General features: G+C 40.0%; 1 long non-coding RNA gene across 1 annotated transcript; it reads right to left on the bottom strand.

The window, feature by feature from the left end:
• Positions 1-75,404: 75,404 nt before the first annotated feature.
• LOC113571131 lies at positions 75,405-141,824 on the bottom strand. The gene is made up of 5 exons (XR_004776792.1): positions 141,711-141,824; positions 141,403-141,507; positions 136,805-136,895; positions 125,430-125,555; positions 75,405-75,488 (listed from the first exon to the last, which is right to left on the bottom strand). It is a non-coding gene; the product is annotated as an uncharacterized LOC113571131 (long non-coding RNA).
• Between the last annotated feature and the right edge of the window lie 2,355 nt (positions 141,825-144,179).

The raw sequence follows: 144,179 nt of genomic DNA, 5'->3' as shown, positions 1-144,179 counted from the left end.
CCTGGTCCTGTGACATTCACGGGCAGATTGCACAGGATAAATTCGCACATCGCACCGAGTGGCGGTATCCGTCAGCCCTGAGTCGTGTGGGAAAACAGAAGCAATCTGCTATGTGTGATGTGATTAATTGCCAACGCAACTCCAAGAATCGGTTTTGTCTGAATGCAGAGAGAGGAGTGAGGGGGGCCCATAGAGGTCAGCCCACATTAGCAGACCTGCTTGATGAAACAGGACTCAATTCAGCAACACGCCACATCCGGCATGCATCAGACACAGCATAAAGGGCCAGGCACAGACATCATCTGTGCTGTTAGACCAATCAGAGCAATGTTTATTGCTACTGGAATGCTATCACCAACAAACACCAAATAAACATAAAATATTCATCTTGCTTTTTATGACAAGTGCTAAATGATTGAAAATATGCCAATGATACACTAAGCTTGTAGTGATATCCTTATGCATAGTGACCAACATCAGCCCATCAGATTTTTGCTATGACTTTTATAATACTCATCAATGATACAATACTTATCTATGATTTTATAATGCTTATCTATGATATAATACTGACCTATGATTAATTCTATAAATTTTGTAATGGCTTCAGAAGAATGCTTAATTCTGAATAGCTGAAGCACCTTCGGGCCATTCAGTTTTGAATATCTGGAGAAAACGTCATTAAGATAGTAGCTGCACCATCATTACCGACTGAATTATTGATTGTTGGTGAAAAAGGTGCCTTGCTGGCAGCAACGTCTGTCCCCTTTGACCTTCTGTTCTGGGAGGAAAATCATAGGGTAAGATGATGGAGGCCGAGGCTGGAGCACATCTTAAAATTACATTTGTCCGGAAGCTCAGGGGCTCGGTAGGCCCACGTTGAAGTGGGATATTAACCAGCCCAAGCTAAAGCCATGAGGATGAACCTTCTGGAGTGTCTCAGACCTACCCCATGCTCATTCTCTCAGCCAATAACAGATACCACTGACAACCTTAATTTTTCACCTGCATTTACCTGAGAGAGAGGGAGGGAGAGAGAATCGGCAACCTGGAACACCTCTGCCTGGCATAGTTATAGCTGGCAATTTGCACAGCTGTTTTCCAGTCTAGGCCTTTAATTGTATTCCCCAACACTGCTATGGAATAAAAGATATTCAGAGTGAGAGTGGGCCCTTTGACATCTGCTGTGCAAAATGCAGCACTTGTTCTTCTTTTAGGTTAATGAATGCATTCATTGTCACATCTTCTGAATCACGTTGCTTTCCAAACAGCTAGTAGCTTTCCACTGCAATTATAATCAGTGTTGTACAACAGTCCCAAGAGTGTATTACCTGTAAACTATTAGCATGATAGTATATGTACTACTTAATATTTAAGGGAACTGAAGCAACCTGATCACATATTTTCATTTCTGTCCACCAGCTTCTAAGTATGAAAAAAGGCAATTTACTCCAGACTCCAGAAACATTTGAAAGAATTTCTAGTTTTTACAACCATTTTGCATTGAGCAACCAGAACATATGTTCTGCACCTGTCCAAATGAAAATAACTGAATAGGAAACTGCTCCATCCCACAGGTTCAAGCTTCTTGTAATGAGTTCCTAGTGACTCCCATTTCTTCTTGAGCTCCTTCCTTCCATACAATTGCATGCTGTAATAAGTTAATGACAAATGTTCCACCTGTGCTCCAGATAGCTAGCACAACAAAATTACTTTCTGTGTAGTAAATTATAAGGTTAGGATAGTACATTGCCTTGGTAGATCACACCATAAGCTGACATAACCCCCCCCCCCCAAAAAAAAAAAAATTTAGACTGAACAGCCAATCAGAAAACTTTCCACAATTGGCCAAATCAGCACTGACAAGGACCAACTAGAGCTGACGGTGTGGAACACATCGCAATGAGTATAGGCACCGGTCGGTCACTGACACCCTGCAATGTCTGGTGGGTCATTGTGTCACTAGCCTTATACAGCAGGTGTCGGGTTATGTACTGCTTGTAGCTGTAAAATCAAATAAAGGTTTTAGTCACAGGTAGGTAAAAGTACACAGTACAGAGTCTGTATCTGACAGGCTAACATCAGAATACAGGCAACATACAAAAACATTGAAATAGGCAAATCGCCAGACAATCCAAACCAAACATGAGTCACAACCAGCGAGACAAAGAATACAAACAGAAAGCTTAGAATTGCAGAGAAGAAATATGTACTCCGCAAGGAGCTGGAGAGTAAATGGGGTTTATATACTGGGGGGGTGGAACATGGGACAGTGGTAAATAATCTAGGGAGATCATACCCACTGATTCAGTGGATCAAGACCTGATAGCAGGAAAAACTAAATAATGAGGACAGGATTAGAGAACCCCAGTCTACAATAATAGCTGCTATGCAATTATGCTTTGAATGGCATTTGTCATCCAGTTTTTTTTTTCTTCTCACTTATTGACCATCATGATGTCATGTAACCTTCATGATTATGTGCTGAAAGACCTCTAATATCATGCCAGAAATCTCCCCCGAATGTAGACTCCAGCTGTCCAGGATTGCCTGCCAAATCGGAGATTACCTCTTTACACACCGGGTGACTTTTATTCATCCAGAGGTAAAGGGGTTCTGCATTACTGCTGTCACTTTAATCTATCATTATAAACAATGTGGGAAGTTAAGTTGTTGAAATGCCAGGTCTGACTGATTGCACAACTTTCCCCTGACCTTTCAGGAGGAGCTTATCGTGAGTTCACGAGCCTTATCTGAGGAAGACTGCCCTGGTGCTCACTGCGGTGTAATTGATCTTGTCTGCTCTCTCTTCACTCTCCCTCTGATAGTGCTATTGAGTACTCTGATACATATTGCAAATATAAGTATAAGCAGCTGGAAATCCCAGCCACTTTCATATTTCATTTTATGCCCCTATGATTTCAGTACATTTCTACTATAAGTATCACAGAGTTTCCAACCAGATGCAAGTTTCATATTCAGAAGGTGACAACTTTATTCAGAGATTAAACTTACTTGCTCTGGTCTTAAACAGTATTTAAACATCTGCACAGTCCTGTAAGTAACAGAAAGTATCTGAAGAAGTAATTGCCTCTAAATTTGAATAGGAATCTAATGTGGTTTTAAAATGTTGCATATCTTCAAGAAAAGTATCAATAAAACTCAGACATCTCCCATAAATCTCCTGCTGCACATTTTCTTCTTTTCACAAGCCATTAGACTCCTGAACTCTGGCTAACGCCAATCCCAATTTAGATTCCAAAAATGGGCACTTTATACACACACACACATACACACATGCTTATACACAGTCACACACACACACACACACACACACACACACACACACACACACACACACACACACACACACACACACACACACACATACATATCCATACACACACTCACACATTGTTTTGCATTGGACTAGTACTGAAGTCAAACCTCACACAAATAAACTATGCACTCCTGTTGCAGTCCTGCACATTATCCTACTTGCTGCTAGAGTACTGTACTAAACCAGCACTGTACTCTGAACTGTTCTGGCTGCTACCGGTGACTGCTATGTTCAGTATAGCATGTCACTGACTCCTATGCACAACTCACTTTACATATTCCCACTACTGTGTACTGGACTAAATAATTGCACTGTCTACTCATTTTGTATTTGTCCTGTCCTGTATTTATTATTGTTTCTTTAATGTTTATGACATTTTGCACTACATTGGATTGTTTGCACTTGTGTAGCATGTTGTCTGTTGCACTGTTGTTTTGTGTTGCAGCATGGTCCTGGAGGAACACTGTCTCTTTTTTGTTGTGTACTCGTATACATCTGAAATGACAATAAAGTCTCTTTGAACTTTTGAACTTTGAAGAGCAGTGATGTCATTCCAGACACCGAAAGCTACCTAGTCAGAGAGATTCAACTTCAACTTAAATCTTTCCTTTAGCTGAGCTGAGTATTAATAAGGAAACAGGTGATCAGGTTTCAGTTTTCTCCTCAGTGCTTCTGTAACCCTGGAAAGCCTATGTCAGATGAGTGCCAATATAAACACTTCTGGTATATTTTAAATTATAAGATGAATCTGCGGACTCCAGAGGTCAAAGTACATTTCAAGAACTGAAAAAGAAATTGCAGTGAAAATGTTGTACAACTGTGCCTCTAGAGTCCAAAAACATTTTTCAGATAACAAAAAAACAAATAAACTTTGAGCCTATTTTCAGCCCTGCTGCAGACAAAGAAAAGAATTCAAATTACTATCTCCAAGGCCCCATCAAACTCTTTCTCTTCACTGAACACTCATATAATAGAAGCAGACACACTGGAACGAGCATGGATCCCTCTCCTTCATTGGGTTTAAGCATGTCAGTGTTTAAAATACGCTAACCTAAAGGAAGCTAAACATTCTGTATTGTAGAGCTTTTTGCTGTACAGATTCTTAAACTCTAAATGCATGAACCATGTTGGGGTACCTGGAAATAAATTAATATGGTGTTTGAGGATCAATGGACTGGCAGGGAAATGGGCCAGTGTGAAGGTTAAATGAAGAGGTGGCATATGTCTGTCTTATCTAATGTTCTTGGGAAGCTCTGTATGGCTTGGCTGGATCAGTGGAACTTTACACAGGGCTTTCTGACACCATGGCTGAGGGACGGGATAAATCCACAGCAGTAGACAAAGCACGTCCGCTACGGGCAGCTGAGTAAACGAGAATGAGAGCTTCAGCTGACAACAAACAAGAACTTTATGGACCCAAGTGAGAGAATGGCAAAAAGATTATCTTCAGCATTAGCCTATGAGTAAAGGGCCAACTGACCTAATTTTCTGCTCTGCTCTGTTATTCTGCTCCTAATTTCAACCTGTTCCAGCTGCCCCATGGATTACTGTGAATGTACTTTCTCTGTCTCTTACTTTGACGAGAGGAAGACATCATGATAGTTGCCAACCAAGTGATATGCACATCTTTCCACATAAAAGAGAGAGGGACAAAACAAAAAGACAAATTGAAAATTTTTATCTATTTTTAATCATTCTGAAGGGTAGGGATGTCTCTTTGATGAAATGTTTAGAAAGGCCTAATAAAATGATAAAATTATCTGTCTGGATTTTGAAAAGTGGGTTTTATTAAGAAATGATCCTGAAAATCTGATGAACAGAGACCTTGGCCACAGTGTGAGTAATCTCATTAACTTCATCAGAAAGACCAATTTAATAATGAGCAAATCAGAGCTCTGTCACTGAAAAGCTCTGTCACAACACTGATCTAAAATGGACATTTAGAAGACAAAGGATGGCATGGATGGGTCATGTAACATGTGAATTATTCAGTGTGCTAACGAGTGGATTACTCTGTGTGCTAACGTGAATTACTCAATGTGCTCATGTGTATTATTCAGTGTGTTAACATCTAGATTAGTCAGTGTGTTAACGTATGGATTAGTCAGTGTGTTTTGTGGATTGTGAAGTGTACTAACATGCAGACTACTCAATGTGCTAAAGTGTGGCTTACTCAGTGTGCTCACATGTGGTTTATGTAGTGTGTTAATGTATGGATTACTCAGTATGATAACATGCATTACTCAGTGTGTTAATTTGTGGCTAAATCAGTGTGCTAAGGTGTGGATTATTCAGTGTGCTAATGTGGATTACTCAGTAATTCACTCTTCAGTGATTCACTCTTCACTCTTCAGTGATAACTAGGATTCCACACAGCCAGCTCTCATTTTTTCCTATGAAAATCACACTGTCATGTGAGGGAAAATGCCTCACCACAAATAAAGTAATCAAAATGGGTGTTTTCTTTTATGGGCAGAGACCAGGTCAGAGCAGTACATTGCACTGTGTTCAAACTGTCTTAACCATTTTCTTCATCAGCAAAATCAGTGTTTTACAATTTGAAGTGATGTAGTTAATGGAGATTCGGAGCACATATTAATTACTTCACTCACTCTGTCCAAGTATTCATAAACACTCAACATGCAGTGTTAATATGAGGCACTCAATGTGCAGTGTTTAATATAATGCACTGAGCGTGCAGTGTTAATATGACGTATTGAAAGTACAGCAATAATATAATGCCTCAGCTTGGCAGCACTCCCAGTTTCATCTGAACTAGATCAGTTTCATCAGAGTAGAGGCACCCGAGATTTAGCTCGGCCTGATTTACTGAAGCACCACGGATGTAGCACAGGCTTGCAGGGTCTGTGCGAGGGTATTGTTTATATTAGGCCCATGTTAAGAACAGGGACATCAGAAGAACAGGGATGTTCTAAAATATGGACATCAGGGGAAAGGCCCATAATGGGAACAAGAGAAATATGATTTTATGTTAAACTCTTAAAAATTTAAATAAAAGATTGCACTGTGAAGCACACCCAGACTTAAGATGAAGTGCAGGCTTTTAATATACAACATCCATAGCCCAGACAGCACAGGTGGATTCAGTCTTTATGCAATACTTTCACAACTGTCAAAGGCAAATATCTTTATGGCTAATGGTTTGGTCTTCAAGATATAATTTGACATGAGACAACATTATGTCCAATTAAAATTTCAACAGTATGAGGTCACTGGGACAATATCTTAAAGCACACTGCAGCACTTCAAGTATCAGTGATATCAGTAATTGGGTCATTCTGTTGGTCTCGACCAATAACATGCTTTGTTTTACAAAAATATCTCATATTCCCACCTAGTTTCCAGTAAAGTTTAATGTAATGCAGATCAGCTTCTTAAAAAATCTCAAACTAAGATGCTGTTCTATCACCACACCATTACTGAAAAAAAAAAAAAAAAGGTTGTGGTTGATCCATATGCACAAAAGCAAGTAATTTACATTTACATGTATGGAATTTAGCTGACGCTTTTATCCAAAGCAAGTCTAGGCTGTTTTGTACTGATGTATCAACACATTATGGTTATTTCACTTCATACATTACTATGCTTCCTTAAATTGAAGAAGAACAATGATTTTGGTGCTGTCAGAGAATAGGTCTAGAGAAATACAATGCCACAGTCTTTGATCTGCAGATTTGCGTATGTTCATAGTGGCAGCATGGAAGGACTTCTGAGAGATGGCACCCCCTGATAAATTGTCTTTGAAGAGAGCCATATCAAAAAGCAACGCTGGAAAAAAGAAAAGGCAAACACATATTGAAAGCGTGCCTTTGGTTTATGGGAAAACGCCTAATGCTCATTAAAGGCCCAGATTACAATACCTGTTGCAAGGTGTAGATGGCCACAGGGACAAACATTTACATCACAAACTCCGACAGAATAATACTACCCTACAAGGATGTAACACTACTGTTTAAAGCTACATCAGAACAGGACGTAGCAGAAGAAGGCAGAGGTAGGGTGGTGCACACATCACCACGGAAAATTAGATGCCCACATTAGTTGTCTAAGCTATTAATAACAGTGACATTCATGGCCTGTCTCATTACACACAGATCTTTGTGGGGCCCTTACACAAATGTTCACAGAGATGTACTGCACCTCATACATTACTTTGTCTCTTATTGAGCAGTTCTGCGGAGGGCAAAGACAGTGGGGATGTATGCAAGAGATAGTTATTGCACTAGATAAAATATGGCTGCATAATAGAGATTCTCAGTCATATTAAATTAAATTTTAGATTTTTAGATTTTATCAGTGATTATTATAAATGCCTGTACAGTTCTATTAAAAATATAGTCTGAATTTTAATACTCTGTATCTCTCTTTTTCCTTTATCTTTTATTTGTTTACTTTTCTTTTGGTTCATTTTACTGTTTATACTGTTTATCACTGTAAAGAATAAACACTTTTATCAGATATAGGACATGGGAGCTCCTTAAGACAGTTATTTGGTGGATTTTAGGTAGGACACTGGTGCTATTAAAATCTCTCTGGGGTCTTTCCAAGAAGCATGTGCAGGTACTGTGGGAAAACCCTGTCTCAACCAGCTTGAACCTTCATTCACACTGCTGACGTAGGCATTTAGGGGTTTATTTAAATGTTGTTCAGGGTGTTTGCTTGTTTTATACCAAGTCCATTTTGGAATCCATTTTGTCTTTTCATAAATAGCTGCTTGCTATCTGTCCACATGTTTCTGTTTCTTGTTATCTAAAGGACAGGGTTTTTAAGACAACTATTGTGGTAGTATGTAATAAAATATAAGTTTAAATCCAAAGAGTTGTCAGAAATGTTGGTGACGAACAGCCACCAAAATTCTTTGGTGGCTGTTCATCACCAACATTTCTGACAAAATTTCAGTTACAAACTCACTGAAAATTAAATCTTAAACATATCCCAATCGGTTGAAAATAATTCTAATTTCCTTGTCTCATTTACACCTTTCATTGTGTTGTGATCTGTATGTGTTATCTAGACTAAGGAAAATGGTACGTGAGAATGCACACAGTGTGCATTGTGATTGGAATCTGATTAGATTAGCCAGATCATCTCTGTGCAGGTTAAGTACAGATATCACAGTGTGTGTATTAGGCACAAAATACCCACCTACAGGGTAATAATATTTCGAAATTATTCCAAAGAAGCCAATGAATTTGGTTCCCTCATCTTCATTAACTGGTAATAGCACAAAAATGCCTTCCATGACTGTATTAGCAGACATTTTTGATGTTTACTGACAGTTCTAACTATAAATATAACTTCTGAACATGACTCCATTCCCTACAGAGAAAGGCCCGATAAAGTCATCTTTGCTGACCCAAAAGCTTATTTTATTGTCCATGGGCACAATTACATTTAAATATCACTCAAAAGCACAAAGATTCAATCACACAGCAGACCATCAGGGGTCATAAATACAGGATATAAATGCAAAGGTGAGATCAGCTTACTCGTTATACAGATATTAATATGTAGATAAAAATTGCATGCTAATGCAAAATATAAATGGGGCCCCTGTTATCAATGCTGATATGATTTTGTTTGAAATGTCCATCTATAGAAAAGGTCCAGCCACCTCAACATTCCTAAGCTCTAACCATGTTTTTAGGACTTTGTAATGAAATTTACTGCCGTTGCAATTTCTTTGGCCTGATCCAGATAGGATTATTATCCCCCTTATTTATTTCATTCAGTGTGTGAAAATGAAATTGAAACATGCAAAGTAGATGATATTTCCTTCTCTCACTTTACTGAACTCATCATAAATAACCCAGGTAATCTTAGGTTTCTGTGGGGAGGCAGTCACATCTGATAGCTTGTTTATTCTCTTTGTGAATGTGTTATCACAGCACAAAGTGACTTTCACTATGACATTGTCTAACACCCAACATAAGATATTCATATGGGGTTGGCATGGAAATGTCAGACCCAGAGAGATCGTGCTTTGAGTTCAGAATAAGGAAAAAGATAAGGCACAAGCCACGCATGTGTGCATTATGCAATGCACACTGGGTATTTAGCATTCTTCTGGACTCAGAATAGGCTGTTAAGTGTCCATTTTATCCACACAAATCACACAGGGATACATACCCCATGATAGCTGTACTCTGGGGGAAAAATTGCAGTACAGAAACTGTTGGCAAAAACCACATACTCTGAAAAGCACTGAAGTCTATGCTTCACCTTAAAGTCACATTTATACTGACAAAGGCAAGTAAGTCTATTACTGTCTGCAGTGCTTGTGTGACAGCATTAGCTAGCACCAGTCAAGATCATTTATGTCTCAAACACTCACTGCCTTGATAACCCAGCTGCACACAGACCACATCAATGAGTATGAATGTTAATACTTAAATGTTGAAATTACTTACAAAGGCCTGTCGTTACTTTTTCATAGGAAATTATCTAGCTATTTAGATGGCTCCCCGGGTAAGTGTTGGGTTTTTTGCTACAATATTCTTTGTATTTCAGCAACTTGGTTTAGCATGTTTCTTTAATCTCTGATGACATATCATGGTCATTTTATAAATTGGTAGAGTAGGGTTAATATATTACATATTGTTCATCAAAAAAAAACAAAAAAAAACAAAAAAAAAACAACTAAACTTCATATTCAGATGTTGTGTTATCCAGCTATCTATCACAAATCAAGTGCCTGGCAATTTTCTGAGGAATTAACAAATAATTTCTGTAGTCTGGAACCATGATATGCAAATTATTCAAAATTAGATACTGCCCTCTTACATATTTTGATTGTGTGGTGATCATAAGCAGGCCGTTAAGGGAAATCATTAGTGGGATGCTGACATGTACCTAACAATGGTTTCCTAGAGCAACAAGATGATGTCAGGGCTGTGATGTCACTAAGGATGCTTCTCTGCCAGAGTCCACTGTTGGAAAAACAATCTACTTATATTCTCTTAGGTGATTATTTGACCCAACACTGGTTTTATTAATGTGTATGTTTACATATCTTATTGATTATAAGGTTATTTATGTTCAGATGTGTGTATACTGTTACTGTTTTGGTGGCAAAATTGACAGGTCTGTAACAGTTCTAGGAGAAGTGTGTGTGTGTGTGTGTGTGTGTGTGTGTGTGTGTGTGTGTGTGTGTGTGTGTGTGTGTGTGTGTGTGTGAGACATGTGTGAACTAGCCAAGGATGAGACCAACACCAGTAACCTCTGCATTTATCAATTTACTTGTACCGGTAAAAGTCAATATCGAGAGCACATAGTTCAAAGCATAAGAACAATTCTGGTAACTGAGCATCAAGTACGGGTGGACGTTGTGGATGGTGCCAAAGAAACAAAACTAATAAAACAGCTTCCCTGCTTACCTCATACCTTTCCTGATCATCACCCTAATCTACCACCTATACATTAAAATCATCTGTAACCATGTTACCTGACTTGTCCACACCGACAGAGAGGGGAAACATAACTGCAATCTCGGAAGTAAACTAAACAATATCGTTCATACACTGTCACAAGATGCCTTTAGTGATAACTCTCAGACATGCCCCGAATCAGCACCGCCCCTACATACTTTCATAGGAGATCTGCCTTTAAAGCAGTAGTCCCACCTCTGTCTCAGCCCACAAGGCTTCTTATTGGTTTACCTGTAACAGGGAAAAGCAACCAATACAAAAAACACAAACGTGCACACCTGGCATGTAACAATACCTTCAGAACATGCATATCTGAAATTAATTTCACATTAGTTTTAAGCAACAACAAAAAAAAGATATAGATTAATTTTGTAGGCCACATTGAGAAATATGAACATACACTCACACTTAAGATATCTTTGCTTGCCCTTCCTATTTCTTCCCTATAAATAATCCAACTACAGACACCATGGTGTCATATTTGATCCATACAGAATACAGCATCATTAGTTTCGCTGTGGTAGAGCCAAAAGGAGATAGCTGAGCAGGGAAGACTTTCCTGTTTCATCCCAGTGTCTGCACTGTAAACTCCACATTAAAAACAAACAAACTTGTCTTATCAGCATCACTCGATGTGTGCTGTTCTCCCCTCAATCCCTCTCCCAAGCTCATACATGTCACACTCCTGCCCTAAAGCATTCCTCTCTCTTATCGCTCAACGGCTTATTGGAGGTTTAGTCTGTCAAATGTAGATGAAGTTTTAGTCAAATGCTATAAAATAAGCAGTTAATTGTTCGAATGCCAGTTCAATCACAGCCAAATGCTGGAAACCTACTTGACATGTGTAAGGCAGCCCTAGGTAGGATGGAAGCCAATACATATATATATTTTTTGGCCTCTTCAAAAATCAATTATTTTGCAGAAAATCAATACTCATTAATAACGTTTGTGTCACTCTGCAAGTCTAAAAGTGGGACCGCTCACCCACTGAGTTGTGTCGTGTTTACAGAAAAGCAAAGAATTTCTCATAGCCTTGACATCAAATATAATGTAATATTGATTATGTGACCAGACCACTATGTGTTTCATGGTGAAATGAGGAGGGGTGATTGATACAGGCAGGAGGAATAATCAGAATCACAATTGTAAGAAACATTATATCCAGTGCTAGTGCACAATCTCACCATCACAGAAGACATCCAAAACAAACAAATTTAGTTCTGTGCGCAATAATTATATGTCAATAGTGTCACGATATGGCCCTTCCCTCCTCCTCAAACATCTCTGTGCATGTGTTCATTAGTCTGTAGTGCCACACCCTCCTGTCGTCCACCTGATCCTTGTTGTGTGTAATCGTCGAGTGTGTATATATCTCTCTATAACAAATATGCAGTGCAAGTAATGTTAAGTAATGTAAAGATAAGTCATAACTGATTTTCCTGTCTTTAATACACAATTTTCCCATCTACAGCAAGGCAGCAGGGAAGAACACACATATCAAAATCAGTCTGCAGTCTGCTAAGCTCATTCTCTTCTAGATAAGCTAGGCTGATAGATATAAGGCAATAATGTAAAAGAAATTAAATATAGGTAAGGTCATGATTGTATAACCAAAACAGTAAGCTGCTGTATTCTCTCAGTGGCTGCTGATTAATGGTCAGAGTGTGTTTTTAATTATTACTGCTTTGAGATGAGCTAGCAGTTCCTTTCCCCAACTCAGCTAGAGGTTGGCCATTAGGTGTATCTGTGTCTTCCAGGTGGATGTTCATGAGCTCTTTAAGGGCTTCAGCCTCAGCCTCAGCCTCAACATTAGCATCCATCAGCTCTAGCTTGTATTTTCTTGCTGAAACATGAATTAACCATTGACTAATTCTTTCATTGTGGTTTTAGCTGGTATTATTTTCTGTTGCTAAACCAGAGGTTAGTCACTGATCATGTCAGTCTCATCTAGTAAACATTTCATGAATTCTTTAATAGTTTTGAACTTATTTTCCCCTTAAAACACTTTTCATTAGTTATATCAGGTACCTTTGATCTGAAATTACATTAAAAAGGCAGGATTATTTAAACAGCAGATGTGTCATGGACATCATAGTTGTTTTGTTACTCACCCAGAAGCTGACTGGTGGTTGGCAGGCTGCATCCAGGTCAATGTGCATGAGCTGTTCAATGGCTCTAGTCTCAGCATCAGTATCAACCATCACATTATTTGCTATATTCAGGGGAAAAAAAAAAACATTTGCTGTCATATATAAGGGTATTATGTAGCTTTAGTTGAGTTGTAAAGATGCTTTCTGGTTTCCTTTGCAGGGTACAGTATCTTTGTAATACTTACTACTTTGAGATGAGTTAGCAGTTCATTTCATCTACTCACCCAGAAGTTGGCAATTTGGTGTGTACATCTCCTCCAGGTGGATGTTCATGAGCTGTCTAATGGCTTCAGCCAGAGCTTCAACATCCACAAAAGTCATCACTGTGTATGGCGGACATGTATTGATGAAGGCAGGTTAGTATTTATACTAAGTTCAGTTCATGGTTTAACATGAACCATTACCAGCATTTCTCCAGTTGTGTTATTTCACCATGATTTCCTTCATTTACCAAAGGTTTGGTGGTATCATGCCACCCATTTTCTCAGTTCACTACAACTCCAAACATTACGAACACATCACCCAGAGGAAAACCCAGACAATCAGATACAATTCACAAGATCTTCATCACCAGATTATTAACTGCACTTGTTTCTCATCTTCTCTGTCTATTTAAACCTGCTATGTCCGCATTCACTTTGCGAAGTACTGGCACTAATATTTACTGTGCATACTGGGTATTTCCTTATTACTTGTTTGTATTGCTGACCCTTTTTCCTAATGTGCTCTTCTGTTTTTGCCTGCCTGGATATTTATTGCCTTTCTGGATTTTGACCTGGACTGTTTTTGGATATGCTTGTGATGTTCCCTGGCTCTGTACTGTAGATTCAAACATACTGGTTCTGACTCTAGCCTGTATTTCAACTACCGTTTTGGATTATTCTTTTCCAATTAAACCAGTGCCTCATTTTATCCATGAGCATCTGAATTTTTTCTGAAACGTCACAGAATACTTTGCCTCCTATGCAGATGGCAAATTCAGAGGGAATGATGAAGGCCATGCCCACTCAGGAACATGTTGAATGAGTAAATCAGCAGGTATTAGAGGGGTTTATGCATTCTATGGATGGCATCGATAAACAGCACACAGAACAACAGACACAAATTGCAGAGCTCCAGAGATGTACGAGAGATCTTACCTCCCAACTACAAGCCATGGCTACACCTCCCCAGCAGCATCTCCTTTCAACTTCTACAACTCGTCCCGTTGGTAATTACCCTGCTTTCCCAGTCAGTAAGCCAGACAAATATGATGGCTCCCCAGATAAGTGTTGGGGTTTTTTGCTACAATGTTCTTTGTATTTCAGCAGCAGTCCTCCCTGTTCTAACCAAGCTAAAATAGCCTTTCTCATCTCTCGTCTGACGGACAAGGCTCTTGATGGGGCAACAGCTGTATGGGAAAACATACGAATGTCATCTAATGAGGATTTTCTCAATCAGTTTGAAATGGTTTTTGACCATCCTCATGAGGGCAGAATCTGTGGAGAGATACTTACTAAACTCCACCAAGGTAATCGCTCAGTGTCAGATTATATCCATAAGTTTCACACTGATGCAGAGAGTGGTTGGAATGAAGCAGCCCTGCTTGTTGGATTTTGAAATGGACTCAATTCTGAGGTTCTACATGAATTAGCCTACAGGATGATCCCAACCTGGATCAACTCATTGCTCTGGTCATTCACCTTGACTGCTTCCTCCAAGTACAAAAACCACACAGAACAAGCAGTACCCTTTTTACCTTCCCTACCATGAGGGTGAGAGTGGAACCCCAGCAGTAGAATCAAACAGAACCCATGCAGTTTCACTCCTCTTGCCTCACTGCTGAGGAGAGGAGACAATGCTTACAGGAGGGCCTGTGTTCTACTGTGGGTCTTCTAGACATGTTCTCAGAACGCTGTATCAGACCAAAGGAAGGGTTGGTTTCTGAGTCATTCTGGATGCATGTCTTGGTTGGATTTCAGTCCTTGTCTTCTATGTTCACGGTCTTGATTGATAACGGAGCAGAAGGTAATTTCATACATACCTGTCTGATTCAAGAACTGGATATTCCTGTGGATCCTGTACCTAAAACCCTCCAACTGGCTGCCCTTGATGGAGCCCCAGCAGGGGCTGGATACATAACCCACTGCACCAATCCCATAAGAATCCCCACCAGTGCATTTCATTCAGAACTCACATCAGTCCTGGTAATAGAAGCCTTGTCTTTTCACATTATTCTAGGTCTGTCATGGTTGAAACAGCATGACCCAAGTATTTTGTGGTCCAAAAAGGAGATTGTTCACTGGTCTCTGCACTGTTTCAATAACTGTTTAAAACTGCTGTCATACTGTGTTCCACCACTGTAAGGAAAAATTCACTATTTTCCTTAATCTGTCCCTCAAGTCCCACCATCAGATCTCGTCTGTGTCTGGTTGTTCCTCCTCAGGGCCCTGGGGCATGTTTCTCAGAATGAATGACACTGAGTCAGAGATGCTGAGAAGTATTATTCAGAGATACATGAGTATATATAGAGAACAAAATCATTGAGTAAGTGGAAATATGTCAATTTGAGTAAATGGAAATATTTAAATGATAAAGCAAATGCAACATTTTCAGATATCATATGATATGCAATAGAATATGCAGCATCAAAATGAAGCATTTGTCTATTACCAACCCTGGACCATATTTGACATGTGCTGTAGAATTGTTGATGTGCTGTAGAATTGTTAGAAGGAGCCACTTTGCCTAAAGCATGCATATACCCACTCACTCAAGCTATTGAGACCTACATTGAGGAGGCCTTGAGTTAAGGATTCATTCAGCCTTCCACTTCCCCTTTAGCATCAGGATTTTCTTTGTAAAGAAAAAGGATGGAGGTCTCTGCCCATGCTTAGATTACCTCAACCTAATCCAGATTCCGAAGTATTACTTACCCTCTACTACTCATACCTGCAGAACTCAAGTAGCTCAAGGATGCCAAATACTTCACTAAACTGGATCTTCATAGTACAATCTGCTTCGTATTAAAAGAGGGGATCAGTGGAAGACTGAACTCTTTACCACTAGGGGTCACTATGAGTACAAGGTTATCCCTGATGGCATCAGTATAGCATGATTCAAGCTTTCATTAATGATGTTCTTCATGAGTTCATTAGGCAGTATGTTATAGCCTATATAGATTAAATCCTAATATACTCTCTTGATTTACAGACCCATGTGAAACACATTTGTTCTGTACCCAAGAGTCTCCTGGACCACAGCATATACATTAAAGGGGAAAAATGTGAATTCCATTTCACATCAGCTGCTTTTCTGGGATACATAATTAACCACAGTGATATAACAATGGATGATCAAAAAATGTAAGATATTCTCAATTGGCCAATCCTTACCTCGATTAAGAAACTCCAGAGTTTTCTTGGCTTTGCTCATTTCTATCGATGTTTCATTAGGAATTTCAGCAGTATACTAGCCTCTCTTACAGCACACCCTCAAAGGAGCTGCAACAAAGCTCTGCAGGAACCTAGAAGCAGAAAAAACATTTAACAAACTCAAAAGGGCTTTTAACACTGCCCCTCTTCTCAAGCATCCCAATCATTCAGTCCCATTTGTTGTAGAGGTTGATGGCTCCAGTGTAGGGATAGGAGCAGTATTATTACAAGAAGCCAAAACTCAGTTACGTTGACTGGCATAGTTTTTCCATAAAATGTCCCTGGCCAAATGAAACTATGGAATAGGAGAACATGAGCTATTGGCCATAAAACTGGCATTAGAGGAATGGAGGCACTGGTTGGAAGGAGCCATCCATCCCCTTATGGTCATTACTGACCATCGGAACCTAGAATACATGCCAAGTCAAATTTATTTATATAGCACTTTTTACAATAGATGTTGTCACATAGCAGCTTTACAAATGTCCTAATCTAAGCTCCCAGTGAGCAAGCCAAGGGCAACAGTGGCAAGGAAAAGTTCAGTAGAGCATGAGCAAGAAACCTTAAGTGGAACCAAGACTCAAGGGGGGGGGCTCCTACTCTGGCCGACAACGGACACCACAATAGTAACAATATAGTCAATAAGGAACAGAATAAGTAGTGAAAGAGGAAAATAAATAAATAATAATAAAATGAAAACAATTAATGTCTAGTCCAGTTTTCTAGAAGTCCTAGTTTGGTCCTGACTGTGTGTGCATGTCCAAAAAACCTATCCCACATGAGAATGTCCAACAAGGGCAATGGAGAAGTAGTTGGCTGGGGTGGAGATGTGGTGGGCTACAGTAGGACATCAGGAAGTGGTAGGAGTAGCCATGGAAGCTGAGATGAGTTGAGGCTCAGTAAACTCATGACATCAGTGGAAGGTGAACCATGGTCGAGGTAGGTATGTCCAGGTACGAGTTGTGTAAATTAGGGAACTATAATGTGCAAAGATGGACTCTGACAGATCACAGTAAAATTGTGTATTATTATTATTATTTTGTATTGATTATAAAATACTTCTAAAATACTTCTAATGACCTACAAAGATAACTCCTAGTGCATTAGGACACAACACATGTGCTTAGAGCAAAAGGTGTAGACTCATTACTAGTACCCAGAATAAAAAAAAATCTACCACAGGGAGCAGAGCCTTTTCCTATAAAGCTCCCACACTATGGAATAACCTTTCTGTAAATGTTTGAAGCTCAAACATTTTGAGTGCTGATGTTCCAGGGTGCTCTCATGCCTGTAGTTCCTTCTGGCTTGATCCTTTTTGCTATGCTGCCATAGCATAATTACTCCAAATCTCTATTAGGCCCAGAGACAGCTCGGTCCTCACTCTCTAATTACTCAATGAACCTCAATCGTCTCCCAATCACATCTTCTCTAACATATAAAGATCTTGGAGTAATTATGGATACCAGTCTCTCATTTGAAGCTCATGTAAATAATATTTCTAGGACTGCCTTTCTCCACCACAGGAACATTGCAAAGATTAGGGTTGAGAGATGAGCTGTTTGAACAGTAATAAGTGCCTTTCTATACTTGAAAGGCTCTCCTTCCATGCAAGCAAGAAGACTACAAGTTTAGTGTGGTTCCATTTATGTTCTATTCGAGTGTTTTATTTTAAACATTTATATCAAGGTACTAATTTTTTGTCCCTAATTTTTTATTCCTAATTGGAGCAACATCACTGAGTTTGTAGCGGAATGCTGATGCTAAGCATTCAGTCATTTAATCAAGTTCTGTGGGGTTTGAGGGTATCCTATGCATAAATGATAAGTCTGGGAGATTCGCAGTGAATCTAGATGCAGTGATTGACGTGATCGTGCATCTGGTGCGCTAGCGAGGTGAGGTTACTATATTGTGACTCATATGTAGTTGTAAATGAAATGAGGGAATGGTCTGATATGGCATCAGACTGGGGTAGTATGACTATGTTTTCTATGTCTACACCGTATGTCAGTACTAAATCAATCGTATGTCCACCAGAGTGTGTGGGGTCTCGTATATGGTATACGTTGGGTGAAACCAGCTGATTCTAATATAGAAATAAAGGTTCATCTCAGAGGGTCTTGGGCACTTTCAAAGTGAATATTGAAATCACCAACAATAATGGCTCTTTCTACTAGAGTGACTAGATTAGAAAGGAAATCTGCAAACTCTTTAATAAATTCTGAATAGGGTCCTGAGGGCCTGCAGATGCCAATTAGTGGAAGAGGCTGGGTGGGCTTCTTATCACTGGCTACATCATTTATGCTAGTAAAAATAATTTCAAAGGACTCAAAATCATAACCAGCTTCCTGGTTTATGCCTAATGTGTAAGTAAAAATAACTGCAATGCTGCCTCAGGGCCAGTTAGACAAGGTTGGTGTACATAGCTGTAGCCAGAAGGACACGCTTCATTTAAAGCTATGTACTCATTTGGCTTGATCCACGTTTCTGTTAGTCAAAGCACATTAAATCTATGATTTGTTAGGATTTCATCTATCATGAGCACTTTAGATGTGGGGGCTCTAACATTTAGTAAACCCAGCCTTAGGTGAAACGTGCAGGCAGTGCTCTGTGAATCAGTTACTTTAATACTAATTAGGTTATTAAGACATGTTTTTCTGTGCTTTCTGTATTTCTGCTTAGCTTGGGGAACAGACACAATGTCAATATGACACTCGGGTGACATCACGTAGCGACCAGCAGACAGTTGGTGGCTCTTTGTCTGCTGCCTGGCCTCCACACTGGATTTTTATAGATTAAGTAGGTCTGGCATAAAACTGTGGTTTATATTACAGGAAAGGAGAACAGCACCCTTCCTGGTAGAAAAAGCAATTAATGTCTAGTCCAGTTTTCTAGAGGTCCTAGTTTGCTCCCGATGGTGTGCACATGTCAAGAAAACCCATACTGCACGGGGACATCCATGAAGGGCAATTGAGAAGTGGTTGGCTGGGGTGGAGGATACCATCCTGCCATAACAGGCCAGGCATGCCCTTGAATGTGGTTCAATTATCTATAAACCCCAAATTGTTGTGTGAGCACCATTTGGACATCAAAGATAATCGGCTGTACATTATATTGCCGCACCGCATTGGGATGGGACAAGAGCATACTACAGCATCAGACATCACCTTCACTAATTGACACACCTCCGCAATATTATTTTTAGTAATCTCTGACTGACAAAGGCATATATTGTTAACCCATACATGAATGACTATCTTAGATAACGTATGCTTGCCTAAGACCTTAAGATTACTTACAATGTCCAGCGCCACGGCCCCCAGTATACAGCTATCTACTGCTACTGGTGTCCCTAAAGGCCTAGATAATTTCATGTGTTGCAAAATAGAGTCCCCTATAACCAGAGCTCTTTCAACGGGCTTCTCAGTGGGTGCCTCACTGAGTGGGGCAAATCTGTTGGACATGAGAATGGGAGAGGTGTGGTGCTCCTGTGGGCGAGCCGAAGCTTGGCTATTTTGCCATAATTTCACCCATTCACGCCGCTGCGAGGGCTGTAGTGCCAGAGAACTTGCACTCCGGAACTTGTACTTCTACTTCCTCAATAGGTCTAACACTTTCTAAAGTCTAGATGTTCACCTCTAGCACTATAATCTTCTGTCAGACTAGCAATTAATCTACACTTCTCACAGATAAAACTATCACTAATGACAGACGAAGAATAACTAAACATGTTGCACTTTGCACACTGAAGACGAACAGAAGCGGCCATGACAGAAAAAGAAAAATGTTATATACTTACATTTTTTGATAGTTCTTTGGATATAGTTTTTGATAATAACGTAATCTTAGTTAGAGGCTATCAACTGGTTTAAGAAACAAAAAAAGTTCTGTCGAAGTTCAGTGGGGGGGGGTTGCATGCCCTTTGTTTCAGTCAGTTTCACAGTTCGCACCTCAGACCAGACCAGACTACTTTAGATTCGACTTGACTCACTACTAAGGGGGTGGAATTTGTCAGTTGTATCTTGGAGGAAACAAGGGCTGCATAAGTCATGAATATTCAATAACCTCTGTTAATGATTGAGGGAATTAATTTAAGACATAGGAATACAGGAATACATAAGATCCACCACGAATAAATTATATAAAAAAATAAATAAATGAAGCAGTAATAATACAAATTTTTAATAAGAATAAAGAAAATAATATATTCCTATCCATTTCTGCCTCCTGGTCTTAGAATTTAATTACTTTAATAGTTTCTAGACATTACAAACTACTAACTTTAATATATTGTCTAATTGGTTCATATAGGATTTCTGGTAAACAGAACTAGGAATGAGTAACAATTTGTTTACAATATGCATGAGGTAAGCAACATATAGATGAGATAATCTGGGTGAATAATACAAATTAATGAGGAACAAGTAATGAACAGAAAAATGCGACAACAGGTACTTATACAATAACAGGAGCAAACATCACAATTTGGAGATTATATTATCACAATACATTACCGGTTGATTATTTCACATCATAGTAGATTGGATGGTAAATTGTTATTTTGTGAATCTGTGGGATGAGAAAAGTTACTTGCCCTGATAGGGATTGAGTCTAAGTGGAATTTATGTACTCAGTTTCTTATGATATACCCAGGCTGGTAAGACCGTTTCACCTTACCATACATCAGTTTATGACTGTGATGCTGGTGACACAGAGGCGTGACTGAAGAATATAGCTCTTTATTCTCCATATGAAACAGTAGTGGTATAACAACAAAATGAAAACAACAAAGATAGTAGGACGTAGCGTGGTATTCCGTCTTGATTCCGTCCAGGTTTAGTCCGCTAATGCGCAGCACTTTTTATTGTTGCATTTACAATAATAAAAACAGTTAAAGACAGATTTACCTGAAGGAAAAATGTCACACATTTCAAATAATACTACAAGATTAATAAACAACAATACAACCCAATATATACCAATCTAATAGTCTTGTAAGGGTGTTGGGGCCAGTGGTCTTGGTTTGAAATATTTTTTTCTTCATTCAGGAGTGGTGGCATTAATTTGAAGGCAGTCTTAACTGAATGCTGAGTGGTTCTGAGTCTTATTGTGAATAACAATGTGAGTGTGTATCATGCTATGGAATACAGCAGCATCCTGGTTATGAAGGTAGAAATGACCTTTGACCCCAAACAGCCATGACTGCTGTGAAAGATGCACTCAGCACATGCCAGAGGTTCGTACGCTTAAGATTTGGAATTGATTCTTGTATACCGTTTGAAAAGAAAAAGTTAACTTTTATCTTTTTTTGATAATTTATCTGAATGTTTATCTCACATTTTTAAATTATTATTATTAGATTATTCAATTAAATGGCTGAATGTTGTATTTGAAAGCACAACTGGGCTGTGTGTTTGCTTGCTTGCTTTCATGCTGACTCATCTCAGCTAGTCCTTTCTGTGAGAGCCATTGTGTTGCCTACTTTTGTTGCTGACTAATGTAAAATAAAAAAATTTCAAAAAAGTATATGGTAAATGTTTATTATTGTTTTTGAAGTGTGCATGTGTCTGTACTTTTGTTGATTGTTTTTTTGTTTTTTTTATTGCTGACCTATTTCCTCATTTTCCAGACCACTCTCATTTAAAGACAGTCGTCATGCTACCACCACTGGGATCTCCTCTCTCTCCATTCTCCGCTGCACCTCCCTCTCCCATAATGAGCATTTTTGCTTTTGCTGGGGAAGCGAGCACTCTCTCTCTCATGTTCCTCCTTTCTGGGGCTGTGCTTCTCCGGTCGGGAGCACTAGGCCTCCTCTCTGGAGCAGTGCTTTTTCTTTCTGGTTTCCTTTCTTGAGATTTCAATGGTTTATGTATGTGCTAATGTCTCACATGTGCAGTTGTGTTAGTATCCAGGACTCTGATAGAGATAAATTATATTTTCTCTCCAAGACGTTGGTTGTTTTCGTCTTCAGTGTCCTCCAAGTGGATGTGCATGAGAGCTTCAGTTTCAACTTCAGCATTCCTCAGCTCTAGCATGTGTAATAAATGTGTAATAAATATCAACATGTCTAGTTCTCTCATCAGTAAGTTCTTTTATTTCTAGAAACTGATTTTCAGCACCAATACTGCCTCTCCTATGTTAAGTAATAGTTCCTTTACGATTTGAATGTGGTGCCAGTGAATGCTATGAAATTTTAAATACTTTCATGGTATTTTATTTGTTTGTTTAATTAGGAAGGTTTTGAGACTTACCAAGAGGCTGGTGGGTGGATTTCTCAGTCTCCTCCAGAAGGACATTGATGACATCAGGAAGGACTTCATCAGTGACAGCTCCAGCTTGTATTTTCCTGCTGAATCATAAATAAATATTAACCACTGACCAGTTCTTTCATCATGGTTTTATCCGTTAATATTTCCTGTTGCTAAACCAGAAGTTAGTTACTGATCATGTTAGTCTCATCTAGGAAAACATCCATGAATTATTTAATGGTTTTGAACCTACTTTTGAACCTGTTACTCAACTAGAGGGGGATTGCTAGTTGGCTCCTCTGCATCCAGATCGATGCACATGAGCTGTTCCGTGGCTTCAGCCTCAGCACCACTATCAACCAACACGTTCTATAAGCAGGGAAAAAAGAAAAGTTGTAAATATTCTTTCAGGTGTTCTTCGGAGTGCAGTGTGTTGTTAGCAATTACTGCTCTGAGATGTGTTAGCAGGTCATTTCATTACTCACCCAGAGGTTGGCCATTAGGTGTGTCTATCTCCTCCAGGTGGATGTTCATGAGCTCTTTAATCGCTTCAGCCTGAGCTTTAAAGTCCACGAAAGTCATCATTTGGTTTTCTGGTCATTTATTAATGAAGGAAGGTTAGTACATATACTGAGTTCAGTTCATGTTTTAACATGAACCATTATCAGAATTTCTCGGGTTGTGTTACTATCACCATGACAGTTCATTTCCTTCACTTACCAAGAGGCTGGTGGGAGGATTTCTCAGTTTCCTCCAAGAGGAAGTTGATGAACTCACGAAGGGTTTCATCAGTGACATCCACCACAAGGTTTGCTGTACCATGAAAAAAATCTGATATTATGCATGTGGAATAACGAGGCTTTAGGTGAGCAGTGAACATGCTTTCACATCTACTTTAATGGTCACAGTGTGTTTTTAATGATTACTGCTTTGAGAGGAGTTAGCAGTTCTTTTCCTCTACTGACCCAGAGGTTGGCCATTAGGTGTTTCTGTCTCTTCTAGGTGGATGGTCATAAGCTCTTTAAGGACTTCAGCCTCAACTTTAGCATCCAACGGCTCCAGCTTGTATTTTCCTGCTGAAACATGAATAAATTTTAACCACTGACCAGTTCTTTCAAAATGATTTCATCTGGTATTATTTTCCTTTGCTAAACCAGAGGCTAATGGATTATGATACTCTCATATAGACAACTTTGACTTTATTTTAAACTTTCTTTATTTTTCTCTTTCACTACTTATTCTGTTCCTTATTGACTATATTGTTACTATTGTGGTGTCCGTTGTTAGCCAGAGTAGGAGCCCCCCCCCCCCCCCTCCCCCCCCGAGTCTTGGGTCCACTTAAGGTTTCTTGCTCATGCGCTACTGAATTTTTCCTTTAAAAGTTCCTTAATAGTTTCAATCATATTTTCTCATTAAAACATGTTTTATTAGCTAAGCCAGTTAACTTTGAGCTGAAATAACTTTATAAAGGCATGATTATTCATTTTTTCATTACTCACCCAAAGGCTGACTGGTGGTGGGTGCAGATCAATGTGCATGGGCTGTTCAATCACTTCAGCCTGAGCATCAACCAACACGTGGTTTGCTCTAAGCAGGGGAAAAAAGAAAACATTTGTTGTCATATATAAGGGCAATATGTGGTTTTAGTTGATTTGTAAAGATGCTTTCAGGTTTTCTTTGCAGGGCACAGTATATTTTAATACCTACTATTTTGAGATGAGTTAGCAGTTCATGTGTCCATCTCCTCCAGGTGGATGTTCATGAGCTCTCTAATGGCTTCAGTTTCCACATCCATCACTTTCAGGTTCTCATATTCTGCTTTGACATGAATATATATTGTCAGTTTTATAGCAGTTTGATTTTCCTGATAGTGGTTGTTTTTTCCTCATCCAGAGGACCACTGTTGGTTTCACTATCTTCCATTAAAACTTCCATCATTTCTTTAAAGGTGACTTCCAGTTCCCAGTTCAAAATTCCTTTCACCATTCCACCTACATATGAACCAATTTTCAGTAAAACCTGATTAAATGTTTCTGTTATTTCTGTGAATATATGAGTGGTCACTGTAAATAATTATATGGTACTTGTGAACTTTCACAGTGATCTCAAGTAATTTCTGTCAAGCTATTTAAGCTTTATCAAAAACTTTAGTAATTGCTTAATATTTGCATCATTTGCATCTCATTTCATCAGATATGAAGCTCCACTATTCACCCAGAGGTTGGTTTTTGCTCCACTCAATCTTATCCAGGAAAACACGCATGAGCTCGATAATGACTTCAGCCTCAGCCTTACCATCCATTAGGCCACACTTCAGCATGTGGTTTCTTGTTTTAACATTTAGTAATATCAAATTTTTATATTTCTGTCTGCTGTTTATCCCACTAATAATGGTTCTGTGATCAGAACCTTCACTGAGGTGGAGGATAGCCAAATTAAAGCGTGGATGGAAACAGACCAACTATAGTATCTAGTAGTGCCCCTAAAGACTTTTCTAACAAATATCTTTGTTCTGTAAACAAGAAAGACTTTTCTAATAAATAACCTGGTTTAAAAAGGGGGCGCGGGTAGTGTGAGTATAAAGTTACTCACTCTGAGGCTGGTGGCTGGTCATCTCTATCTCAGGACCTACTAGCAGGTCTCCAACCTCTGCCTCTCCATCTTCTTTTACTGGCTTTCGGTTTGCTTTATGGTTGATTGTGGACTTTACTTTCTCCATCTTTCTTATTTCCTTGTGTCCAAAGTGCCTTCCATTTTCTTGTGTCCCACTTCTTTCCTCTTTTATTTTCCTGAATTTCATCTCTCCTGGATTTCTCCTGCTTTATTTTACTCTTCATTTATTCAAAGTTGTCTATGTCACAACTGATGCAATAGCACCAGAGGTGCTTCATTTTCGCAGCTGTCCTCTTCAGTGTCTTCAGTGTCTACACTGATTTGATTTGATGTGGATTTGAGTTACACTGACTGATTTGATGTGGAGTTTTGCAGTGGATATCCCAAATGAATACTGTTATGACATTAGATGATACCATCAGACATATTGTGATGTCAGACATTTTGAAACAAAACTTTGAGAATTTTTACATTTAAATTTTAAATTTTAAACATCATTAATCTTTTTACAAACTGGATAGCTGAGGCCATAATAATCTACTGTCGAATGGTTAAATTACCCAGGGATACAGCCCACCAATGGTCTGTTTTTGAATGAAGAGTCAGAACTGTTGCATATGGCTAAGTATTAAACTTTCTTTTACATGCATTTTGCTGTATGTTGTACATTGTGTATATTAACTTGTTCAGTATTTAACCTTATTCCTTTGCTGAAAGCAATACATTCATTTGTGGCAATGTAAGAAGCAGATATATTAATTACCATTCGCTTATCCTAGATTGTGTAACGTTCACTAGCCACTTTTAAATGATAGTGTCACATTCGCCCCTGCCTATCATCGTGGTTCCCATGCCAACTCTACCTGTATGTTTACTTCTTGGGTTTGTATCCTCATGTTTCCTTGTTTTGGTTTCTTTTGGTTGTACCACCTAGTAACTTCCATTAATATACCTGTTATTGTAATCAACTGTATCTTGTTAGTCATTGTTAGTATCTTGTTAGTCTCTGTATTTAAACCCCATGTTTGTTATCAGTCTTTGCGAAGCTGCGTCAATTGTTAGGTTTCTGAGTCATTGGTTACTCTATTTATTCTGGTTTATTGGATATCCACCTGTTTTCTGGATTACCTTCTTTGTCTGTTCCCTCACTGTTTGTTTTACCTTGTTGACTGCTTTTTTGGATTGGCGACCTTGGCTTATGTATTTTAGAGCGTTACAGATGGCAACGATGAACACGCTAGACAAAAATATCCAACTCTAAGTTTGGATTTGTAATCAAGATAAAATGAGTGATATAAACAGTTTAGATACTAAGCCTATATGTGCTAATATCTGGGGTTATTTTCACAGCAAATCTTTACAAGCGTGGAAATGCACAGTCCATACAAAAACTCTGACAAGACGAATTCGGAAGGGGCTAAACTCGGAACAGTTAGGCTAGCACTCTACCTCTCTTTAAGCAATGAATCCTGTCTGAATAGTGTTATCTATGTTTCTCTACTTTAGATCAGTGAAACTGTCCAGCCAACAGAGTAAAGTGGGGAACAACTGTGAAAACAGCTGTAGCTTAAGTAGCCTAAATCAATAAACACAAAACAACAAGAACAACATCAAAAGTTACTACTTTTAAATTAGTGAGTTCACAGGTTCTAAGAAATAAAATAATAACAGAGTATTGGATAGATTAATTATTGCATTTTAACACACTACCTGCCAGTAACTCTATGGACTATTTAAAACAGTTGGGCATACCAACCTAAAGGGGGCTGTAGATTCAAGGTTTTGATATAATTATGTGATGCTCACACAAACCATCTTTTACATTCTATTATGTTTACTGTTGCAACATTAGCTAGGTTAACTGAACTGCTGCAGATGCAATCATGAAACTGATCACATGACTCCACATAAGCCTAAATATTCACATTTGTATACAAATTTTCAACTACTTTATTTTGGCTTTATAGACACCCTTTTTCAGATAATTATACCACATATTCAACATCCTCAATGGCAAATAAGCAGGAAATTAGCTTATGAGGACAAATGGTTCAAACAAGAGATACAAAACACAGGCCTTAGAACACATATCCATAATGTATGAAAGGAAAAGATATTGATTTTCCTAATGAAAGGAATTGATATTGACACTAATAAGGATAAAGAATAAAATTCTCGGCATACCAAAATGGGGTCTGTTTAGTAAAATGTGTTCAAATCCAACAGCAATCCTCTTGCTGCTATTCCATGTCCAATTATCGACAACAACAGAAGAATCACATTAAACATTAATTTGACATATTAAAACCATTGTAACAGCACTGCTTTGACAAAAACTGGAATAATTTGTCTCAGTTGTCTCAGTGGAAAAGTCTCTTTCCTGATGAGCCTGAATAATTCTAAATGAGATATACTTGTTGTAACAGACAATTAGGCTAGTTAATCATGTATTATTCTGTGGATTAAGTGTAACTATTCACGTTTAAGAATCTGGTCCATTTTTTCCATTTATCTAACTCTAAATTAGATTGTGGGTGTCATGTACATTTATAATTAACACGAACTAATGACTGTGACAGCCCTAAGAAATCCATTTTTAAATCTGGTCACCAGATGACGTAGTTCTCACACGTGACACTAGCGCAAGTGTTTTTGGGAAGAGAGCTGTGATGTCCTGATCAGGATGGGAGAGATAATTATACAACATGGGCATGGTATGTGGAGTCAATTCTCACTCAGCTCAGTGCAAGGCAGGGAAATCTACTTTCTTTTACATAAACCAAGGAGGGGTACATTGCTACCTCTATAGGGCCAGGTAGCACCTGCTGACATGAGTAGTAAATTTATAAAATGCATTAACATACCAGTCACCATCAGCTGCTATGTAGCCTTAGGACTGCACTGAGCCAGGGTCTGATCAGGAAAGACTAAATTCTGACACCAAGTCAACTGTGGTCTGTGTGTAGGTATGTGAGAGTGTGTCTGAGAGAGTGAGAGCGTAAACTTGATGTCTGGAGGAATTGATGTGTGTAAAGGAAAATCAGCTTTTGTGCTACACAATGGACAACATGTGGGAGTGAGATTGCTAGGGTTGTCTCTCTGACCAGGGTCATCGCTAGGGATTTCTTTTAGTGCCTGAGTCTCAAATGATTTAAGCTTGTCCCTCAAAGATTTGGTTTTTTTTTTCTGGAATGACCCAATTTGGGGTATCAGTGGTAATTAAGTGCAACTCTGGTTTTAAGAAAGTGTAGAAATAATGGGGTGGTCAAATATTTAACTGAAATGTTTTCTGTCTTTATTTATTCACTTTCTGGTAAAATTCGGAGGAATCCAAAGGCATCCTCCCCAAGGAAGATTTCTAGCGCAGGTTGTTTTGTTCTAAACCCCAGATGTTTTCAAAGCCTAGAAACGAGTCCATCTCCAATTCACCTACACTGCCTCATGCATAGCCTCAGGGCCATCTTTTGACACAGCACTTAACGGACCAATAATTTCATCTCACTCCAAACGGTTTAGAGTAGACTTTAAGCTCCCAGAAGTACAACATTTAGAACAGAGGTCATCATGGTTTTATGTTTTCTTTTCTCCAACACAGCGCAGGTACAACTCAGCTAATTATTAAGCCCTTCAGTGGGTGTATTCGAGCAATGAAAATCTAAAAGTGTAAGACACTGGAACCCCTTGTATGGAAGATATAATGAGAACAGTCTCTTGTAACCATTTGCCCTTACAGCAGACGGAAGTTACACATGGAGCCAGACATGGCATTTTTCCATATGGCATAAGAAATAAAATGGCTTTCTTGGTTTCTGTATTAGGCTGTTTAGCCCAAACCCCCATATTGAGTTGTTTTGAGGTGCTTGAAAATTCTGGGCTGTAATGCGACAGATAAGCTGAACACATTTGAACACTCGGACCGAGGAGCTGCCACCCCACCTGCCAGCTCTCAAATGGAGCTCAAAGTGTTCATTTTCTTCCCTAGAGACGAATCTAAGCACAGCCACAAATAGGCTTTTGCAAATAAATAAACCACAGCTGCAAATCAGCTTTTTGCAGACAAATAAATAAGCAAACAATATGAACATTGCCGTGCATTTTAAGGTACATACCCAACTCCAGAGTAAGCTTTTCAAAACAAAAGAAAAACCTATGAATTCTCAATAGTCTCTTGTTCCACAGCATAAATGCATGTAAATGTGAATGTTTTGCATGTTTGGAGCAGATGTGTTTTATTGATTTCTCTTACATATTGTGCACTCAAACATTTTTTCACACACCTTTTCACCCACCTACAAAGGAGCATAATAGGGCAATATTTTTAAACAGGAAATCAATAAAAACATCTCCCTGTTTAATGGTCCAACACACTTGATAGTCCAACTTGCTTCTTGCCTATATAAAATTAAATAACAGAGATGGACAGAGAAATACAAAGATCCTTTCATGAACCTGGTAGTCCTACAACTCTGAACATGCCAAGAAAAATGTCATTAGAAATCTGACATTGACCTTGCCAGAGTCCTGTACTCTCACTGTAATTAAATACATTCCCATCATTAAAAAGAGCTCTGCTTTGGTGGCAGCAGGATTTACAACACCCTGGTGGCCAGCCAGCAGTGGGCTATGTGCCCAGAACGTCCAGACAGAGGGCACTTCCTGGGTAAAGGCCAGACCATCAGGAGGAGGACGGCATGTCCACACTCTGCTGCTCCTGTTATCTGGCTTGCAGACTTGGAAAGGATAGCGAGCTCACACTGAGGGTGACAAACTACCTCCCCATTTCCATCATGACTTTAAGTTTACAGAAGCAGGGAGCTCAGAGCAGAGCCCCATAGCGCGGTTAGAGGTAAACACGCATGGCACATGCCAGTCGTGGGTTGTTGCCATGGAGGATATCATGGTTTATCCTTCCCCATGGTGCCAGAAGCAAGCAGTCCCAGAAGAACAGTTTGCCAAACTTCACACATGGATCCCAGTAGAGGTTTGGGGCCGCTACATGATGCTCTGGTACAATTAGATCATTGCGGCAAAGCTGTGTAACAGGTATGGCATTTTGGCATCAATAGGACTCCTTTGGGCATCAGAATAAAGTAAGCAGGAGACCTGGCAAAAGAACTAGATGTGCATTACTTCATAGCACCAGCTCTGAGACAAGCATACCAAAAGGAAAAAATAAGTTAAAAGTCCAAAAACACAGTCAGGGTGATTACACAACTAATTGCAGAGCATGATATGGACTTTATGTCAATCAGTCTTATTTAAAATAACCTTTATTGTAAAGGGCAACTCAGTCTTGTGAGGAAGAAGAAAGTCTGTTATTTAAAATAAACTGCTTGCTGTGTTATTCTTTACTTTGGATTTGTACAACAAAGTCTGTCATAATATCTCCACGTAAAAGTAAGAAAGTAGAAGGTGTTTGGAAAATTAACACTATACTCGGCCTTGCAGCCAAGAAGGAAAAGCAGAAATGTTTGACAAGGCCAGGTTCCAGGTGAGACAGTACATGCTACCAGGCTTTTATTCCCCATCCAGTAATTAATTTGGATTTATGTGTATTAAAATATATTTTAGGATCACTGCTATAAAACTGAATTATTTCATATGTGGTTTGCCATATGTGTTTTTAACATTTAGAAAAATTGCATTAAACCCCTAATCTCTTGGTTTTTTCTTATGTGCCACAACAATATGCATTGAATAAGCATTGACATAGTGTAAACACAGTAGACTAAACTGCCACTAATATATGTGTCACAGAACGCTTGCCTCCCGCGAGTCACGTGGTTTGGCCCACCACGTGCAGTGAGAGAATCTTCGTTTGTAGCCACACCTGCACACATCTGCACCTCATTTTGTCTGTGTATTTAAACCCGCATAAGTGTGTGCAGTGTCATTGGTCATTTTTGATGTAGCGTGTTGATATGTTAGCATTGTCATTGTATGCTTATTCCACTCGTCGTTGTTACATGTATTCATATTTATCGTTTTTGTTTAATGCTAACGCTTTCATGTTCAGGTTCATTTCTTGTGTTATATGTGAGTGCCACTGTCTTTATGTAACAATAAATGCTTGTCCACATCGCTGGAGCCTGTGGTTCCTGCTCCTTACCCTTTAGCACACACACGTTACAATATACTACTTATACTTTACCTAGTGCTTCAGTGTCCATTACACCTTACGATTTCCTCTACCAGCATTTATACTGAGGATGGGGAGTAATTTGTTACAATCATTTGTCATTTGTTGTGATCTAGGACAAAGATCTCTGCTCTGGTACGTCTGTCCTTCAGTGACCTATACCAGAAGTAGGAATATTCATCATATTCTCCCATTGTAATTTACTGCTGCAGCCTTCAACTAGATCCCACAGCAACCACAGTTATAATGGTGTCTCATGAGAAAGCAACATATTTATCACCAAACGAACAAACCCTGCACATTTTAACTGCGCCTCCAACAAACCAGTTCAAGCTGCCATGATGTATGGACATATTTTATGCCATGTTTCATTTGCTCAAAATCTAGTAAATAGAAATTCATCACATACAGCTGCTCACTAAAGATACCTCGTAGGCAGAGAGTGTTCTTGTGTGTTTACTTTTTGCTTAAGACTTTAAGTGATTGACAACAAGAATGACAAGAAAAACAAGAAAAAATATATATAAGAGAACATGCTATATGTCTAAAATTCAGAAAAGAAGAAAAACATTGAAAGGAATTAAATGGCCAGCAATTTTTTTTGTCCATAGTGGAACAGGCGCTGAATGTCTTACTTTTGACATTTCCCTGCCTCAATAAAAGAGGCATATCATCAGAAACAGCCCACATATCAAAGAAGACACCCCAGCACATGGGCATTATTTATACCAGCAGATGTTCTCACTGAGTGGCATCTCAAACTTCTTTCTTCCATGCAGTTACCAAGGGGCTGCGTTCTGAGCTATATGAAAATCTGATTTTCTCTGAATCATACATGCTCCTTCCTGTGGACCCCAACCTCCCACCCACAATAACAAGCACATTTCCCCTGTGATTCACTGCACACTATCCAGATGCCATTTCCCTCTTTTTACAGACCTGCTAACATGCTTTAGGACTCATCCAGTACTGGGAAGGCATCTAGGGAGTGATTTATCTCTCTGCCATTAGAAAGTTCTTCCTTGTAAGAGCCCTGATCTTCATAGAATTGAGCCTCTCCAATCAGTCAAGTTCATTTGTCATACACTAGCTTATAATACTGCAATAGCAGCATTCTAACCCTCTACTCATTTCACCCCAGCATGAGTCAGCTGGGTTAATATTGTTTAATGGGCTTGTGTGTGTGTGTAGTTTCACACTTTAGAAATTCCAAAAAGAAAGGAAATGTTCACCCATTTTAAGAATTTTTAAGAACAGCATATATGGAGCCTAAATATTAGTAATCTCAATTATTATGAATAAAACAAGCTGAATAAAAATGTGAATTTTTTCCCATGGTTAGCAATATAAAATGCTCATGGCATTACTAAAAAGCTATTACATTTATTGACACTCCTACATTTCATACTTTGTGAACCCACCCTTTCTCAAAATAAGAGCAGTCTTTTTCTACAGGCCCTTTATCTTTTTCCTATAATGCTTGAAAAGGTAGGACACCAGAGACCAAGACCTGATCTGAGTAGGATCTGAAACATTTCCTTAATACATAATCCACTAAGTCATGCAGAATGTGCTTGTAGAGACTCCTCTTAAGCTTACCCAACAGGTTTTAAATGGGTTTTGAGGGGATTGGGGTTCTTATGTTGTTATGGTTTCAGGTACATTGATGTACATAATGACTTTTGTAAAATGTTTTCATAATAAATTATTTCATCAATTTTTACCATCAGCTTGGGTATTTTTAATGATCAATTAATACAGTGAGACCATGAAACTGATAAAGTAGTTTATTATACTGTGAAAACTGCAAAAGCTTGATTCTGTGATCATCAATCTACTTGTGTGGCTTTGTGAGCATGCTTTGGATAAGTTTCCTGCTGGAAAATTAAACAATGGCCCAGTTTTACCTTCCTGGTGGAAGTAACCAGATTTCAGTTTAAAGGTGTACATGATACCATTTATCCTGATAAGCATCCCATGGGCTTTGCAAGAAAAATGGGCACACATTGTCAAAGATCACCCACCATACTTGGCAAGTTCACCATTATTTGCTTGTGAGTCTGGAAGTCCCACAGGATCTTAATTTGTAGTTTTCACCCACTGTCTGTTGTTTATCCCATTTGGATTTTGGGATGTCCAGCTCATATACATTGCATATGTTCTTGTAGAGGAACCTGTAGATGAAAAACACCAAAGAAGCACCTGTAACATTTTTGCAAGGACAAGGCGAGAGACAGAATGCACATGCAGGAGGTTCTTTGATAAACGAGGGAAACTAAACAAGGGAGGAAAGTAAAACAGAGATAAGGACAATAACAACAACGACTCCACACATGACCAAACTTACCAAAATAACTGACAACATGGGAAACCAAACACAGGGCTTAAATAACCAAGACAATTAAGTACTAACCAGACACAGGTGAACATAAGAGCAGGAAAAAACAAAACAAGGACTGGAATTAAGGAACAGACATGGGGCGGAGAAAATGAAACCAAGGAACGGAACAAGGAAGTAAAGGAAAACAGACGTGACAGAGAAACCATGGAAACAGGGATGCCAGGAGGGTGGCCATTCATGACAGAACCCCCCACTTATGCGTGCAACACTGGGGCGTGCAAAAACAGAACACAGGACTAGGATGAAACACAAACAAGTGGAACAGGCAAGACACAGAGCAGGGACAGGACCCAGACAACACACAACAACAGACAGAAACAGGAGACACAACAGGAGCAGACAAGGGAACGGATACAAAATCCCAGGGAACAGGATAAGGACCAGGAACAGATGTAGGAACAGAGGCAGGAGGTCAGGCAAGACAGGGAGTAGGAACATATGAAGCAGAGACGGGACCTAAAGGGAGAGCTAGGGACGATGAGGCAAGACAAGAAGCGGAACCTGGGGACATTGAGGAAGCCAATCTGGACACAGGAATACAAGGGACACAAGCAGGTACAGAAAAAGGGCCTGGTTGAGGAGCAGAAACAGATGAGAGGACACATGAAGTAAACAAAGTAGTAGGAACAGGACCAGGGGCAGGACTACAAACAGGGATTATGACAAGACCAGGGGCATGCATGGGACTCGGGGCTAAACCCTGGACAGGTAGTGGAGTTGGGACAGATTGAAGGACAGAAGCCAGATGAGGAACTGGAGAACTGGTTGGGCTTGGAGAAGGGCACAGAGACCTGGCTGGGGCTGGAGACGGACACAGAGACATGGCTGTGGCTGGAGACGGACACAGAGACATGGCTGGGGCTGGAGACGGACACAGAGACATGGCTGGGGCTGGAGACGGACACAGAGACATGGCTGGGGCTGGAGATGGGCACAGAGACAAGCGGAGAGAGAAGAGGAGAAAAACTGGCATCAGGCACAGGTGCAAGCAAGGGGACAGGGACAGAAGCAAAGACAGAGAACATGGTACAGGTACTGGAACGGACAAGGGAACACTAATGCCACTAGGTAGGGTAACAGGTTTTACAATATTCACACAAACGGGTATAGATACTTGGACAGGAACAAGGACAAAACCAGGAACAGGAGCAGGCAACATAGGAGCTGAAGTAACAGCCAAAGTAGTCACTGGGGCAAAAATGGGGACTGGTGCAACAGTCTCAGGGAGCAGAGGAGTCACATGAGACCGAGAGGTCATAGGAGTCACTGGCAGACTGTGAGGTGTAACCTAAGGAGTTCTAAGCATCTCAGGGAGTCCACCAGTAGCAGCCTTGGGCACAGGAGAGCCATGAGGAACAATCCCAGGGATAGGTTTGGCGTGAGGTGACCAGGCTTGGCACAAGGCATGGGAACTTGTGGAGTGGCTTCCTCCATTCCAGAGACCAGCTGTGAGGTGTCCTTCACACCAGGACCAGGATTGGGGTGGTCCGGGGGTGTGGCCATGGCATTCAGCGGCAGGTCTGGGGGCACGGCCATGGCGGTCAACGGTGGGCCCGGTGGCGCACCGCAGCCAGTCCGGGACGTCCGGAGGCATGGGTCCAGGAGGTCCGGAGGCATGGCTACAGGAACAGACCCGATACAGGAAACAGGAACAGGTTGAGTGACATCTCAGGTGATGAGAACAGGCCAGGAACAGGAACAGGATGTGGCAAGAGGAAGAATGTAGATGCAAGAGGTTCGTTAATAAACGAGGGAAAACTAAACAAGGGAGGCAAGTAACACCGAGAAACAGGAAAAACACTACAGCAAAGTAACATCCAAAATATACTCTCAGTTACAGTGCAACAGAACCCTGACTGTGGATCCACCCATCTGAAATGGATCTGTTCTAGAAGAGTTTAAAGGTATATAACACCATTGCACAGTGGTTAAGAAATATGAATGCAGAGCAGCACAATCTCACTGGACGCAGATGTCCAACATGAGGAACTGGGCAGCCCACGGCTCTGACATGATCCTTGCCTATGGGCTAAAAAAAACGAACAGCTCTGCCATCTTGCCAAACAAATGAACCAGCTGCTAATTACCACCTCCTATTCAGGCTAACACAAAGCAGAAGAGTACTGTACATGAATATCCCTAACAAGGGCCAAACACTATCAGTAAGAGCCGTTATGGGTCAATTCTGATGAATACATACTAATGAAATTAAATTAATAAGATAATAACAATAGAGACTAATGACATCCAGTTAAAATATGGTAAACTAAGACAACCTAATATTTCTAGCTGCTTATTGAGAGGTTATTGACTTGTTTAACAAACAAAAAAAGAAAAAAAATGTCTCCACCGAAGTCACAGTTCACACTTCTGACCGGACTTGACTGCTAGATTCAACAGAATTCACTCCTCACCTCTCAATTTCTCCCAACTTCTCAACTCAACTCAACCCAATTTAGGGGGTAGAATTTGTAAGTTATCTTTTGGAAGAAATGAGGCCTGCCTAGGTCATGCAAATTCAATAACCTCTGTTCATGATTGGGGGAAAAGAATTTAAGAGATATTGTCATGGTACAGCCCCTCCCCCCAAACATCTACCTGTGTGTGTGTGTGTGTGTGGCCATGCCCCCATGTGTTTCACACCTGCTCCTCGTTGTGTTCTTATTGTGAGCGTGTATAAGTCCTTTGTGTAAACGTTAGGATTGTCAGTGTTTGATCCCCCGATAGCCATAGGCATCCCGTGACAATTAGTGTGCAGATTACTATGCAACTAAATGAAACATGGAAATGTTCCCATCTCACTTGTTTATTTTCAACTGTTAAAAAGAGAACAATAAACAAATAACTCAGAATGTAGAAATAAACATTTCTGACATAAAAAAATCAGTGACCAATATATTCACCCTTCTAACCTATTTCCAAGATCCTAGAAAAAGCTATAGCTCAGAAGCTAAGCTCATACATGAATCAGAAGATACATGAAGTCTTTCAGTCAGGGTTTAGGCCTCATAATAGTACAGAGACAGCACTAATTACTAATTACTACTAGATAGACTCGAAAATGTTGTTGGGATTAGGGGAATACCACTTTCCTGGTTTAAATCTTATCAAGCTAGTCACTACCAGTTTGTTAACATGAATGGAGACCTTTCAGCATACAACAAGGTTAGCTATGGTGTCCCAAAAGGATCTGTTCTAGGGACTTTGCTTTTTTATTTATATATGCTACCTCTAAGTGACATTATACGTAAACAGTCTGCTAGTTTTCATTGCTATGCTGATTATTCTTAGCTATATCTCTCAGTTTATCCAGAGGATAAAGGCACTGGATGTTGAGGAACTTTCTCTCACTTAATCCTGACAAAACAATGGTGCTTTTATTAGGCCCAGAGACAGCTAGTTCCCAGATCTCAAATTACTCAATGAACCTCAATGGTCTCCCAATCACATCTTCTTTAACAGTTAAAGATCTTGGAGTAAGTATGGATCCCAGTCTCTCGTTCAAAGCTCATGTAAATTATTTTTCTAGGACTGCCTTTCTCCACCTCAAGAATATTGCAAACATTATGAACAAACTCTCCTCCCAAGATGCAGAAAAGCTAGTCCATGCATTTATCACTTCAAGATGTGACTACTGTAATGCCTTACTATCTAGCTGTACAAATAAGTACGTATACAAGCTCCAGCTTGTTCAAAATGCATCAGCCAGAATTCTTACTAGAACTAGAAAATTTGATCACATCACTTCTATCTTAGCTACTTTACATTGGCGCCCAGTCAAATTTCATATTGATTTCAAATACTTCTAATGACCTACAAAGCACTGAATGGTCTTGCCGCACAGTACCTTAGAGAACTCCTAGAGCATTATGACCCACCACGTCTGCACAGATCAAAAGGTGCAGGCTCTTGTGGGGTGATGTGGGGTGATGTCTCCTGCTGTAGCCCACCACACCTCCACCTCAGCCAACTACTTCTCCATTGCCCTTGATGGACGTTCTTGTGTGGGATGGGTTTTGGTCACATGCACACCATCAGGACCAGACAAGGACTTCTAGAAAACTGAAAAATTAGGCATTAATTGCTTCTTTTTTTTTTTTTTCTCTTAAAAATGTGACCCCTTTGAGTCTTGGTTCCTCTCAAGGTTTCTTCCTCATGCATTTTTTCCTTGCCACTGTCACCCTTGGCTTGCTCACTGGGGACTTGGACTCAGATGTTTCTAAAGCTGCTTTGTGACAACTACTGTTGTAAAAAGAGATATATAAATATATTTGATTTGATTTAAAATTTGGATCTCTAGACATTTTTGTGTTAATAGGGGGTTTGCTAATATTATTGTATATGTTTCTGAACAAGACAGTACATAATCTAATGATACACACGGCACCTTCTATCTGAGTACCTTAGAGCTGCTGCCATGGTGAGTCTTTCCTTGCTTCCATGTTCAATGGTGTCCCTGTCTTGTGTGTTTTGGATCCATTCCATAGTTTCTCCACCCCTCGTTTGGTTTTCCACACCTGTTTCTCATTTCTAGTCTTGTTAAGTTCATGCATTTAAACCCTGTCTGATTCCCTGTGTGTTTGCTGTTCGTTGAATGTATGTATGGATGTGTTTGAAAGCCCATCTGTTTTTGGAAGCCTTAATTTGTTAGCCCATGTGTTATTCTAACCATTTGTTTTTCCTTACCTCTGTGTGTTATTTCCTAGTCTCTGCTATAGCCTGTGTCCCCTGTTTGCTTTCGCAAGCTTTGGTTTGTTTATGACGCTGGATCATTATAGAAACTCTGAATTTGGATTTGCCCCTAATAAATCTTGCTCTTCTCCACACGTGTCCACCTCCTTACTACTCACCATTACAACTGCAACTAATAATAATTGTCATTGATTTTTAGTCTTGATTTCTTAATGCTAATTAAATAATTACTGGCTATTTCACAGAGAACTAGTAGTTTGTATTAACTTGCATTGGGCTGTCACAACCAGCCCCACCTAGAATTTTTTCACCAGCCACCACTGGCAAAAATTATATGCATGTACAAGATTATACTGTACATATTTTAAGTGTAATAACAGTCTTATTTATTAGTAATATATACTTAGTAATATATACTTATTGTAAAATTCACTTAAAACCAAACCTGAGAAAAACATCCTTAAGAAGTATAAGGTCTAGATAATTTAGTTTATGGGACAACAATGTAAATATTTTGTTGCCCCATATTATTACATGAAATCCTATGAAGTAACTCACTACTTGAGTAATTTTTATTGTCACGGAACGCTGTCCACCAACGAGTCATGTGGTTTGGCCCGTCACGTGCAGTGGGAGGGTCTTCTTTGTTTATCATGTTTGTAACCACACCTGCACCTGGTTTAGTCTCGTTATGTCTATGTATTTAAACACAGGCTCGTGTGTATAGTATTGTCGTTCATTGTTCATGTTTGCGTCTGTTCATGTTACCTTTGTTTGTGCCTTTGTTCAGTGTCAATTTTAGTGTTCACCGTTTACGTTATGTGTGAGTGCCACTGTTGTGTGTTGTTAAACATTTGTCACTGTTGAGGGAGTCTGTGCATCCTGCTCTGTGCCATGCAGCACTCAGGCCATTACGTTTATCACATAGAGTACATTCTTACTTTTACTTAATTAATAATTTAAATGACTTCTTTTACTTCTACCTGAGTTATTATTATTTTAAAGTAACAGCACTGTAATGTAACATTAATTTCTCCTGTTTATGTAGCATTCTCTTCAGTTATTTAAAAGACTTTTTCATTGCCATTTTGTAAATGTTGCTAACTTATTGGTTGTGGGTAGTCACGGTGTTTGTTAGCAGCATGAGCTAGTTACTTATTTAGTTGGCCTTTCCCCTGTAAATGAACTAGGGAGCAGAGTAATTACAATTCCATCAAACTTCATTTGACATTGTAATCCTTGGCAAAGCTTTGTTTTTTTCACACTATGACGAATGATCTCATAGAAGTGTTACATCAATATTACATGCATGTGTAAATTTGAAATTCTGGAATACTATTCTTATCAATCATTCACTAGTGTTTAGCTGTTTGGTGACATGTGCCTCGCTATGCATTCAGGTATCAGAACAAGTACTTTTGCAAAAACTCCAAGAGTGGGCCCCAAGAGTGGGACCCTCTGGGAACCAAGAGGATACGTATTATATAAATAATTTATAAAAGACGTACATCGCATCATATATATATATATATATATATATATATATATATATATATATGATATAAGCAATAGAAACTGGACATTTTGGACAGAGGTCCATGTACAAGAGGAATGTTGTAGTGGAAGCTATAGTCCCCGCTCCTATGGTATCTCTACAGTAACCCCAACACCCCTCGCAGAGAACCAGTCTCAACCCTACTGCCTTGGTACTTCAGTCATTCAGGAAATTATTATATCTGCGCCTTAACCCTATTAATCTAGTGTTTGCATATTAACCTTTATACTTGTATTACTTAGTGACTACCTCCTCATCTCAAGTATAATAGACAGAGGAAGATTATTTGAATTACATGTGTAATAGTCATGTTCTCTATCTTTATCTTTATCTTCTATCCTCCCCTATCTCTGTAAGTCACTCTGTCTCTAACTAGTGTGTTTCTTGACAAAAGTGTAATTGCTTTCTTATATATAAAATTATGTGCTTTATATTGCTTATAAGAACTTTTGCCCCGCTATCTATAAATATGTGGACGAAATGGCTCAGGTGAATTAGGATAACTGATCTTTTATAGTTTTTTATAGTTAGACATATATCTCATAACCAAATATCACTACCTAGTTGTTTTATTCCCCTCTTTCTCTTTTTTTGTACATTTTTTTTATCATCCCACCAAAGCCGTAGACAAGACAAAGAAGCATGAATATGTATGAGTGAACGTAGAAATAATATCCTCATTCCCCCTCCCACGAGTTAGGGTTACAAATATCGAAGCTCAAGAAAGAATAGTTAAGTTGAAATTAAACTGTCATTAACATGTCAATAATTATTTAATCAATAAACTTCACATTTATTCTTCAAGTTGGTTTCTGTGGCAAATATATTTGAAGCAATGGCATTCGGTCACTGCACAAAATATGAACTAATTTAGAAATGAGAGTGAACTTCACAAATACTAGTTGGTTTTTCCTTATATTTTACAGAGGTGCCCCCTTTCAATAATTGATCAAATTATTTTTAAAAATTGCTACACTTGTATACAAAAAATATTTAATCCCCACAAGCACACACATATATAATATTTAATCCTTCCAGCCATTGCATTCTTGAGTTTGCAACCAAATGCACCTACAGCTTTTATTACCTCACTCAGATGTGTTTAGAGTAGTGAAATTGGAAGTGAGCAGAATGTTCTGGGAGACTACAAAATACACATTTTTGGCTTGTAGTCTTTCATTGTTTTCAGTTTCATTTAATGGTATTTTTAAAACAAGTCATATGCGTGTTAACATTATATAAGTGTAGCATATGACAACTGTGGTTTGTGCTTTAACTTACATTTCTGTATTCTCAAAAGGTGCTGAATAACCCATGAATTAAGGTAAAATTGAACATGGTGTTGCATTCTATAGAGAAAACAAATAGAAACGCTTTACCACTGATCCATTATGTATTTGGCTTTAAAACACTATTCATTAGGAAAAACTTTTAAGGAAGAATTGGCCAATTTTTATTCTTTACAATCTTTTACATTACTTCCAAGTTGCAATCAAGCTGCAAGTGTTCACCCTACCATCGGGAGTTTGCTGGTTCAAACCCAGATTATTCCACAGCCATCTGTAGTCAGGAGTTGAAGACAGCACAATTGGCACTGCTTTTAGGGTAGAAGGGCTGACATTACTCTGTCCCTGTCAGTCACAGTAGCACTAGCCAACCATGGATATCTGTGTACATACAGTTGCTGACCAGGATAGTTGGTGTTTTCCACTGAGTGCATTCAGCTGCCCTGTGTCAGAGCATGGGAAGAAGTTCTAAAAAGATGTGGTGCTTGGCTTCACATGTACTGGAGGAAGCATGACCAGAAATTGTGTAGAAATTATTTAAATGTAAAATGATAAGTTCTGGCTTTCCAAGATCACATGTTAGAACAAACCATCCTGGTACTTCTAGGGAACTTCTAATGGTTATTACAATTAAAAAGGTGTCCACATATTTCATACCAGTTACAGACTGAGAGAATGACTTTTATAGAAAAGAGAATGGGCAGATATAAATGTAGCTGCTTGTGAGACACTCACACTGGCGAGAGCAAAAACACAAACACTGGTGGACAGTTCAGTACCCTTCAAGACTAATTTATTGGTGCTAGTTCACCAGGGATTTTCTCTGTGGGCCCTTTATGTCGTCCTTGGTGAAGTAAGTGCTGGATGGATGGAGCGGACCTTGTTTTAGGGCAGACCGGCTGCTACTAGCATCCCTGTAGCCTGATGCGTAGTGAGACAGAGCACAGAACAGGCTCTTAGGCATATAGGTGCTTCCCACTCACCTTTTAGGAAGTCACAAAAGTCACTAAAGTAAACACATTAGTTCCTGAAGACTACAAGAAGCATTAATATTTTATTTATTAATAATCTATTATCTATTTGATTCATTCTATTATCACTAATGATATATTAAAACATGTTTTGTTAAGACTTTTCAAATGAGTACCGTGAAATGCCTTAAAAGAGATTAAATACAAACTATGATTTTGCAGCTCCTGAGAACTCATGGGGCAGTGGTAGCACAGTGGTTAAGGTACTTGACTTGTAATTGGAAGGGTTCAAGCCCCACTACTCCCAAGTTGCCACTGTTTGGCCCTTGAGCAAGGCCCTTAACCCTCAATTGCTCAAGTTGTGCTCACTCATAATTGTAAGTTGCTTTGGATAAAAGCATCAGCTAAATGCTGTAAATGGAAGATAAGGCCCTTAAAATTATGGAATAATGTAATTAGTTCTGGGATGGCCACATAGGCTGCAATGTCACATTAAAGGGCCCATACCAATGCATCCAATCATCTTTCAATAGTTACATGTGCCTAATTAATTTCATATATTTAATCAAGTTAGCATCAATGACTGGCCTATTTGTATGAAAACTATAGGCCAAGAACAATAAATATAGTGAAAATAAATTGTTAACCTCTTGTTGACAACTTTCTGTCCAGGTCTTCTGCAACTCTGTCTGCTACAGTTTGTCTCAACAAACTTATACTATTTTAGCTGCCTTCAACATGTTTTAATGAACTCCTCTTCAGAATATGACCTTGATGCTAATTTCTTGATTGAAGATAAAACTAGCCTTCATAACACCATCATTCATCTCATGACTATAACTGAACACAGACTGTTGCTTTTTTAGGGCTTCAATTAGCTTGTTTACATTTTTGGCCTGTAGCTGCCCAGTACAATTGTCATGCTTTTTACCATGATTGGTTTTATAGTGCTTTTGAATGTTAGTTCTATGGGCATAGCCACTAGCAGTGAGGAAACTGTTTAATTTGCTCACTGGGTTATTTTGGAGAAGAAATATCCCATTGTTCATTTCTCCTGGAACACTCAGCATTCAGAATCTACCTTACATTTCTTGGACAAAAAGATTTTTCATTGCACAGTGCTAGCCTGTACAGCTATCATATTGTCTACCGTGGCAATTCCAAATGTTTGTACATCATTCAAATTAAATTCTTTAGGTGATTCAGTGGGCTATGTGGGATGAATCATTAAAGCTGAATTGCTCCAAAACTAAACCTGCACCAGCCAAAATGTCATTGTCTCCTACCTACTAAAAATTTCTATGAAATTTAGGTGGCTTTATTTATTTAGAATGCTTTATAGATCTTAAATCTTAGAGGGGAGAGAGAGAGAGAGAGAGAGAGAGAGAGAGAGAGAGAGAGAGAGAGAGAGAGAGAGCTAACACATGTAATTTCTTAGTGGTGGATTCCTGTGTATTTTATTCCAAGGTGGAATAGGAAACACTGAATCAGCACTGGAGAGACGTGTGCCTGGAGAGAGGTGTGCTCTGTATATTAAGAAGCTTACGCAAATAATCTGTGTTAATTAACAGTGTGCAAGGTTACTCTTACTGCAGTATCCTTCATCAAGTGGCACTTCTTTGTAGGACTGTGCACAGGCACCCTTGACATTGAAAAATATCTCATTCTGTCAAAGCTTGGTAAACAAGGAATATATATTTCCCACACCTTATCTAATTGTTATGCTTACTGGAAACACTACATAGTGGGTTTAGTAATAATACAAACTTTTTAAAAACTTTTATTTTCTAGTATAAAAATAGCTTGTTTATCGTTATGATTTAAATTGCTGCCTCTGTGATGTCCTGAACAATCTTAATGTTCATTCATTTTAACAGTGTACCATTCCTCCTGTTTCTGCTGCTATGCGCTCTTGGATGTGTATGGCTGATAAATTGACAGAAATGTGCAAATGTTTGCTGAATGCAAGCTATATGTACTCACCACCCACTCAGAAACACTGACCCTGAACATACAACCGCTATCCAATTTATTAGATACTCCTCCCTTAGAGATGGATAATTACAGTCCATCCTTCAATGGTGATGGACTCCACCCCACTGTCCTCTCCTTCAGGGGGTGGTGGTCTCCATCACACTGTCCTCTCCTTCAGGGGGTGGTGGTCTCCATCAAACTGCACTCTCCTTCAAGGGGTGGTGGTCTCCATCACACTCCATCCTCCTTTGAGGAGCATACCCCTGCGATTCACACCCTTCCATGAAGTACCTCATGCATCTACCTTTCATTCACATTTCACAGGGGGGCTCATGATGATCATATTAAACTCTCACTTCTGATAACATAATAAAGCATTTAACTTTGATATAGATGGTCTTGAAAACCTCAGCAATTTATGGAGGAACTAGTGATACCACCTCCTGGTGGTAAATGTGTTCTGATCACCAGACTCAAGAGCCAGCTCTCTGGCCAGAATTTTTTAAAAAGTCTGGATCAGCATAATGCTTAGCTAGTTAACTAACTTAGCTAGATAGCATAGCTGATTTAAATCAGCTGTCATTGTCTGTCGATGTCTTATAGCTAAGTTTAGTTTTCAGCAGTGCAAAATGTATGCATTAATTAGCTAGATAGCTAAATACATCTACCAAAAATGTAGCTATAATATAGCTCTAATGCTAGGTTACTAGCTAATGAAGTGACAAACTGAAAGCAAGTGTTTGTTGTTTTTTCCAAACTCCACAAAAAAAAGAGTAGGCTACCATTGTAGCTGGGTTGAAAATTATTTTTTTTTATTATTGAAAATAAGGTGCACAACACCTTATTTTCTGTTATGTCAGAGGAACTTCACATGTGAAAAGACAATTTGACAAAAGAACCTTTGGACATGTTAAGATGCTTCACCAGCTACTTCTAGGAACAGGGGACCTGTTGGTTGTAAACAAGGTAAATCTACATATGAATGCCTAGACACCATATGTGCATTTGGCTTATAGCTGTTCATTGAACTGTGAATAAAATTTGGACCAAATAAACTTGATTTTTTTTGTATTGAAGTAATTCATTTTAATTTGGCTAAAATTGTATCATAGCTAGCAGTTCAAACACATTTCAAAAACATATACAAGTAAAACAATATAAGTTATGATTTATGGTGCCTTTATAGAATGGCCAAAAAATAACTTTTTACTCCTCCTTGCATCACTGTTATGGGTAAGTATAAAATACAGTGGTGTGAAAAAGTGTTTGCCCTCTTCCTGATATCTTTTTTTTTTCCATGTTTCATATCATCAAACAAATTAAAATATTAGACAAAGATAACAAGTAAACACAAAATGCAGTTTTTAAATGAAGGTTTTTTTATTAAGGGAAAAGAAATCCAAACCTACATGGCCCATGACCCCACAACAACATCCAAAGAACTGCAGGCCTCACTTGCCTCAGTTAAGGTCAGTGTTCATGACTCCACCAAAAGAAAGAGACTGGGCAAAAATGACCTGCATGGCAGAGTTCCAAAATGAAAACCACTGCTGAGCAAAAAGAACATAAGGCTTGTTTCAGTTTTGCCAGAAAACATCTTGATCACCAAGACTTTTGGGAAAATACTCTGTGGACTGACGAAACAAAAGTTGAACTTTTTGGTCTATGTCCCATTACATTTGGCATAAAAGTAACAGCATTTCAGAAAAGGAATATCATACCAACAGTAAAATATGGTGGTGGTAGTGTGATGGTCTGGGGCTGTTTTGTTGCTTCAGGACCTGGAAGACTTGCTGTGGTAAATGGAACCATGAATTCTGCTGTCTACCAAAAAATCCTGAAGGAGAATATCCAACCATCTGTTTGTGACCGCAAGCTGAAGCACAATTGGGTTCTGCAGCAGGACAATGATCCAAAACACAGCAAGTCCACCTCTGAATGACTTAAGAAAAACAAAATGAAGACTTTGGACTGGCCTAGTCAAAGTCCTGACCTGAATCCAATGGAGATGCTTTGGCATGACCTTAAAACGGTGGTTCATGCTCGAAAACAATTGCAACAATTCAGCAAAGATGAATGGGCCAAAATTCCTCCACAGCACTGTAAAAGACTCATGGCCAGTAATGCAAATGCTTGATTGCAGTTGTTGCTGCTAAGGGTGGCCCAACCAGTTATTAGGTTTAGGGGGCAATCACTTTCACATAGGGCCATGTAGATTTGGATTTTTTTTTCCCCTTAATAATAAAAACCTTCATTTAAAAACTGTATTTTGTGTTTACTTGTTATCTTTGTCTAATATTTTAATTTGTTTGATGATCTGAAACATGTAAATGTGACAAACATAAGATATCAGGAACAGGGCAAACACTTTCACAACATTGTAAGCATGTCTCAGTGTGGAGATTTATTGAACCATTCCAGATTTGGTGGAAAAAAAAAAAAAAAAAAAAAAAAAGTATATTTTGAATATATTTAATTCTCTGAGAGCATCATGCAAAACCAGTTCCCATAGCAACTCTGTTTTGTTTACTTCCTGGTTTTGTTTCCTGGTGCTTTCTTATTGTTGGTTTCGTTTGGTTCTGCTCCCTTGTCTGTATCCCCGCTTGTTATTGTAATCATCTGTGTCTTGATAGCCTCATTAGTATCTGTATATAACCCCTTCATGTTTCATTCAATGTATGCAAAGTCTCTTCAACCTGCCTTGCTTTACTGAGCCATTTGTCCATTGCTGTATATTTCTCCTGGTTTATTGGATTACTGCCTGTATTTACTTATCATACTACCTGTAGATATTACTTTTGTATGTGTATAGACTGTCTTTGGACAGCCCCTGTTCTCTATTAAACTGCATCCATCATACTGCATTCAACTCTGTCTTTGTTCACTGCCAGAACCTGACATAAGACTTTGCCACTATTGGAGTCGGTTGGTACTTAATACCCAACCTCTAAAAGAGGCAACAGAGATTTAGAGAACCTTAAGGAAGTGTCTGACTTCCTCATGCTTCCCAACCAAACTACAGAAGAGAAATGTCTTTGGAGATTGGCAGTACATGGGCTGGCAGACACCCTGGACTGGCTCTTCGAACACAATACTTCCAGGTTGGGGGACAGCTGGATTCGCTGCATCACTGCTGGTGCTAGGGCCCTCTTGAAGACATATTGTAGGGTTCAGCAGTGGAATATATCTATCCAGCCTCCAGCCAACTTTTGCCTGGATTCTGAAACAGCTCAGGCTAAGCCCAGCTGGAAAAGGCACAAGAAAAAGCAGTCTAAGGGCCAGACTGAATTCTGTTTTGGAGGTTTCTCTATTGGAGTCCTGGCTAGTTCTTGCCCCTCACCCCTAGACCATGACCTCCAATGTGGAAGCATCCAAGTATATTTGAGGGTGGGGGGGGGGTGGACTATGCCCTGGCAGCAGGCTCTCAGGGCTCAGCAGGCCTGTCCCATTGAACATGTGTGGAGAACCATGGGCCTGAGGGACTGTGCAGGGGCTTTGCTTTCTGTGTTCCCCTGTATTGCAGACCCCAGCAACCACAGCACTAGACCATGAATATAAAAATTTAAATGCATACCTGCATTTCATAACACTCCAAAATAAAATTACTTGAGAATAGCTTCATTGTGAAGTTAAATATGTATATTTTCATGTATCTGGAGCCCTTCTCAGATGGCTGATGCTACACTAAAATTTTGCAACATGTTTTACAGGGAACTGTTGCAATGAGTGGTAAGGAGGCAGATGCATGTATGGAGAACAACAAGATTTAAGGGCAAATCCAGAATCGTTAGGGTAGTCTAGTGTCAGAGCCAAGAGTTTTGAGAATGCATGATAAAAAAAAGGCTAGGAAACAAATCAAAGAGCACACAAAGGCAAAACAGTTTCTGTTTTAGCCTGCTTTCCCTAAGTAGTAACAGAGGTAAGGGAAAAAAAGTGGCCATGCACAGTTTAAATACATGAACTTAAGGTAGAAACAAGGGACAGGTGTGATTAAATGAGGGGTGGAGAAAGCCATGACAATATGCCCCCCCCCAAAGCACACACAAACAGGAACCATTTAAAAACCCCACACAACCCACCCCAGGGCAACAGGAGCAGACAACACAGGACAAGAACCAGGAGCAGAAGCAGGAACTGAAGCCGAAACAGAAGTAGCAGCAGAACCAACAGAAACTGACCGAGGATGAGAAGTGCCAGGAGGGAGGACAAAGACTACAAAAACGCAAAATGCACCAGGCCAGGGACAGGAACAACGACAGGCACCAGAACAGGCACAGGGACTGACAACAGGAGCAAAAACAAAACCAGGCAGTGGAAAAGGCAAAAACAGGGCAGCAAGAGCAGGCAACAATGGAGACGCATGGGGAAAAGGAGACACAGGCCAAGGGACGGGCAGGGAACATGAGGTCTGAATCAGGAGGCAGGTCTGCAGACTTGGAGACCAGTAACTTGGCAGTGGCAGCCTTTTGGGACACAGGAGAGCTTTGAAGAGCAATCCCTGGGACAGGCCAGGCACAAGGCTAGGGGACAGGCTTGGCACAAGGCACAGGTATTTGCAGAGTGGCTTCTTCCACTCCAGGTACAGGAACTGGCAGGTCGAGGCCCAGCTGCAGCGTTCAGCGATAGCGGGTCTGGTGGGGCAGCTGCGGCATTCAGCAGTGGTGGGTCTAGGGGGATGGAATGTTTGGCTACAGGAACAGACCTGTAACAGGACAGTTGGCATCCACTATGCTGGGAAACAGGGCAGGATGGGCAGCATCACACCAGGAACCGGATCAGGACGGGTGGCATCTCCAACGCCGGGAACAGGATCAGATTGGGTAGCTTGTGGGATAGCCACAGGTACAGGTTGGGTGAGCCTGGAGGAACACAGATACAGAACCCTCTCGGGAGTTCTCAAGGCGCATATGGACTATGGAGAGCTCACATTTGCACTTGAGCATCCACCAAGTGACATTAGGTTCTCTGTGCAGTCACTCCACCTACTCACGTCTTGCACTGCAGGCCACCCCCCCCTGCAGCATTGGTCAAGATGGGTAGACTGGTGGCACTTACCTGGGAACGCATCAAAACAAGGGAACCTGTTTTGTACCCACAGCACCAGGGGATTTCCTGTCTCTGCTTTGGTTACGCTGAGACAAACCTGGACTTTGTGGAAACAGCTGGAGTTTTGTCCCAGCGGAACAACCACCTCCCAGAGTCTCGCTCTCTCTCTGCGTCCTTGTAAGGCTGCTCATTCTGTAAAGTTGAGCGGTAAGGAGGTGGATGCATGTGCAGAGAAGAGACATTTATTAAGGGAAAATCCAGAGTCAGAGTAGTCTAGGGTCATATTACCAACACAGAGTCTTAGAATACATGATTAAACTAGACAAGGCCTAGGATAAATGATGGACTAAGCATATAAAGTTTGAATAATCAAAGACAAAAATTAACATACAGGCTAGGGAAAATGGACACGACTTACATGCATTCAGGCAGACACAGGTTTACAGATAGTCAGATATACATTCAGTACAACAACAATGAACAGCAAAACACACAGGCCCTCAGACAGGGTTTAAATACATGAACTTAACAAGGTAGAAACGAGACACAGGTGTGAGCAATCAAACAAGGGGCAGAGAAAATTAAACTAATGGAACTAAAATACACAAGACAGGGAAAACATGGAACATGGAAGCTGGGAGGAACTAACCGTGACAACTGTTTGGATGAGCTATATTTTGTGTTCATACTATAACAAATTTTAAGGGCAGCGCCACCACCCATGGTAGCAGTCATGAACCCATGTAAATGTTTTCATATGGTGCAGGAAGTATGGATTTTGTGTAGTGTTCATAGTGAATGTGTTGCTGACTTTTATATTAAACACTGACCAGTATAGTTCTTTTGCCAATTTGGTTGGTTTAATTCAAAACAAGCAGTGTAAATGCACTGTTGCAATGTTATTGTAATTACCCATGAATGCCATGCTTGCTCCAAGCACCTTTAAAATGTTTGGGTTTTAACTTTTTTGAGATGATCTGTTATTGAACTTGATCATTTTAAAGCCATGTTTTAATGAATATCTGGTATTAGGATATAATGTTATGGTCTTTATTTTATATGCAAATGTTTATTTGTTTAATTGATGAAAAAAGATTGTAAAATAATGGAATAATAAACTGCTAGTACATTTTCTATTTTTTTTATAGTTTGTTTTACTATATAAACTTGATTTTTACAGGGGAATAAGGTACATTTATAGAGTATAAAGTATATAAATGAGGGACTTGTCCTATATATACACAGCACATATACTCTTCTTTCTCCAGGACACATGAAGCCAAGCACCACATCTTTTTAGAACTGCTGCCCATGCAGGGCAGCTGAATGCACTCAGTGAAAAGCATTAACTACCCTAGTCAGTAACCGCAAGTACACAGACATCCATGATTGGCTAGTGTCACTGTGATTGACACGGACAGAGTAATGTCAGCCCTAACCCCAGAAAGCAGTGCCAGTTGTGCTCTCTTGGGCTCCTGGCTACAGATGGCTGTGGAATCATCTGGGTTCGAACCAGCAAACTCTCTATGATATGGGTATGGGTGTGTGTGTGTGTGTGGGTGTGTGTGTGTGTGTGTGTGTGTTTGTTTGTTTATTTTTTTTTAAGGTCTGTGTTTTATATGCAAAAGTTTATTTGTTTAACTTATGAAGGAAGATTGGAAAATAATGGAAAAGTAATAAACTGCCAGTGCATTTATTGTATAATGGATTTTTTTTACTGTATAAACTAGATTTTTTACAGGGGGAAAAGGGACCATTTACAGAGTATTCCGTATATAAATGAGCGACTTGTTTTGTATATACACAGAACATATACTGTTCTTTAATGGAAAATTCTGTTTAATGATTCAAGGAATTGTCATTTGATTTTGCAGAAAGCATTAAGATTCGCTTTCATTCAACTTTCCAGTTTTCAGGCCTATTTACTGTATGTTCAGTGCACCAAAAGTTTAAAGAGATGCATTTGAGGCTGAAAAGAGAACTATTGGCTAAGTAATAAACAAAAAACAATGCACAACATTTGTGCTTTGAAGAATGCATGATATTCCCAATCTCAATAATTAGATATATGTGTGTTATACTGTATGTGGATGGGTGTTACATCTGTTAAATTTACTAAAGTACTCCTCCATACAAAGATACATAACATTCATTTGTATAATAAGGCCGCAAAATTTTAGGTTTACAAATATAAGTCAACTTGTATAAGAAGTTTTGGTTAGGGTTAGAGATGCATTTAGACATACTAGCCTTTCTTATTGTGATGCTCGGGAAACAGACAGAGTCGTTTGCATGGACAAATGGCAGGCCAAGCTCAAAGTAAAAAAATATATATATATCCAAAACAAGTGAAGATCAGTAACAAATCGGGTATCAATCCAAGGAAACAAACAACAGGCAAAATGGCAAAACCCAGGATGTCAGGCATAAGTCAAAAACACTGAGAAACAACAGGTAAGTACACAGCTCAGAACAGCTCAGAAACATACGAGACCTCACAACAACCAACACGAAGGGAAGGGTATTTATAGACATGGGGTATAACCAGTAACAGGTGAACCTAAATCAGGGGACTGGAAACAAACAGGATGATTATGGGGTATGTAGTTCGTAAGAGGCTGGTCTGAGGCTCAAGGCATGACACTTATACATTTTTTATTAGTAGTAGTAATAGTAGTTGTAGTCGTAAATTAAATCTAACTGAAATATTAGTCCAACTTCTGGTCCTGAACATGTCTTATCTAAAACACACAACACTGAGTGTAAGGCCTGAGAGACACCATATATTCTATATGGATCTTCTATATGTTGGAGCAAAAACAGGCATGCTGCTTTGGCCATCTGTTCAGGACAAACGATACAGCACAGTCTCTTCTACTGGTCATCATTCGGAACACCTATATAAGAATCTTTAAGCACTGGGTTACACAATGTTCAAACATTTTACAAAAGCCCTTTAACCAACTTGAGAATGTATAACTCCATTATGTATACAAAGCTGTGAACATGCTGTAGTAAGAAAAAAAAATGTATATTGTTATCTGCACACATTCCCACCGATTTATCAGTATTATAAAGATATGCCAGATAAAAATATAAGATTGTTTTAATGTTTAAATATTTAACCAAGAAATCCGGAAAATTAGTACCTGTTGATTAAACAATGTTTTGTTTCAGTGCAAGTTTCAGTGTTCAACCAAACACCATCATCAGTTGTAAAGGTGACAGGAAGTAACTCTGGCACAAATATGCATAAAAGATATCACATGATCAGCATATAACATGACATGTTAAAGCCTCATGACTCATGACAATTTTCTCTTAAATGTGCTTGCCAGAGAAGATGGTATTCCCAGCAATTTATGGTTGCTCCTATCCTCCCCTATTTCTTCCATAAATTGCTGAGGTCATCAAGCCATCTACATCAAAGTGGAGCAGCCCTCACTGAATAGCAGAGGAGGCCTGAGACCCCACCTGTCCCCAGCCTATAAAGCTGTGTGATTTTATTAAACATTTAAAACATTTTATTATCTGAATGTCTCTCAAAATGAACTTACACAGACATATTTAACATATATAACATGCAAAACCACCATCTGTGTGAACAGGTGTTGAACTGGGAGGCAGTTGTTAAAGATCATCAGAGATCAATGTTTTCCAGTGGTTCTTTGGGATCTCATAAGCCTCACAATGTTTTTTCCTGGTCCATATTGCTGGAATTAGAATTAAGATCCACCACCAAAGACTGACTACCAGCACAGCTGTTCACAATTAAATCATATTCTCAATGAGCATGCTATAATTCATCATGCTTAGAAACATACAGGTCAGTCTGTGCATACAGAGGTGGCAGATTCGTGTTGTGAGATGAAGAGAAACAACTTTATTAAGATATAATCTCAAAGCTTTACTCATTAACCTCAAGTGGAAAAAAAACCAAAAACAGACAGGTATAATAAATTTCGACTGTTGATGTGCAGACACTGCTTGTGAGTTTACCTTGGTTTAATCAATCATTCAGCGCATGTACGCCACATAAAGTATCAAGAAAATTTAAAGAAAGAAACTCAGTATGAAGATATTCTGTTAATGTAAATGAAGAAATGTTCGATATTTTCAGCCTCCTTACACCATCAAGACACGTTCCACATCAGAAAGGCAATACAAGACCCATAAAAACCCCTGAAAGGCCTTATGGGAGTCTAACCAATGCCATTATTCAGCCTAGAGAAAAACACTTTCTAGGAGATAGGTTTATAAATACTTATTAACTTTTTCATTTGCCTTATTAGGTTTTGTTTGTGATCCTTTTGGCATGACAGTACAAAATAAAATAAAAATAGTATGCTAAAACCAGCTGTCTTTAGATCATATTATGTAATAAATTCCAGATGAAGAGTTTCAGTTTATATGAGCAAGGTCAGTTCTATATATGAGCAAGGATAGGACTAGATTTGGCTTCTTACATGATTTAATTCATAAGAAACCTAGCAAAATCATACTGCTGCTATTACTATTATTGTTGCTGTTGTTGTGGATAATAATAAAAATAATAAGAATGAATTATTAATAGTCATGCCTGTCACATGAAATGTATTTTCATGTGACACATATTCGCTTTAAATGAATACTTTAAATGACTTTATGCCATATATTTAGTCAGTCATATGCAGTACTGAGGGCATTTTCCATGTGCTTTTTATGAGTAATGGCAGATAACTGTCCTATATACACTACATGCACAAAAGTATTGGGATGCACCTCTTAATCACGGAATTCATGTGTATTGTTCAGTCCCATTGCCACAGGTGTATAAAATCAAGCACTTAACCATGTAGTCTGTCTTTACACACATTTGTGACAGAACAGGTTGTTCTACAGAGCTCACTGGATTCGAGTGTGGTACTGTAGTAGGATGTAAAAGGTGTCGCTAAGTGCTGAGGCACATAGTGCGTAAAAGTCGCCGAGGCTCTGCTGACTCAATAACTGCAGAGTTCCACCTCGGGCATTAACATCAGCACAAAAAACTGTGCTGGGAGCTTCATGGCAAGGGCTTCCATGGTTGAGCAGCTGTATGCAAGCCTTACATCACCAAGCATAAGGCCAAGTGTCGGATCGAGTGGTGTAAAGCAGGCCGACACTGGACTCTGGAGCAGTGGAAATGTGTTCTGTGGAGTGATTAATCATACTTTTCTATCTGGCAGTCTGGTGAGCGAGTCTGGGTTTGGCAAATTACCTGCCTGACAGCACTGTGCCAACTGTAAAGTTTGGTGGAGGAGGGATAATGCTGTGGGGTTGTTTTTCAGGAGTTGGCCTAGGCCCCTTAGTTCCAGTGACGGGAAATCGTTATGCTTTAACATACCAAAACATTTTGGACAATTGCATGCTTCCAATTTTGTGGGAACAGTTTGATGATGGCCCTTTTCTGTTCCAGCATGACTGTGCCCCAGAGCACAAAGCAAGGTCCTAAAAGGCATGAACTGGACAGAACTGGAATGTCCCACACAGAGCTATGACCTGAACTCCACTGAACACCTTTAAGATGAACTAAAACGAAAATCATTAGTCAGACCCTCTCATCCAACATCAGCGACTGACCTCACAAATGGATGAATTGGCAAAAATAGACGTTGACTTGATCAATCTCTCCCAGCACCACCATTTCACTACCATGTCAATGTTACTCCAGTGATAAGAATAGTCTGCAAATAATGTCTATTCCTGTGATCAGAAACTGACTCATGATGAACAGTATTGTGGCTGATATCGATCTTTCTAATAAAGTAAGTGGTGTGTGTCTAATGCAAATACATTTTAAGCAGTTTCTATTGATAATAATGGAGAGGAAAACCATTTCTTGACCAAACATTAAGTATGACAATCTACATAATTATTCCTGGAAACAAATCAATAAACTTAAGCATAATGGTAGATAATACATTTTGAGCAATAAAACAAATAGTTTACTTAACTAAAACAAACAGATTGTTACCCTCAACACAAGTGGAGACACATCAAATTTTAAATAAATAATTTTTAAAAGTGCATGACTAACTGGGGTAGTTGAAAATGAAGAGTTTGACAGATCTATCCAGTTTATGTGAACTCATCTCTCAACAAGCATTGAGTTGCACACACATGATTTAACTGTTTCATGCTGACCATGTCAACGATATAGTACTATTGAGTCATAGGACTGAGTATCTTACTAAAATAGCATCTGGGAAAGATCATCACTAATATTATCTTGGAATGATCATCATAACATGTGCAGTAGTATATGTCTTCAAGACAATCAAACAAGGAGCTGATAGATCTTTGGGGATCAAAAGCTGGGTACATGTACACTGTATACTGTATACTGATAGAAATACTGTATACTGATAGAAAGCAATATTATATTCATAATTATTCTGGCTAATGGAAGAATGCATAGATTAAGCAGAGGTGGATTGATCCTTCATGGACTTCACACAAGACAGAACAAGATCCTTGGATGGACAATTTCCAAATACAACAATATTCATAAATGCTCAGGTAAAATTGGAACCAATTTATATCACAGCTGCAGGGACCAAATAGTTTCTTTAGCCAACAAAGTAGTCTCTTGTGGTCAGTTGCCAATGATGCCAAGAGAAACAGTATAGATGGGTTACCTGCAACTTTATTTACTAAGATCATAGAGAAGTGCTCCTTCTGTGCTCTGATGAGTAAAAAAAGCCAGACTGGAAAACTTCATTTTAGATAATAATTATTTAAATTAATAATTTAACTAGAATTGGAATTAAATAGAAGCCACCTGTTCAATGTGTCTGTCTAAGAATTTGAAATTGATCTGTATAATGCAGTTACATCCACTAGTCCAAAACATTAATATCATTTTGTATTTTATGTCAATAAATGACAACTTATAGGTGAATAAATTTAATAGATTTCCATGTGTTACTGCAGGGCCAAAGAAATAAGTCTGATCCTCTGATCCTCTGTAGAGAGGTTTGACTTTAATTGAGTTGACTTGATAAGCTCAAAGCATTTGCTACTTTCTTATGAGTTCAGAGGCTTCAACAGAGCCTTCAAACTTAGCACTCCATTCAAAAGTGTAATGATATTGTTGCAGGTCTGTTCACAACTGATTTACATTTTAGATACTAATATAACAAACTTGCCTTTTAATTTATTATATTTTGAGGGTTGAATAATAATACTTGATTCAAGCAAAGGTTTTCTATGGTTTTTCCTTCATAAATGCCTGAAACAATAATTTTAGATACCATTCCAGAATGGGATAATAAAAATAAATATAATACAGAAGCTTGTTGCAAAAGGAGAGCTGAACATTTAACTGGCCACAGTTTGGAGAGACCTATGGTTGTAGTGAGTGAGAGCTATGGGACCATCCAGTGTCTTAAAGGCATTAGATGAAAATCATAAACAGAGCATGACAGTAACTGACGGAAAGATGATGAAAGTCAGGGCAGCCATCTCAGGTTTTACTGACATGTATCATCCTTTTCTAGGGCCCCAATACATTCCCTGATGCAACACGGTAATCTGACAAATAAATGCGTGTGTGTAGTGGGGGAGGTAGGTGTGGGTGTGCACACATGTGTGCGTGCGTGTGTGCATGTGTGTGTGTGTGTGTGTGTGTGTGTGTGTGTGTGTGCAGTGTTTATGCTGCATCTGCAGTGACTGCAGGTCTGATGACATTACAGAAAGGAGAGAAAATAGAGGATGTTATGGGGACCTACATCTAGGTCCATGCATTTCCAGTTCCATTTTAAGATTGATTGATTTCTAATCCCCTATTTCTCTTGATTGACCTACATAATTCACAGAGATTAGCAGAAGATTTTCTCCTACAAAAATAAGGAATCCTAATCCACAATGTTTGGTGGCATCTGAAAGTTTTTGTTTTGGTGGATTCTGAGGAAAGCAACTTGCAATTTGATTAATCTATTTCAATGTGGTCTTCCGCCATCTTGTGAGCACATGTCACTGTTGATAGAGCATTTGATGTGTAGTGCAATCAGTTATAGAGACAGCAAGCAAGACTGAAGAAATGTTATTAGTATTCCATAGAAACCGACTACCCCATGAAAAAGTCTGAAGGTGAAAAAAATGTCCTTTTCTGATCTCTAGTTGCCCTGGTTACCAGTTGGGCCTGGGCTTTCTGATTACTACGCGAGTGCTTCCTGTCAGTTTCTCATTACACCACAGTCACTACATGACACTCAACCAGACTTTTAATGAAGTGTGGACAGGAAGTCTTAAGAATGCTCTAATATGTAGCCTCTCTCCACTTTGACAAAAACAGTATGGTCTTTATCAGTATGGTCTTGAACTGTTTCTTCTAAGTCTTAAACTTTAGTAACATATGCAGTGCCACCACAAATGGTGTCGGGGTAATTTTCAGCAACTGCATGCAAAGTTTTACAGATACCCAGGTAGTAAATAGATACTAAAATAAATTTTGTGTTGTTATAATTCACAACAGGAATTTATCATAATAGCATATAATAATTTTGAATTCATGTGGAGGGCAAAATGGGAAGGAAATGGGGGTGTATTTTTTATTTTTTATTTTTATTTTGAATGGCCAAATGGTCAAACAGATGGTTTAGTAACATGATATGATGCTGTTAGGAATCTTGTTAAAACCTTTTACATGCCCACCTCTTCAGTCAGGTGTTCTCTATTACAAACTGGATTATGGTTTTATAAATTGCTCTAAATGAGAACTCCTGTTAAATTCTCTAAATGTAATAGTAATTTTTTTTTTAGAATTTATTTTTATCAGAAACATGATAAACACTATGTACTTACATAAAAATAAGCATAAACCACCCTTTAAAATTAAGCACTTATATTTCAAATTCAAACATAACTTTTCATCTGTCTCGACTTAGAATCTGAATGCATACAGATAATATGTAGACTATTTGCTTGTAAGACATACTTCTAAGCACATTTAATCCTTGGCTCCTTTCCTTATATGCCATAATGGATTCTACTCTCAGATTTGACACTGAAGCACAAAGGCTGCTGCCAGAGGAGGGTGGGAATGCATTCATAATGCTGTACCTGGGAACTATTGTACTTTGCCCCTTTTAAAAAAAGAGCTATCAAATGAGCCATAAGCACTTGGAGAACAATCAATTCTGCTGCATTTGGTAAAGGTGCTTAGTTATCTAGTTTTGTTAGTTATCTAGACCATTTACCATTTCCCCCCTCCATTATGTATCTACTGATCCATTTAAGTAGTTTGGAAGGAGTCTAAACTCTTTGGTAAATAAGGGACATTAATTTAGCTGAATATAGGGGATCTGTTCTATCATTTCATATCCTTATTAGAGCTAACCATTAGAAACACTGTCTAATTTCTTTGACATTCATTTGATGAACTTTGAGGCTTTGCCAGTTTGTACAAAAAAACCCACACACATTTATTGCCCTCTCTGAAAATCCCTAGAAGTAACATGCATGCTTACATTTGCCTAGGCAACTCTTATAGAAGATAAGTTGAAAGTTCTTTTAAGTAATGTTTATGTACTTGCAATTAATAAATTTTTAATATCACAAATTTAACAAAGCACTCCCTTTTTAAAAATATATATAAAACAGTATTGTGTACTACAAGTAAACTTTCTAGGTTCAATAACAATAACACTCAACTGAAAATAATTATACTGTCAGTTCTGCTATCAACTATATGCATAAATGTCCATAAATAATATTTCCTATATACCAATTATCAGGGCATTCTTGTGTAATTTATACAGTCATAAAATATTTACATGCCATTCCATCTGATTAGTAAAAAAGAAACATACCCATGTGAGTTTAACAGCCATCCACACCTCATAAGCTGCACCCTCAATTAATCACGTCAACACAAAAATATCATTTCATATGCTACATCTAGCACCATTATTAGGGAAAGGGGAGCAGTACAAACAGCACAGCCTAGGTCTGTCAGAAGCTATTCATTTGGCAGCATTTTAATTTTCCATAACGGCAATGTAATGAAGACAAAGTGCCGGGAGACCCACGAAGGATTACCAGTAAAAAGATCGAGAAGAAATGAAAACCATTTATTTCTGATGGCTGTTCTTACTAAGGTCTGGTGGCATTTAGAATCATATGTTTGTTTATGGCATTGCATGAAGATATAACAATTTTATCATTTTACCATGCTTTATTTGAATAAATAAACCTTTTCAAGGCTATAACTACTGGACAAGCTATGTAGAGATCCTTCCTAATATAGCCCTGAAGTGCTGCAGTATGTAGGATAAAGCAGACCTACTTATGTAATCATTACTGTAAGACACATTGGCCCATTCACGAAAAAGAAAACCTGTCTCAAAAGATGTTATCAAATGTTTACTTAATAACTCACTTGAGGTCTGTGAATTACGCTGTAATTCGCTATAGCCATTCAATATATTTCAGGTTAATAGCATCTTAAATCTGAAAGAAATTTTATATCCCAGATGCAGCACAGCTGAGCTGAGTTTAAATTTGTTTTGTGTAAGTGGGGCACGCGCACCTCTTCTGCCGCGTGTTCTGTTTGCTAATTACAGTCGCCCATCTAAAGTGAAACTCTGCAGCAGGTGGTGCTGACATCCGGAAAATCCGCTCCATTTGCTCAGTCCGGAGAGCACAGTTAAAATACAAGCACTAAATTCTCACTTCACTCCCAGCAATTTGAGCATGTGGTGGGGATCCAACGGGGTCATTCACAGAGATATGAAGCACGACGCAAGCAAGGGGGAAAAAAGGAAACCGTCAGAGACACGTGTCAACACTGTGGCCCTCACCTGGTGGCGGAGAGTTTTCAGGCCTCAGGAAGTGTATCACGAATGGCTCTACAGGCCATTACATTACATTACATTCTCCCTCCAGGGCTTATTTACTGTCACTGCGTCTGCCTGTCTGCAGACTAAAGGTGGTGGCGATCAGGAGAGTAAAACTTTTGTCAGACAATCAATTGACCAGTGTTATGATGTCACTGGAGTACCGACGGTTTTCAGCCTCCAGACTCCAGCAGAGAAATCAATGACCTCAAACAAGCACAGGCCTAACAATGAGGGATAGTGCTTTGAGAAATTTCCGAAGATCAATTTGGCCAAGGAAGCATGCTAATTTATGCATTATTTAAATGTATGCTATGCAGAAATAACTTAATAGTCATTTGTTTACATGACTGCTGAACAAAATTATATATTCTTTTCACTCAATATTTATTGAGTGATCAATGGAGAACATTTTTTTAAAATAATATCCCCCAACAAGATTAAAGCCAATCCTATGAAAGCATTTTATATGAGTTTACAGGACACTTGGTCACTTTTGCTTTATTCATTGGCAGTGTCTTTATTTTAGTTTCCAGACTTCCTGTCTACTCTCCAGTAGCCTTCCATTACAAGTCAGTGAATTCTGGCCATAAAGTCAAATGTATTTATATAGCAATTTTTACAACAGCCATTGTAGCAAAACAGTTTTACACATGTCCAAATCCAAGCCCCAAGTGAGCAAGCCAAAGGCAACAGTGGTATGGAAACACTCCCAATAACCTTTCACACACCCTTCTCAATCCACCCCAGGCAACCTTCCTGCACCAGCACCCTGCATGACTGAAGGCCAGACTATCCAGAAAACACACTAGAACTTCTTTGGCTCAAATGAGAGCCCAGTTTCTCATTTCTGCCATCTTTCCTCAGCAGAGAGCAGGAAATAGTCGTGTAGCCCAAAGAAGCTCCTGCGGTCATCTGGCAACTGATGTTCTCTATCAGCAGCACCGGAGAAGCAGATGGAGCAGTCCCACCATTACGAGCTTCAACGCTCCCAAACTCCCTGCGCCTCCATCTGGTGCCAGCCCGTAACACTGTCGTTAGCACTTGTTACAGGGCTGGCATATGTGTAAGGCAGCTAATAATAGCCAATGTTTTTGGTTAGAATGGCTTGGTCTGTTGTTTGCGGCCTGACAGAGCACATCAGCACGGAGTGTTTGCTCTCTGTGATTAGGGGGAGGATTGTGTTATCTGATCAAAATTTAAACTAAAGGAGAGGTACCAATTATTTATTTTAATTAAAGTACTGAGATATCGAGGATTGTTTCACATTGAGTGAGCCAGCTGCTAGAGAGAGAACAGCACAGGAAGACGTCACACTTTGATTCTAATTTAGAAGTGAATCGATATCTGCTTTGGAAACAATGGCTCTGATTAGACAGATGTGGTGACCATAGGTTCCAATCATCACTGTCAAAACTGCTCTTTATAAATGCGTTTGTCTAAATCCGATCTATTATTATTTGCCATTTCTCAGCTGAATACAAGTTGTGATTATTCATTAAATATTTAACTGCTTCTTGACTGAATAATTATTGGTTACCTTACAATTACTGATTAATTTACCATCTGGGTAAATTATATTTAGATGAGCTTTCATTTTCCAGATAAATAAATTAATCTCACATGCTAGAATTAGGAAAGCAGTGATCATTCTTTACTGTTTAGACAGTGAATGGAGGTATGGTTTCACACAGCAAAGGTTAAAAAGATTGCTGTCTTATGACTGAAATAATATGACCTGTCCCTAATCTTATTGTAATGCTCAAAGTGGAGGCCAGACATGAGTGCTGAGATGGGCAATTTTTGGGGGGGGCAAATCCATAATCATTGCCAGACGAATGGTCAAGGGTCAAAAAAGACAGGGGACAATGATACAAAACCAGTATATATCACTAAAGAAAATAAAGCAAAATGAAAACATGAAAACTAGAGGAAGAAACTGACAGGCTAATAGAGTGAACCAAACACAGAATAGGCTAGTAATGAAGCAGGCAATAATGTAGCACATAGAACACAGGCTTAGTGCAATGACAAGAAAACAAGACAGGGAAAACACAGGGCTCAAATGCACAAGCTAACAAAGACTAGCGAAACACAAAACACAAAATGAAACAAGAGGCTAAACAAGAACAAAACCAAAAAAAAAAAAAAAAAAAAAAGAACGCATGGCTTGAGGATGGGCATATGTGCAGTGACCTGCTATACAGACTGACAAAACACACCTTCATAACATATACAGAGAATGAAAAAGAAAATTTGTCACGTCACTGAAGAACTTTAAATTAAATATAAAATGGGTAATAATACTTTTAATACATTCAAAATATTAACCACTTTATGTATTTACTTATATTCATATATTTGTATTAATTAATTTTAATGTTTGAAAAAAGTGTATAAAGCATCTAGGTCAGAACATCACCTGAGAGCCATGCACCAGAGTGATGTCCTCAGTTAAGTAAATACCTGATCTTTATTATATCTGTTTAAACATGATTGTTGATGTTTTTTTACTTGTTTGTCTTCAATCCTTGATGTGGAGTATTTTCCTAATGGTGTCTTTATCAGATTAATTTCCTATTAATATGTTAAACACCTCAGTATTGATTCTGGCCACAAATCAGGATAGCAAACATTGTTCTCTGTGACAATGATATTTGCCTATTTACAATCTTAATCTCCACTAATTTTCATGTATTCACTATAGCTATCCATCCAATCTAATAAAGAAAGAGAAAAAATTAGTGCTTGAAAATGCTGATTGCTACACTAGTGAGGAATATGATCCTACATAATTTTCAGGGAGCCATATCCCATATAAAAAAGAATGATATTAATTTGATACCTCACAAAAATCTGCACATCTGTTCTTCTTACTAATGTTTTGTTTACGGTAAATTCACCTGCTTATCTTCTTAGAACATTTCTAGATCTGTTGTGATTATTTGGTTGTGATGCCAAACAACTAAGGGAAGGATTACCACAAAACTAAGAGCCACATTTGAAGAGCTAAAAGCTATAATATGTGAAGAATGTTTGAAATCTGTACGTTCTAATACCTCAGTTACTCCACCATTCAGTGCTGTAGCTGAAATTACAAACCACAGAAAAAACATCTCATCCATGAACAAAGATGAATAAGACATCACTTCCCCCATTTGGATTGCAGTTTAAAGACCAACCAGTGCTAGCCAGGACCTATGCTTGATGGGTTTTATGTAAAACATCATCTAATTAAGATATTTGCAAGTCATGTAGAGTATTTCAGTCCAGCTGACAGTAATACTAACACTTTGTAATAGCATATAATTAATAGTGGTCTAATCATTATCTACTAGTGTGTTATTGATTATCAGTAATTGAATAATTGTTTCATAGGCATTAATAACTCCCCCAGTTTGAATAATGAAACACTTAGGAATAACGAAATACTACTACCACTACTACTACTACTACTACTACTACAAGCGAATAGTATATTTCAGAATTGATATTAAAAGTTTTAATTGGAGGTCCATTTTCTACCACTCTATTTACAAAGTGTTTATTAGTTTGTAAATTATTATGAATTGGTAAAAGACAATTATACGCAGCCTTAATAGTCTATTATGTCTGTAATAGTCTATTATGAACCTATGACTTGGTAGTGAATCTTGCCTAAACCTCTGAAAATTTTATTCTGAATCCATTTCGTTGAGGTTTGTTACAATGGAACAGCACAGCAATCAATGAACTTTTGCATGTTTAATGTTACCTAACTACAGCCCCTCCTCCAAAAAAAAAGTTTGCACACATGTACCAGCAAGTATTCTGAACTATTTCCATGATGGTTTCCTAGGGACAGGGACTTGCCACCCAAATCTAAAAGGTTCAACATTGAGAGTTTTTTCTTTCGTGAGTGTAGTTTTATCTCTAATTTATTCCAAGGTTACTTGACATAATAAGGAGCACTTTATATACCATTTTTCTGTCACCAATCGGTGCTGAATATGTAGAACAATCTCCAGCTCAAATAAAAAAGGCCCTAAATAGACACTTAGGGACTGTGGTGGGTGAGTGCTGTGAATCGTAGTGTAGTTAAACCATGCTTTAAGGTGCAAAATTTCAACATTTTCACAGGTAACATAGAAAATCTAAAGGGCAGTATGTCTATGGTGAATGCATTTTTGTTTGAATTAAAATAGAAAAAAATAAGTCATAAAACATTTTTGAATTACTGCAGTGGAATGAATCTAAATTCTTGATACTTTCACACCATTACTGTGCCATGGTTCAGCTCTGAGTTCACTGACACACTGACAAAACACACTGCAACAGACTAATATAATCACCCAGTGCTTGATTATCTCAGCATCTGTGAGGAAGAACGGCACCAAAGATGGCTTGGTTACCATGGTAGAGTTACCTGTGTTCATTCCACCATTCTATTTGTTGTTAAAAAAAAAAAACTGAAGAGATATATAAAAGGCAAGGACACACGAGTCTATACCTTCTTCTGCATTCAGTGGCAATATAGACATAATCCATTTGCTCCCTGCAGGCAAATCCAAGCCCGGTGTTTGTCAGAGATACAGGCTTTTTTGGTGTACTGCATAAATTCTGAACAATGGCAGTGCGTTCAGGCACCCGGGGGACATACAAAGTGTGCAACTCTCAAATTTGAAACAACCTGGCTGCTTCTATGGAAATCCTGTTATGGCCCTTTCTGTGGGCCTAGTGCGACAGGTTCAGCTTTTTGCTCTGCTTGGGTCAGGTTGGGCTTACGGGGATCAACTCTGAAAGAATCAAAACTGTCATGCTTTTAAACTTCTACACCTTTCCCCTGCTTTGTCTCTTCCACAGCAAATGAGGATATCCTTTGTGAGGACATATGTGAAAACTCAAGACCTTTAATATCATCTGCTGAAAGGCAGCAGACAAGGTTTTTTTCTTTCTTTCTGTCTTAGTTCTTTACCTTTCAGATGTGCTAGCACTTTGTTGTCTTGGTAATAATTCTGACCTGAAGACAACATGAGTGCATAAGTGAAGCCCTGGCAAGTCTATGTGGAGGATAAATGAGACGCGGTTACTATAAAGGATGCAGGTTACCATGGTTCACAGCGGTTACTGTGGTTAATAGAAGTCATACTGCTCAGGTTTTGTGGTCATGCTGATGAAAAGCAGTGGTACAGAAGTCATGTCATGCTGAGTTATGGGATTAGCTCTAAGTGTCGGTGTTAACCTTAAATGTTGTATTGAAGGTGCACAAGTGCCAGAATTCTGACAACTTTGCCTTTACATCAGTGCACAGCATTACGCAACTATGCTCCTTCGAACACAACTGGAGTGGTACTTTTAATTCTACTGAAGCATCACTTTTTGTTCCAATGCTGCAAAGCGGAGCTTTATTGTGCAAAATGTGTGAAGTATGCTGCCAATTAAACAAGAGATTGTTGATCATCCCAGTTAATTAGAAAGGAAGTAAAAATAATATTCATAAACACTCATAAAAACAATACTTGTATCATTATAACAACACAAATTAATTAAATTCAATGGGGAAAAATACAGATGCATAGGTGTTATGCAACACCTCTAAAAGTGTCAACAAGTTGGTGAGAAAGGTTAGGCATTTTCTCCCCACTCTCTCCCTATCTCTCTCTATTTCTCCCTCTCTCTCTTTCTCTCTCTCTTTTGGAGTAATTGTGTAACCTTTTCATGGATGATGTCTTGAAAAGTACAGCTGCCTCGCTCCAAATCACATGTCGAGGTGAACAACGGCAGGTAACACCGGGGCTTCTGAACACCTCCAAAGGTGTGAGGTACTTGCCCCAAGCCAAAATGCTGTGGTTGCACCTGCTGTCAAGCCAAATGCCACACAGTCTGCCCACTACACAGCTGCTAGCACTTAAGCAGGCTGGGCCCTAGTTCACACACACTCCCACTTTTGCAGGAGAACCACGGTTTGGAATTTAGCTTTCAGTCAGTCCACATGCAGTGTGGCGCGGGTGATGGATCAAGCACAGTCAATAAGTCACAGTGGACCACCAGCTTTTCAAAAAATTGCAAGGGTTCTATGTTTCTCTTCAGTGGAGTTCAAGTGGTGTTAATAATCGCTGACTTGGTGGTTCAGTATAAAATGTATTCATGATAACTACTGGTAAACTGTCACATACAATAGATATTTGCAGGGCATTCAAGTTATATGCTTAATAAAATGTTAATATAATAATCTCAGAAACACTACTGCAATGTAATTAATTTTTTTTGTTGTTTCCTTTTTTGGTTACATTTATATAGTGTAATGAAGGAACACACACATGAGGGAGAGGATCCAACTGCTAGAGGTTTTATTTAAGTTATGGGACAGGTAGGAACTGTAGGGAGAGGTAGTAGGTAGGGCTTGGAGTTTTCCTAGTTAGGTAAGAGGAGCTAGGTGGGTAATCATGGTCAGCTCAGTCCGAGGTCGGAAACGCAAGGCAAACTCCAGAAGGCATCCATGGGTTAGGCAGAATACGAGGTCTGTAACACAGGAAGGATTCAGAAACCAGACACACAAACATGTACATGGAAGGCTCAGTATGCAACATGAGAATGGTAATACATTACAAAGAGAGTGCAAGGGAGGGGACCTTAAATAGGAGGGTAGTATTGAGGAGAATAGTCCTCAGTGTAATAGTGTAATTAGTACTCTGGTGAACCAGATCAGGGAAGTCAGTGGAAAGTGGAAGGCGTGGCAATGTAGGGATGAGCGCCGTTCCTGGAGTTTGTGACATATAGCGCCTTTCTCAAACTCAAAAAAATTATTGGGAAAAGTATCCCTAGCTAGCACAAATAGGTTATAGCCCAAAAATGCTCTTAACTTGAGACACTGCCAGAACCAGGAGTCAGTGCTGAAACTTAGATTGACAAATTCTATACAAAGATATAGAATACAAAATTATTCAAGTGCTATGTTTAGACAAGACAGTGCAAATATAAAATCTTCTTGCTTGATTAAAGTGAATGACTGTACATCAGGGGGAGAGTTCAGCGTCCTATTGATAAAAAGACCCCAATGCTGAACAAACCAAAAATCACATCTTAAGTACTTCTTTCAACAAAAAAGCTACTTCTGAATGCTTGTACATAATATGTTGCTTAACATGTAGCTTCTCTCTAACAGAAAGAATTCTACACACTGTGACCAAACATTCCAGGAAAAAAAACAAAACATGCTTTTAGTAGCTGACCTAGAGCACAGCACAGAGGTACTTAATTTTATGTGAAGCATTAATACCAGTAAGCAGCTGTGTTTTCTACCCTGCTTATTTTTTGTGGATCTATTAAGCACCCATTAGCACCACTATTCTGTGCAATATGCAAGCTGGCAAATTAAGTATCTGCAAACCAACTGTAATATTTGTTATCCCATTATATCTGAGGACCTATTAAGAACTCAACTGAACTCAACTGACTGAAAAGCATACATAGGAACTCCTACAGTTTCATCCATTCCTTGAGCCTTGAAAGATATTTGACAACTGCCTTTTTGTCTGCGAAATGAATTCAACTTTGATGTATTTCAAGGAGTACACCCATGAATCTGCTGGGACAAAAACCCAGACTTATGGGCACCAACATTCTGTGCACTAACCAGGCCTCTCTAACTCCTAAAATAAACTCAATACACAAGCGCAAAGGCCTGTGAATGACTTTGGCTGTTTGTATTGCCCTCGTCGATGAAATGCACCCCCATGCAAGTGAGAGGTGAAGGTGCAGGGTATGAGAGCCCTAGGCTGGGGGTTCTGGGCAGAGCTAAAATGGAATCTGCTCCGCGCGATCCTGTCTGTCTTCCCTGATAATTCAAGGTCAGTTTCTAGCTGTTGCAACATGGGGCAGTTAATATTAGTCACCTCCAGGGGATTTGTACTTGCAAATAAACAAAACAAATTATGTTTTTTGTCAACCCATAAATCCAGTGTTCGAGGAAAAAAAAAAGATGTGATGACAAAAGTAGGGGAAGCCTGTCTTGAGGTTTAATCTTCCTAAATTAAGATCTTCCTGAAAAAAAGGGCCATAAGAACAGAAAGCAAAAGGTCTGAGAAGGTGAGAAAGTGAGACACCAATAAGTTAAATTATGATTTAGGAGGTGTTGGGGGGGGTCTAGGGGTTATAACAATATCATTCAGTTTTATGTGCACTTCTCAGCAAAAATATAATGGACATAAGACTCATCAGGCTTTGATATATATGTTTCTGTTTTGAAAGCCTTTCTTTTGACTACCATTGGGTTTTGGCTTAAAGGTGATATCAGGATCACATATGATACTTTTCTGACTGCATTCCTGTAAAATCAGCACCTTAGTTATTTTTATAGTCTGTCAGATCACCCAGATCCAGCTCAGATCTAACTTTCTTGTATTACAGATTAGCAACATTAATCTACAAACACTATTAGCTAGCTAGATATTTGCTAGTGTACCTTTTGAGTCAATTTTATCATGGCCATTAAGAGCTCTGCTTCAGTCCACTCCTGCCCAATTTAACCCCTGGATCTGACCCTCCCCACACCATTTGATAGAAATGCCAGTCCACTGAAGATGAAACTTGAGCAAGCCCTTGTGAAGGTTTCTAGTTATGGACCTAATGCTGTCAGCTTCACTAGCCAAGCAGAAGGAAAAGGCTCTGTTAAGAGAGATGAGACTGTGTCAGTATTGACGGAAGAGGTTCTGGCCCAGGGAGACAGGCATCAATGAACACAGTTTACAGTAATGGTGACTATATGCTTGGTGCTGTCAGTCTATTGGATGAACAACTTAATGTGCAGCATGCTCTATTGTATTTGAAGCTTTGGTACATGCTGACTTGTTAAAAGCAAGTAGCTGCACTGCATTTTGAAGGTGATCAAGGCCTGATGAAGGTGCACTGTCAGCACCCTAAGATGATATATGCACTTTGAACACAAATGTATACCAGCCTCATACATTATTTACTGCACACATATATAATATAGATATATAGAAACATTGATTTAAAGCCAAGAAGGATATTTCTTTGGAGATGAAGACTTGCAAGACAAAACTAATAACCCACCAAAAAGCTACATTTGTATTTTAAGAAGCATTACATTTTTGGTATGGAAATTAAAGTGTTGTTTTGTCAGAACAGTCAAATACAAGTTTTATTTTAAACATTTATCTTTAAACAGGGAGCACAGAAATGCAGTGTGGGTGGGACATGGACAAGTTATAATGTGGGGTGAAGCAGAGGGGTCAGTAGGACACTGATTACCCACAATCCTCTGTTCCTCACAGGAGCACTCTCATAAAGGCAAATCAGATGAGGGGAACTCCCAAGTCACACATCCAGACCTATTACTGCAGACAGACAGCCAGTGAATAGGAGCAGCACCTCCCTCAAACCGAGAAAATGTGCTCAGCATCAGATGCAGACATGCGAAATTGCTCTTCAGATGCAGGAACCACTGTCCTTCTTGAAATGTCAGTATTTGCTGAGGAAAACATCTATTTCTACCTATCAACATGATCATGAGACTGAGGGAGGAGGAGAGATACAGAATGAGAAACAAAGAGACAGAGTGAGAGAGAAAGAGACAAAGTGAGAGAGAGAAAGAGAGCAAGGGAGTGAGTCCTTGCCGAAAGCAATGACATCTGGCAACAGGAATGTACAATATGTCCATGTTTCTCCTCTATTAAAGAGCACAAGTAAACAGCTTTCTTAGGTAATTAAAAACCAAAAAGCTCCCAGGAGGTGAATAAACAACCACATTTGCCCTTAGCTTATCATTTTTATCCCATAAAATAGTGTGCAGATAGAACCCCAATAGATGGACAGTTAATGACTACATTGTTTCTATCATACCCCAGAGAGAATATGTTTTATTTTAAATCAAGTAATCTATGATAAGGACTCTTCTCAGTGGACGCAAGTGCAGTGTGGTTAAGATTAAGCACACAAAAGTTCTTTCTCAAATCTACAGTCAGTTGCTGCACACAGACTAATGTTGTTGTTACTAGTTTTTGCCACTCATAATGTAGGATCATCAAATATTAAAAAATAAAATTCTTACAATTCCTTATAGGATCATTAAGTCCCATTATTCATGCATTGTTTTATACATACACTAGATCCTCAATGTGGTGAAAGTAACATCATACTGAATACAGTAAATAAAATCAGCACAGAGGGAGATTAACAGTATGGGACAGAGAACGACAGGCAAGCTTTGTGTGAGACTACACATCAACGTCATTGTTGCCCTGGTTGAAGAGAGTTGGTGATGTGTGTTTTTGGAAATGTCTTCTAACACAAGTCCATCCATGAAAATGCATAAATGCTGGAGTAATTCAGTTCTCAGATGTTTAGAATGATGTCTTTTGCAATGTTTTATTTGTTTACATACAAATATTTATGAAATTATTTTTGTTTCATTTTTAATCCTCCATGCTTATGTTATTTCATATTTTTAATTAACCCATGTGCTTAGGTCTGTTATTTACATGTAATGTCAGCTGATCATTCTATCATGGTTACAGATGTTGTTGAAATAATACAACTCTAAATACATAAAAACAGCTAAATTATTTAAATGCATCATTGTTGCCTTTTAGATATCTATTAACATCTACTTTTTCAAATATAAACTGGTTCTTTCTCCTACTCATTTAGAAGCACTGCTTGAATAGTTGCTGATTGACTTCTGTCTGAAACATCCTGTGTGTGTGTGACTCTCATTTCAAGCCCTCATTGCTATTGAGGTAGACAGGTAGTGTTAAGGACCTTGCCTAAGGGACCACACAGTAAATACTCTGGTTGGGATTCAATCCCCCAACCTCCTGTACTGTCAGTGGTGTAATCCAGCACTTTGAGACTGTACACTAAGAAGAAGGAGGGGGGGCTGAATACTAGTGAGCATCAGAGCCACTATCCAGGATGAAACAACCAAGATCCAGGAGTACACCAGAATGATGGTCCCAAGTGATAAAGCACTTAGTAAGTACCTCAGACAGAAGAAACCCGAGGAGGTTGGAAATGAAGAGGAAAAGAAACCATCATGGGAAGATAAACCTCTGCACGGTATGTACCACTGACAAATAGTGGAAGTGACTGATATGGAGAAATATCCTACCATTGACTGGAAAAGGCTGGATTGAAAGACAGCATAGAGGCACTAATCATGGCAGAAGATGAACAAGCTCTGAATATGAGATTAATAGAGGCTGGGATATACCACACCAGGAGAAGATACGAAGATTCCCCTGAGACAAGCCAACATATAGCAGCAGGGTGCAAGATGCTAGCAGCTAGAGTGTACATGGAACATCATAACCAAGAGGCTGGCATAGTATACAGAAACATCTGTGCCGAGTATGGGCTGCAAGTTCCGAGGTCAAAGTGGGATACACCCCTGAAGGACGTGGAGAATGACCACACTAATATCCTGTGGATGTTTCCAGATGCAGATATTATCCTGTGGACACTTCCCGATACAGAAAGACAAAATGGTAATGGATAATCAACTGGACATTGTCACGGGACGTTCCCCCCACACACACACACAAGTTACATGGTACGGCCTGCCATGTGCAGGGGGGGTTCACTCATGTTTGTAGCCACACCCCCGTGATGGCATGCACCTGTACGGAGTTTATCGTTTAGTGTTTGTCAGTCTATTTAAACCCCTGTCAGTGCATGGCTCACTGCTGGTCATTGTTTGTTAGCATCTGAGTATAATATAAGTATCCATGTTTGTCTAGCCTGTGTTAATGTTATAGTCTTTATCGTTAGCGTTAAGTGTGTTTATGTTCACTGTTAATGTTATGTGTGAGTGCCACCATTGTCTTTTACGTTCCATGTTATTAAATGTTTCACAAGGTCAAGGGAGTCTGTGTGTCCAGGCAATCATTACATAGCATTGGTGGGCCGTAATGATAGATGTAGCAGTCCCAAGTGGTAGTAGCAACATCAGGAACAAGGAGCACAAAAAGCATATATATATATATATGTATGTGTGTGTGTGTGTGTGTGTGTGTGTGTGTGTCTGTGTGCGTGCATAATTAATATATAATGCAGAAATGGCAAACCATATAAAGAACAACGGAACTAATGGCACTGTTAGCTAATTACAAGAACAAGCTGTTCTGGAAACACTTAACATTTTTAATTAAGCTTCTAATCACATCAGCATTGTTCATGGTTATTCTAACTGTTGTAGGCTGTCAAATGTTGCCATTGTGCTAACATTTCTTACATTCAAATACACTGTTTATTCCATGAGTTCTAACCACTGCTGTTCTACAATACAGATGTCACACCACACAAATTTACTCTGTGACACCCCTAGAGCTGTGGAAAGTGATAAATTTTAATTCAGATTCACAACAAATGTTTCTCTTCCCGCATTCTGACATGTGTGCATCTCATTCATGCCCTGTGACAAAAAATGTGTCAGGGCGTCGACACAGCATATGAGTGAAGGTAGCGTGAAACCTGCTAAATCTACATCTACACCTCCACCACCATCCCACCCTGCCAGCCAAGATTCTGCAAATCCTGAGTGACCTGCATTGGGCTAACGTGAGAAAAGAGCCCATGTAACAAGAGTTATGGCCCTGCACTTCAAATAAACCCCTGTTTCCCCCAAACAAGGAGGGCCAGCCCATGGTGCTAAAGTAGCAACTGCTTATAAATTCTCATTGAAAGACTGTTTCCATAGACACCCTGCACCCTAAAAAAAAAAACACTTCATGTTTACATAACCAAAATGGGTAATGATGTGTGAGGATATCAAAGAAAACAAGTGTAATCAGCAACGGAAGAATTCCTCCCTCACACACCCTGATGGGGCATTGTGTAAAACAATACATTTTTTCTTGTGTGTATTCAGAAAAACAACAACAACAACAACAACAACAACATGGTCAGCATTGCAACGTTTCAAGACCATTTGGTAAATAATCCTTGTTCTGTTTATCTGTAAACACTTTTCTCCTGCCTCTGTAGCACATTCCCTGTGATGAAGAGTGTGCTGTCCTTTGTCACGACATGGTGCTGGGGCAAATAAAATATTTTTGTTTACAGTTAGACTGCTAATGGTGCATAATTCATAATGTCTGGCCAGGCCTGTGCTCTCAACAGTATTTTAAACTGACAGCAGGAGCATATCCTTCAGGAAAATGCTTCAGAAAACAGAAACAGAAACAGAAAACAAGAAAGATACAAGATATATCTGCCATTGTGTTTAAGTATGTAGACATAAGAGTGTCTAGTATACAGTCTATTATCATTCAAACTTTGTTTCCAATAAAATAGACTTCAGTCTCAGACAACACTGGGGTCAGTGTAGAAGCACAAGCAGCTTCTGTCCTGAATGGTCAAAAATCTTATGACTGTTTCATTAAATCGTATCCTTCTCGGCTATCATAATCATAACCAACCCAGCTAACAAATATATGTTCTAAACATGTTTCTCTAATATTCTTCTTAGATTATTTGATCATTATTTTGTATGTTCTGTAAATGTTCATTGTGTCCATTTTATTACATGTCAAAGAGAAGATATTTAAAAAATATTTTTCTTGTTAGCAGAATGTTCTATAAACTGTTTCCTCCTTCATGCTATAATTATGAACTCTCACACAATGTTAGACAAGGTTCTAGAAACATTATCTATGAGGCTGGGCTCCACAAACACAAGTTGAAAGGCTAAATATTACCATCCTCAAAAGTGACATACATAGACAGGCCAAAAGCAAATCATTTGCTCCACTTACATCATAAGATATGTCGAATCACAGTGGCATTAAATCCACTTTGTTTAACATCATATGACAGTACCTGACATTGAAGCCTTATATCATAGCCTCAGATATTAAAACCATGACTGCCCCTGATGCCATATGACATTGCCGACGTAGCTGTAGTCTGATCCCAGGAGACTCTAAACATGCTGGTTTGACTTTTGGGATGTCAAGGGGAGGGGTGTGTGTTGTGGGCCCTGTGTCACTCACACATCACTGCATGGGTGTGTGTGTGTGTGTATGTGTGTGTGTGTGTGTGTGTGTGTGTGTGTGTGTGTGTGTGTGTGTGTGTGTGTGTGTGTGTGTGTGTGTGCGCGTCATGATTGAAATTTGGAAGCAAGGGTTAACTTTATGTCTTATTAGCTACAGTAGATTGTGAGTGACCTCAGAGCATTCAGTCAAACCGACATGCTTAAATCTCAAAGACCACAAAACATTGTGTAGCAAACAAAGTGCTACTTCAATGCTTTTCAGACCTCAAATTCTAGGATTCCACCGTTCTCACAATGCTGTTTCATGTTGTCCATCTTGCCAACATGCTCTGGTATGATATTCATGCACAAAGGGAGCTTATAAAAGCATGAAAGCCATGATGAACAACACTGGGAGAATAAGAGAAACCATCATGAAGTAGTCTGTACTTTTGTTTTGTTTGGTTCAATATTATTCTAGGAGTGCAATTATTTCATGTCAGCTCAACCCACAAAAAATATTACAGTTAATTCCTGAATGCAGGAGTGTGAGGTATTGTAATTTAGAGAGAGGTAAGGTCTATAACATTATGTGCACAGGAGTATGGCCTGAAACATTTAGCTTTTCTGCCCGCACATTCATTTAAATTACTCTTTTACCATTTTAGTGAATGGCCTGTTAAAATGAATTGATCGTTTAAAATGCTAATGAGATGCAAATGAGCTTGGATAATGGTTTTGTGTGCATATATATTGCATGTCATGTCCACAATTTAGAAACGATGTGTATTATCTGTTGTTTGCAAGAGGAGAATGGATGTGCGCACATGACAGCACTCATGACGCTGATACATTACTGTGATTAATGAGGTTGTGTAGGAAATGCAAAGAACCCTCCTGAATCAGTTTCCAGGGAACCCAGCCTCTTTGTGTTGAGTCCATCTCTCTTTTCACTTGCAGCCTACCCTGCGCATTCACCCTGAATCCATAACTAGCAGTGCAGGGATGGCCGTGCTCCTTTGAGAGGATTTCATCTATACGTGTGATTTTCCTCGATAAAGGGATAGATAAGAGAGGAGAAGACCTCACAAGCCTTGAGAATGACAAACAAGCAATGAAAAATTCATGGGCGCAGTATGAGGATGTAACGCTTTTCATTATGGGCTTCAAGCATTTCATCCACTAGTGTGCGCTTGTAACTTCTGACATATTTCGTTTTCATGCATGGTAAAACCCAACATTCACCCGGTCTTATCTCTGATACTCTGCCTGTGGACTGAAAAAGCAGCATTTCCTCCTTCTGGCTGGTACATTAACATTTGGTTCCCATTCAAGAATGGTGAGTGTGATCCACGGTGGATACCAATCTGTTTTCACATCTCTTCATCTTCTCCGAAACATGAAAAAAAAAAAAAAGAAATCAGTATGCAAGAGCTGAATCACAACAACAAAGGTAAATTGAAATGTCATTTTTTATTCCTGTGAAGAGATTGCAGACTCAGGGTGGTGCAGTGTAGGGATATTGCTGCACAAATGAGGGTTGGCAGTACATGCCATCAGCAGCAACCCGCTTTAGCCCAGGGAGTTCTGTCTGTTAGATATATATCTCTCTGATCAAATTGTCTAGGTCTGATTTCCCAGGTCCCAGAAAAAAAAGTGAAGCTGTGAAGATAGCTGTAACAGGAAGACTTCTGGGACAGTGCACTTGTTTGTGTGTTCTGACTGACCTCACAAATCGTTTGAAGAGATGTCAGAGTAAGGAAAGTCTACAGTATCACTAAGTGTGACTCACAGATTATATTAAAGCAAAACTAACTTTATCCAACTTCATCACACCGGAAGTGTTTATCAATGTCCCTCACAATTCTCACCAGCCTTATGCAGTAGTGCATATTACTGTTTTCGTATTAACTTTAAGCAATACATTTACCATAACATCTTGTCTGCCATGATTTTTATACTGAGCTTCAGTACAAAATTAAATTAAATGTATGCTAACTATAAGATGCAGAGGACTGTGTCTCCAAAGCAACTCTGTTCTCTCCCTGCAGTTTCCAGGAGCTCTTTATGAGCAGAGGTCAAGAGAGAGCACCAAGGATAATCCACTAATTTTTAAAGGGCCAGAAGGACCCATCTTAATTTGCTGCAGCTTAAAAACTGCAAAATAAAATTTTAAAGGTAATATATTATTAATTTGTTCCTGATACAGTTAGTGGTGAGGATATGCAGTAGAAGAAGACCATGTCTGTCTCAGCTGGTCCTGCAGGCCTGGTTGTGAACTTTGGAGAAATACATTCATAAAGCTGAGCGGCTTTTCAGCATCGATAATGAGGCTAATTAGGAAATGGATCACGCAGGCAAGATCACATAGTCAGGGTAACTGCATGTGGCAGAGGGCCAAGGTGAACCTGAAGCTGACAATAATGCTTTCCAGGCTATGAGAGCTGGGAAAGATTTATTATTGATCAGTAGTATTGTGTAGTATTGATCAGTAGAATTTTTGGGGCACATGGGCTTTGGGGGGGGGGGGGGTCACTTGTAGTGACCACAAGGATCTGAAATGCAAAGACAATGGAAAGGAAATGCCCACCCCTATTACTCTAATAAGCAGCCAGTGCATAAAGGCTAAACTACAACCCCACCCCACCCCACCCCAGCCCTGCTCTGAAATACGATCCCACCTGTCAGCAGTAACCTTCAATTGCGAACCATTCAGCCAGTTTCCATCTCTATTTAAAAATGGATGAAGTGCCTCTCTCCCATACACCTCAGTGCCACTCAGCTCTGGCACTGTCTGACAACTCCAGCAGATCTGCTAAGAAGCACAGACAGCACCCACCGCTGTTGTTTGTACTGCTTACAAACAGATTATGTACTCCATACTAAGCATGTTACATGCTGGTTTTGACTGCTGTCTAATGCAAGATATGTGTGAAACAAAACAATCACACTGGATGGATGTAACGATATTGTGTTTAAACCAAACCAACCGAGCGGGCTGCCTTGCATGCAGCAGTTTGATTATAATTAGGTCAATGGAGCATTACACCAATACACCAATTGACTGCAGTCGACGCTGGGTTTCTGTTAGCATGGTTCGAGTGTTTTATTGTCATACCACTTAGATGCAAAGGTCAGAAATGTAGGCCAGGAGCTTTCACCCAGGCCTTGGCCTCCTGTAGTGCCCAACAGTCAAGAAGAGCAAGGCGTTGCTCTAGCTTGAATCTAAACACAGGCTGAGACTTAGAGGAAGTCTTAGAGGGATCCTGCCCCTGCCTGTAAAAAAGGCTGAAGACAGGAGGTAAACATGAGCTCTGACCACCAGTCCAAAGATCCAGAGGCGTAGCAGCCAGAGCACACATTTAACCTTCCTAAGTGATGGTCTCGGTCACACTCCCTGATTCTAAAATCCCAAAAAGGTACTGTGCAAAAGTCTTAGGCCACTATTAGATTTGTTGTTTTAGCAGTGGTATAATGACCATTTATGGTTATTTCTCAGTCTCTTCATTAAAATAAAATTAGAAAATACAGTACATTTGTAGGGTGTATTAAATAACAAAAATTAAAAAATAAAAATAAAACAATCTGGAAAAAAAAAGCTGCTGTAGACTACAGTGGCAAGTATTTAGTGTGACCTCCCCCTACACATGAACAATAGTAAGAACCTGGCTCTCTTTAACATAAATAGAATGGTACCATAATGGAATGGAACCAGAATATTACTTTAGAAAAATTCAAGATGTACTTAGTGCCAAGGTCCATACTAAATACTGACTTTTGCCTGTAGGAATCTTTTTGTTGTGCCTGTAGGGGAGGGTTTTTTTTTTTATTATTTTGAGTATATATTTCCTGTATTTTCTGTTTTCATCTTAATAAAGAAACTGAGAAATAATTGTCACGGTACGGCCCCTCCACCCCCTCAAATATCTGTGTGTGTGTGTATGTGTGTGTGTGTGTGTGTGTGTGTGTGTGTGTGTGTGTGTGTGTGTGTGTGTGTGTGTGTGTGTGTGTGTGTGTGTGTGTTCGTCTGTATTGCCATGCCCTTGTGTTTCACACCTGATGCTTGCTGTGTGTCATTGTCGCAAGTGTATAAAAGTGTCTTGTCTGATCGTGGATGTTGTCTGTGTTTGACCATGATAGCCTGCATGCTATGTCCTTGTTATTAAGTGTGTTAATAAATGTCTGTTTCAACGTGTCTTGTCCCTGCATCCTGCTTAAGCCTCCGAACGTCACAAAAACACCAACCGATGAAGCATGCCTGGGAAAGGCAAAAAGAGGAAGGGAAAGAAGGGTAGTAAACACCCTCCTACAGCCCTTGCAGGGACCCCCCTCCCATGTTCTTGGGCACCCTCCAGACTCCCACAATATGGGAGAGTGGTCCAGGGAAGATTGGTCCAGGAGCGGAAGCGGGGAAGTTGTGCGGAACCATGTCTGGCTACGAAGACTGGTATAATGATTTCCAATCCTCGAAGTCTGACTCTGTGGACTCCTCCCCTTTGCTGGAGAGACCTTCACTCATCCTGGCCTCACTCCATGGGTCCACAACAGGGGAAGAACCCACTGGATGTTTTTGGGGGGGGTCCCATATATGGTGTGGGGAGTATAGCGATGTCATTCTGCGGTCGGACTGGGGGTCCAATCGTGAGGAGGACCCTGCAATGGAGGTGGAGGAGGTCCCTCATGGGGATCTTCCCACTCAAAGCGACATTACAGGCTCCGAGAATGATGAGCCCCCAGCATCCAAGGCTCTGCCCAGGGCACGCCGCCCCGGAGCAAGCAAGCTGCTCCAGGTGACTTGGAAGGAGGTGTCGTTGCAAGAGGAGGTCACTCCTCCCCCTAAGGCGAACAGCCCCAGGGCGCATGCGCCTACACCTAAGCCTCGTAGAGGCAAAAAGGCAGCAGCACCAGTGCCTGCTCCGGAAAAGGACAATAAATCCGGTGCACTTCCCGAGACGCATGCGCCAAAACCAGAACAGCCACCGCTACCCAAGACAGTAAAAGAGAATCCCCCCCAGGCTGATCGATCTCCGACCCAGCTGATGACTGGGGGACTGGCTGGGGCTTCTTCCCCCTTTTCCAGGCTGTTAGCCAATCCTTTGTGTGTTGTTCATGTGCCTGTCCACGTCACCGTGCCTGTTCCGATTACATTAAATGTACCGATCACTTTGTTCCCATTTGTGTCTTTGCCTGTCCCCGTTAGTGTGTGCATCCCTGTGTTTGTCATCGTCCTGGTCCCTGTCTTTTCCCCCGCTGTCCTGCTCACACCGGCCCGTGGCAGGTTGTCTGGTCCTCTTGCCTCGCCGTTTGGCATTGGTCTAGGGCCGCAGCCCAATAGGCTGGCGTGCCGGGAGTCACGCCATTGGGGATGGGGCTCTGTTACGGTACGGCACCCCCTCCCCCAAACATCTCTGTGTGTGTTTGTGTGTGTGTTTGTGTGTGTTCATCTGTTTTGCCATGCCCTCATGTTTCACACCTGATCCTTGTTTGTGTCATTGTCATGCATGTAGAAAAGTCTCTTGTCTGATCGTGGATGTTGGTAGTGTTTGACCATGATAGCCTGAGTGCTACGTCCTTTTTGTTAAGAGTGTCAAGAAATGACTGTTTCAACGTGTCTTGTCCCTGCATCTTGTTTAAGCCTCTGAATGTCACAAAAATAATATATGGTCATTATACCATTGCAACAGATCTAATTTTTTTACTACCACAAGAATGTAAAATTACAATAGAGCCTATTATGTATTATGGAGCAGATATTGTCAGATATCTATTGGTCATGATAAATAAGCATTGAGCATTTAGTGCCTCACTTTGATCAGGTTTTAAAAGTAGGCATGGCGGTGTGTCATTACAGTGGTCACCTCTGTTATCAACCCTGCTCAGCTGTGATCATAACCGTCAGGTGAATCTGACCACGATCTACTTGATAGCCATCTGATAAATGTGAGGGATTATGGGTTCACAGCACAAAGCCAGCCAAGATAAGCCTTATTAATTAAATTGCATTCTACTTAGAGATTCATCCAACAGCCAGTTATATACTTTTGACTGTTGACCTTTTCAGAGTTTAAGCCTTTTTTTTTTCTTCTCATAAACCGCAGATGTATTATGGGAGGCTGAACCTTTCCCCCTCTGTGCCACGCTTAGCTCCCATCTTCTCCTACTATCTGGGGCAGGACACCTAGCAGTCGTCCTGGCAGTATATGGTCCTGCTTGGTTTCACAGGCTGCACCAACACCTTTAACCAGCATTTTGGATGACACCATTGAGAATATCCTTTTTTTTTCAGGTCACCACTGGCTTATGAGGACTAAAATCAGATATTAGGATAGTGGCAGAAGAAACAAAACTGCAGTTTCTCTGTAGTGGGATCTTCTCTTTTCCTTCTTTCTCTTCCATGCCGAAAGCAGATTTCTGGAAGTAAATTTCACTCATAAATATACTCAGCAGGTTTCTGTTGTTTCAATTTTTGTTATTTACTTTTGCTTCGAAGGTTATGTTTGTTTTGTACAAGTACACCAAGAAAAGAGTACAATGAATTGACTGATTAATTTACAGTCCACATAAGAGAAGGTACAAACCAAAACCTGTTTCACAAAAAAGGTAATATATACTGTATACTTTTAAATAATGCTCTTTACTTTTTCAATGTTTTTGAGAACTCTAAAGAAAACTTTCTGTAAAAAAAAATTCTAGATTTTATTTACAGCTAAATTAACACTTTTCTTACACCTCCAAAACAATCCACTCGGCTTTCATTTTGAGAAGAGAATGTGTGTCATTCCCACCTCCCATCCCCCTTAGGCTCCAACATTTCCTCTAGCTATACCACACAGACAGTAATGTCATGTGTTTGAATTTAACGGTGATGCTTTCTCCTTTCCTTAAAAATCAGAGGTTTCCTGTCTACTCTTGAACACAAAAGCAGAGGATTCATCTGTCATCCGAGCAGGGCACCTTCAAACCGTTTAGTCCTAGGAGCCACTCATCCATGAAAGTGCTGAGTTGCACTTCAGTGCCACCAGCTCACCGACTTACTAATAGCCAAGTCCAAACCTGCAGTCAGACACGAAACCTTCTGTCAAAATTTCATGAGGACAGGAGTGATCTGCCAATGCCCTGTGGTTAACCATGCCAAAGAGAAGATCAATTTAAAATAATTCCAGTCATTTAGTGCAATCATAAAAACACACTCACAATGGCAAGGACTTTGGTGTACTTCCTGGCCATCTTTATTCACTGTAATGCTGTAGCTCAGAGGACAGAGGTTTTTAGCTTACAAGGACTTGTCCAAAACATCTCAACCAAAAATGGCCTTTTTCATGGTGCACGGGCTCAGGCTACTGAAGGGGTAGGAATGTCATGAAAGCTTTCTCTCATTCTTTCTCACCCTCTCTGTCTCTCTTTCTCCCTCTTAGTCATTCTTTTCTCTCTGACTACAGTCCCTCACTTAGTCAGTAAGCCTCCAGACTCCAATATCACATCACATATATCAGATTTAACTTGCTTGCTCTCAGACTGTAAATTATTTAAGCCACAGAGAGCTGATGCAATGATGTGATCACCAAAAGCAAACATTTCCCCACCTACCATCAAACCAGAGGAAAAGAAAGCCAAATGTATTGTCCCAAAAGTTCTAAAAGTTATAAATAAAAAAAAAAACAGTATTACTCATGAGTGTCGGTGTCTCAGCAGATCTGATTATGCCATGTGGTGTGTGTGGGTGTGTCTTGTTCATTTAGCAGGATACATTTGGTCACACTGACATCCTGCCTTGAGTAAGGCCGACAGTCACTATCAAGAATAGTGGCACCTGCCTCTCAGCCGAGACATCACATGTCCGTCCATCATTGCCTGAGACGAGTCCACTCAACCTGCTTTGCCCAGTCGACAAGGAGCTGCATGACAGCTCTCGGACCCTGCCAGTGTAAACATGCAACTTTCTCCTTTTCTCTTGCTCGGATGAAGCCACTTCCAAGATGGATAGAGGAAAAACTTATGATGTACTGCAGAAGGCTACTGAGAGCATTTCTATTACTGTAATCAGGAGCAGAGTGATGGGGTCTCTTCAGTGCACTCTTCCCATCACTTTGCCCTTCGGGAGGCAGACAGGTACATTGCCAGGCCGACGGCAGCTGGCGAACGGTTAGCATCTGCAAAGTGAATACCTATTCCCTTTGGCTACAAAGACAGATGCAACTCAGACTTAGTGAGCAAACCTCAGGAGCTGCACTTTGGTCTGCTTCAAGGCAGGGAAGGAAAATGATCACATCTGCTCTGCTAAAGCAGCTCCAGTTCACTGCCCATCACCTCACTGGAGAAGCCAGTGGCCACGTCCTGGAGAAGCAGAACCTATCAAAGTGTATTATCATATCCACAGGTGAATGCTCACAGGCAAACCTCCCTGTAGTCTCCTGCAGTGATGGGCCAATAGTATGCTGCAAGCATGTGCACTTTTACATGAGTTCCAAAACTCATGCAGGGAAAAAGAGAGTTTTGCTGTGTAGCCCTACTTTTTTAACTGCCTTGTCTTGGGAAATGTTATGTGGGCTTCTCTTTAATTGCAAACTCTTTAACCACAACTGTACACTAGCATTTTATAGCTGATTTCTAATCACATGGATTTCCTGTTCAAGTCCACAGCCTGTTTAATGTCCTGCCTTAAATGGTGGTAATTAGATTGAGCTCTGTGAAAGAGGAGCTCATGTGGGTACAATCAATATCACCAGTGCTGTACAGCAGTATTGGAAGAAGACACAGCAGTTTGGCATATACACCCATTCTCCAGCATTCTTTTATTTTGGGGGGGGGGGGGGGGTAATTTTGAATAACAATGAATTCCACTGAATCATGTTCATTACACCTATTCGGTATAAACTGGATAATAGTCAATAAGCTCTCGTTTGTGAGCTTTGCTTATATATCCCATACATACAAATTGTCTTGAATGCATTGGCTGATATCACCTCTGCTAAGGCACTAGTAGAACCTAAGAGTGCTGACGACACCGTTGTCATGGGTCTGATCTCGGACAATGACGAGAGGGCCTACCTGGAGGAGATTAAACACCTGGAAAACTGGTGCCAGGAAAATAATCTCCTCCTAAACGTCAGTAAGACAAAGGAGATGATCGTGGATTGCAGCAAGAAGCAGGAGCAGCACTACCAACCTGTGAGGATCAGTGGAACCACGGTGGAGAGAGTAGATAGTTTCAGGTACCTTGGTGTTCACATCTCGCAGGACCTGTCCTGGTCCCGCCATACCAGCTCCCTGGCAAAGAAGGCTCATCAGCGTCTTTACCACCTCAGACGCCTAAGGGACTTCAGACTGCCCTCCAAGGTACTGCGGAACTTCTACACCTGCACTATCAAGAGCATCCTCACGGGGAACATCACAGTCTGGTTTGGGAATAGCACCAAGCAGGACAGACAAGCACTCCAAAGGGTAGTGCGTTCAGCAGAGCGCATCACTCACTCGGAACTTCCTGACCTGCAGACCACCTACTACAAGCGGTGCCAGACCAAGGCCAGGAAAATTGTGAAGGACCCCACCCATCCCAACAATAGACTCTTCTCTCTGTTGAGGTCAGGGAGGCGCTTCCGCTCCCTGAAGGCCAAGACAGAGAGGCTGAAGAGGAGCTTCTTCCCACAGGCCATTCGGGCCCTGAATCAGGGAAACTGATAAACTGTGGGGACCACCACCACCACCACCACGTAACATGACTGTATATCTGTACATCTGTATATATAGATTTAGATTTATACTCAATTAACCTGTTACACAACAACTGTAGATATGGTATTATACAAAATGGATCTGTACATTCTGTAGATTGTGTACATATATACCCAACCATATACATTGTACATTGTGTATATAATCATAATATACATATATTGTACATACATTGTTAATATATTTTTGTACATACATAGAATATATATATATATTTATCTGTATATATATTTTTTTCTCTATGCACCCCTGGTTCTCTTCCTCAGTTTGGACAGAGCACTCTCCACCATTTCACTGCGTGTTATACTGTGTATGACTGTATGTGACGAATAAACCGAACTTGAACTTGAACTTGAACTTGAGTATCAGACTGAATTTCAAAATCTGACATCTGCTATTGGCCCCTGCTCAAAGAAGAAAATCTTTGTCACACTCTCCAAAATTTTGCCATCTTCTTTTCCTTCTATGTCTATCTCATATTCAATATCATTCTTTTTTATCAGTTATTTGCCACTCTTTTGTGACCTTTCCCAGTCTGTAGGCTCAGCTGTGTGGCTGTTGACTGCGACTCAGCGGCAGTAGCTGTGCGAGACTGCCCTAAGCCCATGGAAAATCTAACTCTCTTTCACAGTAAGCTTGGCCTTGCCCCCACACATGCCCCCAAACATGCCCCAGCACATGCCATCTGCCCTGCTGAGCCTCTACTGTTCCCCTTGGGCTCCTCTGGTCACCCTGCATCGCCTCCTCTATCCTGCCATGGCTGGCGGGTAAAGCCGTGCAAACACGCAGACTTAAAACCACATGCAGGTTTCACTCATACACAGTGATGGGGCCTACGGGTCGTTGCAGAGCACAGGGAGGCACCTCCAAAGACCAGACAGGGAATGTGTGCCTGTTTATCCAAAGATGGGTTAGTGGACAGATTATTCACCAGAGGAAGGCAGGCTGATCTCATCAGGCAGTCATACCAGGCTTTCTTCAGAGATGGAAAAACCATAAAGGAAAAGAAATAACATCACCTTGTGTTTCCACCTATGTGTCAATCTACCAAAAGCCAGAATAACCCACATGCTTCACTGAGCTATTTTTTATTATATACTGTTCAGCCAAAGATTATGCCTATGTTTTATCTTCGATGTAACCTATCAAACTTGAAATCACATCAAGGCAATCTAAAAACAGGTAATTTGGGGTTACATTTGTTTTGTTTCGAATCTCAGAAGACCTCTATATTTTGGCATGTAGCTGGTTAAAAGACAATGAATGTGATATGAAAAAATAGATATTCTCAAATATGTGAATTGGCAAAAAGGAATGAGCCAGCATGTTAGTAACTATCCAGCCTCTTTGATTATTTGTTTAAACATGAACTTTGTGCTACTGTGCAGAAAACATGAAGATTAATACTATAGTATAGGACTAGAGAAAGAAAAGGCATACACTAAACTGAATCTTTACCAGTACTTTTTCATTCATACATGAATAGCTACACAATTTAACACCACCAGTATGCAGAGTATGTGTTGGGGGCTGAACAATTTAACAGATTTCAAGGGGAAACCATGCCTCATAACTACCACCACCACCTCATTCCCAGACAAGCTACACATGTGTTTTTACACATGTCTTGAGGCCTATCATGCTCACACCATTGAAAGAGACTCCACCCACACTGAGGAAAATTCTGCTGCCTCTGTGGCTGAGCAAAAAACACCCACAAAGCAGCCAGATCAGATAGCATTCCTGGAAATGTGCCTATAGAGTGAGCAGATGAATTAGCTGGAATATTTACTGTAATATTTATTATATTTAGTGAACATCAGAGCTACTATCCATAATGAAACAGTTCCAGGGGTACCCCAGGATGATGGCCTTAAGCGATTGAGTGCTTAGTGAGTACGTCAGACAGTAGAAACCAGAGGAGGATGCAAAATGAGGAGGATTCTAAGACAACACAGAAGCACTAATCATGGCAGTACAAGCTCTGTATACCAGATCAATAGAGACTGGGATCTACCACACCAGGCAGGACTCCAGATGTAGACTGCAAAGATGCCCCTGAGACAATCGAGCACATAACAGCAAGGTGCAAGATGCTAGCAGGCAGAGTGTACATGGAACGTCATAACCAAGTGGCTGGCATAGTATACAGAAACATCTGCGCTGAGTACAGTCTGGAAGTTCCAAGGTCAAAGTGAGACACACCCCTGAAAGTGATGGAGAATAACTCAGCAAAGATTTGTTGGGACTTCAAGATCCAAACTGACAAAATAGCTAGCAAACCAAATATAGTACTGATGGGCAAAGAGCAAAGAGCAGAAGAGGGCTGTAGTGATAGATGTACCAATCCCAAGTGACTGCAACATCAGGATCAAAGAACATGCAAAATACCAAGGGCTGAGAGAAGAGCTTGGAATGATGTGGAAGGTGAAGGCAAAAGTGGTTCCCATGGTAATCAGAGCACTAGGGGTTGTGACCCCCAAAGTGGCTAAGTTCCTGCAGCATATCCCAGGAACAACATCCAAGATCTCCACACAGAAGAGGGTAGTCCTGAAAACAGCTAAGATTCTATGCAGGACCCTTAGGCTCCCAGGCCTCTGGTAGAAGACCGGAGCTTGAAGAAAAAAGGAAACCAGCCACAGGAGTATGAGGGGTAATGTAATGTTGAGGAGGTGAAGGGGACGAACACACTTGCAAAGTGCCGGCGCCTTGGACATGATAAGAAATGGAACTAAATGAGGAAGCCATAAGGAATGGGATGGGTCAAATAGAATAAATAAATAATAAGTTTAATAAAAGAAACAGACTAGCAATACAAAATAGAACGACGAACAAACAGGCTAACTGGGTGAGGGCGAGAGCTAAGTAACAAAGGAAATAAACACTAAGGAAAGAGTAAATAATAAACACTAAGGAAATTTCAGATAGAAGTTCATCCATTTACCACTGCTCTCTCTCGCTCTCTCTCTCTCTCTCGCTCGCTCTCTCTCTCTCTCTCTCTCTCTATATATATATATATATATATATATATATATATATACACACACACACACACACACACACACACACACACACACACACACACACACACACACACACACACAAGTACTTTCACCTTACTCTTGTGTAAGTACAATGTGAGGGCAATTAAACTGATTTGACTTTTCTAGATATTTCTTTCTAGAAGCTCAAACGATTATATGTTACTATATTTAGCTGATTTTCAGTCATGAGAAATTCAAAATTCATAAAGATTGGATTGAAAAGTGAACCTAATGAGAATTGCCAGCAGAAATATGGAGTGAACTCTTCATTTGCCAGGCTAATGGATCTGAAATCTTACTGCTTTCAATAAAAATACAAACAGAACACATCTGGCAATGCAACAGAGCCTCTTTTACTTCTCCTTAAGATAAAAGAGATAAAAAGATAGCAGAAGAGATAAATAATTGTTCATACCTTAAAGAAGAGCCTACAGAAAAATTATTTAGAAACTTCTCTTACCATTTGACTCATGTAACATACAAACTTCTTTTATTTATGTTTTTAATCCATTAAGGTGATCAAAATTTGCATAGTTTCTCCCATCTGATGGGCAAATTCAGGGGTTCATTAGGGGTGGGCCTTCGGTGCTAAAGCCCCAAATGTTTTAATGCCAGCCCTCTGCCATACCTGGAAGGCAGTTCCAAAACACAGTGAGTTCTTCAATTTATTGGAAAACGTATATTTGTTTTTCAGTTTGTCTGTTGTAAATCATGACAAGTTGTCTGCACTCCAGAAAGAGCCTGAGGTGGAGAAAGGAGAGCTTGTCCAGCTTTCAAAAACTTGATGGTCATGTCAAAGGCATTCAGTCAGCACTATGCTGAACAACTTTCTTGCTGTCATTCAGTGCTTTCAAAATAGAAACAGCAGTAGGAATCTGTCTAAATCATCAAAGTGCTCAGTGGTTTACATAGTGGTCATGTTTAAAAGTTCCACAATGTCACAGAGGGGCTACAAATTGCTCTTTCAGATGGAAGCTGTGGAATTGGCCCAGGCAGTGCACTTTAAAATGCAATTTATGACACTCTGAAAAGTCACCAGATATGTAAGTGCAAAGGCCTTATGTGAACATCAAGTAACATCCAAGAGCCCAATGTTGGCCCCAGAAGAAAACAGAAAAGGATAGATTTTGTGGTGGATGTGTCACTTGGCTCAAGCTCAGATTTACAAAGTACTTCAGACCATCTCAAACAGAAGTTGTTCTACCCTAGACAGAATGACTGGACAATCAATTTTTGGCTGATGGAGTAGACATAATAATGGGAATCTGGGAACCCAGCCTTAGAATAGTTCCTTTCTGTGGAATCTCTTGGAAAGTTAGTTACAGTATTTAGCTACATTTTGAAGTTGCAAAACACTTCTTATTTGGAAAGGGGAAGGAAGATATTCTTGATATTCTTAGCATGTGCAATCTTCTTGATGCTGACATGTTTCTATCCTTGAAGGGAGTGTTCCAGCTGGCACAGCCCATCCCTGCTGCTGTGAACGATCCTTCAGTTACATACTTCACTAAGGAGCACTATAAACCAGGAAAGTCTCAGTGAACTGGCAGTGTTGTAAAGTAATGGTAAAATAATGGTAAAGTTTGCTAAAGTATGGTAAAGTATTGCTAAAATAATTGACACTTTTTTCAGAAAAGTAGGAGAGCAGAGAATCATTGACAATAGACAAGACATAAGAGTGTTTTTGTCTTTCCCGGTCCTAGAGAGTATTGCAGAAAGCGAGCTTCACAAACCTTATACTTAACTTTGAACTCTAGGTTGACCTTACTCGACCTAACACACTCAGATGTACTGGTTCCACAACAGCTGGTTAAAATTTCACTCAGTCAACTGAGAAAATTTAACTTAACCGAAGTGATTTTGAGTATTTAGTGAGAATTAATCTTTAGGACTTTACCATCCATGCCATAGCTGTAGTTTTTCCTTATTGTGGGTTATTGTGCGGTATAGAAAGATATTTATACTACCAAACAGTTCACATTAAAACCTAATGCTTTCTCATGGGTGACCCAAGTCCACTCATCTATACCTCTGTCTCGAGCCAAGATGACCTGCAATCGGACCACTCTAACCACATTCAGAGGTGGTCAGAAATAGATCTTTTTAAAAATTTAAAACAAGTGTAAATGGATCTGTATCTGTATAATTCTGTATTCGCATACAGTTACTCAAGCAGAAATGCGTCTACTGCAGAAGTTACAGCAGTTGCCAAACAAAACCTTTCCTGAGTCGAAGCAGATGCTTCGTTGCCTGTTGTAGTTTATGCCTGTATTTATCAGCATATAATACACTGGTAATAGCCCATTGGTTTCAGTTATTAAAACAGAAATGATTTGTGGGTTGGTGTGCTTTTTTAGGAAAGTAAGCACATGATATAAAGCACATATTTACGCAAGCAAACAGGCTAGAAAAGTCTACAGATCCGGATTAGTTGCTAAACCCGCTGTCTGCAACACCTCCCTGGTCCTGGCATACTACTGTTTGCATATTTCGGTATTCTCCTGCAACACACCTGATCCAACCACTCAACTAATTAAACAGTTTTTCCTGAGTTGAAGTGAATGCGTTAGAGTAGGAAAACACTTAACTGTGTAGGGCACTGCTCTGCACATTTAGTGTAGCCCCTGCTCTAACACACCTTTTTTTTTTTTTCTTTTAAGTATTACCTCATCAGTAAGCCCCATTCCTGAGTTGAAATTGGTGTGTTAAAGCAGGGAAACACAAAAATGTACAAAGTAGGTGGCCTCAATGTGCTGGATTGTGAACAATGATATTTAGCCTACTTTAAGAAACCAGCCCAAGACAAAAAGCGAGATATAAGAAACAGGAAAGGAGAGAAAAGGTAAAAAGTAGCAGTAAAACATTTCAGAGGAGTGCCATGTGGAGAAAAAGTCAAGACCAACAAACGAGAAGAGACACACAAATAACAAAGCCGGAGAGAGAATGTGTAAATTAGCAGAGAGAAAAGAGGGAAGAAGATCTGGCAGTAAACAAGATACAGATGCAGCTGCACAAAAGACGAGAAGAGCAGCAAAAGGTGGAGAGATACCACAACTGAGGACTTGTGTAGAGGATAAAAAGCAACAGGACAATAGCAGAAGAGAGGAAAGATGAAGACAGGACAGATGAAATAAAAAGTCAGAGACAGGTAAGCACATTACACAATATATGTGTGTGTGTGTGTGTGTGTGTGTGTGTGTGTGTGTGTGTGTGTGTGTGTGTGTGTGAGAGAAAGAGAGAGAGAGAAAGAGAGAGAGAGAGAGAGAGAGAGAGAGAGAGAGAGAGAGAGAGAGAGAGAGATTCAAAATTGTAGCAAAGTACAGTTGTACAGTACAATACAGAGAAACAACGTTTCGGACAGAGGTTGGCCATACAAGCAAAAGTTATTTTATATATATATATATTTTTTATATATTATATATATATATATATATATATATATATATATATATATATATATATATATATATATATATATTTAACAGCTGAAATGTACTCAGCGGATTATATATAAATATATATTTATATATATAAAAAATATTAATTACAATTAATTATTTAATATTATTAGAATATAAGTTATGTTAAAATTGTTTCATGTGATGACAACAGGCTCCAAAGATTGAGGTAGTTGAATAATGTGTTGTATGTAGGGTGCAAATCTTAGCTAGTTTAAAGTCTATTTTCAGTATAAAGTCTATTAATTTAAACTTGTGCTGTAGGGTTTAAATAATAAGCTCATTGCCACAACCTGAGTCACTGAAAACTTGATCTTCCAGTTACTGTCAAAGTTTTTAAAACCCTTATTTTAAACACTAGAGATGGCTTCCGTTACTAGATATAAAACCGTCAACCTGGGTGTAACAAGGCTAACATTATATGCTAGCAGCTTGCAGTTATTGTTAGCAGCCAACTACCCCTTCCAATAATGTACACAATGAACGGTAATTAAAAATATGTCTGACCCAGGTCTTGGTGTAAATGGCTCTGACCCACAAATAACACTGGGTCGTCTGTTTGGTATAAAAACGATCCAACGGGTTAAATACAGATCATTAGTGTAAAAGATTAGAGTCAACATGAGAAGCTATAAGGGATGTGAGGGGAAGGGTATCATAGACTCAGTTTCTGAAACTAAATATGTGGTATAAAATAAGAGCTGTGTGAGACATATTGGAGAGAACACTTATTTCATGTCTCAGCTTCAGATTTCAAATAAGCCACTTCTCATTTTAGTTCTGTTAAGGCCCTCATGACAGGAAACAATCCAGAAAACCTATGTTCTCCCCTGCTCAGTAGCCAAAGTTCTCTTCCTGTCCAGCCAAGACTCTGTGTAATGAATTCTTTAAATAGGTTTGGCGACACCGGAATCTTAGCTCTTGTGTTACATCACTGCATGTGCAATAACTATTTATAAGGTTTTCTGGGTTTTAGTTTCATAAAAAGCAAATGATGTGGGTGGTATGGTGAGCGAATCTGCCAGAGGGGGAAACTTGAAAGCCTTGAGTGTGATAGCTGTTCCAATTAGGACTTGCTGTTACGGTGTAATGCAGATGCTCAGCCAGGTCCTCGCCGAACTGCCAGCCTCGTGTTGGTGGAGGCTAACAGGCACATGCAAGGCCATTACCATACTGACTTCACATTTGGATACAGAGCCTGGGTTCTTTGTGAACCTCTACACAGACCAATTCAAGTCTTCATTCTGAGGGTTTTAGTGCAGTAGTACTTCAGGTTCAAACCCAGCCTAAGTGCTCTTGAGATGCAATGTTCCATCTGAACATGCTTTGGAAGTGGATATTATTGGTAAGGAGACAGCCAGAAAAGACCACACACACACACATAGTGGCTTGGAGACAGAGTGGAATTAAATGCTCCATTAATTAGTATAATACTGTATTTTTTCCTTGTTCCCTTTTGTGCTTTAGTTTGCGCAGAGAGAAAAGAACTAAGAAAAACAGCAATATTTACCACACTCCCATAAACAAGCCCTCAGAATATGATAGTCCAACAGTATTTACCCCTCCCTTCTTTGTCTACATAAAACAAGGCATGTCAATCTGACTACAGAGAAATACAGTGTCTGGAGTCTTTTTTTATGCTCATTCCTCTTAATACACAGTAAAATTTTCAATTTTGAATTAACTATTGCTTTATTCATTTCTCCAGCTCACGACGATGTTTTTTAAAAACTGTAGTTGTTAATTAAGCACTGGGGATCTTGGGTTCAGTGCAGGTGTGTTTGTGTGTCACCTGAATGGCTGCGTTCATACAGTGCATGAACAACCACACTTAGCTTAGCTCTGCAAAATTATCCACTTACAGCCACAACATGGGGCTTTGACATCGGTTCAGAGCATTCAGACCCATGGGTCTGTCATGCAGACAATTTAGAATACAATTAAAGTACAGCAAATCATACAAGGATTACTTAAAGCTTGCAAAATAGATGAACATTTGACTTTGAGCTGTCAGTTTGGACAGAGCACTCTCAAACTATTTCACTGCGAGTTATACTGTGTATGACTATGTATGTGACAAATAAACCAAACTTGAACTTATAGCTTCTTTGTTTTCATTCACATCCAGAGTGTTCTTGTCAACAAGAGAGAATGCAGAAATAGATCTTACATCTGCATGTCTGAGTAGCCATAACAGTGAGCTGCTAAATTATTAATTGACAAACACTGGCATTAGTGAATAAATAATGAAGTCCTTTGAGTATTGTGCTTTAAGATATATGATGGCTTTGTTGAACACAGACATATAAACAGTGACAAACAATAAAGTCAACAAATGACCAAATGGACCAAACAAACCACTCTATTACTTCACCCCAGATTATATACTTGAGGTGCATCTGTCATATACATATACTGTTTGGTCAGCTGGTTAAAATGAGAAGAAAGGTGGTGGGAGGTGGGGGGATCGTGCTACTAGAAGGCAACATAGCAGATGTTAAGGACATCTACAAGTACCTCAGAATCCCACAAGCAAATGAGAACCATGAAGAAACCACAAGCAAAGGAGCCATAGCTGGCCAAAAGAGGATACACAAGCCACTGATATCAAGACAAGGAAACTCCTCACAATATACAGAGTTTCATCTGAAATCCAGCATTCTAAGACTGTACACTAAGCAGAAGGAGGGGGGCCAAGGATTAATGAGTATCAGTGCAACTATCCAGGATGAAGCATTAAAGATCCAAGAGTATGCTAGGAAGATGGCTCCAAGTGAAACCCATGGAAGATGGGAATGAGGAGGAGCAGGACCCATCATGAGAGGATAAACTCCTGCACAGTATGTACCACTGACAAACTGTGGAAGTGGCTGATATGGAGAAATCATACCATTGGCTGGAAAATGCTGGACTAAAAGACAGCACAGAAACAAGCTCTGAATACAATATTAGTATATGCTTGGATCTAGTACACCAGACAGGACCCCAGATGCAGGCAGTACAATGATGCCCCTGAGACAGTCCAGCACATAACAGTGGGATGCAAGACACTAGCAGACAGACTGTACATGGAACACCATAACCAAGAGGCTGGCATAGTATACAGAAATATCTGTGCTGAGTATAGGCTGGAAGTTCCGAGGTCAGAGTGGAATACACCCCTGAAGGTGGTGGAGAATGACCACGCTAATATCCTGTGGACACTTCCCGATACAGAAAGACAAAATGGTAATGGATAACCAACTGGACATAGTAGTGGTGGGCTGTAATGATAGATGTAGTGTCACGATTAGTCCCTCCCAGCTTCCGTGTTCTGTGTTTTCCCTGTCTTGTGTTTTTTAGTTCCGTTCCATAGTTCCATAGTTTCATTTTCTCCTCCCCTTTTCAACCCTTGTCCCTGATTTAATTGATTTGTATTTAAACCCTATCTTGTTCCCTTAGTTTTGGCTGTTCATTCTGTAACAGTCAGCAGTAAGGAGGTGAATGCATGTGTGGAGAAGAGCGAGATTTAATAGGGGCAAATCCAGAATCAGAGTGTATATAATGGTCCAGGGTCATATTACCAACACGGAGAGTACGGGGATACATGATTAACAAACAAAAACACACGAAGGCACACAGGAAGCAGGCTAAAACAAAAGATGCTAAGAGAACTCTGGGCTAGGAATCACAAAGGCACGGAGTACAAACTTAACAAACACAATGATTCAAATATAAATGCACGCACTGAGTCAATAAACAACCACACGAAATAAACATGCAAACACAATGAACTAAACACATTCACAATGAACATCCCAAAACACAGGGCTCAAGATGGGGTTTAAATGCACGAACTAAATGAGGGATAGGTGTTGAAACTCAAACGAGGGGAGGTGAAAATGAAACTATGGAACGGAACTAACAAACACAAGACAGGGAAAACACAGAACATGGAAGCTGGGAGGGACTGATCGTGACATGTAGCAGTCCCAAGTGGTAGCAACATCAGGAACAAGGAACACAAAAAATAATAATAATAATTTAAAAAAAAAAAAAAAAAAAAAAAATATATATATATATATATATATATATATATATGTGTGTGTGTGTGTGTGTGTGTGTGCATAGTAAGTATTCAGAAATGTCTGTGCCAAGTACAGTCTGGACAAAGTGGGATACACCCCATAGTAGTGATGTACAAAGAGCAGAAGAGGGCTGTAGTGATAGATGTAACTATCCCAAGTGATTGCAACATCAGGTAAAGAACCCTTAAGCTCTATGCAGGACCCTTAAGCTCCCAGGCCTCTCGTAGAGGACCTGAGCTTGAAGGAAATAGACCACCCATATATATATATATATATGAGATACTGGCACTTTTTTGGCTGAAGAGTTCCTAAAAAATTCACAGGATATGTGATGGTTAAGGATTTCATACTGGATTTCATGCAAAAGATCCAGGAAAGATATGACCGGTACACCCACACCTACATCTAACCTTAAATGTAACTTTTCATATGAGGTGGCTTAATACAAATCATTTTCAATTAGAAGTATGTGCTGCAAATGTGTCTAATGTCACATATCCCTGATTATGTGACACACCAAATAATAAGTGTCTGGTTTGTGCCCTCAAACTTGTGGCACCTTCTGAAAACTCTGACAGGCACTGTAGTCTGACAGGCACTGTAGTCTGACAGGCACTGTAGTCTGACAGGCACTGTAGTCTGACAAGCACTGTAATCTGACAGGCACTGCAGTCTGACAGGCACTGCAGTCCACTGGAGTATCCAGATTCTAGACATGGGGAGGTAAAAGTGCGGGTTTGTCAGCATGATAAGGGGAACTACCACATAATTATGTACAGGACAAAGAATATCTCATCTGAAACTTGATGCAAAATTAATAGCCAAATTACATGTACTGACCTCAAAGTTCTATAGTGCTATAGTTCCTATTACCAGTTGTTAACCAATTGTTTAATGAAAATCAGAAATTATTTTGTTTCTTTTTCTCCTGAGTTTAGTTTAAATACGGATGGATTTCAACCATGTGTCTGTTACTACTTGATAAGTCATCAGTCTGCTTACATTGAGCACACAGTGAATTAGAATAATTTCTTATTTCTGAGACTGAAGAGCTAGCATCGTCAAAAAAATAGTATACAAAATGATAAACCCTCCTATATGCATGTGTTGGCACAGAACAACTGTACCTTATAGCCCTCTCAAACCAGAATCAGACCTTCTTATAAAAGAAGGGGACACAATAGATTTAAAACACTGGTCTAACCTTAAATCAGCAAACATGGACCACAAGTCATGCTGCTCTCACTCAAACACCCGCCCCCCATCTTGAGAGTTTCCTACAGCCAATTCAAATCTCAGACCGACATTGTTTTAACACCAGAGGTCATTGTGGAATTTATTTTGGCCTGTATTTATTTCTGCGTCTCGCTAATGTTCCCCATTGCAAACAAATTCTGTAACAGTCGCAATGAACAAATAACAATCGGGGGAAACAAAAATTGCAAGGCTGGAATTTCCCATTAGTAGAACAGAAGTAATCACTGATATTTCACACTCATAATCACACTCATAACTGACTTATTCACAGCTAAGTAGAGACTACTCATTTGAGTGGAAGAGCCTGTAAAGTTTTTGAGTGTAAAAATTTTTTGTTTATTCACTTTTCGCTTTATTTTAATGGTCTGCTGTACGTTTGTAGATGATTAACTAACATTCACCTGAATGTTAAATGCAATTGAAATATAAATGAAACGCAACAGATTCTTATATATTAAATATAACCCTAGCCCTTACCTTATCGTTAACCCAAAACATAAACCTACACTGAAACCTAAATCTCTGAACCGCTATCATTAACTGTGTTGAGAATCAATTGAGATTCAAATGATAGTTTAACAATTTGTGCATCTGTAGAGTACTGACAAGGAAAAAAAAGTGTAAAAAAAGTGTAATACATTTTTCATTTAATAGTTTCCCATTTTCCCTAGAAGATTTGTTTGGATTCACAGCAAAATGTTATTAAACTCTTCTGAAAGAATTCAGAAATATTGCAATATACCACTTCCAAATTCTTTATCTGAGTTGTACAAACACTCTCTGGCCAATGTTAAAACCTCAAAACGACCTGCTAGTATCATCACTAACCTATAATTTTCATTGCTGTTAAGCCTCTGCAAAGTTTTCCCAAACACTAGTGAATGCAGCTGTTCATTAGGGAGAGCTGGTGTGAATGGGATAAAGCTAGGTCCAGCTGTTTTGTGGAGTTAAAGGCAGAACAGGGCTTGGTGATAAGGTCAGAGGGTCTGTTCAGTCCCACAGTTTGGCAGACTGAACAGGGGGACAGAGAGCAAGAGAAAGGGAAGAGGAAGAGGAGAGGCAGAGAGAGTGAAAGGGAAAGAGGGGAGAGAGAGAAAAAGAGAGAAAAGGAAGGAGAGATTGTGGGATGCAGTGACAAAAGAGGCCAGAGTGAAAAAGAGAAAAAGGAGCAACAGATTCTGATAAAGAGAGAGAGAGCTGGAGATTTGAGTCCCTTGCCCACTCTCTGTGGACGGGTCAGTGAAGTAGCCTGCCATCCCAATGCACTACAAGCACTCTCTACTAATTACAGAACAGTACCCCCCCCCCCCCCACACACACACACACACACCCTAAGCCTAACTTATGTTTATAATACAGAGCGGAGATGGCCTTCACAGCATCCTCCACTCTCCAGGAAAGAGTGGTCTTCTGCACTTTAATCAAAGGTCACTCAATCCAGTCTAATTACAGCCTAATTACAGACTGATCCTCACACTGTTCACTGTTCCAGAACTTTCTGCTTCCCTTGTAGGTGCACCTCTACTGAATACAGATGTGTAGCAGAAGCTATCCAACTATACATACATTCAGTACATTAGCATGGCAGAGTGCCTAAGGCAGCCTGCTGAGCATATAATTTGGATACTAGCTTTATATTAAGATTCCCTTTGAGTTTAACACTTTAACTGGATGAAAGAGGCAGAAGGCAGTGTCCTTGGTGAAACAATGAGTTAATCCTGTGTATTTACTTGAGAGTGCATTAAGTCCTTATCCAGCACTGCTCTTTTTCTTGGGCCCACATTCTCCTGTAGCTTCGGCCCCAAGGGAAAGCATTTTTCTTTCTCAGTGTTCCGGAATATCCGACAGACCCAGGTGTTCTGCCAAAGGAAGCCCCCACTGGAGGGCTTTTCAGGCCTTCATCACTGTTACAGCGTATCTGAAACACACAGGTGTCCCCAGGTATGTTTTCCATAATAATGCGTACTTTACATTTGTGTCTTTTAAAATACCTCTCTGCAGTGCCGAGAACTGCCAATTGATTTATTTGAATTAGACCATAGAGCCAGTTTTAAGGAAGCTCTCACTAGATTCCTGACTGTAGGAAATATGTGGTGTGGTTATGAATGTTCACAGACTGCTCCCTGAGGCATGAAAGCAGTGAGCTGGACGAAGATCAAACTGAGAGAATAAAGCCCATCAGGAAAAGCAGAAGGTGCTGGAGTCAGAGATCACTGGGCACCCAGGCAAAATGCTCACAGCCAGAGTGCCCTGCAGTAGCATCTAATCATAAGGATTACTGTGTCCAGTGAAGGAAGCCAAAAGTATAGCTTTTTCCTCTCTTGTTACTTTTAAACGAGCCCTTGACATTTGGTCCTACACACAGATGGAAGGAAAAAGATTTTGGTCCACATGGTCCAGCTACAGGGGACTGTGGAGACTTTATGAACAGAGATGATCCATAGACTTCTTTTGTATGTGCTGATTTCTCTATGCGCTAGTTTAGGTGATGTCCCCTATAGCCAAACACTGGGTCCTTCTATTTGTTATAGTCCTCAATGAGACACACCTCCTCTGGTAGTTACCTCAAGGCACTACAGCCAACATTTCCTGGAGTTGTTGCTTTAATTTTGTTTGCTTTTTCATCCTCTATGATGTATACCTAGCCTCAGTACACCCCCTGGCTTAAAAATAAGCAAATAATGCCTCAAGCCATTTGTGTGGTGCACCAGGAAACAACGTATATGCTATTACATTTCATGTTACCCTCATTGTTTTAAAACAAAATCAGTTTTAAGTAAGGAAAGTCAACCCAAAGAGAATTTTAATCATAATGATATGGTTAAGCTGGTCTTTTACAGACCAGTGGGGAGTACATTCAAGTATACTAACAGCAATTATTCTAGATGGATTTTTTTTCCTTAGCTGCCAAGTGTTGTCCTACAAAGCTTGGAGAGTTTGTTCAGCCCAGAGTGGCAAATTTAGTTTTTGCTAAAAGGCTAGTAATTATTAATTGATCAGTAGTCACATTTTTCCAAGGGGAGTTATGGACTGGGATAATTCCAGGGGGGAAGGGGGAAGATCAATAGTCTTTCTATAAGCCACTGGGAGTGCTCCGGTACATAGAAGAAAAGAATTTCTGTTCTCATGCTTATCTGCAGCAAGACTGGGTCATTTTGTGTTCAGGCACTCTGCTTAGACAAATACGGGGACGCTTCATTACATCAAAAGCAAACAGCAATGCGGCTCTTTCTTTGAGCTGCAACTCCTCCGAATCATCGTCTCAAAAGTCTACCAAAAGTTTGTGAGCACTGCCCTGGTGTGATGTGTCTGCCTAAAGTGTCGCTGCAGCCACATGAGGTAGCCCCACTCTCTTTCTAAGGAGGACACCTTATGAATGAATACACGCCGCAATCGAACTGACAACATCCTCATCATGCCAGTGACGGCGGGCTGCCCACGAGCCACATCCTGCACCCGACGACCGGTGAGCAGTCACCATGGCAACAACGTGTTGGCGGCAAAGAGGCAGGCAGGAGGCTCTGGGTTTCAGAAGACCCTCTCCGACCTGGTGAAGCAGAAGCTAGAAGCGGTGGAGTGGGATGGGGCACTAGTCAGGTCAGAACTGCCTACCGGTAATGTCCCAATGCTCAAACGCAGCAGTCCCTAAACCTGTCTCTGGGCAATAGCAGCCACGGCAGACCAAACACTTTCCATATTTTTGCCAGATGGTGTGAGCACAGTTTATGGACACTAATAAATTCCATACCTTCAGGCTTATGGTCTTTCCCTCGAACACCATGTGGTGTCCGCAGAAGCCAGGTATATAACTACCACACCCAACACACCCAGGCAGACCAATTGCCCAGTGCTCTGAATAGTTATGATAATGATGCTGCATTAGAAACACTTGGGCAGCATCCAAATGTATATATGGACAGGAGTTTGTTTGGGCTCAATTTCAGCATAAACACATTACCCAGCTTTAATACCGAGTGGCATGTTATGTATAACGACACAACTGTTGTTCTGGGCAAACATTTGTTGGGCCAAAGATTCTTTCACAAGCTATCAAAAGGGACATTCTTCTACAGCATCAGGGACAAATTGTATTGTTCTCTGCCTCAATTTGTGGGGCCCCACAAAAGTGCCAGTTATGCCACATTTAAGAGACTTCATTCACTAATGCACTTATTTCATTTCAGTTACCTTGGAAACATAGTTGCTAGGAATATCACTTGCTATTCCTCTGCAATAATACAAAAATATGTTCATAGTTTGAGCAAATAAATTGTTAGAGGAACTGTTTTCTTTTATACAGAGAAATCCAATCAAAGCTGCCAATAACAATGCATTCAGGGCATTTCTCCTGTTGTCATAATTCAAAGGAGGATGCTAGAGTATTGTTTGTTTAATTTAAATAAGTCACAGTGAATGCATAAATCTGTTGTTTTTTAAATAAATATCTTCTGGGAAAATCATTGTTTTAACTCATGTGACCCTGAAAAAATATTTTATTCAATATATAAAAACTAACAGGTATAAAAAAATCATTGTATATAGTCAGTCATTTCATCAGACCATCCAGACACATTCTTAATGTACCCACTCATCTGTGACGAGCAGAATTACAATCAAGCGAAACCCCCACAACTGCTTTTGACCTGTGATATCTGAAGATCAACAATCTCCATGGCAATGCTTGAAGTAGAGGATCTGGTGCCGTGACCCATGCCGCACATAACAACTAGCAGAAGCACAGAGATATACAAAATAAGCCCTAAGTGATGCCTGATCAGGGACAGTCCAAAGCCTTATTAGTGTCACCAGAGTAAAAGGAACAGAAGTGCAAGGCAACCACAGCCTGAGATACCCATGCTCAAGCTAGCAGATGTCACGGCCTCACCGCCTGGTGTCACATAAATAAGTGGCCGGGTCTCTGCTTTGCTGCAGAGCTGCACTCAGAGCCGTGATTAAATTCCATCTGGGGGTCTGAACCACTAGCACTGTGCAGCATCTGTTCCTCTTGGGTTGCTCTCTTCATTGGCTTTTGACTCACCATTAAAGATGCTGTTGAGAGGGCCTCTCTGTGTCAGGAAATCTCTCTATCCTGTAATAATATGGCACAACAGAGATTGATGTGTTGCATTAAGCGCATACATGCACAGAACATTTCAGCGAGAGTGAGGACTGTAGGCTGAGTAGAAGTTCTCTGCCCTATGCTGCTCCCAGTGGTAATAGTGATTAGTATCAGTGTAGTGTTGTGTACACAGAACATATGTATGGTTATATATCACACAAAATATCTGGAGAAACATGTTTAAGAATAATAAAAATTAAGCAACATGTTTAACCAAGCAACATTGACAATAAGGCTTTGCGACACATTCACAGAAACGTATCAGTTCACAGAAACAGACCAACGGATCATCAATGGATCATTTCCACCTTTGATCTGGTCTAGGCACTTTCCTACTCTTAAGATACACTTTACAGACATTGTACTCTTCTGTGTGTTGTAAAAAGACTCTGGCAAGGTCTGGGAGGACCTATCTAGTGCCGACGCTAAGCACATTTACTGTGCGTGGTGCGGCGGGAGCACACTGTGGTGCCAGTGACTGCCATCTGTGCCCGGAACAGTCGATGGACTCAAAAAGGCCTTTAATTGTAGTGCAGCACAAAACCATTCACTGAGCTCAAATGCAAAATCCCATACTTAACATTCAGCGCATTGCATTCTCTTTCCGTTTCCTCTGGACACTAATTAAGAAGCCAGTGAGCAAGAAATGCCACCCAGCCGCAAGGGCCACGTGGTACTGCCACCAGTGAAGCCCTGGCTTAGCACTCTGTTGGTACAAATCAGCTTCCCTGCAGGATGTGAACACACTCAATCCTGTGCAGCAATGGGCAAAAGAGGCTTTAATGTTTGTTCTTTAAGGTATTACTGAGCTTGATAAGTAAAGCTAAGTCTCCTCCCATCAGCTGTATTTCCAGCCATATTTTATGTATTAAAGCCATTAAGAAAGGCCCCATAACAGAATAGCGCTAACAGGATGGGAGAGGTTCTCTTTAAACAGGCAAACATCTTCCTGCTGTTGTGATTTGATGATTTAGATCTGTTTCATGTTAGACTGCATCAGCATCATCAAAATCATGTTCCCTTTTAGCCCTCTCTCAGTCACTCTCTTTCTCTCTCTCCTTTCCACCTCATAAATCAGCTCATCTATATGACTGTTTGTTTTCTTTTTATTTAGTGTGGCTGCCTCGGGCAGTTTGATATCATACTTTTATCAGACTGATAAAGTACCAAAAGCAGAATTGTGTGTGTGACTCTTCCAATGCCAGAGAAAACACACCAAAACACAATAAAAAAAAAAAAAAGTAGCAAAATGCCACAATGTACTCACACTGGGGACACAGACATTTCCCTGGACCGCACAAAAAAATAAAACATATTGTCTCAGTAAAAGTGTGTTGTCCCGAGCAGTAGCATAGGAGAAAGTCGTATAGGATTTGTCTCTTGACCACAGTAAACTGGGCCCTATTGAACAGTGCAGTCTCCCAATCCCGCAGATAAAAGGCTGCATATTTATCATGAACTTGGCCTAGGCCCTGAAACAGCCCAGCCGCTGGGGTCAGATAAACACCCCTGAAAAGTGCCAGTAGTACAGCAGAATACAGATCACACAATTATCAGATGACATGATGGAGTGAGTGAGGTCCAGAGAGTGAAGCCTGCTGTGCTAATTAGTCATTTCACCAATGTAATTACTTAGTATACCTGAGCTTTAGGCTGAGCGCTCAGTGTAAATGGGAGCCTGTGTTATCATGTGCATGGCTCCCACTGTGGAGCGCATTCAGAGCATCAGCACCTCCGAGGCTTATCCTCCAGGTATTCTGGGACCACCTGGAATTAAAGGGAGTTGCTGTATTAACAACCTGCTGACATTTGAGAGTGGCAAACCAGAAAAAAGGAGTTTAGTTCCACATTGACTTTCCCCATCCCCGCTGCGGCAGGGACAGTTCAGACTAGATCCCTTCAGGGATCCCCCTCAAAGCTTTCGCACCTGTCAGAGCAGAAAAGCCTAAGCTAATTGCTCAGTAAACAATGCCCAAAATGTACTGTGTGGCAGTAGCCAGAAGACAGGGGCACGGTGTTCATCTTCGCAAGAAAATCACTCAGCGAGGCTGACAGGGGAGATTGTGAAGCACACATCACAGCAAAGTTCAGCATATGAGGGAAAGGGCTTTGCTTTTAGTGCAGATGTATACAGGATGACTTTGTGAATGCCATATTTAGACATACATTTATTTATGTCGAAAGCATCACCTTTAGCCAATTCTCTTTCATTCAAAACCTCATTTTCTGAAATGCTATGAATAAATTAACACAAATGAAAGCTATGAATAGTGGGAAAGGAAAAAAAAAAAAAAAAAAAGATGCTTTAATCCAACCAAGAAGTGAATGTGCCAATCAAATGTAATGAACTCAGTATGGGGTAGAAGAGAAACAGAGGGGGTGTAATTACTAAAGAATTCCCATGATTCAGAAATGTGCGGTCTCTGTAGGAACACATACCACACACCATATAAGGCAACTAATTAAATTCTCTCATTATTACAGTCGAATAGACATGATTAGGGAACATTAACAACTCCCTTAAATAGAAACATACCATAATCAGATTTCTTGAATTTGTGTGGCATAAGTTACCTGCACTTTTTCAGTTAATTACCTACATGTATTTAATTTCTGTAATTACCCAGATGCCATATGAATTGTTTGTTTCCTTCCACATACTTAGTGTGTGTTGACTAGTTATGCTCTGCTTACAAAATATTTCAGTGGCCCTAAGAAGTTGTGGAATTTTGCACATTTGGAGACTCAAATCTTGAATCAAGTTTCGAGTATGGTGATGAGAAATCACACCAAATCAGTAGCTACGTTCAAGCAAGTTCAATCAACTCACAGCATGGGCATAACAAACCTTTATCTATGACAGAGATACAGTAAATGAAATGAGAAAGCAGACCACAAAATAATAATCAGTAAAGAGAGATACTGAGTAGACTTTTTAGCTAGTGGTAAAATTATGTTACACTGACCACTGGCATGGTGGGTCATTTAATTTAATTTGCATAAAACTACTTACCATAAATTACAGGGACTTGACAAACTTGAATTATTTTTAACATATTACTCTGACCAGAATAGCTGGACTTTATAGTATTTTTACAAAAGTACGTCATCCTTCAGTTGTCAGAGAATCATCTTTTTTTCATTTTGCCACAAAGAGAGTGGCAAAAGAGAAACATAGTTTACATGTAAACCATTGAATGACACTGACTTTTTTAGCATTGACTCTGCTTATTTCCACATTGGATTTCTGTACCAAGCAGAGAGGAACATGTGTTGGCTGTGCTTATAGTAAGCTTTTCACTGTCCCATCAGTAAAACTGAAGGGATGCAAGACTCCCTTGCACCACTAGAACCCAACAAAAGACCTCCAGTGTCTTTCTCCAGGCCCTGCCCCCAGTTGCAAGTTACAAGCCTGCAAAGAGAAGCTATGCTCCGCTTCAGCTGAAATCAACACACTATCCTTATTACAAGACTCCTTCTCCTACGGGTATTCTGGCTCAACTCACAGATATTCTACTTAGAAACACTCTTTACTCTTTAACAAATCCAAGACTCTGGGCCTTACAGGATGTAAACAAGTGAAAAATTAGTAGAATTACAGCATCACTTTCTTAGACCAGAGCAGGAAGGTCAGGGCTGGGCTTTGGTGTTTGTGTTTCTTCATGACACACTGGCAGAGTTAATCAGGGAGTACAATGCAGATAGAAAGTAGAGGTGACTCACACCTGTGTAGATTAATAGCACAGAAAGTGATATATAGGAGAGAGATTTTACGATCCAAGCTGAAGTTGTGACTGAGTGATACTGTGTGTCGTTAATGACCAGATTTCAGTATATGTCAGGGTAATCTATTGAGATGAACTCACATGCAAGTGAATATATCAACAGCTGTGCCCAAGAGCAGCATCTCCGTGACACACCGGCAGAAACGGAGTCTGATTTAAACATGCAAAACAATAACAGAACCAATGAGTTAACACAATTATTCAATGCTGCTGTTTCACTTGGTAGGATACATTCAGCCAGGCAGTGGAGATGTGCTTTGCAATCTCAGAGACACTATGCAGCTGCAACAGGATTCAAACGGCAAGGTCACTCTGACCTCGACAGGAAGAGCAATGCATCACAGCTCAGTGGCTGTTCGCCAGGCTGTGCAATCCAACACTCCTCATCCTATTGTAGCTGATATTTTCATATCTGAATTCAATGAGGTTGGAATTGAATGGAGTTTGAATTGAATGAAGCCAAAATATGAGCTGACAATAAATGATACAAAATCTTAACGAGCAACAAATCATAGAAATGAATGCACAAGAATAGGCATTTCAAGTATTTTGATTGAAATGCCTTTTATATAACCATTCATCATTTCACTCAATTATTCAATGATGCAATGATTTTCTGTGATAAAAAATCTTTTGCAGTCAAAACAGTTTATTCAGAGACATAAATACATCTAATACACATTCTATTGCAATTGGTTGCTAAATTCCAACTTCAATAAACTTCAACACAATAAACTGTGTTTTTCAGATATAATCCACATTGATCTTAATCAGATCCAGAAGAGGCAATTTCATCATTTATCTGAGTTGAGAAATAATCAAAACCAGAGCTTAATCAAAACCAGAGATCTGAGCCTATACAATTAGCCACACTACACACATGCTGCCAGAATTCATTTCTCCAACCAATTTCAGAGCAAATAAAACACACTCTTAATCTGTCAGGCCAAGAAGCCAAATGCTTCTAAAACACAAAGGTGTAAAAAAAAAAATTAAATGGCAAGCATAGTCAAAAGAAACAAGCAATGTTGGAGATAATCCAGCAGTCTCGATGAGCTCTGACCACCAGCCAAGGAAAGTGCGCTCATAATCAGTGATCAGCATAACGTAAACTTTTTTTCTCTAGATTCTGTCCATGTACCATATATAACTGTGATGTATAATTTACTGCTGTGTTAATTCTTTAAGTCAAGTGATGTTTAATTTATGTCAATTCATATTAAGTGCCATCAAGGTCTAGGAACTGCTGATTTTCCACCCTACATTTAGCTAGGAGCCAGTGTAATAATGACAGCATGACCCATCAGTTACATTAACTGATGAATTACCCTCATTAAAAAAAATCAGGACCATAAATAGGATTTGAATACCGTGGCATGCATGTGTGAGATGTGCATTACCCAACTTTGTTTTTGTTTGTTTGTTGTCTCTGTAAAACATGAACAGAAAAAATATGGGTGGTGAACAATGCAAGCTGTTTAGTCAGAGAAAGTTTCTATGGCAACCAGGTCACAGAGACAGTGCTATCTGTGATGCTTGTTTTAAGAGATGCACTTTCTGAACTACCATTTAATCTAGCCCTGCTCCTTTTGGACTTGATCAGAAAGCAAATAATCAGTAGTTTTCTTTTAGTCTGAGACATATTTTAGCTTCAAGCTGAATTTCTTTAACTACTATGAAAAAATTCAAGTTGTAATGACTAACTGTTTGAAAATACTGTAGTGTCGCTGAAGAAGCAGACTTAGGAACTGCCATTGCTGCTCTAAGGAAAACAATTTTATTTTCAAGGCTCTTTTAATTACAATAAAATCACATTAACAACATTAAATCATTTAATTAAATAATCATGTGGAGAGGCCCTGTCTGTGGCTGTCACGATCAGTCCCTCCCAGGTTCTGTGTTCCGTATTTTCCCTGTTTTGTTTTTTTTTAGCTCCGTTCCATAGTTTCGTTTTCTCCTCCCCACGTTTGATTTTTAACACCTGTCCCTCATTTAATTCATGCATTTATACCCTGTCTTGAGCCCTGTGTTTTTGCTGTTCATTTGAATGGTTGTATATTTATTTTGTATGGTTGTGTTAGTTTGTAGTTTTCCTGTTTGCCTTCATTTATCCTAGCCCTTGTCTTGTAGTCATGTATTCCCGTACTTTCCATATCGGTTCTATGACTCTGGACAATTCTAACAACTCTGATTTTGGAATTGCCCATAATTACCACTCAACGTAAAAGTGGACCTTGCTATGCCACATACCTTCACAGGATTACCAATTGAAAAATAAAGCAATATATGATGCATGACTTTTAATTGCTGACTCATATCATTTATGGTTCATTAAAGGATGTTCAGTAACTTTACAAGGTAATCCAGGAAGAGTAATCGATCTGTTGTAGGCCTAGTTTTGTACAGAATCTGAAAATATTACTATATTGTTTCTGCAGTATCAATCTAGAATTCTTAACATAGCAAAATATTTTCAGACAAATCTGACCAAGCTATCTTAACATATACCAAGGATCACTTGTGCTAGGCATATCCTGCAGCGAATACTGATAAAACCACTTCAAACTTTTGCTAAGCATCCTTTTGCAACTTCTGTATGGAAACCTGAATTGCATGGGAGTCAGGAAAAGTCAATGCATTACAAGTGAGTTAGTGTGATTTGTGGTAGCTGTGTCCACATGTCTGTGTAAGGTGCTGCATTATGGGCAGTAATAAAAACATGAGCATAGAACAATGATAGAAAGCAAATGGACACTCAGAACTTGTGACATCTGAAGTCATGTAGGAAATGCAGTAGCATCTTTGAAATTAGCAACTGAGCTTTAGTACTGAAAGCTCTCAGGTTGCTGCAGCAAAAGATTTTGCCAGCATAAACACACATGCATTGTTGCTTGCAGATACAAGCAGGTGTCGCACAGAGAAAGCCCTGGGATAGCTAAGAGGGAAGAAACAGACAAATCCTTAAATAGCAGTATGCTACTGTCTCGCAAGCTGACAAATATCAGACGTTATTAACACAAATGGCTACCAACTGCAGAAACATGTGTTTCAAGAATAAACCTTGATATTTAAACCTTGCAGCTTATCTACAACTCTCTTGATCTTTAACCTTTGTTTTCCATTTTATTTATTAAATCCACTCAGAACCCTCAAAGCAGTCATTCACTGTATATCTCACAGTAAACAACTGACATGGCAAGTTCAATTATAACCCAGCTTCTCCAGCTGAGAATACCTACTGAGTGTGAGCTACTACCCTATAACATTAATCATGAATTAGGAATCACACATAATATTTGATTGGTGTGCATTGTCCTTTAATTGTGTTTTATGGAATTGTACAGAAATTATTGTCACGATTAGTCCCTCGCAGCTTCCATGTTCTGTGATTTCCCTGTCTTGTGTATTTTAGTTCCAATGCATAGTTTGGTTTTCTCTGCCCCTTGTTTGATTTTCCACACCTGTCCCTTGTTTAGTTCAGGTATTTAAACCCTGTCTTGAGCCCTGTGTCTTTTGCTGTTCATTGCATTTGTGTTTACTTAATGGTATTTATATGTACATTGTGGTTGATGGGTTTCATTGTGTTTGGTGACTGTTTTTGAAAGCCCGTATATGCATGTATTTAAGTTTGTACTGCGTATCTTTGTGTTTATGATAGCCTTCTGTTATAGCCTGCTTCCCCTGTTTGCCTTCATGTGTTTTGTTTGTTTGATTATGCATCCCCGCAATCTCCGTATTGGCTCTATGACTCTGGATTTGTCCTTAATAAATCTCGCTCTTCTCCGCACATGCGTCCGCCTCCTTACCACTCACCATTACAGAATGAACAGCCAAACAAGGACGCAGCGAGAGAGCGAGACTCTAGTAGGTGGTTGTTCCTCTGGGACGAAACTCCGGCTGTTTCCACACAGTCCAAGTTCGTTACGTCTCAGCGTCACCAAACCAGAGACAGCAAATCCCCTGTCGCTGCAGGTACACGGGCATCTCTTCATTCCCGGAAAAAGCAGGATCACGCTTATTTTGATGATGAGATCCCGGGTAAGCGCCAAGAGTCTGCCCGTCTTGACCAATGCTGCAGGGGGGGCATCCTGCAGCGCAAGACGTGAGTAGGTGGAGTGAATGCATAGACAATTCATGGCTAGGCACTCGGTGTGCACTAAAGCACAACTGTGAGCTCCCGATCGCTCGCGTGAGCCTTGGGAGCTGCCGAGAAGGTTCTGTGTCTGTGTGTTCCTCCAGGGTCACCGCACCAGTGCCTGTGGCTATCCTGCAAGCCACCCAGTCTGTTCTGGTTCCCAGCGTGAGACACTGCCCATCCTGATCCGGTTCCCGGCGTGAGAGACGCCGCCTATCCTGTTAGCAGGTCTGTTCCTGTGGCCAAACATCTGTACTCGCCGCACCCCCGGACCCGCAAGTTCCTGTTCCTGGAGTGGAAGAAGCCACTCCATGAGCTCTCATGCCAGGCTTGTCCCCGTGTTAGACTTGTCCCAGTGGTTGCTTCTCTAAGCTCTCCTGTGCCCCAAAAGGCTGCCACTGCCATTTCTCCAGTCTTTTCCGTGTTCTCAACCTGCCTCCTGGCTTGAAGGCTTCATGTTCCCTTCATATTCCCTCCGTTGCCTGGTTTTGTTTTTGCTTCTGTTGTGTTGTCTGTCCCTGTGCCCATGTCTGTTTTTGTACTCCTTGTCCTCCCTCCCGACACTTTTGTCGTCCGCAGTGTGTTTCTGTTGTGCGTTCTGTTCCTGCTTCTACATCTTTTCTGGTCATTCCTGTTCCTTCAGTTCCTGTGTATGTTCTTGTCCTGTTCGGTCTTCTCCTGTTGCCCAAGTTTCTGTGTCTGCTTCTGTTCCAGGGCCTGTTCCTCGTCATGCCCCTTGTTTGGCTCCTGTTTCTGCTCCTGTATCTCGTCTGGGTCCTGTCCCTGCTCTGCATCTTGCCCGTTCTGTTCCTGTTGGTGTCTCGTCCTAGTCCTGTTTTGTTTTTGGTTTTGGTGGTTCCTGTTTGCGCACGCCTCGGTATTGCACGCTTTGGGGTGGGGTACTGTCACGATCAGTCCGTCCTAGCTTCCATGTTCTGCGTTTTAGTTCCATACCATAGTTTCATTTTCTCCGCCCCTCATGTGATTTTCCACACCTGTCCCTTGTTTAGTTCAGGTATTTAAACCCTGTCTTGGTCCCTGTGTCTTTTGCTGTTCATTGCATTTGTGTTTGCTTCATTGCGTTTATACATTCAGTGTGGGTGATGAGCTTCATTGCGTTTGCTTGGTGAATGTTTGTTTGTTTTTTTAAAAACATGTATTTAAGCATGTATTTAAGTTTGTACTGTGTGCCTTTGTTTGCTAGCCTTTGTTATAGCCTGCTTCCCCTGTTTGCCTTTGTGTGTTTTGTTTGTTTGATCATGCATCCCCGTAATCTCCGTATTGGCGCGCTGACCCTAGACTACCCTTGCGACTACAACTCTGGATTTGCCTTTAAATCTCATTCTTCTCCACACATGCGTCTGCCTCCTTACCAATCACTGTTACAATGATCCTTTATTGTTTTATTCATTATTTATAGTGCAAATCCCAATAACATATTATGCACACTAAATATAATGGCATAAATATGTATATCATTGCCACCTTGTGGTGCACCGTGTACATATGGGCTAGAAAATAAACATCACTTAACTCATTTTGGAAAGGCCCACACTAAATTTACATAAGCCAAATCATACATACAGCAAGTCAGATGAATCTGCTCACCACTTGGCCCTGAACATATAATTGGTGGAAAGATGATACAGCACAGACAAAGAAGCAGGTTAGGCGGTTACTTCAAAGAGGCAAATTAAGCTATCAAAAAATGGATAGACTGATTGAAAAAAAAACAGCCAGGCTTTCTGCAGCCAGTTCTTCTGCATAAAAAGCATACCTTTGATGCTTCTGCATACCCAAAGGCAGCTGCAGAAAAGTAGCAAAAGCAACCTGTTCAACAGCTGTAGCATCCCAACTGAATAGAGTCTCTGTCCAAAGTTGTGAATTTCCTTTGTGATAAAAACTGCAACACTGCCAGTGTGCAGGCTCTGCCCTACAGGCTAGAGTTCAAAAGCTGATTTGCAACATTTGAACTTTTCTCTTTTCTCTTCACAGGATGATTCTTTATTTTCCCAAAGCACTTACACTCAAAATAAACATAAAAAGATGCTTATTCTTACTGTAACCATACTGCTTTAAGAATGAGTGCACATCGAGGAAATGGCACATCTACAAACAGGAAAGCAGAGCAGTTTTGGGAACTGCAACATAATTAGATTATAATTAGAGATTTACATGCACAAACACAATTATTGCTGAACAAGGGTGACATATGTACAGTCTTCTTCAGACAAAGTGCAAACTGGCAAATATTCCACTCCAATTAACCATTTTTTCCTCTATAACAATTTCTAGAGACATCTCCAGCTCCATAAAGAACCACACACACTTGCATGTGTGTTGCACACACACAACCACATACTGCAATTTAACTGTAAACAGGCCATAATGCTGACTACAGCAGTCACTTAAGACTGCCCTATCTACTCATCTGAGAATTGCATTAAGCAAAATAACTGGTCACAAAAGAAATAATATTAGAAAGGAATCTGTTGTCTTTCAGGCCTGTGTTCACAATGTTCAAATATTCGTACACAAACTATTCATTATTCTTACGTGATATTCAGGAGTGTGGGTAGTGATTTTATGCCTCTGTACCAGTGGAACCTTTAGTGACACTGGACATTAACCCTCATTTTCAACCCTTATCTCATGTATTTTGTTGTCTCCTCCGAAAGAGCCTTTCAGCCCTAATTATGCCTGTCAGTCCGAGTGTCATCACCAAAATTCACTCTGAGATCCATTACTGGTCAGGCCCATGCTGTCAGCAGTGTAGATGAGTAAATATAACGAAGCTGACCTTTCCATGTCTAAGACACAGAAGGGGCTGTAGTAACAGATAAGTCTCACTCCACCACCAGGAGAAAGTCTCCTTGCCTCAGACAGCTAGGCCTCGACCCATAACAACCACCACTGTCTCCACCTTTACACAGCAATATGCCACAGACATTGACAAGAACAATAACCCTGAATGTCAAAGATACTGTCCTATAGCCAATACTATCTCCAACTGAAGCATTACACTTATCAAAATGAATGCTGATAAAACAAATTATAGCAATTATAGCTGGCCTCTTACAACAAAATGGTGAGTGATGTATTTAAATTTCATTTAGTTTGAGGCACGGTTTGTTTGTGTGTGTGTGTGTGTGTGTGTGTGTGTGTGTGTGTGTGTGTGTGTGTGTCCCCTTACCAAACCAACATGTCACACTGACTCAAGATTATCACAGTAAGCATAGTGCTAAAGCACAGTGCCAATTTACTGGATAAAGACTGTCTTTGCCACCTCACTTTGACCTCAGTTAAAGTTAACAGTTAACTTTGGCTAATGCACATTTCCCATGGGGGACTGGGGTTCAATTGCCTCTCCATGTTATACCAGTAAGAGTGCTTGGGCAAGACATGATTGGGATTGTAGCTTTGGAATATGTGTAAATGCAAAGCTACATTGAGTCTAAATGTGTAATCGGCACCAAATAAAATTATTAGTGTAGCTGTGTTTATTCATATAAACCTAAGCCTGAATCTAATTACACATAAGCAAACACCTAGCCTACATTAAACAGAGGTCCAGTAACATCGCCTGTGGAAATACTAACAGATTGTTGAAAACCTCACATCTCAGCACAAGTAAACCAATCTAAATGTTGTAGAGGTGATAGGGTAGTTACTAATGCCCCCCCCCCCCACCCACACACACACACTCTTATTCACTACATAGATTATAAGAATGTTGTTGTTTTTTTCCTTATTTTAAATTATAAAGAGCCAAATGCACACGTACTTACATTAAATATTAAGTTGTAACAAAAAATATTCTAACCATGCAGAATACACAGGGTTTGATCAGATGGATCCAGAAGAGATTAAAAATATATTTGTCTAACATGTGACCCATACATCAGGGTTGATATAAACGCATAAATGATAATGTGACAAATTACACATCTCCAGAGGGGAGTATGAAGAGAGCTTGCCACCCATGTCTCTGGGGTAGTGTACTCTACTCATTCTCTTTCATCTGTGTATCTGAGTGTTAGTGACAGTGTGTGTGTGTGTGTGTGTGTGTGTGTGTGTGTGTGTGTGAGAGAGAGAGAGATAGAGAAAGATTAACACATTAAAATTTATGGATGAATAATGGAGTGGGAATTTTCATATGGCTTCTCACATGCCTTGCAGAGGCATTCATGTATCTATTGCAATTAGCACACACACACCACATGCACGCATGTACAACCCACACATGTGTGTGCACAAATGTGCACACACAAGTGCCCGCACCACATGCAAACATCACATGCACACACAGACACACACATACTCACACACACAAACAAACAAACAATCTGGAGCCAGTCCTTCAAAAAGAGGTCAAACCTGCTCTGGAGGCCAGATTGTGTGTATGTGCCATGCCCTTGTGGCAGGCTGGCAGGAAACAAGGCGTTCCACCCACAGATGCAGGCCGTGATTAGGCAGAAGGGCAGGTCAGTCAGAGCATCTCTGGCAGGGAGAGAGAGAAAGAGGAGAAGGGAAAGACAGAGAGAGAGAAGAACAGAGAGAGTGAGAGCAAGAGATTACCAATCAGGCATGAGCAGATCGGTAGCCGTCCGCTCTGACCTTCTTTTTTTTTTTGTAATCTGAGAGCACTGCTCCGCCACGTTGTCCTGCCCCCTCTGCTTAACGCTGATCACAGAGCGGCTGGCTAATGTAATTTGGCATGCTTCCTGGGCCGCTTGTACGACAGGGCTGAGCTCCGCCCCACTACTGCCCGCCACCAGCCAACAGAGGGACCGGTGGCAGAGACATCACGGCAGCCTGTCATTATCCAATTAAGTCCCTCTCATTGTCTCTGCTCCCTCCCCCCTCTCCTGCTGCTTCTCTCCGAGCCGACGAGCAAGCTGGTTTCCTCTCATGGTTGCCGCAGCGACGATGGGCAGAAGCAGCTTTCATGTGTGGCTTTCATTCCACCTTTTGACACTGGCATGTGTCAAAAAAACTGCAGGGCGTCACTGAAACTTTGTGACACTGGCTATGCTTCTATACTTCCTGCCTGTATTAGCATATAAGGGTTAATGTATGTGAGTGAGTGGTTGGGCAGAAAGAAGCATTAAAACCAAATCTTCAAAATACAAATAAAGTGAAGCAATTAACCAGAAGATGTCTGTTTTATATTATAAACTAATTAAAAATAAGAAGTATTAAAAAAAATAAATAATAATAAAAATAATAATAATAATAATAATAATGTTAAGTAAATTGATAATCAGAAAAGAAATGGATGGTCATTAATTCTTCATGGGGTTTCGGTGCACTTCATGTTACAAAACCCAATGCCTTCACTTCCACTTTTTTTTTACACACTGACAGACAGCATTCTGTACATCCCCATAACTACCACATAACCACCATTTATCACAGGGTAAATCAACTGAAGCCCAGTTTGTGCATAGCTGGGACCAAGAGCAAATAAGAGGAATTAATGGCCAGTACAGAGGAATGGGTATCATGGACACAGTATTCACAAACAAACATGCCTCTCACACCACAATACACTACTGGGTCATATACTGCAGCACAATTAGCCAAAGATGGTAGAAAAGACACTACAGAACATATTTGAAGGAAGTATTGCTCCCAGAGAGTTCGCAAATTGACTTTTTAGAGTGCCAGTGAGAGTGTTCAACTGGCAAAATATATTACTGAACTCCAGCCTAAACAGTTCTCATGGAGCACATGTAGTCTATAGAGCAGGCTCTGTGTCTCAAGACAAAAAGTATGCACCCTTGGTGGAAGGTTCTAGAAATAATTTGTTTGGTTTATTCTAACTGAAGTATTAACAGCTAAACTAATTTTGAATTAAAAACCCTCTCCTGTCATCAGTTAAACCCCAAAAGACTCATCTCTGTTAAAAATGACATATTTGGAAATAAAATGGGGCAGAAATGCCATAATGTCCTAAAAGTGGCTTAGATGTAACTCTACACTTTTGCATTTTTCACTTTTGCCTTTAAAGGTCTCTGGAGAGACTAGTAAGTAATCTAATTCATAACTAATATACAGACTATATACAATATACTGTATACAGCATGCAGGAACTCTATTCACAGTGACTGCATGATATGTACATATAACAAGACACATTTTAGAATTCCATACTGAAAACATATTTCAAAACAAACAACCTCATATCCATGTCATGGGATATGACCACAGATCTTTTATATGACTGCATGTGGGAGAGGTTTGCCTTTAGCACTTTCTGCCAGAAAGCATCTTTCTCCATGTTATATGCACTTGAATTAACTTTATCTTACTAACCCTATACAAGCAGCTTGTGAGGACAACCTTTATCATGATAAGCTTTCTTCATGAACAACCCTAAAGTTATGTGAAGTAAATATAACTATCATCTAATTCAACAGCTTAGCTACTGGACAAATTATTTTAAGTAACATTTGTCCTAATGTTCTTTGCCAACATTTCCAAGCTGTATAAAAGGTGCTGTCAGCATTTGACATGAATCATTGTGTAACTTGGCAAGCTAAAACTCTGTAACATTATCTAGCACACTGCAGATTTGTTGTACAAAGGCAGATAAAACACAAGAAAAATGAACTAACCAACATGTTGGCTGATACTTGCTGTGAACCAATATAAATGGATAGAACAGTATTGGGCTTCAGTTTAAGTTTTATGACAAAACCTATTTTTGAATAACATATTCCAAACTGTTTTCTGTAAAATGGGTACTGCAAACCAAAGTTTGGCTGGGACAGTTCAATTATTCTAAATTAACTGCACCCACTTCTCTCTGATTTTCAGATTGTTTGGAAATACATGAAGGCTCACATTTTCCTTTTATAACTTTGCATCCGAACACGTCTCTGCTATCACTTTGAAACTAGTGAAACTTATAATACCTGGCTTCTCTACGCTCATTTCACCAAAGAAGTATGGTAATGATATGGAAAGCCCCACCACGAAAGACATAAATAGTGGATGGTTTCTTAGGTTTGTTATGTATGAAACCCTGGCTTTTTTGAGACTGTCACTGGCACAGAGATTAAATGCTCAGCCATGGTTCTGACTGCTTATTTTGCTCATGATTTCTCTTCTAGCATATGAAAACATCACGCGGACATGTTAACAAAGTTAAACATGATTTTCATGATTTTCACAAGAGAAGGTCTTTAATAACCTGAAAAACTAATTATAAAATAATTCCACTAAAGCAGTCACTGCAACTCAATGCCAAAGAGTCATTCTGATATATAAAACTTAATAAGTGATAGTAAACCCCTATCAACAAAGATGGTTGAAGATTTACTGTTTTAAATTCCTTCATTTATGAGACATACTTCTTATATAAAACTTATAGTCACAAGATTTAAAAGCAATAAAAATAAATAAAATGTTATATTTTTATCAGGTGTGTGTGTGTGTGTGTGTGTGTGTGTGTGTGTGTGTGTGTGTGTGTGTGTGTGTGTGTGTGTGTTTGCTCATGTACACATGGGGTCTTTAGTGTATACAAGTGTAGTCTGACGTCAACCCTTAAAATGTATAGAATGCTGAGAATGACTACAGATTCCCTAAAGGGAAATGTGTACGCCATGTACCACTGGTATAAATTAAAGATGAAATTCACATTACATAGGGTGATCTGCCTCGACAATGACACTTTAAGCAAATATACAGGGTTCGGTAATTAGCTTCTGCTCTGTTGCCTTAATAACAAACTCTGTTTAAGGTGAAATGCGCTGTATAAAGTTTTTGATTACTATTTGTTGGCTTCTTCTGACATTCATTACCTGTATGCCGCAGTGGAGCTCCCTGCACTCTTAAAAATCTTTAATCCCCCACTACTGACAATGACATCTTTTTCATAGTATTCTGTTCCAGCCCACTTGCTGAAAAATAATCATTCCTTTTGTATGGCAGTTTATTAAAGCTTATATTAATGACAGTGTGATTATTAATATTGGCTCCAACAGAAATTATTATTGCTACTAAATTCCAGTTATAAATATATGATTAAAAAGCTAAAATAACCTCTAAGAGAAACCGATCAATATCAGCTTACGCAACCTGTAAATATTTGTATAGATCTAGCTGGGAGTGCAAGACAGTGTAATTGGCCTCACTTACTGGTTGGGCCAGATTGTTTCCCCTCACCCATCCCTCAACACGGCACCACCCAATCCAGACATCTGCTTACTGGTGTGGGTGGAGCTTGTTGTTGGTGCTCTCCAAGCATGTTGAACTATATGGCGATGTTGTGCTGATAGTAGCTCAAAAAGATGGCTGGCTACATGTGTATTGGAGGAAGCACATGCTAGCCTTCTCCCCCTTGGCTTGGTGGCATTGTGTGATGAGGGATACTTAGTTATCTGGTGAGTGGAATTGGAACTTACTAACAGTGGGAGAAAATTGTGTTTAATTTTTGTGTAAAATTTAATTTTTTTTTAAAAGGTATCCTGACTCTGGTTAATAGTCAGAGTGAAAGAATTGTCTTTCCTGAGGGGGTACCCATTACTAGTACAGGAATCTAGAGAGACCTCTAAAATTAACATTTTCTCTCACTGCATGTATTTCTCACTCTCTCTCAAATTAATTCAAATGGACTGTAAAGAACACCTGTTGAATGAATAGCATCTGTTGTCAAAGCAAGTAACAGAATTATTAATATTAAAAGTGATAAATATGTAAAGAGGGAAAAGAAAAATAATTTAAAAATATAGAATAAAGCTTTGAATATAGACTTAATGTAAACACACAAACACACTGTAATACATATGACAAACACACATACAATTAAATAAATATTGTATTAGTTTAAGATACAGGTTGATTGTTTTCACTGAGTGTGGCAGTTAAAAATATATTGTGCTATTTAACACATTCAGCTATTTCTCTTAAACACACATGAAAGATATTTGTATTTCTTATACTCTCTTGAAAAGATGTAATTTTTTTTATGAGTTTAAGAAATCTTGTCTTTAACATAAAAATTCCCCAAACGCCCTCCCCAGGAGGTCTTTTTCCTTCTTTTACTTCTAATACTGCATAGTATCTTAGCTGATTCAGGACTGAACTCTTCTGGGTGGAGATTTCAGATGTAGTTCCTGGAATCTGCTGGAGCCATCCTCCCAGTTTGGGTGTCACAGCCCCTAGTGCTCTGATTAACCCTGGAAGCCCTTGGTATATCTCAAGTTTTCATGTTCCTTTCATGTTCCTTTCATGTTCCTTGTTCCTTATTTTGCTATCACATGGGATCACCACATCTATCACTACAGCCCTCTTCTACTGTTTATCCACTGCTACTGTGTCTGGTTGTTTAGCCATTATCATCTTGTCTGTCTGTATCTGGAAGTTCCGCAGGATCTTAGCATGGTCATTTTTTACCACCTTTGGGGATGTATCCCTCTTTGACCTTGGAATGTCCAGCCTGTACTGGACACAGATATTTCTATATACTATGCCTGTCACTTGCTTATGGCATTCCATATACGCTTTGCCTGCTAGCATCTTGCATCCCACTGTTATGTGCTGGATCAGGGGATTATTTGCATAGCATGCGTCTGGGCTCCTGCGTGGTGTAGTAGATCCCAGCCTCTATTGATCTTGTATTCAAAGCTTGTTCCTGTGCTGCCATGATTAGTGCCTCTGTGCTGTCTTTCAACCCAGCTTCAGCCATTGGTATGATTTCTCCTTTACAGCCACTTCCACTATTTGTACTGTGCAGGAGTTTATCCTCCCTGATGGTCCCTCATTTACATTCTTCTCAGGTTTTTGCTGTCTGAGGTACTCACTAAGCACTTCATCACTTGGGGCCATCATCCTGATGAACTCCTGGCTCTTGGCTGTTTCATCCTCAATAGTGGCTCTGATGCTCACTAGTCCTTGTCCCCCTCCTTCTGCTTAGTGTACAGTCTCAGAGTGCTGAATTTGGGATTAAACCCTCCATGCATTGTGAGGATTTTCCTTGTCTTGATGTCAGTGGCTTCTGTCTCCTCCTTAGGTCAGCTAATTATGCCAGTGGGGTATCTGATGACTGGTAGAGCATAGGTGTTGATCTTGTTCCTCCAATTCAGCTGACTTCTCATGACCTGCCTCACTCTTTGTAATCATTTGGCTGTAGCTGCTTTCCATGTGGCTGGTTCATGATTCCCATTTGCCTGTGGAATTCCAAGGTATTTGCAGCTGTCCTCAACATCTGTTGTTACCTTCTGGTTGTATGATCCCCTTTGTTCTAGCTAGTTTCCCTTTCCTCGTGGCCATCTGACCACACTTATCCGGTATGAAGGATATTCTGATGTCGTTGCTATATATCCTGGTGAGGTGGATTAGTGAGTTGATGTCTCGTTCAATTCTAGGATACAAGCTTGATGTCATCCATGTAGAGGAGGTGGCTGATGATTGCTCCATTCTGTAGCAGGTACACGTTGCCACTCTGTGGTGATTTCACTGAGGGGGTTCAGGCCTATGCAGAACAGCAGCAGGGACAGGGCATCTCCTTGGTAAATCCCGCACTCGATGGTGACTCATGCTATTGGCTTGAAGTTGGCCTCCAGGGTCATCTTCAACAGCCCCACTGAGTTCCTGATGAAGGCTCTTGGAGTCCTGTTGATGTTATATAGTCTCAAGCATTCCAGAATACATGTGTGGGGCATTGAAACATACAGTATACCTTCTTGTACTCAATCCAGGCAGTGAACAGGTTGGTAAATCTGGTCTTACAGTCTCAAGTGTCTGTTATCCACCAATAGCTGGTGCTTGGCTCCTCTGATGTTCTTGCTAATGCCTTTCTGGGCCCCACACATGTATTGAGCCTACATTAGCCACAATGATGCCAGGTTATCGGCAAGTAGCTTGATGGAACTGTCCCTTTCTGTTGTTGATTTACAAAAAAAAAAAAAAAAAGATTCAACTATTTAATCACAAAATTTGTTGTGATTAATTGATTTTTACTTTTAATGGCTGAATCTTTTAATAATGGATATTTAAATGTAAAATAAAATAATTATTGTAAGATTAACACAACTGAATTAAATTTATATTCAAATAATTCTGTTTAATTGTATCTTTTATACTTTGAACACAGATTTTCAAAGTCAAAGTCAAATTTATTTATATAGTACTTTTACAATAGCTGTTGTCACAAAGCAGCTTAACAAATGCTCAAGTCCAAGGCCCCAGTGAGTAAGCCAAGGGCAACAGTGGCAAGGAAAAACTCTTTTGAGCATGAGAAACAAACCTTGAAAGGAACCAAGACTCAAGGGGGGGGGCATCCTCCTTTGGCCCATTGTCTCTTGTCTCTTGCTGTTTTCTTAATTCAGGTGTGTTAGATAGACGATGCTTAAAGTGTTGCACCGTTTAGCCTGAACCCTTTCTAAGTGAAGTGAACTATGACTGTTCTTTGTAGATTGAGGGCCATGCAGAGCAAGTGTTCAAATGGAAGTAGCCCCACAGCTGCAACCATGTTAGGATCCCTGCCAGAGCGTTTCATGGTCTTGTTGAAGGTGTCAGATGCACTAATTAATACCCCCCCCCCACACACACAAATAAATAAATAAATAAATAAATAAATAAATAAATAAATAAATAAATAAATATTATATTCCTTGGTAACTGAAATGTGGTCCATTGAAAGTAAACTGGAATTTTGTTTTCTGTGACCTGGCTTTTTTCATATCAAATCATAATTTTCTTTATTGACATTAATATCTAATGTCCAGTTGTCACATTATTGTTGTAGTATGTGTAACCTTTGTTGCAGATCTTGTGCTGTAGGAGCTAGCAGTACCAAATTATCTGTAAATGAAAGGAATTTTATTTCTTTTTCATTTAATTCTAATCTTACATTTGTTGATTGCTCAAGGGTTGTGGCCAATTTATTGATGTAAATATTGAAGAGTGTGCGGGATAGGTAACAACCATGGTTAACTCTGTGTCCCTGTGCAGAAAAAAAAAATCAGTTCTTCTGTTCTCAGTTATAATTGCACATTTATTGTCAATGAAATCATAACCTTTTCCTCATATATCACTTTGAATTGCCTGGAAGAATAGTGTATTATGCTTAACTTGATCAGTTTTGTTTTAGGTCTGTAAAAGAAGCGAATATTAGAATTTTGCATTGTTGCTGGACATGCTTTTGTATGAGTGCATGCTAGGTTTAAATATGATCTGTTGTTCAGTGTTTTGCTAAGTATCTGATCTTTTTGATAGTTTCATTGATAGTTTGATGTTTAATTATAAAGTTTATTAATAGTCTAGTATTCATGATGCTACAGAAAATCTTGTCTAGATTGCTTTTTACACAAATATCCCTGTAGATACTTGTCTCCAATCAATCAGTTTTTATATGTCAGGGTAGTGAGGCCTCTGTTCCAACTCACCAGGAGAATTCCACCTGGTAGTATTAAGTTAAATAACTTTAGAATGGCCAGTTGTATTTTGAGGTCGCTATATTTTACCATTTATTTAGTGTTTCTGGGGATTTTTGAGCTTTCCTTGAATTCTTTAACATTAACAGGGTAGTCTAGAGGACACTGGTTATCTTTGATTTTGATGCTAATTTCTAGATTTTTCTATGAGTTTGGTCTGATCTGAATTCAAAGAATAATATAGTGCATTTTTATAAAGATCTTCAAAAGATGTTTTCTGGATTTTTCCATTTTTATTTGGGGTAGTTTTGAAGTTGTTGTAACGTGTTTTTCCATACATTTAAAAGAGAATTTTTATTAATTGCGTTTCCATTATGTTTAATATATTTTCTATATACTGATTTTTATCTAATTAATTTTTATTTTGTTTCAGTACTTGGAGTTATTATAATTGTCTGTGTTATTTGGATTTCTATGTTTTCTGTTGAACAGTTTTCATAATACTTTCTTGGATGTTAAACATTCATTGTCAAACCATTTTTCCATTTGTTTTGGTGGGATATTTGGGGGGATTTTTGTCTTCAATTTTCTCTCTCTCTCTCTCTCTCTCTCTCTCTCTCTCTGATAACATTCACATAGTATCATCCAGGAAGTGATAGTGTATATGTTTCTTCTTGTCTACTGATCCCCTCTGTTTTCTGGCAAGGTAGTGTTAGTAGTAATGTGAGCAAAATGCTTTCATATCCGGTCATATCAATATTTTGTTCGGAATTACATTGGATCGCATTGCTTTTTCTGTTTCTCAGACAAATGCATTGTGTTTTGGAGGCCTGGGGGTTGGGGAGCAAGGGGAAAAAACAACAAAGAAGCTTAAGAAGTTATTGCTATGATTTGTTTTGTATGTTTGGTGGAACCCTTTTATCCATATGTGTGAATATTGGATTACCCCAGCTATTACCCCAGCTATCTCTTCCTGTACTCATATCAGCTTTGTGCTCTATAAACAAGAGTCAGATCAATAACTCATATCTGCATAAAGCTTTCACTGGTGTGAATGCTCTGTCCAGCAGGCTTTTCTCAATACCCTTTTTCTCAACATCAGTATTAAGGTCATTTTTATATTCCGCCAAGGTTTTCCTGTTGGGATCACAAAAAATCAATTCAGAATAAAGAAATGAAATTCATACTAAAATATTACACAGACAACACAAAGATAATTAAAACTTTTTATTCAGGATTCATTGTTATTGTGCCCAGAGGTAAGCACATCGGTTATGAGATTCAGAAATTAATTTGAGTTCGAAGGAATCAATACCATGGGGTTCTAAGGAATCAATGCCCTGGAGTTCAAAGGAGTCAGTGCCCTGAAGTTTTAAGGAGTCAATGCCATGAAGTTCTAAAGAGTCAGTGCCATGGAGTTCTAAGGAGTCAGTGACATGACTTTGAGGAAGAGCAAATTGACTGTGGTCTTACATACCATAATGCTTCATCATTAGGCCAAGACCAACTCTTGGAACCACTGCAGAGGAAGGCTAATATCCGAACCCCTTCCAATAGTGGGGCCGGGAGCTCACACTGAACCAAGCAGCTCCAAGACATCTCCAGGACATCTCCAGGGCATCTCCAGGGCATCTCACATCTCTTATCTTAGGCCTGCTGTCACTTCTGCCAAATCTGTGCTTCAGACAACTTAATCCTCTAATAGGACAAAGTGTTCAAGGCTCTCTGCTGTTAAACAAGCGCAAACATCCAGAAAACATGGCCCAACACATGATACTTTCTTTTACCAAACATTGTGTTACGAAAGGCATTATTTAAGAACACAGACAACTTAGTCTAGCCATTGCATTAATTAGATCTTTTAAAAAATATCTTATAAAAGTGTTCTCCACAAAAAAAATTATGGTAACAGTGGTCGTTTTTATGGTTGTCAATAAAACAGGTTTTTAATCACCTGTGTGATATTCCTGTGTTGTGTCTTACAAGAGAGCATGATCTGACACTTGATTAAGGTCAGAAAAATAATGGTTTAGAAATGCACCTCAGAGAACATCCCTTCTTATTAAACAAATGATAAGGACTGTCCTTTCAGTTTTGGCTAAACTGTGCACATATGGGAATGGGATCAATACAGAGATGATTAGCACAATGTACACAGATGTAACCTTTCTCTAAACAGTTCAGGAAGCAAGGATACCATATACTCTGAGTTTTTTCATGATCTCGCTGGTGAAGTATATCAGTACTTCTGATCTTTGACTGGATTTTAATCCAGCTCCTTCACTTTTACAGTTTTGAGCCCATGAGCTCAAAAATATGAAGTACATGTATGGAAACTCTTAAAATACAAATTAGCATTTCACTCATATTAACAGAATTCAGCTGCTGAATATTCCATCACACTCTGCCTTTAGCAACTCTTTTGTATGCTCATGCTCATGCTGTTAATGAAAATTACATTTTCATGGCCTTTTGGGCTCAAAAGGTGGCCTTTTGGGCTCAAACAAAGCTCCACAAACCAAAAGTGTTTGGCAATAGGTGTGTGAGAGAAGGCCAAGAATGAGTCGATGCCATGAGACGAGCAGAGAGTCATATGTTAGCCGAGGGAGGGGAGTTTAATGGGAGCGATTTATGAGCAGACTGTGTGAGAGGCTGTGTGGTTTAGCAGGCTGACCCGTGGGCTCACTGTGTTTGTTTGAGCATTATCAGCCCGATAAATTACCCAGACTGCAGTGTGCTTTACAAACTGCCCTGCTCCATCATACTTAGAGGTTCCGTTCTCATCTGCAGTGCCCTCTCCCCTGTGCCCACAAGCATCCTTTCCTCATAATCTCTCTTTCACCCATTCACATTCTCTCCCTTTCTCTCCCTGCCCTCATCCTTATTTTCCCAGTTGTTCCCAAAGGAATAATGTGTTCTGCTGCCCTTTTTGGGTTCAGAAAAACACGCTCATCTGTTTCGATTGAGGTTCTCTGTCTACATCTCTCTGCAGCAACATGAACAGGCAGGGTCCCCACGTCCACAGTGCCTACCGCAGACAGCTACATTCTGTCTCAGCCACACACAATAGTCAACCCCTTCCCAGCACCAGGGCCCAGCACTACATGGCAGAAGCCTGTGAAACTAGCACACAAACACAAGTTCACTCACTGGACACTGGAATTGTCGTGTGACTTTCATTAACAAAAGCAGGTCCCCAGCTGCCTGGGGACCCAGAGCAAGTGAAATCTGGGTCCTCTTTGTCCCCCTTTTTCCTCTGGCAAAGGATGGTTATTCTGCTAGAGGAGCAGATAGCAGAGCGGCTGGGAGCTGGGGTAGAGAGGGGCTGGATTTTCACCTACTGCTTCATCTTTTCATGGAAGCAGCATGAAGCAACTCAGGAATTCCTACAATAATGAGTTTTGTATGAGTCCATTTGAACTGCAAGCTCAAGGTCAACCTATTAAGTTTCCTAGCCAATCTAAAATATCAGTCATGCACGACACTGAAAAAGCTTGTGGGCAATATTCCTCATACTCAAAACAAAGCAACATGATCTTATATTCGAAAACTTTTCATCACAGACATTAGTTTAATTTTCAAATCAGTTTATATAAAGTGAAAGTTGGCAGGAGAAACGTGTGAAAACATGGCAACATGCTTACTGATACCATCGGCAGACAGAGTCAGCTGGTCCTCTTTATAGGCTTTGTACAACACTGAGTACACAGAAGCTCTCACTACTATCCACTACTCTTAGACATCACCTTTAGATTTCACAGATGCAAAAGCTGGATCTTCTGATCAACACAGACTCTTCAGAGTCAATAACAGCATCTTTACTACTAAGAGAGAGACTCTGTGTGTGTGTGTGTGTGTGTGTGTGTGTGTGTGTGTGTGTGTGTGTGTGTGTGTGTGTGTGTGTGTGTGAGCACGTATATTAGGGTGTGTGTGTTTGTGTGTGTGTTCTGTTCTGGAGCTGTTTGTTACTGATATCTAATGTGTGATTTCGCCATATGGGAATTTTTTGCACACTGCCAGCATTTAAAGTTAGGATTTTGCACCACTTCTCTCTCCCTGAGTTAGCTTTAATCAAATATATAATCATCTAAAGTTACCTTGCAAATGTCAATTCAATAAACAGACAGCTGTTATCTTAGATAACAGCAGCGCATTATGTCAAAGAGCACTGACCAACCAGTTTGACGGAACAATCGAAGTGACAGTTTTACTTTTCTCCTAGACCAGTCTGCAGACGTTTAATAAGAACCTTAAAATGAACCAAGATCCATATGCTTGATTTGGGATAAACAGGAGGGGGAAAAGTAATAAACAATAATAATTCCAAAGTGCAAATTAAATACAGCACCTGTTCTTTCCAGTTCAGCATCATATTCCATCAAATCAGGTTTAAAAGAGGACAGGCCCACATCCCTGCAGCTCCATCCCCACAGCAGGAAGGCATTCCCACCAGGTGGCAGCTCCTGCCTCTCAACTGCGGAAGTGTACAGAGGAAATAGCAGTGTATCAAACAGAGCAGTCCTGCTACTTCCCCGGATGTAGATGTTTTATGAGAGGCTAAATATAGTACCACAATCTCACAGAGGCCATCTCATTTAGATTTTCTTTTATAGTCCTCTTCATATAGATCTTCTCATACAGACCAGCCTGTATAGTCCTTGTCGTATAGACCTTCTCATATAGACTTTCTTGTATAGTCCTTCTCATATAAATCTTCTCATACAGACCAGCCTGTATAGTTCTTTTCATACAGCCTTTCTCATATAGGTCCATATATTTTTTGGGGGGGTTCTTCTCCAGTACCCACAGTTGTCATTAATCACGTATGCGCATTTGCTACTCTTAAAGACCAATGAAGCGCCAGGTTAACATAAGCACCTTGGTGAATTAGGTCATATTTTAGAAGACCAGACCATTACAAACATTATTTTTATGCCACCTGAAGAATCCAAAAGCAAGGTAATTAACTCTTTTATAGCTAATGGGATGCACACCTCAGGCAGACCATTTTGGGCTTGCTCCCCCAGACTGAAGCCAGCCCTAAAGACGCCTTTCTGTAGAGAATTCCATTACATTGACAGTGTAATTTAGTACAACACTGGGCTTAATCTTTGTCAGGGCACAATGGCCCACAAATTGCTCAATATACATTTAACATGGAAACAGAGACATGACCATGCTCCCTGGAACCCGAAGCCATCAGTAACAGAGGGCTTTAAAAATAGCTGCTGATACTGTCTCGATCTTTCAGCTCTAGCCCAGAGTGCCTAAGCAGAAAGAGAATAAATGAACGTAGTTATCGATGAATAATTGATGACGTGTCTCCCATTTCAGTGAGCAATGCAATCTAATGCTTTCTTCTTGTAAATGGGAGACAGAAACGGATGATTCTTCAAGTACAATGATGTACGGTGATGCATTCGCCAGGCGGGAGCCTTGTATCTCATCTGGGTGCTGAGAGAGTGTCGGATGGCAGGAGCACGGTGCAGGTAAAGATGATGATTCCGAGCATTAAGAGGAGAAGAGAAGACCTGCCGTGAGCCTTAATGGGGTGATGAGTCAGGTGGGAGGCCGAAGTGGGGCGGCAAGTTCAAGAACAGGCACCAAGCAATGCAGGTGTACCATTCACTTGGCCCTTAGCTCCACAGACCTCTGCCTTGCTGGGATCACTGACTGAGTCAGGAACAGCTGGATAGGAGAGGAGAGGAGAGGCACAGGCATGAGCTGTCTTCCACATACAGTGCTCTCTTCCCAATTCCCCCCAGGGACATGGGCTTCCATGCAAAACTGTTGTGTGTGAGGGGACACAAGACAGCACACAGAGAATGCAGGAGTCTGAAAGAATACTGGAACTTTTTTTCCTCCTCTACCCCACTGCTATTGGGTAGCTCTATTCTCTTCCTTTAAGGGATTGTAAGCAAAGGTGGTCAGAAATGGCATGACTCCCCTGGTCTCAGGGTTACTCTAGAAGGCACCTGCTGCCTCAGGGGAAAAGCTCTCTGAGGTGATAGCAGTGGATAGTACATTAATGATATACACTCTCCGTGAGACACGCCTACCAGTGGTGCAGGGACCCATATGACCCTGGGAGGCTCCCATGAGCCCTCACTGCACTCTGAGAAGGTGAGAAGATGGTGGCAGCTGCAGATCCTGTCCACCTGTGAACCCTCTCTACACAGAAGATACATACTGTGACTGTTTAACCTAGATCCAAAGAGTCAGAGCAATGTAGAGTAGAGCAGAGAAGAGTAGAGCAGTGTAAAGTAGACCAGAGTAGAGTAAAGCTGTGTCGAGTAGTGCAGAGTAGAGCAGTGTAGAGTAGTGTAAAGTAACGCTGTGTAGAGTAGTGTAGAGCAGTGAAGTGCAGAGCTGCATATTTTCCAGAATGACTCATCCTCTTCATGACTTAAACTGCAGGGAAAATGCTACATGTATTGTAATGACTGTGGCCCTCTTGGATTTGAGAGTGACATTTCTGTGTTAATCTTCCTTGTTTCACCCTTTCTCCCTGACTCTCTCTCTCCCCCCCCTCTCTCTTTCTTTCTCTTTCCAGCAGCTCATCCAGCATGTCTTCCCCTACATCGCTAATAAGAAGGCCATCCTCAGTCTCAGATCAAGCCCCACTGCACCAGCCAGATGCAGTGGAGACGGAGCCAGCCATAAACCCCATACTTGCCTGCCCCTGACATCACACATGCATTATCACACTTCTGAATGAAATATGCTACCAGTCTCTCTGCAGCCCACACAGTGAGTAAGCATCTGGGTGTGGTTGTGGATAGAAGTGTGTGCATGGTGGTGTCTCACGCTGTTCTATAAATTGGGTGAACAGCTGAATTTCCGCCTCATTACCAACACGATGCAAAGCATTTTTAAAAGGTCTCTCTGCACTGTGACATTTGTCCTCTGAAAGAGCAGGATGTTTTTAAGGACACAGTGGTTTGAGTGCCAGACGTTACTGGAGCACAGCAAACAAATGTGATTAGAGAGCGAGAGAGATACAGGAAGGGGAAGGGCGGTACAGGGAGAATGAGAGGACAGAAGAAAAGAAAGACAGAGAGAAAGAGAGCAAGAGAAAGAGACAGATGAAGAATGTGATACAGAAATAGAGAAAAGCAGCAGCTGTTGGTTCATGAAAAATGTAGGAAGGACAGATGGTTCATAATTGCAGCATTAAAGAGCACTGTAAAGAATTGATGTTAATTATTTTATGTTCCTCGCACACAGAATGCGATCCAAGGCTCTCCTACCTACATACCTTGCTAAAAAATGCCTGACGTTGGCACACAAGCACCAATACAGTAAAGGGCCACAGGCTACTCAAAGAGAGGACAAGGAATCTCTTTTTTTTTCATAGCTTCCACATATGTTGTAATTACCCTCATGCGGTTTTTTTTTTCTGGGTAAATAACCTTGATCTCGTACGCAGTGTCAGTCTGCGTGTTATGTAGTTAAGAAAGAAACGGTGTTCCAAATAGTCTACAGTAAAGCTTTCGATACACTGCACTGCGGGTTTCTCCGTGCTCTTATATGGTCATTTAAAACTATTAAAGGGTTTGTTATTTATCTGATGAGTTTAGTCAAGTACATTTGAAGCCTGGAAAAGACGAAAATGTACAGACATAACAGCTCCGAAAAAGGGTCCGTTCTCTTGACGAGCTTCAGAGTGGATTCGGTTGATTTGATCTGCTTTATTTCAGCTTTATCTCAGCTTCCAAAAGCTGAGAGTCAAAATGAAAGTGCTGACTCGCCGAAGCCTCTATTCTCATTAAAAATGAAACATTACGCTCTGGCTCAGTAGCGCATTTGTGTCCTGCCGTTCAGCTTCCTGGCAACTCTGAACGACTGTCACGAAATAAGTGCGCCATTATGTGCATCAAACCATTTTATCTTTAACTCACGCAAAAGTGTCTCGCTTTTTCAAATATTGAACAGTTTTCTCTATATATTCGACTATTTTTCTTCCTAATGGGGTTCATACATTTACCTGGAAAAAAAAAAGATGAAGAAAAATGCAAATACAATAAGAGAAAGAGTTTCTTTTGATGGCATTTCATTTCATCCATTTCGAATACTCCTGTTTGGGATCCTTAAACTGAAGTGAATTAAATTATTTCTGTAATGCAATGAATTGGCACCCTGACCGGCGTTGTTTCCTGCCTTGCTCCCTGTGCTGGCTTGATAAACTCAGCCCACCGGGACCTTGCATTGGATTAATTGGGTTTAGAAAATGTAGGAAACAATTATATCTCATTGTAATTGTTCTTCAAGAAAACTATCTTCTTCTAGCTGAGACCTGTCTACAAAATGCAAAATTGTTATGGTGCCAGCAGAGCTAGCAGAACTCTCTCTCTCTTTCTCTCTCTCTATCCATCTTGATGCACAAGAGCCGTCTCTCTTCAGCCTGCTGATCTCCCTGAGTTAGCCTCAGGCAAAAGGGCACCAACCCAGGGTGCTATGCTTCTGATTTCAACAGTGGAAAGAGATGGAGAGATGGGGTGGGCCAAGAGAGGGCGGGGTGGCCAAGATGGGGGGGTACATTAGGAGAGCAGCAGAACATGCTGAGCTGGGTGGAAGTGTGTAGTGTAGTGAAGAAGGTATATACAGCAAGGGGCAACATTGCAGTCAGCTGGGCAAGGCACATATGCACAAACAATCAGCATGAATGCAGAGTCTGACTTACCACCAATGCAGATCCACCTCATTACTCCACCACCACTCTCCCCATTTGCATCTTCAGTAGAATAATGGTTAATGATTTATAAACTCCTCATAAATTATGGACTGATTTTCTGAGATACTGCCTTTATTACCATATCCCAAAGCATTATTTCAGGCACAATGTAAACTAGGTCCAAAATGTTGCCTATAATTACCACTGGGACAGAAAGTCTCTCTCTACTTACACATGTAAGAAAAAAAACATGATCCAGTGTATACAGTGAAAAACTCTTTATAGAAGAAAACAGCATCCCATAATAATAAAATATATAAAACACTTGCAAAACAGGGAACCTCAGTAAGCACAACACACCTGGCCGTATTCTGACAGAAGGAGAGCCTTGTGCCAAATAAAGTTTGCACCCCCAATATGCCATGCAATGCATTAACATTACAACACATCATGTTAAACAAGGAATCGAACCATGAACAATTTGTCGTGTTCCAGTTCTTAGTGAGAAGCTCTAAGCTTCCAGGAAAATACCTGCCTAGCTCTGGCAGATTCAGGAGATGGATTAGCTTGCAAAATTTCCCTTTGAAATGAGACACTGCTGGGGCTGACTGCCTTGCTGCACTGTTTGCTTAAAAGTCAAAAAACACCCTGGGCCAAAAACACATGCAGCCCAGAATGCAAAGGTGAACAGGACTTACTGTTCCATTTATTTAAATTCTTTGCTTATTCTGTGCCAAACCAACCCCCACTGAACTGCAAGATTTATACGTTTGTGTACCCCTCCTGTATATGGGTCTGCAGAGAGTCCCTGAGCCCTGGGAAGGGTTACATAGGGTCAGAGAATGTGCCTCTATCTATGACATGTCCTCGTTAGCACTCTGCTAAAGAGGTTCACTGACTCTGCCCATTCCAGGGTCAGGCAGGGCTCTGGGCACTCTCCTTGCCTCAGCTCTGGCCCTGCACTCTCACTACATCCTGCTCAGGCTCCATGTGTATAGGGAGTAGGTCAAGTAGAGCAGCATCGCCCCTCTGGCCTAAACACCCCCACACCCACCCACCCACCCCCGAGCCCTGCGCACCACCCAGCCATCCCCCACTTCATCCAAACAGCTCCATAAGGTCAGGCTTTAATGGGCCAGAGCAAAGTAGCATTAGTATCAGAGTGGAACTCAAACTAAAAGGACAGGAGCACAGGGAAAAGTGCAAGGCCTTCATTATGGCACCCTGCTAAAGCTCTGCTTCCACAGCCTGCAGTGAACGAAACAAAGGCAGCCTCAAATGAAGTTCACAAAATGGCAGCGTGTGAATCGCTAAGCAACTGAAGCGCAGGTAAATGAATTTCCAGAAGCAATCCGTGCCCAGCAGGGCATAGTTTAATATGACACAGAAGTCCTGGTGCCTGGAGGTATCAAACACCCCTGTGCAAACTGACAAAGCCAGAGTGGAGCAAGATCATATTAGCTGTGATGTACTATACTCCAGTACCTATTAACACATGATGTAATTCATCTGGGCGCAATCTCATGGCAATAAACAAGACAAGCAAGGACAAGCAAAACTGCTATATATTTACCAGCAGGGGTGCTGTAATTTCCTACACTATCAAATTACTGCTGAACTGCTAAGTCAATTCAGCTTTACTAATGCTATAATTAAGTAATAGGATCCAATACGAGATGATATGATAAGATTAACTTTATCAGATTTTTTCTGAAATTACACCCGGGCAGTTTTACAAAATACAATCTCAAAGCTAAAACAGCATAATACAAAAATGATTTATTCAATTTAATTTGACTTTATTGTCATTATACCAATACGAGACACTGTAGGGCTATACTACAGTGCAGTTGTATGAACAGATGATAAGACAATAAGACAACAGACTTACAAGAAGACAGTAATTTATTAATGATGCATTAATAATTAGTGCGTTTTCATCAACCCATTGAACTAAATTAGAAACTAGTTTATTGAAATGGACCCAGAACCTCCTCATCTGGAAACAGTACAATAAAATCATCAGCAAATTTAAAATATACAAGAACCAGTTATCAGGTTGTTTTGAGATCAAGTGAACTTAAGTTCTAACTGGATTGATCAGAACACTATAACATTACTTTGTGCGAATTTGCCTACGTTCACATTATAAACAAGTGTTTAATTACGCTTATTTGCTCACATCCGATTTGCTTATCTTGACAATTCACATTAATAATTGCAAGTGGCTTCTGTTTGTCTGTATGTTGGATGCATCTGTCCTCTGAAATGGGACGCACGCGCAGACTGACACGTTTTTGCAAATGTTACCTGTGTCACCGCCAGCAAGAAAATGTCATCTTTGTGACATGACTCTATTACTAATAAAACTACAAAACTGACAAAATTGATGTGCTAGTAGCTCATATATGCATTGCATTTTGCTCTGGAGGATGGCAAACGGTCAGCTATAGCCTAGGTTACCAGGTCCAGCAAGCGAAAAAAAGCCAGACGTCTAACTAGCTGTTTTAGCAGCTGCTAATGCCACCGCCGTAGCTCCCCTCCATTGTTGTTTTGACGACAGTGCTAAGCGAATGGGCGAAAAGCCACATGAAACAGATCTACCCGTTCTCCTTCAAGTCGCATGGCCATGAAAGTAACTCAAATATGTTTTGAAAAGATCGGATTGTGTGTCCACACTGCCCTGGGGGGAAAAAAATCAGATTTGAGTCAGATTTGAGGTACAAAATCGGATTTGATTATTTTCGGGCTGGTAATATGAATGTAGCCTTTCATAGGTGAAATGTTTCACACAGAAAAAAATAAAGCTAAAGAGAGTGGGACACTTAGAGCCGTTCCTACCCCTGAACACTTTAGTATGCAACCTGAGCTACGCAAACCAGAGCATGTCATCGGTTCATGCTGATGTACATCAACAGAGGCGGCCAGGTGTAGTAGCATATGGAATTTAAACGGGGACCACAGCTCCAGAAACCAAGACCCGGTGGAACCAGCACATTAGTCAAATAAACAAGGCATTACTGAAAAAACAACAACAGACTACATCAACTGTGGGCAATAATAATAATACAGTAGGGCTATAATGTTAGATGGGTATTTAACAAATCCATGAAATCCTCCTGCTGTCTTATAATACTCTGGTGAGTATGAAAATGTATCTATGTTGTATCTCAGATGAGCCTGAATTCTTTAAATCAGGACTATTTAGCTTTGTGAAAGTAGAGCTATAGAGAGACTGAAAGGGTATGGTCATGTATCGTGTCCACTAGGTACTCTCTCTGTTGGACTCCAAGTGTGTTACGTACGCTCTGTTCTGTCTCAAGCAGGGTGACACGACCCTGTCCGAGTCTTCAATATCTGAATTTATGAAACCACCTAAATCACTTAAAATTTTACTTAGACTGACAGGAAGGAAAATCTGAAATGCATTTAGGTTATATTTGAGCTCGCAGCAGGTCATGCATGTCACTATGTCAAGCTTGTCACACAGGCACAGCACACATCACACATCACAACTGTACCTAGTCCCACTAGCTCATGACAGAGAATGCATTCTAAATAATTCATGAGGGTCTTCAATGAGGCAACACTGCCCCCACCCCCACCCCCCAACACACACACTTACACACACACAATTTATCTATAACTTCACTTTTTTTCCCTTTTGCACATCTATTGCAACAGTAAAAAAAAAAAAAAAAAAAAAAAAAAAATAGCTAAAGCTACATCCACAGGGCTTAAACTACTGACACGCAATAGCAATAGGCTTAGAACGCGTGTGCATGCATGTCTTTCTGATTCACCACAGCACAGACGACTGCAAGAGCTGGAACGCCCGCGAACAGTGTCAGTTCAGCGGATGTGTTTTCATCAGCCTACATGCAGTGAGGGAATTCTTGGGAATGGCAGAGAGCACGCTTCCTGTTGCTCCGGCTCCGCTTTACATTGCTCTTTGATTCCAACACGGTCCTAGCTAGTCTTGACAGACCGGCTTTATGAGAAAAGCGGTCGGACTAGAGCGCAGGCTGGAGATGGCGGCGCAGGTCACAGAGTTAACTGCCCCTCTCAGAGGCTCTGAGAATAAAGGAGATCGAAATACAAAAAGCGCCTGAGGCTCAGTTGATACCGCTGCACTCTGAGATGTCAGGCCATAGATTCCAGGTTCCAGAGCTAGCGTCCTTGCTCAAGATTTTGTTTTGTTTTATTTTTAAGTAGAACTGTTTAAGTAGAGTGTTTTGTAAAGCTAAAAAAGAACTTAGTGAAAGAGGTAATCTTTTGAGTCAGATAGTTCTTTGTCAACGACACTGAAAAATATAGTATTAAATTTTAATTTGAAGTATACAGCACCTGTATGGAACAAGGTGAACTCTATGAAACACAGTCATTACAATTTCTACATCTAAAACACAAAATACTCCTCAAGAATCTAATTTTAAAAAGTACACTTATATTTGAAAGAAACTTTATTACACAGCTTAGTAGATGATAAAATTACTTTTTACTTTTACATTTATGTAAAAGTAACAGTACATTTATGGCATTTAGCTGCTTTTATCAAAAACGTTTTTTTACAATTTTGACTGAGTATAACTTGAGAAACTGCAGGTTAACGGTCTTGCTCAGGGGCCCAACAGTGGCAACTTGGCAGTGGTGGGGCTTGAATTAGCAACCATCCAATTACAAATCAAGTACCTTAACCACTGAGCTACCATGCACTTAGTAGATTGACTCCATCATTTCATTTATTAAAAGATGAAGGGGAGGACTTTTACAAAGAAATAGTTCGGCTAGGTGTGTTGCATTCTCTTGGCTTCCGAACAATTTATTACTTGCATCATCATTATAGTACTGTATTTTTGGACAGTCCCCTTTCACAGAAACATATTTTAATTATGCTCTGTCTTACAAGATGTAAAATTTTCTGCCTGACGTTGAAGAGGGAGCTGAGATCAATCTCAGAAGACACTTTCAAAGGTGCAAAAGACCACAAATTATGATTTTTGTACCAAAACAGATGGAATATGATATAATTTAACATAAATACTAGGTCTATATAGAGCCCTGCAGTGAACAGTCTGCACCTACATGCTCAACTTGACGATAAAAACATCCTTATGTTTGTGGGATGACCTAGACAATGTGGTGCATGTACTTTAATGCTAGAATGTACACTAATGGCTCCAGAATGATGCAGACAGAAGGTAATTATGAATATTCCATAGTTATTGATAGTTAGCACACTGTCCCTGTTCAGATAAAACATAGGAGCCCCACTGAATGTACATCACATAGTTTTGCATTAATCAATGACTTCTAGCTAGCAAGTGTCTCTCTCAACAGTGAATAACATTTCCCCCTAAAGTTTACTTTGAAAAAGCCAAAAGGTCTGTAAGTGGATCAATAAATAAATCTCTAGTGGACATTTCTGCTGTCTGACTAATGGGAGCAGCACTCTAGGCTAATAGCACAAAACATGTTCAGTGCAGCCCTGTGGTATGCAGTTCAGAGTAATTTCAAGAAAACACCTCAGACCATCGATATCACTGACTTCTGCTAGACTCTTGACTATACTGGGATGACAGCAAAAAAAGTAACCGACATGTTATTTTGAAATGGCATTAGATGATCATCAAGACCTGGCATGAGAGAGCCAGGATCTTTTCTTTATTTTCATGATCAGAACAAGGAAGTTTAAACTGATCCATTCAACAAGCCACACAACTACTGTTTTTAGTCTAATTCGTTAATAAAGTAAATATCTTTATTTTTATTATTTTGGCTTTTTACCGAAAGACATTAAAAGTGCACATATTGCAATAATGATATAGTAATGTCACTTTCATAAACATTTGCTTATTAGGAGATAATATGTCCCATGGCCACGTCTAATATAGCCTTATGTGCTGTTCATGCTGGTTACACCCCTAGGTGTCACAGCAGCATTGCCTCATTCTCTCTCTCATTTCCCATCTTCTCTAGGTGATGCTTTCACATCTGTTCATCAGTTTTTCAGTTGTAATCTGCTTCTTGTTTACTCTTGAACACTCTTCTAGCACATGGCCTCAATGGATGCAAGAAGGCTGACTGCAACAAGTGAGTGGTATGTGCTTGGAGTGTGTGTGTGTGTGTGTGTGTGAAAGAGAGAGAGAGAGAGAGCGAGAGAGAGAGAGAGAGAGAGAGAGAGAGAGTGTGTGTGTGTGTGGGTGTACACACACACCCCCTTCTTAGGCCAGATTCATGAATGTTACAGTGCCTTCCCGGCTCTTATCATGAGCTAAAAAGCAGTGGCTTTAAGAGAAAGCTGCAGGGCAATTCATATGTGAAGATGTTCAAACAAGGCAAGCAAAGAGCAGGTGGACACTGACCCAAGATCTTTTTTTTTTCCAGCCCTTAAATCTTATCTTGCAAATTCTGAAAGGCCCGGCCTACATTTTTATTTTGATGATAAAATATATGCATAATCCATAAAGTTTTATATTGAGAGCCCATCTTTGCATACTCATGATGCCGTTTGCATGGATGAATAAAACACTGTTCAAGACATTTGTCCACCAAAGGGTCATCAGAGTTCCACGTCACCTCATTTTGGAGTTGGCTGCAGCTCAGAAAAGGCAAAACCGCCTTGCAGCACAGGAGATCTGAGAAGCTGTTTGGGCGGTGTACCAAAACATCCAGCCCACAGGGCAAAGAACTTAGCATCTCTGCAGCTAACCCACATACAATACTGCTCTGCTTTTAAGCACTGCAGCATTACCAAGTTCTGTGCCCTGTATTATCATTCCACAAGAGTGAGTGCATCTAAGAGCTGGGTCTACCCGGCCCAGAGGGCCAGCAGGCATCCAAAGGCCGGGCTGTGTTTGCAGTCACAAATGTTTCCCCCATAGCAGTGGGGTTGATAAACACATTTGTGCCAGGGTTGAGCTGCATTTTGTGTTATATTACAGCGGGCAAGCACAAGCTTCCAGCAGGTTTCCTTGTGTTCATACTTGGCCAGAAGCACATGTTTAACCTTTCGTTTTGTGTTATGGCTGTCAGTGGGGCTCATTTACCTCTTCAGCAGGTGCGAGCCCCAGAGATCAGGAACGGATAGCTGCTGTTCTGCAAGCATGGAGGAGGTGTGCCGGGCTGAGATGTCGTTCACTGAGGAGACACGGAGCGGGGCCAGGCTGAGATGTTGTTTACTGAGGAGACGCTACAGGGCTACAGATGAGCCCCAGAGGCCATAACACCCACCTCGCCACAATTGTATTCACCAAACTGCCACTATATTAATTACAGGCTGCTGTCCTTCCTTTCCCGCAAGTTTGTGTTTTGTGAGTGTATGTGTGTTCACGTGTGTGTCTACTGACCATTCTTTTTTCTTGCTTTCCTGGGCCACATTATAACACTATGAAACCAGAGGCAGGCAAGGTTGAGATAATGTATATCATCAATGGTACTCATTGATCATTGAATCACTGTCTAACATGAGCTCATAATTACATTTTACCTAATGATGTTCTGGGCTCAATGGCCTTGGCTTCTAGGTAACTGTCACGTCGACTGAACTCCAAGCACACTATAACACCCAACATGCTGTTTGTCACAAGGCCAAGGACTCATCCCATCATACACATTCATTCAGATCCTTATCACCGGAATATTGACAGCACCTGTGTTCTACTTCCCTCTTGTATATAAACCTGTTTAGACCTCACCAGCATTGCAAAGTATTGCCACTAGTTTCGACTGTGCATACCGAGCATTATTTCCTTGATTGCTTTCCCGTGTTTCGATTGTGTTTTTTGCTCTACAGACTACTGATTTTTGCCTACCCCTTTTGTATAGTTTGCCTGGTTTGTTATTGCTCTTTGGTTTTTGGACTTGGACTGTTTACCTATATGATTTGGATTACCCCTGTCTTGGCTTTCCTGGTTTCGACCCTGGCTTGTTCACCCATCATGAAGTTGGAACAAAATAAATCTATCTCTCTACATCCGCGAGCGTCTGGCCTTACTTGTCCTGTCACAGTAACAAGAAGATTTCTAGGTAACCTGGCACAAGCAAGTCCTAGCTATGAAATCAATTGTCCCATTTGTGTATTTTTTCAAATACAAGCCAGGCATTTCTATGTTTAAATATAAGTCTGCCATTTCCTGTAAGCGTTTCATATTAACAATGTTTTCACAATTAACATCCCTTATAACTTTATCAGTACTCCTCCATAAATGCTTTTATAATTGCTTTTATAATTCATCATGAGGTTAATATAAAATCTGACCTGCTAGTCTCACCCAGAGGAGAATAGACTCCCCTCAGCATTCTCTTGAATCAATCCCAATCTGTGTCCAATCAGTATTTGGATCTCTTAAATTCCAGGATGTCTTTGTTAGGATCTGTTGCAGTTTTTCCAAATCAGTTGCAAATGCTAGGATTTGTCAAGACAACAAACAGCCAAATTTATAACAAGGTTAGACATAAGAATAGAGATGTGGTTACATTTTATAATATTTCTGCATTATCTTATTATAATTATCTTAATACATAATTTTTATAAATTAGATCTTCAAAGTATAAATTACCTAATAAAGTGACCACTGATTGCACTGGCAAATTGAATATTTCCTTTTTCAGACTACATAGAGAAACATCAGGTTCCAACACCCAAGTACAATGGGTGAAGCACTCTCACAATAATATTAGCTATATTAAACTTCCATCTGTGATCGCCAAATGCCACAGAAATATGGCTTTAATATATCATCACATTAAAATTTCATGCAGTTTATTTTACATTCATGAGACACTGAATCTGACCATATAGTCATTAAACTAAAATGATAATAACAGCATGTTGTGGTTATTATGCATATGTTGTGGGATATTTATAGGTTCACTCAATACAATCAATATAGTCCTTCATTATTCGTGACAGGTACAGAGGAAGTGTGAAAATGTTAAGGTTAAAACAATAAATCGTGTTCAGGAAAGGTGTTAGGATACAAGGAAACAGACAATTCATCACACCAGCACTTTGTCTAATGCCACTGACATGTGAAGAGAGTGTCTACCAAGTAGATTTCACACACACATGCCAGGGCAAAGCAAACAGAACCTCTCCTATGACAGGGATATAAATGTGGTGCCCATTCTTCACCTGCATGATGGATGGGCAGAAGAGAGGTAGAGCACCACACATCCTTAGCAAGCATGGAAAAGATAATAGCCACAATGATTTATAACCTCCTCATCTGCATTATCTGGTTTTCTGCAGGCTTGAGCTGAGCTATATGTTAACAAATCTCCTTATCGGTGGGATACAGTGTAGTAAAATGGGAAGAGAGAGAGGCAGAGAGAGAAGGAGGAAAACAAAAAACAAACAGATAGGGAGAGAAAGAAACAGTAAAATAGAATGTGGTGAGAATCCATATGTCATGTTGTTACATCACATACTGTTGTGAACTGCATATATATATATATGTGTGTGTGTGTGTGTGTGTGTGTGTGTGGGTGTGTGTGTGTGTACATATATGTATGTTTGTGTCTCTGTGTGCATGTCTCTGTCACTGTCACACTTTATTTCCTCTTTCAGTCCCTGGTATTTCCCCAACATTTCATATTCTTTCATTGTTTCTATCACTTGTGATTGTCACGTATATCACCACTGCTGTTCGGCATCTTATCCTAGACACAACGTCTGTTTGGTTTGCCATTGTTTGCTGGTTCGTCTGGACCTGGAGGTAGCTACAGAATCTTAGCTTCATTGTTTTCCACTATTCTCTGTGACTCCTCCCATTTGGACTTGGGGTTGTCCAGCTCATATATCTTGCATGTGTTCTTGTCTTTCAATGTATACTTTCCCTGCTGGCATCTTGCATCTCCCTCCTCCTAGACGCTGGATTGTGTTCAAGGGCTCCTTGGCACAGTGTGCATCTTTGATCTTGTTTGGTTTGAAACTCCTGCTTTGATTGACATAGTGCTTACTGCTTGTTCCTGTGCTGCCAGCATTAGTACCACTGTGATGTCCTTCAGTCTCACCTTTTTCCAGCCACCTTCTGTAGTAGGACTGTCTTAGCTACCCCTTCTTTCTGTCAGTGGTACCTTCCATGGAAGGGCTTATAGTGCTGTGCACCTCCTCTGCTTCCATGATGACCATGACTCAATTTTGTTTTAGATACGCTCTCTTTAGCTCATTCTAGGTATCTATTGCTTTGTGTCTCATCCTGGACAGTGGATTTTACATTTTGTAGTCCCTTCAAGGAACTGTCCGTGGATTATCTCAATCAGATTGGGGCAAGGGATCATTCAGGATATGATATAAAACTATATCTGAGGCATTGAGTATTCCAAGGACCACAGTAGCCCCAGGAAATGATGTAAGAATGGAAAAAGTTTGGCACAACCTTGAACCTTCCTAGGGTTAGCTGTATGACTAAATTGGGCATCCAGATGAGAAGGGCCTTGGTCAGGTAGATAAAAAAAGAGCCCTACAGACATAAAAAAAAAAAAGAGCTGTGCAGAGATAAAAGAACCTAAAGAAATTTGGATGGACAACCATCTCTGCAGCACTCCATAAATCAGGCAATTATTGCACAGTGGCAACATGGAGGCCATTGTTGATTTAAAAAAAGGCATATGACCACCTGCTTGGAGTTAAACTGTGTGTAAAAGACTGATGAGCAGAAAACGGAACTCTTTGGGCAGAACCACACAATATCTGGTGGTAGACAGTTACTGGACATCATCTGGCAAATTCTTATGACTGGCTTTATTCCTATTGTGAAATATAGTGGTGGCAGCATCATGCTATGTGGGTGCTTCTCAATAGCAGGGACAGTGGTAAGTAGTCACAATTGAGGAACGAATGAATGCAGCCAAATACTGGAACATCATTGAAGAAAATCTCCAGAGCACATGGCAACAGTTCACTTGTCATCACGAAAATGACCTGAAGCATGCATCCTTGAGTGGCCCAGCCAAAACCCAGATTTACACCCCATCAAATATCTGTGGAGAGACCTGAAGGTGGCAGTTCACAGACGCTTGAAATCCAACCTGATAGAGCGGATCTGCCATGGAGAATGGGATAAACTGCTAAAATCCAGGTGTGCAAAGCTTGTAGAGACGTGTTCAAGGAGACCTACAACTATAATTGCTGGCAAAGAGGCTTCCACAGAGTATTGATAAAAGGATCTGAATACTTTTGTGAAAAGGAGATTTCAGCGTTAGATTTTTAATTAATTTTCAAATCTAAAAATGTTTAACTTCATTATTATGGGTGATTGATTGTAGATTGATGAGTAAAAATGACAATTATATCCATTCAAAATCAAATCCACAACACAGTAAAGTGTGCAAAAAGTAACACTGAATAGTGTTTGAATAGTGTTTGAATACTGCTCTACAGCTTCAAACCTACAGGCTTTCAGAAACAGACAAACATACAGACAACCCAGGTCTTATCAGCACTGTGTATGTGATTTCGCAGTGTGGACTTGCATGACTATGGACCACCTCAAAGAACCTTCTGTTAATTATTACAGATTTCATTGCAAACATTCTCACTCTTTCAAATGTCCCATGCTGAGTATGAACTCCTGCGCTTCACTATCACAAACTTACAGTCTGACATACCTACACTGACATGTGAGCCTTGACACACCTTTACCTTCCTGAGTGACAGTCTACGTCACTGTCTTCTGTTTCTGGGGATGACGGTCTCTGTCACAGCAGGACAATCCAAGCATTCGGTACTGCACCCTGAATTGTGAGCCTACAAGATCAAAGCTCGCATACACACACAGACAAAAACCAAAAGCTTGTCATTTCATTCCCTTTCTACTTCCAACCTTCTTCAGATGCGTAAATCCAGACAGGTGCCATTTGCAGGAAGTGAGGCAATCCCTTTCAGGTTCGATGCAGTCCCATGCATGAGCAGGAAAGTGAGCTCATGACTAGAAAAGCCCAACAACTTACATAAAGAGCACTGGTGCTCTCCAGACTCCTTTGAAGCGGGTTTAAGCGACATCGGCTGAAATGCGCGGCAGCGTGGAGAGTGAGAGCCGCAGCTTACTTATCCGGCTGCCTGAGAAGAAGAAAGAGAGAGTGGGGGTTGGGATGGGCAATGCAGTCTGATTGGATGGGCCGAGGCATTCGGAGCAGACCCAGACCTTGGTTACACGCCCAGGAGGGAGCCTGCCAAGTGCGGGGGAGGGCTTCAAATCAAGCAAAAGAACATGAACAGTCACTGATGCTGTGCCTCAGAATCGTCTTTTATCTGCCTGTTGCAGGCCTTGGCTCCCTACCGGGTGCGGAGTTATCTTGTTGACATATCCAGCAGACCTTGACAAGGGTGGCACTGGAAAACATTATACATTACTGAGGCTTCTATATTGCCATGCACAAGAGGCACTTCTTTCTCCTCCTTCCCTTACTCTTTTGCCTTCTCTCTCTCTTCTTGACATTATCATTCTCTTTCACACAGTCTAACAAGCGTGATGGAGGGGGCAGCAGTGCTGTCGAGCAGGTAGGATTCAAGTTAACAGCCTTAGAAATCACAGTGACAAACCTGACAAATGACAAATCTGCAGCTCCAAGTCCGTTTCTGCACCTGAACCACCTGAGCACACCTGAGCACACCTCCTGAGACCCAAACCTTTCTGCTTGTTTTGATTCTTTTTGTCATTTGAAAGTAGAACCTGATCATTGTAGAAACAAAGCAACGTATGTCTACTTAGTCCACATTCTGCTCTGTGGTATCTTCCAGTGAAATGATGACCGGAGATAAACCACAATGACTTCAAGTTCTCAATGACTTCAAGTCTTTTGATCCCTCTCTGCATTCGGATTCAATCTCTCATTGAATTCAGAAAATATGAGAAATATTTCATTAAGCAAGTAAAAAGCTGGTTTTGATTTCATACAGTGGAGTGGGTGGGGAACCTGTTTCTGAAACTTTGGAGAAGATCTACAATATTAAAAGACTGCTGCACTATTTCTGGTGCAAACTGCAATGCTTTGGTGTCATGCTGTCAGTCCTTCCAGAACCTAACTTTGTTTATGCTGCAATGGAGTAATTTACTGAAACAGTAAGTCGCATCACTGAGCTACAGTGAACAACAAAGTTCTGCAACATTGCCAGAGTACAAAAGATCCCTTTCCCCAACTTTTATGGAATATGCATGAAATATGCCCTTATTGTTCAATGAATAGTTCACAAAATTGCATTCTATTCAGTTAAAGTTATAACAATAATAGCAAGCCTGAGCTAATACTGGTATGCATACTCCATCTGAGCTGTCAAGTCTGAAAATGCTCAGGAAAAAAGCTTTTCCATTCTAAATATTTCAGACTGGGCAGGCTGAGTAGAACTGTTCTGTATGAGCAGTTTACCTGCTAAACCTGGCATGTATTGCTCATCTGGGAGCTTGCCTCTGTATATGGAGACTTTGTTTGTCTGGCTGGTACACCCACTGTTCTATTCTGTTAATATAAACTACTCAGAACAGACTCTATAATTGAAATCATTGCCTGGGCCAAAAGAGAGAATACTGGTGATACAATACTGATTTGATGGGGTTTTTTCTTGTTATTGTGGTTGTTTTTAGTCTTTGATCTATGAGAAACAGATAACCAAGAAAGAAGAAAACAATGAAAAGTAGTAACAGAGACAGCATGCTCCGTAACATTAGAGTAACACTGTCTTGTCGGGCAACATCTCAATAAAAGATGCAGTTCGAAATGTTAGAACTTTACATGGGTCCCTACTGATGAATATCAACAAGAGGGCAAAACAGTAAACCAGGTGGTTCCTGTATGTTTACCTTCGCCTCACAAGAGCTCTGGAAATTTCACCTAAATATCGAAAAAAAAAAACACACAGTGTTAGCATATGGCAGCCAGAGTGAGTCAGCGTTTTAAACAGTACCCAGGGGAGGGTGCTTAATACTTAAGATTCGAGCAGAAGCAGCATGACCGTGAATGCACCTGTGAGTGATCTTGCTATAGTGTTACCCCTCTCCCCATCCTGTTCTGATGCTCTACGAGCTGTCAGCCCACAGTCGGAGATACGTGAGCTCTTCTTAGGCAGGACTGAAAAACAGCCTGGAAGTGGAGAACACTGTAGAGCTCTGAGGTTTCCTTCCACCAATCGAACCTTCTCCACTTTGTGCTTTTTTGAACTGACATGTAATTTATTCTGCACTCCTAAGCAGCACCTGTTAGTTTAATGTTTCCATGGTGTGTGTGTGTGTGTGTGTGTGTGTGTGTGTGTGTGTGTGTGTGTGTGTGTGTGTGAGGGATCTCCACAACATGTGATCAGGAGCAAAAAGTAAAGTAGCCACTTCTGACTCTCATCACCACTCTCCACAACACCAGCAGGTACAGTCATTTCATCACTCAGGACCACCTCACAGAGTGGAGCAATTTTCTAGGATTTACTAAAAA

The sequence above is a fragment of the Electrophorus electricus genome, chromosome 13 (genome assembly GCF_013358815.1).
Source record: "Electrophorus electricus isolate fEleEle1 chromosome 13, fEleEle1.pri, whole genome shotgun sequence".
In the NCBI taxonomy this organism is placed as follows: Eukaryota; Metazoa; Chordata; class Actinopteri; order Gymnotiformes; family Gymnotidae; genus Electrophorus; species Electrophorus electricus.
The sequence above is the reverse complement of the archived record's forward strand: the minus strand, read 5'-3'. Positions and strand labels throughout refer to the sequence as shown.